Raw genomic sequence first — 144,179 nt, forward strand, 5'->3', positions numbered from 1 at the left:
ACTGCATGAAGACTTTCGTGTCATCGTGAAAGTAGGTCAATTAATTCCCCTCTGCCAACACAACTGTCACTGTGTCCTTGCTGCTCCTTGTCTAAACAGAAGGGAGATTTTCAAAGCGATTTGGTTTGTCCATTATGTTTACACTTTGAGTCACATTAGTCACGGCTCTTTTCAACTTTATGAGTCAGTACGGTGAAGGCATATGACTAGCACTCAAGCGTTATAAGATACAAGGATCCGTTTTGACCTCCTATTAGCCGGCTGTTGAGCAGAGGGGATTCTCTCTCAGGGACTTCACCTTACCTGAGGCACAAATATCGCCAACGCCTTAGCAATGGATATGACCTATCGTATTTTACAGGCCTTAGGTCTGGCTAATTTTCCAAGAATATTGCCTCTTTTTGCTCACATTGTGTTCTTAAACCTTTGCCATCTAACTTCACTAATAATATTTTACAAACGTGCTGTTCTCAGAAAAATGAGTCATCTACCTTCCAGATGCTTTTTGTTTCTCTGTTGTCCTTATCTTATTCTAGCTTGTTGTTTATGCCGTATTGTAAATGAATGTGTCATATCGCTGTCTCTTTGCTAACACGATAGAGTTTCAGATGCCTCTGGCCATTGGAGATACAGATAACTAAAAACCTTTGTCCTTAACTGAATCTTTAAAGGAACAATCACACAAACAAAACATTTACTCACCCTGTCATCTCAAACCGGACTTTCTTTCTTCTGCAGAACACAAAATAACCCATTTTAAAGAATGATTCAACAGTATTTTTATATATTATAACAGCATTTTCACACAAAAATAATACTGGTCATTTGTCTGGCACAATTGGTTATCCAGTGCTTGGAAACCAAACATGTCACGTCAATTTTGAATAGGCTTAAGCGCAGAATAAGATTTGAAGGGGTAGATTCTTAGTGAATAATGACTAAAATGAACATATTTACAACAAGGGTGTACAAAATATCAATAAAAATGTGCTAAAATAACAATGCACAATACTTCTAAAACATCATTATATACATATATACATATATATATATACATATATATATATATATATATATATATATATATATATATATATATATATATATATATATATATATATATATGTATATGTATGTATGTATTTTCTGTTAACATTAGTAAATGCATTGTAAATTAACAAACATTTAACATTTATTTATACTATAAAAGATCAACAAAAGCTGTAAAATTACATTAACTACCAGTATTTAAAAAAGGCATATTGTTCATCTTTTTTTTTTGGCCCTCTTTGGGACTTGAAAATATAAATCATCATGCACTTTCACACTATGTAAGTGCAGCATTGACATTCTTCAAAATGTCTAATTTTGTTATTCACACTTTTTTTTTGTGTGCAGGTTTCAGGGTCAGTGAATGATGACAGAATGTCATCAATATGAACGGATCATTAATCTGTGTGTTGTGCATGAAGCAAGAGGGGTTTGCACTTGTGGTTGCTGGAGTGTATTTCTTAAGCTGTTGAGCTGCAGGTGATTTCAGTTGCGGTTTATACTGAAAAGACAAACACACGACGGGCTCATAAACACCCCAGAAAGTGTGACCAGCGACACATGAGAGCATCACTGCTTTTACTGCCCCCTCATGCTATGACTGTAAATGGGGCAATGACGCATATTAAAAGAACCAAACTGGGCAAAAGACACCCAAAGAGACGCTTACGCACACACACTGACCGAGGCCAACTTAAGGTGTGAACTTAAAGACTTTGAGAGGAAACAGGTCAGAGATAACACACCTACGATGGGAGTGAAAGTGTGTGTGCTGTTGTGGCCTTGTGGATGTGGGTGTGTGTGAGAAAACCATATTTGCCATGTAAATAAAACAATAAAGACCTGACAAACAGACCGGCTCTTGACTTTTTCCTGATTTTGCGAGATTACGGCTTGTGGCATGACCTTCATAATACCAAACAGACAACCAACACTGCTATGAGCAAACACATCCCGCAAAGTTACTCAATCCCAAATCCATCCCCTATAAAACTTAACCTGTTTCAGACCAAACCCTAGTAGGTTGAATACAAGTTGGTACTCCTCACTCAATCAAACACACTCCCACACAGGCTGGAATTCCTCAAACCGGATTCAGATTGGGGCAAAGCCAAAAACAAACCATCAATGTTCTGTTAGTACATGTCATCCTAGAGCTTTGAGTGCCTTTAAGCCCAATTTTCCTGCCCTCTTTCATGTCTTTCTCACACTTTTTTTTTGGGATTGGGGGGTCTGAATGATTCATGGTTTCGGTGAGCATTTCCTGCATGATGTTCATTCATATCCCACAAAAAAGGGGGAAAAAAATTCTTTAAAGCATGTGTAGGCAGAGGCTGGTTCTCATCTCTTACCTCCCTAGTTACATTACATGCAACACTGCAATCATACATCTTTTCCACAGATTCGGTTTACAGTAATCTGACCTTATACTTTAGCAACATTAATTATTACCTTGTCTGGGCATTAGAACTCATCTTAAATTTCTGTATATTGGTGTGTTTTTATATTTATTTATGCCCAATCCTAAATCCTAAACCCATTGCCTTACAGTTAGTAAGCAAATAAAAATTCAGTTATGTGAACTTGACACTTCCACATAAGGTTTTTTTTTTCCAATTACGCATGAAGTTTATTTACTTAGTTTAAAAGCAACGGGCTTCCTCACCTTTTTTTGGATCACTTTTTACGGTCTATCTTTCTGCAAAGTTCAGCTCCAACCCTGATCAAACAACTGAACCAGCTAATTAAGATCTCCAGGAGCACTTGATCATTACAGACTGATGTGTTTGATCAGGGCTGAGCTCAACTCTCCGGTAACACGATTGGGTGTCCCTGATTTATACCATAGAATATCATATTTAATTGGTATTCAAATGCACACTATGACAATATACCTAACATCACATTAAACAGAATATTAACATCAAATTGTTACCAATTGCACTTGCCAAAAGTGCACGCTCAGAAGCGACCACCCACTCCCATGAAGCCCATGGACTCGAGTCAGTCATCCTGTGTCAAACTTCTTATATACTTTCATATTTTTAAATGAACTTAAAATGCATTATTTCTTCATCCTTGTAGTCATTAGTTTTATATTGCTGCGTTGTTTATGATTTAGTTACATCATTAACAATATAGGGGAAGAAGAAAAACAGCCTGTGGTTTAAAGAATAACTTTGGCAGATGAATCCTAGTCCAACAGGTGGTAAAGTGTAAAAGACTGAGAGAGTGAGTGAGAGAAGTGAGTGTGTATGTCACACACAAACACACACACACACACACACACACACACACACACACACACACACACACACACACACACACACACACACACACACACACACACACACACACACACACACACACACACACACACACACACACACACACACACACACACACACACACACACACACACACACAGTGCAGCTGAAGTGAAAGTAAGAAACTTTGCTGCTGGTTTCATGTGGGTAAACTTACTAATGAAGACTGGTATTACTTTCATCATGTTAGCAGTTGAAAGAAAATAATTTAGTTACTCAAGCAGTCAATTCAGTAATAGCACTTTAAGCTGTGATGTTGACTCAGAGAAACCACAAATGCTGCATTCATCCCACCAACTCCTCCCACTTTAACACAAACCTCTACATGCACTTCACCTAACACTGAATGTGTTAAAGCACTCGGACTCACAGCTTCAGTCGCTTAACCCGGGTCTGTACATCACGCTTCTCTGATTATTACTCTAATAAAGTAATGTGTCTCTGTTGAGTACAGCTCTGTTCCAAAACCTGGAGAGATATTCACAAGAATGAGGGTATAGTGTCCTAACTATCATACAAACCCATAAAAGACATATACATATACACAACAACTCTTCACTGAGTTTATCAAAATACATTAATATAAATGTGTGATTAATTCTGCATATAATGAAATCCTAATGAGTCACACAGGCTACTAAAAAATGTATAACTAAACACACATTTATTATAACTTAAAAGTAAAACAATTGTTAATTGAAATTAATCTTAAATGAAATTAAATATAAATATTAGATGAAAAACTTAAACTAAAAACAAAATTAGAAATTGCCTTTGCCTTTGTGAATTAAGTTGAAATAAGTTTAGGTTGAAGTACTAAAATTACTAACTGAAACAAAGTGAAATGAATTCATTAAAAGCATATTACAAAATTACTAAAAATAAAAGAAAACTGAAAATATAACATAAAAGCTCATTCAAAACAATAGCATATAAATTATAATAATAATCAAAAAGTTAATAAAATAGTAAAATAACACTGGAACTTACAGAGAGAGAGAGAAAGAGAAAAAGACAGTAAAAATGAAAGAATTTTTTTTTTTTTATAAAGGATGGTAGCTAAGATTAAACTTTACTAACCACTCCTTGAGAAATGCAAATATTTGCCCACCTTTACCACAGGGCTCTCTCTCTCTCTCTCTCTCTCTCTCTCTCTCTCTCTCTCTCTCTCTCTCTCTCTCTCTCTCTTACTCTCTCGCTCTCTCTTTCTCTCTCTCTCTTACTCTCTCGCTCTCTCTTTCTCTCTCTCTCTCTCTCTCTCTCTCTCTCGCTCTCTCTCTCTTTCTCTCTCTCTTTCTCTCTCTCTTACTCTCTCACTCTCTCTCTCTCTCTCTCTCTCTCTCTCTCTCTCTCTCTCTCTCTTACTCTCTCTTACTCTCTCTCTCTCTCTCTCTCTCTCTCTCTCTCTCTCTCTCTAATTTGGAAAGATATCATCACCTATTCACACCCTCACATCTTTCCTATGGGAAAGAATGTGCTTATTCATGTTCTACCAAGGATATCAGTTAATCCAACTGAATGTAATCCAACTAAATCATCTGCACTTTTCTACTTTTCTATTATCCAACATGGAACTGGGAGAGGTGGCGGTTTATTTGTTTACTAAGGCCTAAGGGGTTAGTTATTTCACAAATTACATGAAATAACAGTAAGAGTATCCAGAAAAACGGTACACGAAGGGGTAAGGCATTGCAGGATTCTGCTGGTAAAACAAGCCCGTACAGCTCAGCACTGAATCACACATTCCTAATGGAGCTTGATCTGTGAGAATAACCTTTCACTCACTTTCTCACTTCCCGTGCACCAAACCTCATCCCATTCTCTCGGTTTCATACTCTAGAGTTATGCATGTACACCAACAAATGTACACAAATATGGTAACATCATTGTACCATTTGTAAAAGATGTCAGTCCTACAGATGGACTTGTGTCCTTTCCCATGCAGCTGTTGGTCTCCGTTTGACCCAGTGAACCGTTTGCAGTCCAGTGTTTATTTAAGCTGTTTATATGGCCAAGACGACTGCCCTGTCTGAGGATCTACGCTGCACCCTCCATCCTCGCTAAATAACTGTTACACCCTCACAAAACTCAAACATCAAAGACAGTAAGAACTCCTTAAAGAACTAGTGTTTTACAGACAACAACAAAAAAAACAACACTCAGTATGGTTCTTGATTGAATTTTAAAGAACCCATTATGCCATAAAGGTTCTATACACTGTCAGAAAAAAAGGTACAGTGCTGTCACTGGGGCGGTACCCTAAGGTACAAAAGTGAAAAGGTACATCTTTGTACCTTACTCACCCCTAAATGGTACATATTAGTACATTAAAAGGTACATATCAGTACTTTAAGAGTGCAATTTAGTACCTTAAAGGTACATATTAGTACCTTTTCTGTTTTGTACCATAGGGTACCGCCCCAGTGACAGAAATGCACCTTTTTTTCTGACAGTGTATAAGGAGAAATGTCCTAAATGATTGCATGTGTACAAGCCATTTATTTCCTAAAACATGTACTAACTAAAAGGGGGTTCGAATAAAATGAATTCATTAAAACTGAATGCAATAGATGATCATGGAAAAGGTTCTATATATACACTGTCAGAAAAAAGGTACATTGCTGTCACTGGGGCGGTACCCTAAGGTACAAAACTGAAAAGGTACGAATATGTACCTTTAAAGTACTACTATGTACCTTTAAGGTACTAATTTGCACTCTTAAATTACTGATATGTACCATTTAGGGGTGAGTAAGGTAGAAAGATGTACCTTTTCACTTTTGCACCTTAGGGTACTGCCCCTCTACCTTTTTTCTGAAAGTGTATGCAGCACCTGACAGAACCCTTTAAAGTCTATTCTGAAGGTCGGAGGACAGCTAAAATCAGACAATAAATTGCAATTAACTGTATAATTGGGCAAAATTTACATAACCTAACACAAAATAAATACACAACCATTCAAAAGTTTAAAAATAGGTTCAAAGTTCAAAATATCCTGAAAAAAATGAAGGGAAAAAAATCAGTTTCTACAAAAACATTAAGCAACACAAATGTTCAACACTGAAAATAATAAGAACTGTTGTTGACTGGAGTAAAGATGCTGAAAACATTGATCACAAAAATAAATTAATTATTAAATATTATATCAAATACAGCTTTGGTGAGCATAAGAGACTTCTTTCAAAAACATTAAAAAAATCTTAAAGATTCCAAACTTTTGGACAGTATGTCTTTTAAAGAAAGAAGATAATGCTTACCGAATACTGTTGTTGTTGATGTTCAAGGCTGTGCATCCAATTAACACAGATTGTGCAACATCGCCTCATCCTCCAAATCTATGAACAAAACAGCATGTTAATCACTTCTGACGTTCATGCAGTCACACAATTGTACATTTTCCTTTTTATTAGGTAATTATTAGCTCATTGGAAATTGTTGAACCGATGCTGTGAATGGCAATATGCCATGTTTAAAGTAATTACCTATGCATGATTAACATTTTTAATTATTTGTCATGTTTTAACATATGTTATTGCTTAGTACACTTATTGGAATATTACAAACTTCCCCATTTAAGCAAATTAGGAGCTGTGTCTGAACAGAAAACAGCTGCTCAGAGGTGTAACCTCACGGCCGCTGAGTGAACAGACTCACTGAGAGTTGAGAGACTCCGGTTTAGTGGAATGAAGGTTTGTTTACTCAAGCCAAACAATGAAAGTTGTCATTCTTAGACAGACATTGATGTGAATTCATGTGCAGGATATTCGAAGCACTTACTCAGCACTGTCAACAGATATGATTGTTTACATACTTCATTAAACCGCATACAGGGGAGAGCTGTTATTACCTGCTTTCTGCATGCCTGACTCTTAAAGGAACAGTTGATCAAATGAAACATCTGTCATCATCTACACACCCCCACGCTACCCCAAACCTGCTTGAAATGCACAAAATGTACTGGAGAATGTCCAAGCGATCTGTATCGAAAAATAAGATATAGACTAATCACTGAATGTCTTTCTGAACTGCAGAAGACATCTGTTGTTATGGTTAACTAAAACTAAAACATTGATATATAATCATTGATATATAATCGGACTAATCGTAATGTAATGGTTAAAAGTTTGGAAACTTTTCTATTTTAAAAGTGTTTTAAAAGTCTCTTCTGCTCACCAAGCCTGCATTTATTTGATCAAAAATACAGAAAGAACTGTAATAGTGTGAAATATTAATATTTCAAATAATGTTTTTTCTATTTTAATATACTTTAAAATATAATTTATTTCTGAGATGCAAAGCTGAATTTTTACTCCAGTCTTCAGTGTCACATAATTCTTCAGAAATCATTTTAATATGATGAATTATCATCGATGCTGGAAACATTTGTGCATATGTGTGTCATATTTGTATAACCGGTGATACTTTTTTTCAGGACTCTTTGATGAATAAAATATCTTTTAAAAAGAGCATTTATTTAAAATAGAAATGTTTTGTAACAAAAAACACCACCGTTTTTACAGAAATGAATACTTTTATTCAGCAAGGATGTGTTAAATTCATAAAAAAATTTTGATAGTAAAGGTTTATATAGTTAAAAAAGTGTTTTATTTTGAATAAATACTGTTTTTATTTTTACTTTTAACCACATCACAGAAACTGGAGTGTGAACTTTTGACTTTTAACAGGAACACCCTAACATCACAATTTCTTCAGAATATGTAAACACTTAGTATTGTGTCAAAATAAGGATCAAATCAAATTTTTACAGCCATTTGTAAACTTTCTGAATAACACACATCTAATGATTGCCATTACACCCCCATACACTGAGCGAGAGGGAAGGTGTTGGTATGGCATCTCTAATAGAGCTCTGGACTTTGAAGAAGCCGGCAGCCAATCAGCTACACCGGCCGCTCAGATACGTAATCTGGCCTATCTCACAACACAACTCAGAATAGCTCCGGTGTGATGGGAAAATATGTCCTCATACACACATGCATATGTGAGTGATTGAGCGACAGAGAGACTCTGTGTGTAATATACACCCAATGACCCACTTCTGCCACCATTTATCTTCTATGCAGGGGTAAATAACTAAATGAATTAAATGACCCATGTATGGGGATATGAAAACAGCGCTTTCTTTAAAGGAATAGTTTATGCAGTAATTAAAACAGTCATTTACTCACCCTAATGTCGACTTTATTTCTTTGTGAAACACAAAAAGATATGTTTTAAACATACCTGTCACTCTCTTTTTACAAAAATGACAACAAATGGCACAAAAATGCACTAAAGCATCATAAAAGGTATACATGTGACTCGTGCTCTATGTTCTGAGCATTATAAGTAATCTGACCAAACTCTCCTTGGCATATTCAAGAAATCTCATGAAAGAAATTCCCATGCTGGACTTGTGTTCAACTTTTTAGATATATCCAATTAATCAGTTTGTCTGGTTAATCTTGTTTTAAATTGCTCTGAAAGTTTCGTTCACAAATCAGACTGTGAACTGTTATATTTGTGCCCTTTTCTAATTTCTGTATGAAATCATTTTTACATTTCCAGCACTGGAGTGCATTTTTATCACTCGCCATGGTGGCAGGTTGTAGTCCTAAAGCTTTCAGCGGCAATGTGGATTTATGTAATTGGCAGATTCAAACATGAGAGCCAATCAAAACCATCAGAATAGCATCACTTTACTAAACGGCCTTTAAATGGATGGAGGCATCATACACATCAAAAACAGGCAAAGCAACAAATTAAGATTATTCAACATATACTAGTATTTTACCGAAAATATTCAGATATAACCCCCTAATATTTTCATAAGTAATTAGCATTTAATTACACATTTTAACTGCCACGAATTACAGATAAATTATTTTGAGATTACATTATGTAACTCGGTTACATGTAACTAGTTACTCCCCAACACTGAACAAACACATACATGAACAAACACTTTCTGGTATTCTCATGGTTTTTGTCATGGAGTTCTATGGATAAAGGTTAATTTTCAATTGACAAAGTAACGTGCCCCTATAGAGCTGACTCTCTGGTTGTTGATCATGTTCTTGGTACATGACATTCACCAAACATGGTACAAAAGTCAGGGCAGAATGACCATTAGACAATGACCTACTTCTCTGGCTCTTAAATTCATTTGTTTTAGCATGGCATTGAAAAAGGGTCAATAAACTTGTTTTGGGTTAAAAGGCTACTGATTTTCTTTTAAAGATATCAATAGTTTTTTGATTCTGCAAGCAAAGGAGTGACAGCAAATACTTTCACACAGTTAAAGGAAATTAATGTCAAATAAATAATGTTCAGCTTTGCCATCACAGGAATAACTAAGATTTTTTCAAAAAGTTATTTTAAATTGTAATACTATTTCACAATATTGCTGTATTTTTTATTAAATAAATGCAGCCTTTGTGAGCATTAAAGCCTTCTATCAAAAAAAATCTTACCGACCTCAAACTTTTTTAAACATACACTATATTACCAAAAGTATTGGGACACCCCTCCAAATCACTGAATTCAGGTGATCCAATCGCTTCCATGGCCACAGGTGTATAAAATCAAGCACTAGGCATGCAGACGCTTCTACAAACATTTGTGAAAGAATGGGTCGCTCTCAGCAGTGAACTCAAGCGTTGTACCGTGATAGGTTGCCACCATGCAACCATTTGCAAAATTTCCTCACTACTAAATATTCCATGCTCAACTGTTAGTGGTGTTACAAGAAGATGGAAGCAATAGGGAACAACAACAACTTAGCCAGGAAGTGGTAGACCACATAAAATCACAGAGCGGGGTCAGCGCATGATGAGGCGCACAGTGTGCAGAAGTAGCTAGAGTCAAGAAATGCAGAAATAGCTAGTCAATAGCTACAGACCTCCAAACTCTATGTGGCCTTAAGATCAGCTCAAGAACAGTTCGTAGAGAGCTTCATGGAATGGGTTTCCATGGCCGAGTAGCTTATACAAGCCTTACATCACCAAGTGCAGTGCAAGCGTGGGATGCAGTAAAGTAAAGCTCGCCGCTACTGGACTCTAGAGCAGTAAGACGTGTTCTCTGGAGTGACCAATCACACTTCTCTGTCTGGCAATCCGAAGGATGAGTCTGGGTTTGGCGGTTGCCAGGAGAACGGTACTTGCCTGATTGCATTGTGCCAAGTGTAAAGTTTGGTGGAGGTGGGATTGTGGTGTGGGGTTGTTTTTCTGAGGTTGGGCTTAACCCCTTAGTTCCAGTGAAAGGAATTCTTATTTTGGACAATTTCATGCTTCCATCTTTGTGGGAACAGTTTGTGGATGGCCACGGATAATAAAGTGACCAAAATGGTCAGAAATCCCCATAAACACACCCCTAAATCTTGTGGAAAGCCTTCCCAGAAGAGTTGAAGCTGTAATAGCTGCAAAGGGTGGGACAACTCCATATTAAACCCTACGGATTAAGAATAGGATGTCATTAAATTTCATGTGCGTGTAAAGGCAGGTGTCCCAAAACTTTTGGCAATATATTGTAGTGTTGATATAAATCATATGGTTTTAAATCGTTACAGGAACTATATAGGAACTCATTTTACTCAACATTCAACACAATCATTTTCTGATGCTAATCATGTAAAATGGACCGATATTGGACAATTAATCAGGATGGTCGATCATACGAGTCTTTCTCTAATTATAAAGAAACCAAAATGTAACAGTCTCTGCTTTGAACTTGGTAAAAGAACAAAGAAACCTCATTTTCCATTGAGCTCTGACAGGAAGAGCTGTGTTGAGGTTGAGTATTAGAAAGTTGAAAGCAAAGAAAATGCATCAGCAAAAAGTTTGACGATCTGAAATACTTTAATAACGTTCCCAGTTCTTTTTGAGACTGAAATTAAAGCAAAGCTCATGATTTGACAGAAACCACTCTGTGTATGCTGTGGTTACATGCAAAGGAGTAGGGTGTACAAAACCTTTCAACCGCCCATAAAGTTTTCACTGCCTTTGCTTTAAATTCCTGTGTGAGAGAGTGCATGCGTGTGGCATTCATGTTTGTGTGGGACGGCTGTGCGGCCAGCGAGCGACAGCTTTTCCATTCTTTCACCGAATCAGGGAGGAGTGTGTGTCGGTGTGATTACAGACTACGCAGTATCTTTCCTCCCCCTCGGTGAGCTTCACATACTGTGGTCTCAGAGGGCGTCCGAGGATCTTCACTAACTGTGTTCCATCACGACCCTTCGAGCCCAGACTTAGATGAGTGTGCAGACACAAGACAAACATCCATGTGCATTATGCAAACTCACACACAGGGCACAACAGGCGCTTTGAGATCCCTGGAGAATGTCTGTGCCGTTCTCATACCTATAAAGCAGAAACACATACAGTCTTTCATTAAAACGCATACACTCCTCCAAGTAATTCCAGATGAGTCTGAACTTTTTGAAACTCATATTTTCCAAACCTTTAAAGGGAAAGTGCGTCTGCATCAGCACCAAACATAATTGTAAAAAATAAATGTATTCGAGTTTTCCGAAGAAAACGTTAGATGTGTTTGCTTGTGACAACCTGCCAGTACTATGCCAGAGTGATATACAGAGTAATAAGCTTGGCCCCACTTTATATTAGGAGGCCTTAAGTACTATATACTATCATCAAAAAATAAGTACAATGTACTTACTGTGTTCAAATTGTATTGAAAAGCACTTTTGCTGATATTGAGGTGGGATACGGGTAGAGTTAGGGACAGTTGTGGTGGGATAGGTCAGTTTAAGGGTAGGGTCAGGTGTAAGGGTGTCAACTGTGTAATTACAAAAGTAACTACAGAAATTAATTACAGACGAAATTACATGCAGGTATTTTTTCAAATGTAAGTACAATGTAAAAACGCGTGTACACAATAAGTGCATTGTATCAAATGATTAATTACAATGTTAGTACATAGTAGTTAAGGCCACCTAATATAAAGTCATGTGGGTCCATAAGCTTGTTCTGATTGTGATGTGTGGTTGCTAAAGTGTTCTTGTTAGTTGCTAGATCACTCAAAAAAAAAAAAAAATGATTGCATGTTGCTGTTCACTTTATTTAAGTAAGTCATCTTGATTTAACACCATAATAATAATAATAATAATAATAATTCATTACATTTATATAGCGCTTTTCTAGGCACTCAAAGCGCTTTACATAGAAGGGGGAATCTCCTCAACCACCACCAATGTGCAGCATCCACCTGGATGATGTAAATGTAAATGTAAATGTAAAATGTCTCATCCGAAGGACAGACCCATTATATCAGGGTGCTGGTTCAAATGTGATCACCGTATGTTATATTGACTTTTTAATGTTTAATGTTCTGTTATGTTGGTATTTAAAAGTTTGTGTTGTTAGTGTTTTTGGAGGTTACCACTGTGGTGAAGTGGAGAGCATGTGCTCGGGGTGAGGACCTGCTAATAACAATTAAAGTTGTTTTAATAATAAAAAACAACTACTTTGGGCATGCCATGAATGTAACAAAACCATCTTCTGGCCAGGCAATACGATTTTATTAAAGGTTTTCTTGTAAGATAACATTTGTATTTTTTTTTTAAATTTAACTGGATTTACTTGTTATGGTTTTTGCTTGATATTAATTTTAGGATAATTTAACTTTAATAGTTTTGGACAAAATTAAGAATGTTAACCTGATTCAACTAAATGGCATTGAAATAATCTTACGTAAAAAACTTAAGTTTACTGAAATAAATGTTAATTAAATTCAACATTTACCCAGTCCCAGTTACATATCCATCCAAAATAAAGGAAATCCAACGTATAATGTTTTTGAGTCTAATCTGTTCCAGGTGAGACACCTTGAAGTCATGATATTGGTCTCTAGAAATAGCTTGACTCCCTTCAATGCAAGTCTAGGGGATTTTTAAGCAATTTCATCATCTTCCAGACAAAAATGTAATACTTATTTTTTTTTATATATACAAATAAAATATCTTTAATGCTTAGCATTAGTTATTTTAACAAACTTTGGTGCATTATTCATCCTGCACATGCAAGCACATCCTCAGAAGAAAATACAATGTATTAAACTTTGGAACAGGTTGAATGTGTCCAAATTTTTCTAATTTTGTTTAATTAGAAAATACTTACATGGGTCCCAAAACACAAATGAAGTAAATTTTACCTTACCTAAATTATTCATACCCAGTCCAAACTTTTAATTACGGTTTTAATTTTTTTGGCTGGAAATGACACAAAAGATAGTAAGATATTATGTTGATTGAAAGTAAGACTGTGTGAGATATTAACAAAGAATATTTGTATTTTTAAAAAAACATTTCACGTTCACCATTATTCATACCCTGTCTCAATAATCAATGGCAAAGCCTTTCCAGGTCATTGATGTTGGAAGGCTTCCTTGGCAACACTCTTGTCTTCAGTTTTCTGAACTTGATTCAGGTTTGGACTCTGGCTTGGTCAACTCCAAAATGTTGATATTTTTCTCTTATGCACTTTTGCTGTTTGTTTTGAATCGTTATATTGTTGGAAGGTCCGCTGCATCCCCAGGCCAAGAGGGGTTTCTGTAGGTTTTGATCCAAGATCTTAATCTAGTCTTCTTTTTTGATGCCATTTACTTTTACAAGGTTGTCCAGCCCATTGGCTAAAACGCATTATATTCTCACCACCATGCTTGACAGTGGGGATGGTGTTCTTGGGGTTATTTAATTTAAAGTGTTTTTTTCCCCCACTGTTTGTAAAATACATTGGCATAATAAGACATGAATCAGTCAAAAGTACTTAAAGTGAATGCAGTTTCTTCAGAACTTTTCTGAGAAAATGCAAATGCATTGAAATGTCCCCCCCCCTCCCCTCATCCCAGCAACAACAAAAAAATGACTAAGATAATATTTTCATGAATATCTCAGTGTCTTACAGACCCACTTTTTTTGTGTCATTTCCATTTGTGTCAGAAGATACTCATGAAATTTAGCTCCAAATTTGGTCTGGGTATAAATATAATTTTGGGCTTAACTCTATATAAATGCACTGCACATTCTCTCTAAATCTCCATTCACCCAGACGTTCTCTTTAGTTGTCAACATGCCACCACAATTCGCACCACAAAGCCCTTATACGGGTGTCTCTTTAGGCTACGTTAATGACAACTGTTAGAAAGCTCAAATGTCTCAGACACGTTGCATTACACAGTGTGTGTGTGTGTGTGTGTGTGTGTGTGTGTGTGTGTGTGTGTGTGTGTGTGTGTGTGTGTGTGTGTGTGTGTGTGAGTGTGAGAGAGAGAGAGAGAGAGAGAGAGAGAGAGAGAGAGAGAGCGAGAGCGCAAGAGGGGTGATAGAGAAGATAAAAAACAGGTTAGTTAAAGGTACAAGTTTCTTTTTTCTTTTTTTAAAGAGTAGTGACGTTACTTATGGGAAATAGGAGGGTCTATGAACACACCTGGGAGTTCACACGTGCACAGCACGCAGCGAGAGCATGGTGGGAGCATTGATGGAACTGTCAGTTATAAATGGGTGGGACAAAGTGGAGGATCTTGGGAAGGGGGTGTTAAGACATCTTTCGACTTGCATTCGTAATGTGAGAAGGGGGAGTTGGGTTTTTCTGAGTAAACGTAAAGACCACTAGAGTTCTTCCGTGGAAATGTGACACGTTGACTGTTGACAGAGCCAACGGTACTGCAGTGTGCTTCTGTTTGCTAAAGCTGTTTGACTTTGGAGATAGAGCCAAAGCTGCAACCCCATTCATACTGTCTCACGGCTGGATTTACTACACAGTGAGCGAGAGGCCCATGCTGCCACAGTGAATGCAGCACGTTTCAAATTCTCGTACGTAGTCTAAACACTTCTTTCTGGAATTCTGCAACACACATAGTCCCAAACTCAGTTCAGCTTTAGACTATAGTGCACTATGAAAATGTTTATTTTTATGCACATGTCGCAAAAGACCTTGATCTGTACTAACTGTCTGGCTGGATGTGCGGTAAACCAGTGCTGACGAAACACATAACTGTCCAACTTAGTTTTCAAACGGAAAGGGATAAAAAGAACTGCCAGCACAATGCAGCCGGCACGCTTCCTCATTCTAACCCACCGCTTCTCGCTCTCTCAACTTCCCTCTGAAAGAGTCTTTCTATAAGGAATGCGTTTTGGAAGCCTGCCAGTGTTTTTGCATAGTGCGGGAACAGGCCCTCCCTTTGTCAGAACTGTACGCCATTGTAGTATTCTCTGCCAGCTGCTGTGCCGAGCCATGATTGGCTGCCGTTTCGCGCGCTTCGCCTTCTCTCACAGCAGAGTAGGAGAGAACAAAAGGTCAATGAGTGCGCTGCGCTGAGGGGAGGGACCGCATGTGATACTCCATCTTCCTCTCTTGCTCGCTCACTAACACTTGTTCCAGAAGCATCTACCAATGAGCCTACTTTTATACAAAAAAATACAGGTGTGATAAGCTACTGTTCATGGAAAATGATAGACAGACAGACAGAATGATATATAGAGCAACAGAATGAAAGAAAAACAGACAGACATAACAAAAGAACAAGATAGACGGATGGGTAGACAGACAGACAGACAGAACGAAAGAACAAGACAGACAATGGGTAGACAGACAGAACAAAAGAACAAGATAGACAGAGGAGTAGACAGACAGAGAGAACAAAAGAACAAGATAGACGGATGGGTAGACAGACAGACAGAACAAAAGAACAAGATAGACGGATGGGTAGACAGACAGACAGAACGAAAGAACAAGACAGACAATGGGTAGACAGACAGAACAAAAGAACAAGATAGACAGATGAGTAGACAGACAGACAGAACAAAAGAACAAGACAGACAGAGGAGTAGACAGACAGAGAGAACAAAAGAACAAGATAGACGGATGGGTAGACAGACAGACAGACAGAACGAAAGAACAAGATAGACAGATGGGTAGACAGACAGACAGAGCGAAAGAACAAAACAGACAATGGGTAGACAGACAGAACAAAAGAACAAGATTGACGGATGGGTAGACAGACAGAAAAAAGATAGATGGATGGTAGGACAGATAGACAGACAGACAGAACAAAAGAACAAGATAGACGGATGGGTAGACAGAGAGAAAAAAGATAGATGGATGGGTAGACAGACAGACAGAAAGAACAAAAGTACAAGATAGACGGATGGGTAGACAGACAGACAGACAGAACAAGATAGACGGATGGGTAGACAGACAGAAAAAAGATAGACGGATGGGTAGACAGACAGACAGACAGACAGACAGAACAAAAGAACAAGATAGACGGATGGGTAGACAGAGAGAAAAAAGATAGATGGATGGGTAGACAGACAGACAGACAGAACAAAAGAACAAGATAGACAGATGGGTAGACAGAGAGAAAAAAGATAGATGGATGGGTAGACAGACAGACAGAAAGAACAAAAGTACAAGATAGACGGATGGGTAGACAGACAGATAGACAGACATACAGACAGAAAGAAAGAACAAGATAGATGGATGGGTAGACATACAAACAGACAGACAGAACGAAAGAACAAGATAGACGGATTGGTAGACAGACAGACAGACAGACAGACAGACAGACAGACAGACAGACAGATAGATAGATAGATAGATAGATAGATAGATAGATAGATAGATAGATAGACAGACAGACAGACAGACAGACAGACAGACAGACAGACAGACAGACAGACAGACAGACAGACAGATAGATAGATAGATAGATAGATAGATAGATAGATAGATAGATAGATAGATAGATAGATAACTGCAGCTGAACTAGTGCGTCACAGTTGGAGATTCTACCTGTGTGGGAATCTCTTTGAGTATCTCAACACACTCCTGACTAACATCACAGGGGCCTCTAGTGGTTAAGTGGCACCATGACGACACACGGCTATAATTTTACAGTACATTAACTGACTGCCAGGACCTTTATATTTCAGGCTTCATTGTGAAGATGTTGTTTGAAGCCTGAGAGGGAACATGTAACTCAATGAGCAAAGAGAGGTGGTGAGGGCTCCTGGGGATCTGCCAAACTTCATTACCTCAGCATGACACACACACACACACACAGTCCATGTGGCACTGACTAACAGAATCAGAGTGTGTGGCACTGTAATTGAACACACAGAACGGCCTCCTCATTCACGTGGCACGGGCTCTGTTACTATGGTTACCAGGACACTAGATACAAGGGCAGCTGCATTTTGGCGGGAAAACTCCCTCAGAAATAAAGGAGCTTTTGTGTACTTTAATATTCTTTGTACTGAAAAGAGGCGAAGAGATAATCACTTTTCATTTCAAAGAAGTTTTCTTTACTCTTCATAATTGATTGTAATATTCACAATTTCACAAATGGTTTGTAATATGCACAAGTTCATCATTACAAAAAAATACTGTGGTGATGCCATGGTAAAGTGATTGAATCAGATGGTGCTTTGATAAATACAAGTTTAGTTCCAAAAAGTACTTTATTGGACTTGCACTTGATATTTTGGACATTTACCATAATAGTATTATGGTATCAGGGGCGTAGCCATCTTTTCAGAAGAGAGGGGAACAGAAATGTCGTAATACCATTTTTTGGGGGGGATCGATATAATTTATCGCATCTCTTGCTTTTAATTTGGTAAGATATCAAATACACTGCTGAACAATAACCACTAATATCTATAATATTATTCTCCTATTTTTTATGCCAATTTCATGATTGGTTTATATATTACAGACACATTAAGTCTCCATAGATTTTATGCAATGTAAAAAAAAATATTTTTTTAAATTCTGATGTAAACCAGCTGTTCTCTGTGTGAATATATAGTAAAGTGTGATTTATTCCTGTGATCAAAGCTGAATTTATCATCATTACTCCAGTCTTCAGTGTTACATGATCCTTCACTAATCATTCTCATATGAGGATTTGATGATCAACACACATTTATGATTATTATCAGTTGTGCTGCTCATGGTGATGCTTAAATTTTGTGGAAACCATCTAAACATTTGTGGTAAAATTAAAAAAGAGAGAAATGAATACTTTTATTGATCAGACATGCATTTAATTGATCAAAAGTGATAGTTAATATTACAAAAGATAATAATTTATTTAATAAATGCAAAAAATGCTGTCCATTGAAATTTCTATTCATCAAAGAATCCTGAAAAATAAAATTTATCATGGTTTCCACAACATTTTAAAGCAGCACAACTGTTTTCATCACTGATAATAAATGTTTCTTGATTATAAAATCCTCATATGAGAGTGATTAGTGAAGGATCATGTGACACTGAAGACTGGAGTAGGCTAATGATAAATTCAGCTTTGATCACATAGGGAAAAAGCTGTTTTAATTTGTAATAATATTTCACAATATTACTGTTTTAACTATTTTTGATTAAATAAATGCAGCCGTGGTGAGCAGAATACTAAACATTAAAAAAGCTGCAATATTCATATGATAGGCTACTTTATTGTCAATAATCAGGCTACATTTAGATGGCTTGAAAAACACACATAAAGCATATATATTGTCGCACTCGTCTGATTGTCTTCGTCACGTTTCATCACTCATAACGATTGTTTTCCTTCAGCTGCAGCTCCAGCGTGACTGGGTACTTCTACGAATCTGCTTTTGGAATTTGGACTTTTTGTGAGAGCGCCCTCCTCATATTTAGATGCGAATAAAATGACAGCAGGACATGCATAGATTAATTTTTGTCTCTTATTGTATTCACATTGGTTGGTTTCTATGTAAATACACTTGCCCGTGACCTCAAAAAGCGCTCTATCAACCGAGATTAGAGAAGGCTGTCTTTAGCGTCCCTGTTAATTTGGCCGTCGCCGCGCAGGGTAACGCTGGTTCGAATCCCGCTCGGAGCGGGTCGACTAGAATCGGTGAGACCCAGAAAAAGTGCGGGGGACGAAAATACATTTTATTAAAAGTGAGGGGGACACGTCCCCCCCCCCCCCCCCCCCCCCGTCCCCCGCGTAATCTACGCCCATGTATGGTATTAATGAACATATCATGGAGGGTATACACTCACCTAAAGGATTATTAGGAACACCTGTTCAATTTCTCATTAATGCAAAGATCTAATCAACCAATCACATGGCAGCTGCTTCAATGCATTTAGGGCTGTGGTCCTGGTCAAGACAATCTCCTGAACTCCAAACTAAATGTCAGAATGGGAAAGAAAGGTGATTTAAGCAATTTTGAGAGTGGCATGGTTGTTGGTGCCAGACAGGCTGGTCTGAGTATTTCACAATCTGCTCAGTTATTGGGATTTTCACACACAACCATTTCTAGGGTTTACAAAGAATGGTGTGAAAAGGGAAAAACATCCAGTATGCGGCAGTCCTGTGGGAGAAAATGCCTTGATGATGCTAGAGGAGAATGGTCCGACTGATTCAAGCTGATAGAAGAGCAACTTTGACTGAAATAACCACTCGTTACAACCGAGGTATGCAGAAAAGCATTTGTGAAGCTACAACATGCACAACCTTGAGGCCGATGGGCTATCCATCCCTTTAAGACAACCCTTGACCACCCATCCTCTGATGGCTACTTCCAGCAGGATAATGCACCATGTCACAAAGCTGGAATCATTTCAAATTGGTTTCTTGAACATGACAATGAGTTTACTTTACTAAAATGGCCCTAAAATGGATCTTTGGGATGTGGTGGAGCGGGAGCTTCGTGCCCTAGATGAGCATCCCACAAATCTCCATCAACTGCAAGATGCTATCCTATCAATATGGGCCAACATTTCTAAAGAATGCTTTCAGCACCTTGTTGAATCAATGCCACGTAGAATTAAAGCAGTTCTGAAGGCGAAAGGGGGTCAAACACAGTATTGAAATGGCACTAAAAATCACTTACAATTAATGTGGTATACTTCCAAGAATACCATGGCACTATTTTGTAAGTGTGGTAAGCTAAATATTTTGTAATGTAATTGTGTAACTAAGAACAAAGACTATTTGTCAATCTGCAGATTTAATTAAACATAATTTATGGTCACATTGCATCACAACGAAATCAGGCGTTATCGCAATTTGAGGAATTATTAAAGCAATTTTAAGAAGGGTGTAATAAAACACACTCCACTGACAAAACCGCCTTTCAAACTGGGATGAAGTCCAAGAGCTGTTAGTCATAAGACACTGCTTACTCACAATGTCTACAGGACATTTAACCAATTCATACTTCAAACATAATTCGGGATACACATTAACTAATTTATTGTACAGTAAGAGTAAAAGCATTGGTGTCACAGCAGTTTGTGCTGAATGAGTTAGCAAACAGAAACTGTGTGCACAGCTCAAAGCGGTTAGGGTCATGCAAATGTTTCCTCCTCTTACGTGTGGATTGCAACAGATGCTTCAAGGGGGGTAAACTCTCATTCATAATTCTCACTTTATGACCAGGCGCTCACTTCAAAGACTTAAAGAGATAGTCTATCAAAGAATGAAACTTCCGTTATCATTTACTCCCCATCCCACCTGACTTTCTTTCTTTTGTGGAAAACAAAAGGAGAAAATATGAAAAGCAATTATAATTAATGGGGGCTTAAACTTTCAAGCTTTCAAAAACAATACAAAAGTGCCAAAGCGTAGGACCCAGACTGAAATGCACGTCTTTTTCTCACTGAAAATCATTGGTTTTGTGAACTGGATCAATCAATTCACTGAAAAAAACCCCAAAAGAACACTTAGTTTATAAGTCCGACATCTTTATGAAGGGTGGATGTCCGATAAAAATGTTTTTACACTTACGTCTGTTTTTTATACAAAGCTATCACATGACTTTAGATGATGCACAAAATATATGAGGCACTTTTCCATTGTTTTTTAAGATTCAAATTATTGTAGAAATACAGAGATTAGCATATGCAACCGGTCAAAAGTTTTAGAGAGGTACGATTTTTTTTAAATGTCTCTTCTGCTCACCAAGGCTGCATTTGTGTTATTATAAAATACAAAAAAGCTGTAATATTGTGAAATACTATTAAAATATAAAATAACAGTTCTCTATTTGAATATATTTTAAAATGTAATTTATTTCTGTGATCAAAGCTGTATTTTCAGCATCATTACTCCAGTCTTCAGTGTCACATGATCCTTCAGAATTGATTTCACTAATATGATGATTTACTGCTCAATAAACATTTATGATTATTATCAATGTTTAAACAGTTGTGTATGTTTTTTTTGTGTGTGTAGGATTCTTTAATGAATAGAAAGTTCAAAAGAACAGTTTTTATCTGAAATAAAAAGCTTTTGTAACACTGAACTACCATTTCAATGTTTTGGAATTTTATTTTATTTATTTTTCGGGGAAAGAACTTAAAGAAATGAATACATGTATTTAGCAGGGATGCATTAAATTGATCAAGTGACAGTATAGACATTTATAAATGTTGCAAAAGCTTTACATTTCAGATAAATGCTGTTCTTTTGCACTTTCTATTCATCAAAAAAAAAAAAAAAAACCCACACAACTGTTTGAACATTGATAATAATCATAAATGTTTATTGAGCAGTAAATCATCATATTAGTATGAATCCTGAAGGATCATGTGACACTGAAGACTAAACTAAGTTAGTCCTTTTATACTATTTCACAATATTACATTTTTTTTTTTTTTTTTTTTCGTATTTATAATAACACAAATGCAGCCTTGGTGCAGAAGAGACTTCTTTAAAAACATTTAAAAATCTTACCGTTCTAAAACTTTTGACCAGCAGTGTATATTATATATAATTATATATAATAATATTATATATATATATATATATATATATATATATATATATATATATATATATATATATATATATATATATATATAAAGTGCTAACAAGCAATTATAATTATTTCTACTTCTAGAAATTACTTTTCTTGATGTTAATTTTAACAAAAATTAACAAATAAAGGCCTTTCTGAGCCATCGAATTTCAACCAAAATATCTTCATTTGTGTTCCGTAGATGAACGGAGGTACAGGTGTCGAACGACATGAGGTGTAATTAATGACTTTAATGTAACTTTAATTAATGAATTTTCATTTTTGGGTGAACTAACCCTTTAAAGGCTGGGTACGTGATTTGTTCCAGTAACACTTTTTGTTCTGCTGGTTTAAAGCCTCTTCACATCCTGATAGCAATCACTCAGTTAAGTGGTCTAAATGTATTTATTTATAGTAGATATATGTCATCTGTGGAAGGCATAGGACCAATAAATGTTCATCCAGTCACTGCAGTCGGCCCGAAAACAGTGATTGGACAAAAATTCACGTTTGGAGATTCTGTAAAAATGTGAATCATTTTAACAAAATAAGTGTGATCATACAAATTGCATGTTATTTTTTATTTATTACATTAAAAACAACCCAAGTTGGGTTAAAAGTGGACCTAAAAGTGGACCTAAAAGTGGATTTAACCCAACGGTTGAGTTGTTTTAACCCTGCAATTGGGTTGTTTTAACCCAGCGGTTCTAAATACCTGGATGGTTGTTCTCTGGAAAATCTCTTTTTGTGTTTTGTGATGGTTGTTCTTGAGTTCCTTGTTTGTCCTGAACAGTTAAACTAACCAACATTCTTCAGAAAACTCCCCAAAATCTTTCATTTTTCCAGCATCTTTTGCATATTTGAATTCTCTCCAGCAGTGATCATAGGATTTTAGGACTCAAACAGTCACTGATGCTCCGTGAAGGAAACACGATGCAATAGGAACTGGGGGTGAAAACTTTTGAACAGGATGAAGATGTCTAATTTTTCTAATTTTGTTTAAACATATTTTTTAAAATTCAAAAAGTTTTCACCCCTGGCTCTTAATGCATCATGTTTCCTTCTGGAGCATCAGTAAATGTGGACTCAAGAACAACCATCACAAAACAAAAACAGTCATGGATCATCCAGGGAAAGAAACAGTATTAAGAAACAAGGGTTCATAAACTTTTGAACAAGATAAGTTGTAAGTTTCAGCTTTTTTTTGTCTTGTGAACTATATGTAAACATTTTTTTTTTGTAAAATATATTTTTAAAACTGTCAACCATACCTTTAAGCATAAAGTGACATTTCTGTCATCATTTACTCAAACACAAGTCATTCCAAACCCATACAAATGTTCTGTGGAACACAAAAGGAAAGGTTTTGAAGAATGTTCAAGCTGCTGTTTTACACACAAGTGAATGGCTACTAAACTAAGCAGCACCATAAAAAGCTCTAAACCAAGTTACTTGTCAGGCTGATGATTAAATGATAGTTTTGACTTCATATAGATGTTCTGAAATAAAGGGCAAGGCTATCTGCAAGAAACATTTTATAGAAGGGAATATAAAAAAAAAAATCTGTGATTGCCATTCCTGTGTGAATACATTTGTAGCACCTCTATGCATTAAATGCTCTATGGGATAAAAAGCTAATGTATTTTAATATTAAATTGTAAAAATTAAGACAATTTAGTCTAGATGCGTGAAACCATTCAACACTTTGGGATAACCTGGGGAGATTGAAGCTACACAATTAATCTCTTTTAAAAGAGAAATAAAACAGTGAAAAAACATGCTTACTTGTCAACAATGGGCTTGGCAGATAGACTTGACCAACCACCGCCTTTGGAGGCGCCACTGATGATGTGAATACTTCCTAGCAACATAAAGTGTGAGAGAAGTCGCCCACAAATTAGATTCGGACGCCTCATGATGCCCTCACACTCACAAACACATAAACATGGAAGCGTTCACAAAAACAAGACCGGAAAGTAGCACTAGAGTGACTCAAGTGACGTCAAACAGCCGGCAGCTTTCTAAAGTCAAGTGTGCTTACATACCATTAGACCTCATTGGGCAAAGAAATTAATACTTTTATTCAGAAAGAACACATTAAATCGAGTGACATTAAAGGGATTTATAATGTTACAAATGATTTCTATTTCAAATACATGCTGTTCTTTAAAACTTTCTGTTCATCAAAGAAAGCTGTAAAACGTTTCCACAAAAATATTAAGCACAACTGTTTTAATCATTACTTTTGTAGGAGATTATCATCTGCTATGTGCATTAATGCATAAATAAAGTGTGCCGCTATTTCTCCGACTAAGAACCGTCTCCTCATCACTTATGAGAAAGTGTTTTGTACAGCAGCTTTTTTAAAGCCAATTATGAGACAGACGCCGGCGTGATGCAGCGATCAGGAGGAGATGATGGCAGCATCACGCGGTGCGTCAGAGATCACGGCCATGACCAATCACAGATGCTGGCACAACTACAGAAGACATGAACAGACACAAGTTAATTCAGACCGCATAATGAGAAGGAGGGAGGAGGAGGAGAAAGAGAAAGCGCACAGTGAGCGCTCTACTTCGGCTCTGGCACAACTTAAAGGGACAGTTAAGCATAAATGTTCATTTCTGGCATCGTTTACTCAACCTGATGTCATTCCAAACCCGTACGAGTTTCTGTCTTTTGTGGAACACAAAAGGAAAGGTTTTGAAGAATGTTCAAGCCGCTGTTTAACATATAATGAATGGCTACTATAATAAGGAATAACATAAAAACTATAAGTACACTTTATATTACAGTCCTGCTCCCCATAGTTATTACAAAAACTGGATAATAACTTACTAACCCCTAAACCTTAACCCATTTAGTTATTTTATATTAACCAGTAATTCCTCCACACAATGTAAACTAAAGTACAACCTAAGTATCATAAGATCAATGCTATTTTAGTATTATTACTATATTATTTATTTTGAATTATCTTTTGTTTTATTTCATTTATTTTATCATGTGCTGTCGTCACTTTTACTAGTTTATGTTAAATATTCCTTTTAAGCTTTCATTTGTTTTGATCTGTTTAAGTAACTGGTACACAGTGCATGTATAATTACAATAATTATAAATTATGCATAATCACATGCAACCAACCCTAAACCAAACCTTAATACGACTCTAACCCTATCACTGTACAAAAAAAAAAAAAAAAAAAAAAGTACAATCAACTTGTTTTTTTTAAGTTGATTCAACTTAAATTACATTAAAGCGACTTAAAAAATGAGTTGAATCTTTTTTTTTTTTGCATAACTTATTTTGATGGGTTAAAGCAATGTAAAATTTTACAGTAGAGTAAGTATATGTAGTTAATTATTACTTTGTGTATAATAAAGTGTATAATTACACTGTAGCATGATCTTAAAATAAATGGTAATTTTATTACTTCAATGTAATCTAAGTTGAGTTAGTTGCCAAAGCAAGACAAACCAAGTCATTTTAAGTTTAAGTTTTTCATTTAATGTTTATATTTGATTTATATATACATTTATTTAAATTGCATTTTTTAAAACCATGCACATTATACAAGTTTTTGGTGAATAATGACCAAAGGAGTTGAGTCTGTTTGACACATTAAGCTTTTCATACTTAAAAAAAAAAAAATTCTAGGCTATATTGTGTTACTATACTTGTATTTTGTGTGGGAAAAAAGCAGCATGAACATTCATGAAAACATCTTTTAATTTCCACTGAAGAAAGTATGACATGAGGGAGAGTAAATGATAAAAATGTCATTGTTCTGTAAACAAATCCCTGAATCAGGCTATGTATTCACACTAATGAATGTTATTGCTTAAAGTTACAAAAGACATCAAAGGTCTGTGTGAATGTGTCATAGGTTGATACTGTAATGGACAGACCTAAACACATTCACACACACACGACCGGCAAGGTGACAGACACATGGATTTACTGGAGCGTTAGGTAGGGAAATCCCAAAGGAAGTAATGCAGGTGTTTTGGGTTTAGTGTAACATACACAACAGCACATACATGATATTGGGAAGAGAAAACTGGAGGAAAGGTCAAGTTCAGGGCTGTTTGAAGTGAGTGTGTGTATGTGTGTGTTTTGTGGTTTAGGAAGCTGTTTGCTGGTGGATAATTTAACATTCTGGAAGTGAGTCAGTGAGCAAGCCTCAGTAATGGGATGAAATCTCACTGAGTCACTCTCTCTTTTAAACACACACACACACACACACACACACACACTCTCTCTCTCTCTAGAAGCTGGAGCAATCAACTCGTCCCAAATAGAGAAAGAGCAGGATTATATAAAGGGTCAACAGATGGAGTTAGAAAAGCATCAACAGATCATATTGACTGTGGTTACTTTTATCTTGGTCAGGTATGACAGCTGCAGTCAGTGACCCTTGTGTCGTAATACTATGCAATCTACATTACAATGGCACCAAAACATGCTCGGATTTATATATTTAGATATATCAAAACTTCAGATAACAGCAATCGGTAACAAATGGCATTAGATCGTTTCACTTACTGGTGTCAAGGTGATTTTTAGTGATATAAAGTTCTAGCTTATCATACTAATTATGAACATGTTCCACTAATGTTTGAAAATCACAAAACCTATATTAAAGGCTACTTATACTACAGTATATGCTGAAAAAATAGCCTACATTCCTCCCTTTGTATTTAACGGAATTCCTTTCAGATATTTTTAAACCGTGGTTTCCAAAAACACTTTAGGGGCCATTGTAATATTATTAAGTAAAAACACTGGCTAGTGTTCAACAAAGTGTGATTATCCACAGACCTCCACCTCTTTTTACAGTAAACCAACATTTTCCTCACATCATAACAGCTGACAGGAAATGTCGGTAGAAAATAAATAGTTTTCACATGACCACTCACACTAGATTCATGCCTTACATATTCCTGCGACGATTTACTTTGTTTCCCGGCACTACCGGCCCGGGAGAATACATTCCCCTCCTTCTATTTTGGGAAAAGCGGCCGATGTTCCTGGAAGTGATGATGGATTAAAAATTCCGCCGCGGTTCGCAGCGCCATCGTGTGTTCGCCGCTGGAACTGCAGGCGGTGAGTCAGCACTGCAATCACCGAGCAATACCGAGCGGCATTCAGGTCAGATGAGATCACCCAAGTATGGTCACCGATAAAGTTACACACGGCTTTTATTAAATGCTTAGTCACCGTGATACAGGACCGTCTTACGCATGAGAGTGAGTCTGTTTTTCTCTGTGTGTGTAAGCGTGAGTGAGTGACTGATAGTAAATCATTGAGCTACCTCAGGACCCAGCGGAAATCTTTTCTCCCCCCCCCCCCAGAAGTAAACGGAATTAAATACAAGTATAGTTATAACTATCATTAAATGGCTGTATTAAAACGATAGACTATATATAATTAACATATAAATGCACAATGGGACTTTTGTCTGATCTGATTATTGTACAATTCTCACACGTAAAATAAAATAATTGTGGCCACAAAATACCTTTCCTTTTACTGTATGAAAATACCTCAAGACATTTAGATTTAAGATTTTCCATTGGGTATCACTCTTTGAAACTGAGAGACTGAAATAATTAGAATTTATAATTGGTATTCATGTGCAACAGTCTAAAACACACACACAGAGAGAGAGAGAGAGAGAGAGAGAGAGAGAGAGAGAGAGAGAGAGAGAGAGAGAGAGAGAGAGAGAGAGAGAGAGAGAGAGAGAGATCTGAACTAAATATATAAATGGAAAATCCTAAAAGTTGATCGGATATCTGATCTTATTTTTAATTTAAGCACAAAAACAAATGGATGTGGTTTGTTCAGTACCTAAATTCCTAATTCCATACGTGCCAGACGTGTGCGTCTTAACCACACACACACGTCTGGCACATCTTTCTGGGGACTCTCCATAGACGTAATGGTTTTTATACTGTACAAATCATTTATTATTTCCCCTTACGCTAACCCTAACCCTACCCATCACAAAACTTTCTGCATTTTTAAATTTTCAAAATAAAATTCTGTCCACATGAGAACGCAAAACTACGCTATGATTGGCTGCCTAATTTCCACATGGGTCCCATTCACTGCACCGATGCACATTGCGCTGACTGAGGGATGCCATGGGCTCAAGTGAAACACTTCCTACAAGTTCCTTTACTTTGGACTCAGTGACAGGTAACTGTATACACAGGTGCAGGGCCGAAGTGGACTGTAATAGCTTCACACACTTGCTTTACTATTTTGTATTATTGCATTCTGGCCTTTGTTCTGCAATACAATGAAATAACTGAACATGTATCTGTAGGATATACGTGTGATTAGCGCTGTTAGTGGAGCCCACCGGATAGAATCGACTCGCGTAAATCAAAAGGAGATGTGGAAAATCTGATATCAAACAAAGGAAAGAACGGCGCGCACTTCAATTTAAAAAGCCGAAATATCCGGTTTCACCATCTACACGACAACGCTGTAACCGGCGTTTCTAAAAATCTTCACCCTGGCCGGAGTTTTCAAAAAAGTCCGGTTTTAGTAACCGGATACAGCGTTTGCGTGTGGACGAACAGCCAAACCGCGTAGAAAAAGCTGCGGTTTTGAAAATACCCGTGTTCGTGTGGACAGGGCCTAACTCCTGTATGATTTATAAGCTTTTGTACCCATACGGACCTCAATTTAGGAGGACATGAGTCCCTATGAGTCTGTGTGCATTCTGTTGAAGTTAAAGTCCCCACCAGGATCGAAAAAACTTGTCCACACACACACTGGGTTTTCATGTTTTATGGGGACTTTCCATAGACAATGATTTTTATACTGTACAAACTGTATGTTCCATCCCCTAAACCTACTCAGCACGTTTGAGCTTCAGCAAGAACCAATGAGATTCGATCTCGTGTTACGCAGCACGTTTGAGCTTCAGCAAGAACCAATGAGATTCGATCTCGTGTTACGGAGCACGTTTGAGCTTCAGCAAGAACCAATGAGATTCGATCTCGTGTTACGGAGCACGTTTGAGCTTCAGCAAGAACCAATGAGATTCGATCTCGTGTTACGCAGCACGTTTGAGCTTCAGCAAGAACCAATGAGATTCAATCTCGTGTTACGCAGCACGTTTGAGCTTCAGCAAGAACCAATGAGATTCGATCTCGTGTTACGCAGCACGTTTGAGCTTCAGCAAGAACCAATGAGATTCGATCTCGTGTTACGCAGCACGTTTGAGCTTCAGCAAGAACCAATGAGATTCATTCTCGTGTTACGCAGCACGTTTGAGCTTCAGCAAGAACCAATGAGATTCATTCTCGTGTTACGCAGCACGTTTGAGCTTCAGCAAGAACCAATGAGATTCGATCTCGTGTTACGCAGCATGTTTGAGCTTCAGCAAGAACCAATGAGATTCGATCTCGTGTTACGGAGCACGTTTGAGCGTTAGCAAGAACCAATGAGATTCGATCTCGTGTTACGCAGCACGTTTGAGCTTCAGCAAGAACCAATGAGATTCTATCTCGTGTTACGCAGCACGTTTGAGCTTCAGCAAGAACCAATGAGATTCAATCTCGTGTTACGCAGCACGTTTGAGCTTCAGCAAGAACCAATGAGATTCAATCTCGTGTTACGCAGCACGTTTGAGCGTTAGCAAGAACCAATGAGATTCAATCTCGTGTTACGCAGCACGTTTGAGCTTCAGCAAGAACCAATGAGATTCAATCTCATGTTACGCAGCAAGTTTGAGCTTCAGCAAGAACCAATGAGATTCAATCTCATGTTACGCAGCAAGTTTGAGCTTCAGCAAGAACCAATGAGATTCGATCTCGTGTTACGCAGCAAGTTTGAGCTTCAGCAAGAACCAATGAGATTCGATCTCGTGTTACGCAGCACGTTTGAGCTTCAGCAAGAACCAATGAGATTCAATCTCATGTTACGCAGCAAGTTTGAGCTTCAGCAAGAACCAATGAGATTCGATCTCGTGTTACGCAGCAAGTTTGAGCTTCAGCAAGAACCAATGAGATTCGATCTCATGTTACGCAGCAAGTTTGAGCTTCAGCAAGAACCAATGAGATTCAATCTCATGTTACGCAGCAAGTTTGAGCTTCAGCAAGAACCAATGAGATTCGATCTCATGTTACGCAGCAAGTTTGAGCTTCAGCAAGAACCAATGAGATTCGATCTCGTGTTACGCAGCACGTTTGAGCTTCAGCAAGAACCAATGAGATTCAATCTCATGTTACGCAGCACGTTTGAGCTTCAGCAAGAACCAATGAGATTCAATCTCATGTTACGCAGCACGTTTGAGCTTCAGCAAGAACCAATGAGGTTCGTTCTCGTGTTACGCAGCACGTTTGAGCTTCTGTTTATGTTCGCTGATCACTCTTCATTCATATGTGAATAAACGCCTAAATTAAAGCTGTTCATTAAATAAAAATCACATCTCTTGAGAAAATTTGGACTAAACCGCTTGATTCATATGGATTAGTTAATTTTTATGATCACTTTATGATCTTTTTGAAGCGTCAGAGCTGTAGTTGTGTAGCTGTCAATGGAGGGGTCAGAGAGCTCTCAGATTTCATCAAAAAGATCATTTGTGTTCTGAAGCTGAGCTAAAGTCTTACAGGGTTGGAACAAGCCTGCAGTCTCCTTCTCATTTACTGAAGCTTTCGCGCCTCGATCGCCCCCCGGTGACCGGTCCCAGTATAGCCGCCCCTCTGTGTTTTCTAATGGACGCGAGGCAAACTAAATAAAAAAATTACACTTCAAATATTTTTCCCCCAAAGTTAGTTTATGTCACTGAAGGCAGTTATCATCACGATGATTTCATTTCAAGTGTTCGTTTTTTAAATAAGTTTAGTTTTAATTAGTTATCTGATGCAATAAAAACGGGGGGTGTGACGTCATGATTGACAGCTGAGATTGACGGCTTCTCTGAGTGAAGTTGTCACTGAGGCACTAACAGACTTTTTTCGAAATTTTTGGGAGCAGATTAGAGCTTTAGCTTTATTTTCTACATTTCCATAACTGTTTATTTCACACCAACTTAATTAATTGTTCTGCATCTGCGAGAGTGTGGGCGGGCTTTTGATATCGCAGCTGTACTTCCTGCTCTACTTCCTGCGCTCTACTGCGCAGACTCGGTCCCAAGATGTCCGCGCCGTGCAGGCCGCCTTGTCACTACTCGATCCGTACCGGAAACACGATTTGTTCTGCGCATGCGCGAAAATGTTTCTACTTCCTGTTTGACATGGCAAAGCAATTTACGGCAGTTTTTTGAATTACCACTCGATCCGTACCGCGATAGTTTTTTATTTATTGCATAACTATAAATCAATACAAAATAAACAATAAAGAACAATGAATATGTGATTTTTGAAGAGTTGATAATAAATGTTAATTGTTGTGTTTGTGTATTTGTCAGGAGATGGCGCTATAGTTCACATGTTGTTACCTATAAAAAGGTATCGTAAGAATGGAAGAAAACTAAATAAAACTTTATTTGTTTTGTTGTTGTTGTTGAATCCTTTTTGAACTGTGGCTGTTTGCTTTTGTATTTGTTCAATAAAAAAATTATAATATATATTTTTTAAAAGTGCATTATAAATAAATTTATTATTATTATTATTATTATTATTATTATTATTATTATTAAAAGTGACACCGTTGTCGCAAAAAACTTTTGTCTGCGATGACAGGAAGTGGCGGCAAAAGTACGTTTTCGCGCATGCGCAGAACAAATCGTGTTGCCGGTACGGATCGAGTAGTGACACGCCTAAAAGCTTCAAATCTGCCAAGCGGAAACGGATGATGTCGAGTCGTCCATATTTTTTTACGGTCTATGGTTTGGAACCACATGAGGAGGAGTAATGACACCTCACCAGCACGTCATCCTCAATAAACCCGTCTCCGACGCAATAACTCCGATCTTTCAAGTATTCATATTCTTGTGTAATCGACTCGCCACCCTAAATGAACCCGTCTCTTGCGTGATACCCAGAAATGTCAAATATTCAGATCTAATATGATTTTTGACCTGTAAGGTTACCAGAATAATAATCATACACTGTGTGTTAATAGGCCAGAGGAGAACTGGCACCCCGACTGAGTCTGGTTTCTGCACATACAATGAATTAATTAGGTTTTATTTAATTCTATAAATTATAATACTGATCTACCAACATTGTCGCTATATGATAAATTAAAAAGAGCTGATAATATCACAGTTTTCTCCAGTACGACTGTACAGCCGAATCAAATTTTGTTGCAATATTGTCCTGTTTGACACTGTGAAGCTGCTTTAAAGCAATCGTCATTGTAAAAGTGCATTATAAATAAAGTTGATTGACAGCGTTTTCATTGTTAGGTGAACTGTCTTTCCTCTTATAACTAGGTTGAACTGAAAAATCCCTGCAGCAGGCAACACACTGACTGTACTACAACCGTCGCCCTTCTCCTCAACACAAAATAAACAGCTCAGACATTATCACCCTGAGCGGCACTAATAATGAACATTAGTGGAAAAACACCTCGGCTCACCTTTCAGAGTAAAATGATATTCTTTTACACTCCATGAGGGCCGTACAGCAGCTGCAAGCTAATCCTACAGTATAAGGCCCGAGGAGCATTGTGTCAGGAGTGAATGTCTCTAGCCGTGTCTAAATCACTGAAGACACTGAGAACAATTGAGCATACAGCGGCGAGAAATCCTAGACGCGACTCAGACAGGTGTGAAGTAACCCAAGATCGAAAATAACCTGAAAAGTATACAAAAATAGGGGGCTGTAAAAGAGAATGCGGTAAGATATGAGGACACAACTTTCATAGCAGGAGAGAAAGTTGAAAGCGCACCTGCCAGCACGTGCGTGACGGATATGATAAATGATAAGACATCAAAGGCAGTGCGGATGGCTGCAAGATATCCTGTCAGACCGCAGAAATGCTTCTAAGAGTACAGGTTCATTACACACTGAGATGATTATTGAACCATCAACGGTTTATAATTTATTCTGGAGGTGCTAAAAATGATGCTTGATGCATAGACTTGATGTTAAGGGTATTGGTGATGCACTTCAAGCCTGAAAGCAAATGTCCAGCATTTACTTCCGTTTAAGAAAACAACAGCGTAGCGTGCACCACAACAGACCAACAGAATTCAGGGTAATCCACACTAAGAGGAAACTCTAATAGGAATTTTTATTTATTTATTATTTTGAAGCGTAAATAGGGAAAGCATCTGGGCTAGGCTTACCGCTTGCTCTCGCGTGACATTCAATAGTAGGAAAAAACTAATTAAAAAAACAACAGACCCACTTAAATTCTCAACACCCAAACATTTTACACACACCTTTGTGAGAGAAAGCTGTCATAATGAGCAGTTGATGTTAGTTTTACATCTGGGTGTGAAACCTATGGCATCTATGGTCCAATTTATTAATGTTTTTTGCATGTCTTTGTGGTGTTTTTAATATGTTTTAAGACAAACCATGTGCAAATTCATGTCAACACCATTGCTGAGTATTTCCTTCTTAAATGTGCACTATGAAGTATTTTTGCAGTAAAATCAAGTCCAGTTGAGTTCTTACAATATCCCAAATGTTTCCAACTATTAGTAAAATTTTGAGAAAAAAATCCTATTTTTACCTAGGAGACGGGACGTGTGAAGGAGTCGCCTGTCAATTGCGTCATATCTGCGTTACCCTCTGTTTCTGGTTTTATTTGACAGAAGTGCTTTACTCTTAGCAGTGTGAACAAGTGTCACAGCAGCCGCTGAGCGAACGCACAGAGAAATGTCATTACATCATTTTAAACACATTTAAATGTATCAAATATGATAAACAGAGCTGGGTTACCTCATACTCATGGTGGTATGGCACCGGTGCGCCTTTGTCCCGTCATAATAAAAGTCCCGCTGCTCACGAGCTGTGTGTTGCTTAACAATCGCTCCAGCGGCCTTGCTCAGCTCCTCAACACTCGGTCCTGCTCTGCTTCCTACTACAGTAACGTTAATAATCACATCCATTAACATGATTTCTGCTCGAGTCCTATCCTGATTCTTTCCCACCGGCTGTGAGGTGAACACCACATGTGCCCAGATTCTGAACTCAGACTTGGTGTCATTAAACTACGCCTTTGTTTTGAATAGGCGCCCTTTAAAACTGTATTGAAGCAAAGATGGTCTCAAAAACACAGTTTGAAATCGCTGATGTGTTTCTGACTGATTCGGTTTCTGCATTTTTGTAACCAATCACAAGATGAGTGGGCGGGTTTTAGCATATCATTAACTGCTTTGAAGCAGTGGAGTCGGAAGAGAAGGCAGGTTACCCGGTATATATTTTTCTGTTGTTGATATGAAAAATCAGGTACATTTAACATTATAGTGGGTGAATTATGTATATCACCATGTTTTCACTATATGCCTTTCTCCACTGACGTTCTGAGTTGTTCAAAGCTTTTCTAAGGACGCTGATGTTTAGAAGGCAGCTGTCTGACTGTGACTGTGACGGGAAACAGGAATATGGTTTATGTAACATTACCAACACATTAATAGCAGTTTGATAATGTAGTCAAAGCTAATCATATTAAATACTGTTGTGTGCCCAATGTTGTACGCATTATTAAAACGCATTATTCTGATACATCTGCCATGTAGATGAGCCTGTATGAGTGGAGGCGGGGCTCATTTGCATTTTTATGGTTTCAAGTGTATTGATTTATGATTCGGACCGTGTGTCAAACTGCCAAAATCACGTGACTTTGACGATCCGAATCATGAATCAATACGCTGATTCATGAGCGTTTGATTCTTTCTTTGAGGTTTAAAAAAAAAAACGCAGAAGAGAAGACAATGCTGAATAAAGTCGTAGTTTTTGTTATTTTTGGACCAAAATGTATTTTCGATGCTTCAAGAGATTCTAACTAACCCACTGATGTCTCATATGGACTACTGTGATGATGTTTTTATTCCCTTTCTGGACATGGACAGTATAGTGTGCATACGCTCTTAGACTAAATATAAAATATCTTAAACTGTGTGTGAAGATGAACGGAGGTCTTACGGGTGTGGAACGACATTAGGGTGAGTCATTAATGACATCAATTTCATTTTTAATGTTGTGTTAGCTGACACCATCGTCTCTTATTGTGTTAGTTTAGCAAAATTATCTGCTGAAGTCTACTTTATATATAAATATTCATACATGTATCAACATCTAACTATGGTAGACATCAAAGACAGGTCTGGCTACGTGAGGCTAATGGTGCGTTCAAGTCATGTCGTAAAGATCATATTACTTAGTTGAACGCACATGAATTCCACCACAAAGTCGTAAATACCAGTGCGAAGTTCAGGATTTCCTTTAAGCCCCGTTCTGTACGAATTAGGGTTGTGTGAGTGAGAAACATGAAGGAAACAATGGAGGCAACGTCTGTAGTTGAATATAACAGATATTTAGCAGTGACACTAGCGACGTTTACATGCACACTTTTGTCATTCCGATTAAAATAATTCCGATTGAAAGATTTAGTGGACTGTTTACATGAGACGTTATCTAAACCGATCTGGGGTTTACATGAGCTGACTTTCAATCGGCATCATCACAGAGCAATTTGTCTGAAGGCTGTGTATCACGTCATATAAGGACGAACACTCAAAAGTTATCGGGTTAGGTCGTTTACATGGTTAAATTTCTCTTTCGATCGGTTCATGAAAAGGTTTATCCCACCCCTCTCAAACGGATTACAATTTAATTCGGTTTGGGCATTTTTAGTCCGATTGAGGTGTTTATATGGAGCATTTTCATTCGGATTGGACTTTAAACCGATTACAGTGCTCCATGTAAACGCACCTATTGTCACCCAGTCAACTCCATCTCGAATGTTCATGGGCCGGCTTGACCCTTTCAATATGGCGTGTGGCTTACATATAGCGTGGTGTATATACATATATGAGTTGCGTTCCCAAATACAGGTTAAGCAAATGAATCATTAGCTTCTCATGTAAAAGAACGCAATGCCGCGCTTCACTTTGAAACAAATCAAAGCCATGGCGATTCAATAGTCATTCACTTTCTTGTGTAAACGTTTTTTGCTTCAAAAGACAAAAAAAAAAAAAAAGAATGCTTAAAAAAAAGTAATGGGCCACAAGTTTGAGGTTTTATGAATAGAGTCTTTATAGCAAATTCTCCAGGAGAGCAGGTTTATACGCATCTACGGGGCTACAGCATTAAAGCTTTGGTAAACAAACGATTAAAAATGATTCAGAATCAAACAGATTGAATAAATAACCACAGTGATGCCTTTGTAAGCTCTCACAGTCATAAGCAACACAAATAAATTCCACTATTCCAGTCCTTCATTCATCCACCCAATCACATCGCTCCTTCCCTCCCTCCGCTCCTCTCATTGGCTGCATCCAGTCATTGGGCAGATTAAAGGCAGTGGTGCAGTTTTCTGTTACCCTAAACTGTACAAAAATAGACGCCTAGTGCTGCTTTTTCTAATTTTGAAAACAAACAAGAAATCAAAATTAATAATAATACAACAGTCTTTCAATAGTTTCACTAATATATACAGAAGTTTTTGATCTCTAACCAGGAGGTTGAGTGCTTTATCTTCGCGAATACGACAAACAAATAACTTTAATATATCTTAAGCTCCGATGTTCGATCTAGATCTCTAAATACATATATATCTGTATATATAAGTATACATATATATGTAAAGCAAACAGCCTGCAGAATTAACTTTAATTTGAGAGGCAACATTCGCAAGGACACAGCAAAACGTTTGTTCTTCGAGCACAGTGTAGTTAAATCAAACGTCTTTTCAAGTGGCAAGAGTCGCACATTAGTCAACACGGTTTTGCCTCCCTTTACAAAAAAACCCCCAATGCAAACGGCAACAATAAAAGGCACGAAAAAAGTCGCAAAGCGAAAAGACGGAAAAAGCAACCATAAAAAGCCACAGACGAATTAAAACAATAAAATCAGTTAATATGGTTGGGGGTGATTAAAGGTGCCGAACGATCGTTGGTAAGTGTCCGGCGTAATTTGACTCCTCTGCGGATCATACTCAACATGTCACCTCCGCTGCCCGGGTCAGGAGCGCTGTTGATTTGGTCCACGCCGGGCTGGGCCGAATTGGGCCGCACACTTTCATTCGGCACGCTGGAGTTGTGAGCTGCCGTGGTTTGAATCTGCTGCTGGATTTGATGTTGCTGCTGCAGACACTGACGTTTGAGTTTCTGCTGGAGCTCTTTCTGTTGTATCTCTTGATACTGCGGCTCCTGCGGTTGGTTATATTGCTGTTGGTGATTGTACTGTTGTTGGTTGTATTGCTGTTGATTGTGTTGTTGCTGATATTGGTGTTGCTTCTGTTGCTGTTGATACTGCCTCTGTTGCTGTTGGTGCAGCGCATACTGCTGTTGCTTGCTCATTTGATACATCGGCTCTGCACTGCCCACTGGTGGCTGGCCAGGGAACATGGAGTAGTATGGAGGCGGCATTGCGCTCAGACTCTGAGTAGACGTGCAGAGATTAGGTCTGATGTGAGCCAGATCTGAGCCAGGTAACCGGTTACTCTGTATCACCCCAGGAGGGCCCATAGTCTCCTCGCTGCCGCTCAGGCCGGCGGTAGAAACGGATGCCTTCAGCGGCACCTGAAATAAGAACCAAAAGGTGATCTTTAAAACACTTATGCAAATAAATTACAGGATTCAAACTTTTTATCATAACTTTAGAATAACTCTCCTAAGGAAAGTTCCTAAGAATCAAATAAGATCCTAATTAAAACTCACAGGTTAAGAACTGCTTTAATTCTTCCAGTACTACTGGATTCATTCATACTGTGAAATATTAATACAAAAAACTGAATATATTTTAAAAAGCAATTAATTGCAAAGCTGAATTTATCACCATTCCATTCTTCAGTCACATGATACTTTAGAAATTATTCTAATATGACGATTTGCTACTCAAGAAACATTTCTTATCATCACAGTTGAAAACAGTTGTGCTGTTTAATGTTTTTGTAAAAACTTTTTCTGGATTCTTTATAAAAAAAATGTATACTGTATTTTGATCAATTTAATCCATCCTTGCTTTAAAAAACAACAACAACTAGTGCAGTCAATTGATTAAAAAAGTAACTGATTAATCAAAAAAAAAATTTGTAATAAATTGCGATTAAAAACATTAATATTTAAAAATGTTTGTGTTGTAATATTTGTACAGTTACTCTCCAAATGAATGTAGAAACAACTTAAAGGCAGTATTTTTACAAAATATTTGTTGTAATGGCAATGAATTTTTATGAATGAAGGCCAGTATCACTGATCCTACTGATGTCTCTGAAATTGTGACAAGTGTGACAAGACAAAAGAGAACAAGCCTTCTGTAAAATGTCCTGTCTGTGACACACACGACGCATAGAAAGACTCAATAACATCAATTGGTTTAACAGCATTTGTAAGAATAAGAGCGTGATCATGTAATGTAACGCTAGCCAAAGGACGACAGAAAAACGGATGCTGCGTTAAGTCCGACTCTCTAACCGGCAACAACTGCCCCCTAAAGATATTCCAGCAGGTGTGCTGTACAGTCTTAAGTTCAGTAGATGAATAACCTGAGGTGTGGAGATGGGTATCGGCACTCCTCCACTGATGGTCCCACGGCGGATATTGGGTTTGCTGGAGGGTTTCCGGCGGATGGTGGCCGTGTGGGGTCCGATAGGCTCCGGATCCATCAGCAGGCTGACAGTAGACGCCGGCCTCTTGCTTATAAACATTTTGCGGTAATTAAGACTTAAGTCGCTGTTGCGAGGAATTGTGGAAGATTTATCAAATTCAGACTGGCTGTGGGCGTCCTCTCCTCCGTGCAGAGAGATGTAGTCATAGTCTGAAAAAGAGAAGAGTCGCATGCCGCGTTAATGTTGAATGATAGCACTTCTGCATTGTTTAGAAGAAAAAAAACAATGAGGTTAAAAAAGTAATTGAAGCTGAAATTACATATGCAGGGAATGACAGTGGAAGAAGACAACATTTGAAGTCAGGGCTTAACATTAAAGATGGACCAATGGCGTGAGAGTTTTTAGGGCCCATCACAAGCTCTATCAGGACAGGGCTGTGATGTCACTAGTACTACATCTTACCTTTGCTGTGTGTTTTTATGCCTTGAAAACTTGCCTTATCTTGTGTGATGTTTTTAATACTGTTTAATGAGTAATTAGTTTAAATGAAACCTATAATTGCAATTGTATATATAGCATATTTAATACTATAGTATTTATAGAGTGGGCATACATATATATATATAGTCTAAGAGGCCTATAAAATTAAAATGCATATAAAAATATTTTATCAATTGTATACTTTTTCTTGGGAAACCTAAGCTAAAAAAAGCAAACTTGTAATGCATACAAAAATGTTTTTAAAAAGTATACTTTTTTGTGAAAACCTGAACTAATGGACAATGGATTTAATTTTTAATTCATATTATTGTCTTAAAACACATTCATTAAGTGCACTAAATTGACAGCCCTAAAAATGTTGCATGAAGACTACAATAATGGATAACCTCCCGAAAATGAACACAACAGACACACAAAAGCTCTGTTAGGTGCGTCTTTCAGTTACACTCGAACATGACAAGGTGGATAATAGATTTGACAACCTATCTCCATGGTCGCACACACTCAAATCTTACGCATACAGATAACACTCGTTCAACAAAGGCACGCCTGCAATATGACATGGATTTCCTAAAATAAAGACATTTAATGTTTATTATTGGTTTATGATCACAATGAGAATAATCAAGTCTATGCAATGACATTCAGAAACCTACCATATAGAGGAGGTTCTTTCTTTACCGCTGTAAAAGAACAATAAAGTACATTTAACATATATACAAAGGGCCAAAAACACGCACTTTGGACAGCAATCTAAGCCTGTGATTTGTGCAGCACATCACATTTGGTCTAATATTGGCCTGTAATGCCATAAAGGCAGATTTAATGCCTACACAAACCACAAATCAGATTACTGTGCTGAAAAACGACGTAAAAGTGTCAAGACATAAAGGGGGAAAATGCCATACAAAAACAGAAAGGGAGAAAAAGAAATCTCGATTTTTATAATCTCTCCAAGTGAGTGCATTGAAGACTTGAAAGGGAAATTACAGAACAGAAAAAGAATAAATGTGCAAAAGCTCATGCATGTTTGTGTACGTGCACGCGCACTGACCATGCTGCGAGGGAATGGTGTCCTCCGAGCAGGATGGCGTAGTGGTCTGGGTGCTGTATCCGCTAGAGCAGTGGAGGGAATCTCGGCTGGTCCGGGGAGCTTCTGAATTAAGCCCGCCTCCCAGAGTAAGAGCCAGCTGCTCCCTGGCTGACTGTGGCTACGCACAGGAGCAAGAGCCAATCAGATTTCAGAAGCCACAATAATTCCAGTAGAATCAAAAAGTGTATGAAATGTACTGCAAGAGGTTCAACATGGTGCTAAATAGTCCGTAATAGGTGCTCTTGGGAAAGGGAAATGTCCAATGACACAGAAAAGGCAGATCCAAGGCACTCAATCACAAGAGCCAACATGTTTCGACCAACAATGGTCTTCATCATGGCAAAGCAACACAAAAGCCCTATTCGGACAGGATTAGATTAACATGGGGACGTTGGGGTAAAGTAATTTGTCTGTAATATTAATGGCCAATTCGCACAGGTAAGACATCTCAGTAAAACTAGCAGAAGTGGGAGGAGTAAGTCGCTTTACGCACCTCAGTGACCTCGTCGTCATGCGCGTATGGCGTTGCTGTTATCACGTGAGCAAACACACAACGAGCGCCAGTCCGAACTCCGTCTCCTATATATATATATATATATATATGTGTGTGTGTGTGTGTGTGTGTGTGTGTGTGTGTGTGTGTGTGTGTGTTTTAATAAACAGTTAGGTCCAGTCTAACGATTCTGATTGGATTATGTTGGTAATAGACACTTTCATAGAGCTAAAATAAGTGTTGTGCCTCTAATAAGTGCTTTTGATCTTCTATTTGCTTTAAATGTTATGCGGAACATACTGGACATTTGCCACAGAGTTGCCCCTCCACCTACAACGCGATTGAATGCTTCAAAAGCCTCCAAGCTCGCAAAATGTGCTTATTTTTACTTTTAAACAGGAAATGACAGAATTTTAGCATCATTTTTACAGCGGGTCTTTTCGAACAGGATTTGTATTACCCGAGGTCATTTTTCCAGACCTTTTTTTCCAGAAGGTAAAAGTCTCTGTATTCTTCACTGACATTGTCCGTAATGATTACCGAGATGGCACAATCGGATGGGACTAAAATCACAGAGAACCTCTGGTAATAATTACTTTACCCCCATGTCCCCATGTTAATCTAAACCCATCCGAATAGGGCTAAAGAATGAGAATGACACCAACTTATAAGTTGAACCCCACCCATAAACCAAAAACATTCAATAAGTCTAATGAGGCCTAATACAATCAATTAACCCAATAATGCAATCAGGTCTCCAGGATTGGGGAAACCAACGTAATGGGCAAAAAAAACAACCAACAACTCTCCTTTAACGTAGACTACCTGGAGAGGAAAACCAAGCAAGTATCACAAATTAGAAAGAAACAACCCACAGACGTTCAAAGTAAGAAGTGCAAGGCAAGACCACCATAAAGAGATGGAAAATACATCACAAAAAACACTTGAACTCTATGTCCCCGTTCAGACCTGGATAACGAAGCAAAACGTGTTGCTTTGCCCTCATGAAGACTATTGTTGGTCAAAACATGTTGGCTCTTGTGATTTTAAAATGACTTAAGCAATATCTAATTAAGGCTTTTTCATTCTTTCCTTCTCCTTTGTTTACATCTGATTGAGTGCTTTGGATCTGCCTTTTTTGTCTTTTTGGTGTATAAAATGTACTTTTAGTTTAGAAAAGAAAAACCAGCATTAGAATGAGCATGTACCTTGCCAGACGTGGACAGTGTCCTGGCTTTCTCCTCATACCCGCTGTAAGCTTTGTGTAGCGGGGGCATGGAGGTCCCGTTCTCCGTGCCAGGAGAGTTCTGGCCTTGATCCTAAACACAGATATAATCCGTTAGTCCATGTCAAATTGGTACAGGTAAGAAACAAATCACTATAACACTGGAGGCACAAGATAATACAGATTTAGGGTGTTTTCACATCTGGCTCGTTGGAGCGTTTGTTTCGGAACCTGGTGCGTTTCGGTCCGTTTAGGCATATATGAAGACCACAATCATGCTCGGACCCACACTAAAACAATCGCTCTGAGATCGCCTAAATGAGCTTGATTGAAAAAGAACTCGAGGTGAGAAAGCAATCTAGCCCAACGGACAAAGAAACAAGCGTAATCATAATTCATAATGGGAAGTGTGTTATATAAAAGCAGCAGTGTCTTATTCTGTGAGTGAGTACATTAGCTATCACAGATGAAAACCAGAGCGGCTCTTCATCTTAAAATGTTATCATTGTTCTTCTTTATGCATTACAAGAATGCTGTCTCGACAGAGCCTCGATTCCCAATCCAACTGCATTATAAATTAATTATATATATATATATATATATATATATATATATATATATATATATATATATATATATATATAAATAAATATATATAAATAATTGTACATATAATTAAATACATATAATGTATATTAATTAGAGCGGGAATGACGGTTAGAGCCGTATAAGTGTTTGCGAGTCTTTTAACAGCTACAGATAAAGCCTCAATAAGCCCATGGAGTGAACTTGTCAGTCCACCTTGATGGATGACACAGAGGAGCTTAAACGGGTGAACTTTGAAATGCCTTGTGATAGTGAACCAAACCAACAAAGTAACAAACCCGTTTCGGAACAATGCAGACGATCTAGAGGCATGAAAACACCCTTAAAGTCAACATAAAATGGTGTTCACTGATTTCGTTATGACAAAATAAAATGTTGGGTGGCACTTAATTTGATCCATTAGGAATTGATTGGATTGCGAAAAGTGGGTGGTTCAGACCCGAATGTGAGTTTGCATTGGACTGTGGAGGTTTTTTACCCAGGACAATGCTAATGCTTCTTTTTAAATGGCCATTATTTGCTATTATTGCAGAACCCTTTACTCTGATAATGTTAATCAGCTTATTTTATATTACGACAGTAGCAAAAAATAATTCGAAGTGTAATTCGAAAATAAATATGAAGTGTATCAATACACTCGATTTGATACACAGTACTGAAGTTAAAATGTTATGTTTCTTTAAATGATTACTTCTAAGACATGATAAACTGTTGATGATAAATGCTGTAATAAAAAGTACTGTTCATTAAAATGCTAAATTTGATATTACATCAGAAATTAACTTCTCCCTCATGATAGGTCAACGGTGACACCAATAGAAATATTCATGATTTTAAATGTTTATATATATATATATATATATATATATATATATATATATATATATATATATATATATATATATATATATATATATATATATTATTAATGGAGTAATAAACACAGAACCTTAAATGTGTAAGCTTTTGGGTTTACCATATTTGTCGCACCATTACCACATTTCATGACAAAATAAATCTGTCTAAACCTCCATTTTTAGGTCAGCTATACACAATACATATTGTCGCTATCCATGATACATATATTTGTATTGCGATATTTTGTGACCCAATACATTGTTACACTCCTACTAAATAGCTATTTAATTGCTAGTTAACATTAAACTTATAAATAGTCATTTATTATTACATGTTGACTTTAATTGTCATGTTGACAGTTTGGTCGAAGTTCAGATGGGCCTATTAAAGGTTTGAAGCAGCATGCAGGTTAATGGTTAGTTTGATTTAAGAAATAGGAAACTGCATTTAAAACTGCTTGTTTCTCCATGTGTAAAGTTATCAGACGGTGTTACTCTAAAATGGCCTGCAGAGGGCGCTCTCTACCTTCACACAGATGCACAAATGACAAACACATAAGAGGTAAGTGTCCAGTAGTACATGCAACAGTGATGAATCCATTCACAGTCACACACACACACACACACACACACACACACACACACAGCACTACACTACACTGAGTCTATGCTCACAGTGCTCCTGTGCCGGAGGTGTGGGCCACGCTGGCCGGAGCGAGGGATTGTGGGAGAATTCCCCTCGCTGAGAGAGCGAGTGCCTTCCTCTCCTCCGACCAGGAGGAGAGGACTGCGTGAGCGCTGGGAGATGGAGGTGAGGGGCAGAGAGGAGTGGGACAAGAGAAAGAGGAGATTAGACGGTGTCCAATCCAAGCCTCCGTCAAAATCGAAACCCTTTTGGACTCCTAAACAAATTCCTTGGCTGAAAGAAATGCTTTTGGGTATTCTGTTTCAGTGCCTGATAAGATATCTGTCTTTTAAATGATATCACACAAGACAGCTACTAATGGCCAAATTTAAGCAGAGACACTACGGACAAAACCATTGATGCGATTTTAGGCTATTTTACTTCCATAACACATCTGAAAATACACATCAAAGAGTTTATTTTACTACACTTCATATATTTAGTCTGCATATTTTAAATTACAATACATATCTTTGAAGGCTTCTTTCTCAAAGTGAGTTTTTCTCCTTCTGGCATTATCCTATGTTCAGATTTTTGTTTTTGAAATACGAAAATAAATGCCCTTTTCATTAGTTATTTGATTTGTTTGCATTTTTAACCCTATTCGTCTGTGGTGTCTTGCCTTAAAATTTCTTTGTGTAATAGATCAGCCTGATAAACATAATTATTACACATATTATTTAGCATTCTCAGAGTTACATAGCTTAATAACCTATGCAATTTTTTTAAAACTTTGAATTGTATAATAAATGTTTTATTTTTCTTGTAATATATTACTATGCTATTTATTTGTTAATATTTTCACCATCATAACAGTGAAATAGTATCATATATTCATACGGTAATGCCTAGACAAACTACATTAAATCTTCAATATTATCTGCACTGAGGTATGTTTAATTATGCGTATGTATCCGTGATCAATTTGTTTTTTGATTTTGAGGGGGGTTTGGATTACGCACCACAACGGACTGGAGGCTGGGATGATGCTTACAGCCGTATTTGCTTCTTTGGGCTGAATGAGGCTGTATGTGTGTTTTGAGTGGCAAATGATTTACACGATAAAGGTTTCATAGGGTTAGTACATCATAAATAGGCCAGGTAAGTTTTAGACCAATAGTTTTGTGGTGTGGTGATACCCGTGTTGGGTCTGGGGCTCGCAGGTGAAGCCCATCCACTGCGCTGGAGATGGAGTCCAGAGACGGGACATGACGCACAGAGGTGTAGTTACTGTGAGAGACAGAAAGAGATGAGCAATTTATCTGCACTTATATTTTTACAACCAATTTTAAAGGGGTTGATTATTTTAATGTTCTGTGAGGTTCACTTGTAATGTTAATGTTATTTTCACTTCTGTCTGAAATGATCTGTTTTTAAGGGGCGGCTTCTTTAAGGCTTGTCAGTAAACAGTCACTGTTATGATTGGCTAATGCCTCTGCATTGGAAACGATATCAGTGTCCACTGCTATTGCCCGGCGGTGTCAGTGATTATAATGGGATCTATCTGGCTTTGATGCGACACTCACATCCAGTTCAGGCAAATGTCAGCTGTTAAAGGGTTAGTTTACCAAAAAAATTTAATTATCCTATTATTTACTCACCCTAAGAGCCATCTTAGGTGGATATATGACATATATATTGATATATTCAGCCAAACACAACCAGTCATATTAAAAATGCCCTGGCTCTTCCAAGCTTTATAATGTCAGTGAATAGTACCAACAAATTTCATGCTTGGAAGAGCCAGGACATTTTTTTTTTATAAGGTTAATACAATTCTGATTGTGTTTGGCTGAAAGAAGAAACTCATATACACCTGGGATGACTTAAGGGTGAGTAGATTATAGGATCATTTTAGATATTAGGATAATAATAATACAAATGTATTTGTCTGTGTGTTGTCACAGATCCCTCAATATCAAAACAAGCCATTTTTGGAGCAAGTGAATAAATGCTTTGTTTATAATGAGAAGGACGTTTTACGATATAAAATTTTGAGGATGTTTTAGCGGTACAAAGATCTGTTATAAGTCAAAAGATCAAGGCATAATTTGATTTTGCATGTCATCACCCTTTACAGAAAAATAATAATATATGCAAGGCATAATGTTGAGGTAGCTCGTTGCAGGACTTGCAGCAAAAAAATAATATTTTGTTCAACAATAAAAATATTTCTACAGAAGTGTATTACACAGCTTCTTAACAAATCAATAAGTTAAATTGAGTTAAATTTGATATATCTTATTATAGGAAGCTTAAAGGTTCAGAAAAACAGTCCATTAACTGAATATATATTTCAACTAACATTTTTTCCATCAATGAAGATTTCTTCCTGAGCCTGAACTCACCTGCTGATGCTGCTCTTGCGTGATAACGTGTTGCTAGGAGACGCGGGAGGAGTCTGATACGAGTAGCTGTAGTCCGAGCCTTTCAGATCAAGAATAACCTGCATAAAAACCCCCAGATAAAGTCAGAGAGAGATATGAAGTGGTAAGATGTTGGCCCATTTAGAAGACATGCAGTACCTGTTCACTAGCAGGGGGCAGTGTGTTGGGGTCAGCCGTCAGATTGCCAAGATCTTCAAGAATTGTCTGTAAGTGGGTGACTTCCCCAAGCATGCTTATCTCTTCATCCTGACATTACCAAGAAAAAAAAAACAGAAAAACAAAACAAATAAACAGTCAGACAATATTAATCCAGAATTACTTAAAGGTGCACTATGGAACTTTCCGTCCACTGGAGGGCGCCTATTCAAAACAAATGCGTAGTTTAATGACGCAAAGTGGGAGCGCAGTATCTTGGGACATGTGGTCTTCTCATCACAGCCGGTGGAAAATAGGACTCGGGCAGAAATCACGTTCATGCATGCGGTTATTAACGTTACTGTAGTGTAAAGCAGAGCAGGACCGAGTGTTGCGGAGCTGAGCACGGCCGCTGGAGCGATTGTTAAACAAATACCGCCTCGCGAATACCGGGACTTTTATTATGACGGGACGGGACACAGTCGCCGGGCGCCTGCACTGATCTGCTCTTCCGGTTATGATTTTGAGGTAATGCTGCTCTGTTTATCATATTAGATACATTTAAGTGTGTTTAAAACGATGTTATGACGTTACTCCGTGCGTTCACTTGTTCACACTGCTAAGAGTAAAGCACTCCTGCCAAATAAAACCCGAAAACCGAGGGTAGCGCAGATATGACGCAATTGACAGGCGACTCCCTCAAACGCTATGCTGAAACGTCCCTGTCCTGAGTTAAAATAGCAATTTTCTCACAATTTACAAATAGTTGGAAACATCTGGGATATTGCAGGTACTCAACTGAACAAAATATATAACACCGGCCTAGTGGTTTTTGGATATTTTACTGCAAAAATACTACATAGTGCACCTTTAATAAACACACCGTACACCAGCATGAATCTGTCAAATTTCATCCCAAAGTCACAAGAAATAAAAATACATTCAAATAAATAAAGCCTGGTTTAGGAAAATACAATTTTTTGAATTATTAAATTATTTTAATAATCATTTTCACTATTTAAGTTTCCCCCAATTCTCATGATTGTAATGCAGCATCAAATAAAAATAAATAAAAACAGCATCTTTCTTTGCATGTTAAAATACAAACAATATAGAACTAACAAACTTAAACTAGGCATTTTCCTGCAAAATTTCTTTACAAAATATTAAATATTTTATGTCTGCTCAGGTCCTCACCAGGACAGGTTTGAGCATTGTGACAAATGAGCAGAATCGTCCTCTCTCCTCGATAAGAGCTCGACACACCGCTCTCTTCTCCGTGTCCTCCAACACGGCATAGCGTGTGTTGACGTCCTGAAGAGCGCTGTCCAGCTGCATCCGCACCTCGTCTTTACCTGTGCAAACGCAACATCATTTCATCAACCAATGACTGGCAATAGTACAAACAAGCAGTTTCTCAACAGACTTTGCCAAAGAAAAGATTTAAAAAAAAGTACTGGTCATAAAACAGGTTAATATTCAATAATAATGCAACTCGTTAACAAAATTTAAAACAATCAAACATTTCATTTATTGAAATAAAGCTGAAATGTAGCCTTAACTGAAATAATATTTGCTGTTCATGAAAACACTAGAATCATTTACAGTTACTGTATGAATAAAAACAATATTACATAACCACTATAAATAATTGTACACTGTATGAACATGCATTACAAAGCAGAAATCTGTATTCAGATTTCAGAAGAATCAATTTGACATTTGTAATACATATATCGTCTCGTCCATCAGCTGATCTGATATTCACTACTGCAATAAAGATGAATGTAACTTTAAATCAGCAGAGATTCCTTTAAACAAATAACCATTCAAAGTTTTAGGACGTTTTGATTGTAAGACTACAGATATAAAAATGCTGTCTAGTTAGGGGATGTTTTTTCTCATTAATTCAACAGAACGTGAGGGAATACTATAGGGAACGCCAACATGGCGGCGAGGTGGCTTCACTTCTGATGGCGTCATGAGCAATCCAGACATTTATATAGATAAAACTCATTATGGTCAACCACTAGGAGGCAGTACAGTTTCTATAGACACTTAATACACCATGCAAATATTTGCTGCAATGCTGTGCCGATTTCATTGGTCGTTGGCGCCCAGGCGTGACAACAGATCTGGGACTGTGGTAATGGTACACAGGTGGACTGTATGGTGTGCATGTGTCCTTGTGTTTCAGTTAAAGTCCAACTGCCACCGACACAGTCCCTCACATTCCAGAGCGGCTACTTGAGTTTTACTACACAGAAGTGGTCAACCAATACAGCTTTTTCAATGACTAATATCCAATGATTTCTTCAAAGCAGGGTAGGTGAAATAATACAGTACATACATGTGCGATATAACACAGACTGGATTCTCTCAAACATACCCTAAAATGACTGCTTCTGTGTCCTGGTGCTTGAACTGAAGTGCAATGGGAGAAATGTGAGGTTAATCACATTTAGAGGTTTGTTTACAGATTCAGAGACCTCAAGCCAGCACACACACACACCACGTGAGGAGCTTTAGACACATGACCCAAGCTTTTCCTCTCTTTTTCATCTCTCAGCAGACTCTATGTGTGAGTGTGCGTGACAGGGATGAGATAGTCAATCCTAATTGTATATGGTTAGCAAACTCATCAAATTTGTCATGAAAACATTGCTCGGCCCAATACTAAAACTAAAGGTTCTCTTTGACATCACACGAAACCTTTTTTGCACAAAAGGTTCTTTACAGTGAAAATGTCTTGAGATTTCGAACTGTTCATTGAAATGTTCTTTGGGGCACCCAAAATGGTTCTTTAATGGCATCACTGTGAAAACCTCATGTTTATGGACAACTTGCAGCTCTTTTCAGTCTCAAAAATACACACGGCTACATTTTCAGCATTCCACTGACAGGAGAGCATTCTGACAGCTGTGTGCGGGACGCAACAGCCAGGCGTGTAAAAGCACACATCTCTGACCTCATCGCCCCCATTGCTAACAATAACCTTAGGTGTCCTTTGTGACACCTGATCTCCTGCACGCCCAGTTGGCAAGCAAGACAGATGTACAGCTATCATCACAGGTTTCACATTAGATGAAGACGACAGTGATATGCTACCATGTTGAGATCACATGACCTGGTGAATACTGCTAGCTTTATCTCAACGGCCCCCGATTTAGACACTATTGGTCGAAGAAAAGCTAATATTAATCACTGCTGACAAATGCACCTGTGAGCTCTTGATTAAAAAAAACTAAAATCCTGACAATATGGTTCATTAACATTTAAGGGATGTCTCGAGTTACATTTTTAATTCGAATAACATAATCTGATCCATTAAAGGTGCCCTAAAATGATTTGCAACAATATTTCTAATTGTTCTCTGATATCTACATAGAGGGTATGTGGCTTATTTAAGGGAAAAAATTGTCCAGATACAGTTTTACAGGTCCATTTACAACCCTAGAAATTGTCCCTAGGATGTAATGCTCTGTTTTTGCCTTATTTGGAAGAGTCATGGATATTAATGTTGAGCTCTGATTGGCTTATTTCAGCAGCTCACAGCACACAGCAGTTCAGCTGTTCAGCGAAACGGCTCGTGAGTCCTGACAGCACACAGACCGACTGAATGACACTGTAAGCAGAACATCTCAAATGGAGATTGCTAAAATGCAGCTTACTTGTTTATTGGTGTTTTCTGATCATCCACGTGCGACAGAGACCTCGCATGCATATGGTTGCCAGATTGGACATGTTTAGGTAAAACACTGGATAGTATACGTGTTCTTTTCACAGAAAATCTCTGATTGGGAGATTTAAATGACTGAAATCTGGCAACCGCACAAACGCTCTTCATTCCCTCAGACAAAACCAGTGATTTTTGTTAACGATATTGCATGTTTATATAACGTTAGCCACAATGTAGGCTACACAGTGACTGTGATGTACTCTGAAATACAAGCATGCAAAAACATAAAATATATATACAATATTACAAAAATATAAATATATATATATATTTTTACAAAATGAATAGCCTTGTCTAATAACTGTCTTTTTAACTTATATGGTGGAAAAGGTGACGTTTGCTAGAAGGATCGCGTGAACGATCTGTAAGCAACGTATCTACGGTTGTATTCTGTAATACAAAATAATATTAACCTGTCATTAGACACACTATTTAGTTTTGTATGGTACTTGGAGTTTCCTATTTTTACTGTACTAGCATCTTGCGTTATCTAGACAATGCTGTCTCTCTAAGAAACTTTCAATTTAATCAGAAATTGCTTAAACAGTCAATAAGTGGATAAAATCGCTACATACTGCTTGCAGGGATATAGTTGTAATTGCCACTTCCTTCAGTTTAAGACGCTGAGCGAAGCTTGCTTGAAATGGGCCGAACAAACGAACGATCTTGAATTAAATTGTTGTGGTATCCGATTATAAACATCAACCATGACCGTTGACATTTTTTATCTGTGGGAAGGGTAGAAAAGTCCTCACATCCCCTTCACAGCCTGGAACATGACGGGTGTCCATGATCTGCCGTCTTTGCTGTCCTCGAGTGTCGCTTGTTTATCTGCAGTCCTGATGATTCGGCTCCGTCAGTTTCGACATATGTAAATGTTGGGGGCGTGCATATAAATGATCCCCAGCGATTGCATCACGGTTGGGGTTATGTTGAAAATCACTTATTTTTCTGTGGTGTTTTTCATGCACGAGATTTAAATATGAAGTAGGAGGCAATGGTGTTTGAGACTCACAGTATGTGATGTTCATGTACTGAACTCTTATTATTTCACTATGGCAAGGTTAATTCAATTTTTCATTCTAGGGCATAACATAAATGAATGTTGCACAAGCAACACAGTAACTCTAAACAACCTCTGGCAAGTCCGTTTATGTGCTGCGTATGCATTTTTGGGATTTAAGCAATTCTCGTCAGTGTTGTGAAACTCAATTAAGTCCTTTGACCTTCCGAGAAAAGAGATGATCCCTGGTCATTTAGTTCATTGACCTTGTGCTGGACTGTGACTGCGTGTGTTTAGCCATTACACCTTCAAACACAGCCTAGAGTAAAGGACAAAATGAACCCAGGTTGGGTAGGAGAGCTTAAGGCTGGGGTCATCTGAAGTTTAAAGGGCAAAGGTCAGTAGGTCTGTTGATAAATCCCACGGCCTGTCTGCATGACAAATGGCTTAGGAAACATACAGCTCTATCTGAAGTATGTTACAGGAGCATGTTTCCTCTTACAGAACTTAAATCGATTACAAGCCAACAGAGAGAAATGTGAAAGTGTGATAAACTAAACATTGTGGGGGAAAAAACAACAACCAGTAAACAACCCATCAAAGATATATAGTTTATATCAAGCAGAACCAAGTGGAATAACCCATGCAGATTTTTGGAAAAGTAGCACAGCTCTGGTGTTTAGTTTGAGCTTGTTAAACACAAAATAAACCTTGTTTAAAAACTAAAAAGGAAGGTGAGTGTAAAATAACCCAGAGCCATTAAGACAAAGGTGTGTGTGCCAGACAGACATTCCCTCCGGTCTAGAAATCCCGAACGACTGGAAGCTATGATGTCATCAGCAGACACCTTCTCTCCATAAACAAACGCACGAGGCAGGTGTGCAGGTTTTCTAGGAGAATATCGTTTCACATCCTTAGCATAGTGGCTAAGTTTATGCAACTGACCCCTTGTCTGTATACAGTTTAGAAAACCCGGGCCAGATTTATGAACAGCAAATAAAACTAGTAAAAAAACGAATGTCAGGATTTAATAAAGACTCAAACTGCAAAATTATTTGTATATGAATTTGTAGGAGTTTCCCTTTCAGATGCAGTATTTATGGGAGGAGAGTATTTAAATGAATCACACAAGGTGATTTACTAAGATTTACGTGTATCAATATACCGGTGAACCCCAAAAAAGCATGTCTTCTCTTCAACCAGACGCTAACTGGTTGTGCTGGTCATTATGGAAATGATCCGGCTGCGTCTGTGTTCTTTAATTTGCGTCGTCAGTAGATCACAAGCAGAACTTTACACTCCCATCTGCGCATTTAAGGAATTGCGATCTCACGCTAATTTGCCCTGTTTAATAAATCAAGTATAAATAATAATATTCAAATAAAATGAGACAATTGATACTAAAAACAAATACAATTTAATATATATATAAAAAATGCAGTTAATTTAAACACTAGAGAGAGCAGGAAATCCAGAGCCATGGCTCTCTCAAACACAAACACAGCAGCGACGGCATTGGAATACTAATGTGCATGAGTTTTAATCATTCAGATCCAATGCTCTTTTTCTTCATGATCTCCACACAGTCCTAGTTTTCTGAGCGGTCTGCCCCCACACCCCTCTGAGCAACACAAATGTAACTTATAAAGATGGATGTGCACTCCGAGACGCATCACAGGTCTAGACGCCATACTTATTTTCCTTTTCTCACCGTCTGTGTGAGTTACAGCAATGAATCAAACAGCACAGCGATGGGTTTATGAGTGTGCTGTGGTGATATAAAAGCGCTAGCCTCTGCATCGCTTATGCTAACACTTCATTCAGCCTCAATCGTATGATTCAGACGGTGTCAAGACAAAGCCGTGTTTTCCTCATACTGCTGCAGATGACTAACATCATAGTGAAGGACTCATCAGCTAAAGACAAAAAAAGAAAACCTGAGCACGCCCCGCAGAGACCTTCTCTTATCGCTTCTCTTTGTTGACAACGATCATTTATAAATGATTCTCGTGACGAATGCTGCATTAGCAATTGTAATGCACGACTCAATCCCAGCACTAATAGAGAAGCATTTACTGGGAATCTAAACTGAAAACAGTGCTGTACAGTACTCTGAAACGTGCAGCACATCAGACTATGGGCCAGATTTACCAACAGCTCGCGCCAGCACAAACCCTCCTTTGGCCTTAAAAAACTACTGTCAGGCATTGCTAAAGACACGCGGTGATAAATTAGCGTTGAAAAGGTGTGGACAGGGTTATTTTTGCAGCTGACCTTATTGCATATGAATTTGAAAGGAGTTTCCCTTTCAGATGCAAAATTCATGGGAGGAAAGTATTTAAATGACTCACGCAAGGTGATTTACTAAGGTTTGCGCTCGTCAATTTACTGGTTTTTGTACGGGGGTTAGGGTTACGGTTAGGGTAAACCAGACACTAACTGCTAGATTATGTTGGTCATTATGAGAATGATCCGGCCTTGTCTGTTTTTTAATTTGCGCCTCTGTTTATCTGGGCCTTTATTTATTTTACATGACAAGGTTGGGATTTAATGATTGCACTAAGCCATATCACATTCTCACCACCAAGCATTGTCAAAATTCATATCAAAATAAGGTACCAGGCAACTGGCAAAAAACACCACCATCAATTTTTACTTTAATATAATTATAATAATGTGTTACAGTTATATAGCTCTTTTCTAGACACTCAAAGCGCTTTACATAGAAGGGAGAATCTCCTCAACCACCACCAATGTGCAGCATCCACCTGGATGATGCGACGGCAGCCATATTGCGCCAGAACACTCACCACACACCAGCTGATTGGTGGAGAGGGGACCGAGTGATGAAGCCAATCAGGAGAGGGGGATGATTAGGAGGCCATGATGGACAGGGGCCAGTGGGCAAATTTGGCCAGGATGCCGGGGCTACACCCCTACTCTTTTTCTGAAGGACATCCTTGGATTTTTAACGACCACAGAGAGTCAGGACCTCGGTTTAACGTCTCATCCGAAAGATGGTGCTCTTTGACAGTACAGTGTCCCCATCACTATACTGGGGTGTTTTAGGACCCACACAGACCAGGGTGAGCGCCCCCTGCTGGCCTCACTAACACCTCTACCAGCAGAAGCCTAGTTTTCCTGGTTGGTCTCCCATCCAGGTACAGAGCAGGCTCAGCCTTGCTTAGCTTCAGTGGGAAACAAGTACTTGGGGTACAAGGTGAATGGCGCTTTGAACCCTGGATAACACGCTAATACTGTCCTGTAGATGGTGCTGCGAGAGTACAGCGCTGTTAGAAGCGATTAATGCATGAAATAAACGCATTAGAAAACTTAACATTCTGCAGTTTATTTAGTCATTTTGGTAAATTTATTTTATGGTCATACAGTAGCCAGCACTCCACCAAAATATTTTTTTCTCTCTCGGATTTACACAATTCATGTGGTCAGAAAATAAGTAAACATGTACAAATACGAGAAGAAGAAAAAAGTCAATGAAACTGGCTACTTGGAAACACAAAATAATGCATTGTTGTAAATGCAAATTAGGCCATCACTGATCGAATCAAACCAAGGAAATACAAACAGTCTGCTAAAGAATCGCTAATGAATTTGAAGGAAATGTCTGAAAGTCAAAGGGAACATATCCAGCCTCATTATACAGATCTTACTTTTCTGTTTTAAAAATCAGTCACTGTAAAACTAAGAGACACTAAATCGAAGGTCATATTACTCCTAAATTCAAGACGAGACAGATTGTGCAGCCGCAGCACCCTTCCATATGAAAGGGAGTGTATGACCACAGGGTGTTTTCCCAATGTTGGGAAAGATGACATGCCGATGGAAGGAAGGATGGGGATCTCTTTCCTCTCAGAGAGTTTGTGTGGCCTCGAGCTATGAGCTATTCTGGTGAAAATATTCTGTCATAAACTTTTCATTTCCTCAAATGTACAGAAACATAAGAAAAAACTACTTTTTAAAAAAAAAAAGCAGACACAAAAAAAGTCAATTTAGCAAATATTAAAACATTTTTGGATCTAAATCAGGGGTTTTCAAACTAGTATATCAAGAACTGATTGGATCATTAGACGGTTGTGGTTTGCTATTTGTGGATGTGACCGGTCGTCCTGCCCTCACACAAGTAAACACATCAGTGACGAGAAGAGATGTCACTGCGAGCGGGAGGGGAAGTTATTTTGATTTAAGATTACAAAAGCACATGAATTATCAAAATGAGAACCCATTGTAATGTGCCGGCTTGTTTTTGAGATATATATATATATATATATATATATATATGGACACGTTACTATTTGTAATGTTTTTGAAAGAAGTTTATTCTGCTCATCAAGCCTACATTTATTTGATCAAAAATACAGATTTTTTTTAAAAATATTGTGATATATTATTACAATTTAAAATATTTGGTTTTCAATTTATTATACTTTAAATTATCATTTATTTCTGTGATGCAAAGCTGAATTTTTAGGATCTTTACTCCAGTCTTCAGTGATCATGATCCTTCAAAAATCATTCTAATATTGGGATTTATTATGAGTGTTGGAAACAGTTCTGCTGCCTAATATATTTGATGAATAAAAGGTTCAAAAGAACTGCATTTATTTAAAATAAAAACATTTTCAAATAATATAAATCTCCTTAACTATAGTTCTTCATCAATTTAACACATCCTTGCTGAATAAAATTATTGATTTATTTCAAAAAAAAGAAAGAAAAAAATGACTGACCAGTAGTGTAATATTGTTGTTACAAAAGATTTCTATTTTTAAAACATTTGCTTCTTTTATTATTTTTTATTTCTTTTACTTTTTATTCATCAAAGTATTTCTGAAGGATCATGTGACTAAAGACTGGAGGAATGATCCTGAAAATTCAGCTTTGCATCACAGAAATAAATGATCATTTAAAGTATAATACACTGAAAACCAATTATTTTAAATCGTAATTGAAAATATTACAATATCACATTTTTTTCTGTATTTTAGTACTTCTATATTTTTTCTGTACTTTTTCAAAAACATTACAAATAGTAATGTGTCTAAACATTTGGCCGGTAGTATGTCTTGTCCTCATATTTAGGGTCAAACTCATCATTTTATGATTTATATGTATCGAAAACCAATGTTTCAAAAGCCACTTTTATCACATCCTCTGGAAATGTTGAATAAGCGTTTGCGTGAGGGTGGATGCAGAACATAGAGCAGCGGGCGTTTTGACCCCTCAAGTAGATCAGAGCAGAAGTGAGCAGCGATTGACTGTTCGGTCTCTCACTGCTGCCCACACACAGCTGAAGCAGACGACACCCACTATAATGACAGAGCACATCTGCATACGCATCCATCTTTCTCGCCGCCTTTATTCTATGTATTCGATGCATCACGGCTCTTGCGCCATCTTGAACTCGCCTAGTGCCACATTCCACCACTCTCAAAATCATGCCAACCGTATTCAAATGTTATTCAAAGTCTCTGTTAACTATTTAATACCCAAAGCTGACATGTCCACACTATGCTTCACACATTAAAATCACAGGAATTACATGTTGTAAAAAGCAAACCTTTTTTGTATTGCAATACTATTCTAATAAAAAGTATGCATATTCATTTTAATGCAGCGTCAGATGAAGAAAGCTCGGTCAATTTTTACTTTCACTTTTTTTTTGAGATTTCTCCACCAGGTTAAAGGTGTGAGAAAAAAGTTAAAAGTGTGCTTGCCATCATGGTTTAAAGCTGAAATATTTCCAACATTGAGACATGACATTTTTCTTTATTACCAACTCCATCTTCGCTTGCAAAATGACGGACAATGATTCACATTTTACATGTGTCATTTCCTGTGACAAATGACAGCAAATAATTCAATGAATAAATACAAAAGAAAATTAAAGATCAAATATGCCTAAGTGAAATAAAAATTATCGCAATCTCACATGCTGACAAAAAATAAATTAAAAAAAGCACATAAATTACTAAAACTAAAATACTATGTATTTATATAACTAATATTAACACAAAACGTTATTTTTTTGTGCAATTCTTGCCATTTTTACTATTCAATTTTTAATTACATCAGCAAAATCTAAAGACTAAAGATTTTGGGGTAATTTATGACCTTGACATGTTTTTATGGGTGATTTGGGGAGAATTTTGAGATTCTCCCCCACCCAAAAAAAGTGTATTTGGATTTGTTGGTAAAACTATATCCTCCTCATCATTTTTGCTTAACTCTTGGCTAGACTTTTTTGTCAAGGTGTAAAAATTAAAACTTTGACCAGGGGCAAGATCACCAAGGTTGTGGTCATGGCAACAGGGTGTGGTATTATGACAACACAGGGTGTGGTGCCAACAGAAGTCATGAGCATGTCCTATTGAGTTTAGACAAAGAGATCTGAGGCAGTAATTTGAGAATGTCTTTAAGTGTTAGTGTGTGTGTGTGTGTGTGTGTGTGTGTGTGTGTGTGTGTGTGTGTGTGTGTGTGTGTGTGTACGAGACAATAGCACTTTATATGTTGCAACTCAGAGAACATTATTAAGAGATTATTTACCCATGGCGTTCAGCCTTGGTGACTTTCATACAATGATTTCCTATGCAAGCGGTCCAATCTTACCTTTTTTAACCTTCTTCTGCAGTTTAATGGTGTCTGAAGATTTCTTCTTGATATCTGCACGTGCCTTCTTATACTCTAAAGAACAACACAGACCGTAAAAGACAAACATTAGCCCCTTTGGTGGAAGCAAAAGATAATGCTAATTTAGGCAGTTGTTCAAATCCCTAATCATAAATATGAGCAACAATAACTCTGCCTTCCTTAGCAAGCACTGATAATAAATTATTCACAATGATGTCAAATGAAACGACCCCTTAGCAACCCCAGACCGCCGTGTTGGAGATGTGTGGGTGTAGCTGCGCATTTACTGGCAAGTTGCAAGGCAACTGATTGAATGCCTATTTTATATGACATAATGGATTGTTCTTATGAATAAATGATTTATTATGAGCTGTAATATAACTGTCTGAGGGACTCCCACAGAGTTAAGAGTCATTTAATAATTAACAGAGTGCAGCTAACAGGACAGGTTATCCAACACTGATGTTTCTTAAAGAGGTGGTGATATCATGTTTTTCCAGGGCTGGGTATTGACTCAAATTTCATGATTCGATTGAGATTCACAAGCTTTTGATTCGATTCGATATCGATTCATTTGAATGTATATCAGGTACAGCAAATTTCACAAAAAAAAACTCAATTGATGCTGTGTAAACTATACAGGAAGTCAGTTGGTCCTTGGTCACATGAATATAATATTAAAGTTTAATATTAACTAATTTCTTTTATAATAATAAAGTTAATACTAAATACTCCCAATTTAAATTGTTAAACCTTTTTTTTAAACATATATTAAATGCTGAAGAACAGTAAAAAAATAATAATAATGAATATTTTTACATGATTCATATGTTTAGCAAAATATATTTACCTGACTTTTCTGAGGTAACAGTGCATGACATTGTTAACAAATTGACGTCCTTCTAATTTAGCGACTACATGAAACATGATTCGGATTTTATACGTTCATTTTTTTTAAACATAGCTTTCGATGTTCATTCATGTTTATTTCAGGCTGAAAGTAGTAAAGAGGAAGAGATGATTGGTTGATCTGAGGCAGCAACAGCAATCTTTCGTGCCACACCAGCACCAAAATGGTATTTTTAAAGACTGCATTTCATAATACAATGGACAGAATATAATAAGCGCAAAGCTTATTGCAATTTATTGGATGAGAGACACGCCATACAACTTTATTCATTCATCAACTGAAAAAATCCCAAGATTCGATATCAGTTCATAAAAAGGGGAATCGATTAAATCTTTTTTTTTCCCTCCCAGCCCTACTTTTTGCCCTAAGGTCCACTTCATAATTTATTATTGAGCCAAACATTTTCTTTCTTTGCTACTACACTAGTTCACCAAAAAATGTCAATTGCGTCATGTTTTTTTCACTCCCATGTCGTTCTAAACCCACAAGTCTTTGGTTTATCTTCTTAAAATTCATATGGATTTAATGTTACGATGTCTATATTTACTTTTTTGGATCTTCTAAGTTTTTAACCGAAGCTTCATTGATTTGGAATGACATGACGGTGAGATGATGATGACAATTTTCCTTTTGGGATGAACTATCCTTTTAAGATTTTTTGTGAACTTTTTCATAGTATCTGATCTCAAAATATCAATAAAAACTAGGTCCTTCAAGATATTACCCCTTGAAGTAACAGTAATTCAACTGTTTGTGAATATTGTTCATAGTTATAAGTCAGAACATGATACTGGATATTTTTCTATGCATTTATTTTTTTTACTTTTTGTTTTCAAGTAAACTATTCCTTTAAATGCAACCCTACTTAGCTTGAAACACTTCCATTAAAGGATTAAAGCGATACTTTACCTCCTGCCAACTTTTTGCACACAAAGATTAAATACTAAACCTGTCGAATTCTGATTATATCACACCGGGAAGGAGGCCGATACCTTTGGCATGGTCTTTATCCAGCTGACTGGCAACCTTCTTCCACTCTTCAATTTTCAGTTCCAGAGGAGTGATTAAGTTATCCATGAGAGCCCTACACACACAAACACACACACACGTTTAAGTTGTATATACAGGTAATAAATTATATAATACACTTCATTACCAATTTAACTAATCTGCTTATGAAAAACTAAGTAGAAGTAAATATAGTCGTACGTGGTGAAGAGTTTGAGCTTGTTCTCAATGCTTCTGTGTCTCATACACATCCTGGTCAAAGCTGATCCGATCTCTTTCGTCGCTCCTGGAGGGAAAAAGAAAAAGAAAATTAATATCAATGTCCTTAATCTCACAATCTTCCATTCTGAGCTCCATCAGAAGCTGCAAAATGCCAAGAGGAAAAACAAGAAGAGTTCTGAAAGAACAATTTCATCACATTGTTCTCTCCTCCTCTCTTTAATCCTTTCTTCCTCCACTCTTTCTTTAATAAGTGGCTTCATTTGGAAACATGTCTCAGACAGCTTGCAACATAACTCATCTTATCTTTCACAGGAATGTATGGTTCAAATGAAAAAACACAGATTTCTCATTAATGTGGATTAAAGGAACCGTTTGCCTGAAAATTAAACTTCTGTCATCATTCACTCCAAACTCATATGACTTTTTTTCTTTCAACTGACTCATTGATAAGATCTTGCTGAAATAAATGATTTGATCACAAGACAGAAGACATATGGTGGACGAGTCATATGGACTACTTGAAATCATCAGTTGCTCTTTAATGTAACTGCATGGGGAAAAAAACATGGAAAATAGTGAAACTTTCTTCCACGGAAGAAGAAAAGTCAGTCCTACTGGTTTGGAATGACATGAAGGTGAGTAAATAACGGCAGAAATATCATTCCACTGAGGTGGGTAATTACGTTACTGCACTCGGGATCTGTAAAAGAGACACTTGAAGCACATTTGACCTAGTTTCGTTTAGCACAGGCCTTGTACCTGCATCAGGGCACTCTGACCCAGAAGAGGGAGGACAGGACACAGAGAGACATCTTGACACAGCAGCATTTCCTCTCCAAATACAAAACATTTTTAAAAAATTTGGCTGAGTAATATTTATTAAAATGTACTTACTATAGGATTAGGGTTTGGTTGAGGGTTAGTTACATGCAATTATACACCATTTACTGTTATGATAAGAATTATCAGTAACACATTCCTATGATAAGAACATGTAACATATGTAACCAGGACACTAAAAAATCTATTTAAAGAATGAAAAAAGGAGCAATAGAGCTGGGATCTATGGAAAAATAGTTTTAATATGTATTCATATATAAATTATATATAATATAATACAATTATTTTCAAAATTGTTTTTAAGAAATGAATATTTATTCAGCAAAGATGCATTCAACTAATTAAAAGTGACAGTAAATATATAATATTACAAAAGATTTCTATTTAAAACAAATGCTGTTCTTTTGAACTTTCTATTCATCAAAGAATCATGAAAGAAATTATCACATTTCCAACAAAAACAATGCAATGTAATAATGTTTCTCTGACCAGCAAATCGTCCAATTAGAATGATTTCTGGAGGATCATGTGACACTGAAGACATGCTTTGCCATCACAGAAATAAATTACATTTTTTTTAAATACATAAAATAGAAAACAGTTATTTTAAAATAACATTCATAATAATATTCCACAATTTAGTACTGTTTCTCTTTATATATATTGAATTGAACTATTAAAAAAACCTCATAATGCATTTATGGTTGTATTTAAAACTCTTCAATGTGATATTGAGGAATTAGTGCTGCGGACCCAAACTTTTAAGCAGGTCAATTACTTTACTTCTGCATAATCACACTAATGCATCACTGCACCAAACCCCCAGCATGCTGGGAGAGCACTGCACATTTATCAAGAGCGCTCACACAAACCCTTTTCCAAAGACACTGTGGCAGAAAAAGCAGCTCTTCCACGCCCCCTCAACCATATGCACTCATTATCTATGGTTAGTAACAACTCCGTTTGGCCAGCACAAAACTAGATTGCTCCCATTATACATGGGAAGCTTCTTCATCTAGCTGAAATTAATTTATTTAGCAATACAATGTGTGAAATGATTGTTATGTATAGTATTCATAACAACGCAATGATTCCTTTGCCTTTCCAAGTGTTCCCTTTCTAGGTAAGGAAAACATTTTAGGGCCAGACACAGACACAGACACAGAGAGACACACACACACACAGGCAGACAGACAGACACACACACACAGAGAGAGAGTCAGACACACAGACTGACAGACAGACACACAGAGAGAGACACACACAGACAACACACACAGACAGACAGACAGACACACACAGACAGACACACACACACACACACACAGACAGACACACACACACACACACACACACACACACACTCACACACAGACAGACACACACAGACAGACAGAGAGACAGACAGATAGTGTTGTCACGATACCAAAATTATGACTTCGATACGATATCAGACTAAAATATCGATATATCGATACTAAATCGATACCACAGTAAAAAAATAAATAAATAAGATAAGATGCTTAATATGACAACAGAACTTGTTATTATTCATTGTTATTTTTTACTAAAAATTCATGTGGCCAGCATGTTCCTTAGGGTTGGGCATCGTTTTGATTTGAACAATTATTGATCAATTGATCAATTACTATTAAAATTATCTCACAAATTTTTGCTATCTCAATGTATTTTTTACAATGGGGTAATTGTGTTGCAATAGCTTACACACAGCACAAGAAAGCTTGATTTCGAATGGTAAATTGAATTTAAAAAGACGAGTAAACAGTAATAAAATAAGGACAAATAAACAGATTACAAACAATAGCACAAATAAATACAATAGAATAGAAGATACAAATTAAACAGACTGCTTTATTTTTTCAGGTAGGTCTAACATTCAGATTAGAAACTGAATTTAAAAAATGCATAGTAATTACATTTAAAACAACATTGGATAATGTTCTTTGTAAAAAATTCAATAGCGTACAGATGAAACCATTAAAGTTACACAAGTTGATCAGTCAAGAGCAGTTGATCGTGTCTTTTTGTAGTTTGAATAGCAAATGACTGCGGTCCCTTTAAGACTAACAGACGCATGGATCCTAAACACTGTTCCTGTTACTCGTTCTTCCTGAACTGTTTGCGACTGTGTTTACGTTAATACTCTTCCAGATGTGCACTGATAATTCTTTGAGTGTATTTGACCAATAATAAGCTGGAAAAGGAAGCAAATGTTTGCACTTGTATCATGTCAGAGGCGGCTTTATTACGGTAGGCTATGTGTGTGTGCGCTTCAGATGTGGAGCACGAAATCTGCGGGGATTAGTAGAATTAATTTATGTGCAATCCCGCGCGAAATTCAGACCGATCACTCACTAACACACTGTCATGAGGAAAAAGTCCAGCAGAACGCGCGTTCGCCCGCTTCGCCGTGCTCAGAGGTTAACCGGGCTGAGGGAGAATATGCCGGTGTGTGTGTCAACCAGGTGTCAACTCGCTGACGGTCAGAGAGGAGAGCGCAGCTGATATCGATACTGTAAAAACTGAGAATCGTATCGTTTCAGATATTCCAGTATCGATATATATCGAAATATCGATATTTTTGACAACACTACAGACAGACACACACAGACAGAGAGACAGACAGACAGACAGACACACACACACACACACACACACACACACACACACAGACAGACAGACAGAGAGACAGAGAGACAGAGACACACACACACACACACACACACACACACAGACAGAGACACACACACACACACACACACACACACACACACACACACACACACACACACACACACACACACACACACACACACACACACACACACACACACAAACACACAAACACACACACCTGGACTTTCTTTGACTTTTTCCAACCGAAAGTCAGCTAAGCAAAGAAAAACAAAAACATGCTACATTTTCGGGCTAACACTTGTACAGCTGAGAAGCACAGCCAAAAAAAAGCTATATTCTACTATTCACTTGATAAAAGCTGAGGAAACATCTGGGAAAGACACAGACTAGACTGGTTTATGATTAGCCTGTATGATAAATGACTTTCTGAATAATTCTGATCACAAAACCTGATAAACTAGTTAGATTATGCATTACATTGCAATGATACATCCATTAGCCCGCCCATCCATAAACACATAAAAGGTCACATTATCTGATGAGTCGGAAACTCAAAATCACATAATTGCTATTAAAATACTCGACCCTGTGAGTCACAGTGACTGAAATATTCAAATAAATTAAGTTAAGACAAACAGTGCAAACAATATCAGTGCTGCTAATATCCAGATATGGTTTAAACTGGACTGCTGAACAGGATGTAGTTGGCACATATGCAGCTTCAGGCCAAAACACAACATGTCAACATCAACATCAGTTGAGGGCTGCAACAAGTTTTAAATGACAATATCCTGGCCGGACTGCTGTTGTCAGTGATAAAAGTATTTGAAATTAACATGATTTCTTAAAGGGGGGGTGAAATGCTGTTTCATGCATACTGAGCTTTTTACACCTTTAAAGACTTGGATTCCCATCCTAAACATAGACAAAGTTTCAAAAACTAATGTTGGACGTTTGATGGAGTATTTCTGTGTTAAAAATACTCCTTCCGGTTTCTCACAAGTTTCGGCGAGTTTTTTTCGAGTATGGGTCTACTTGACGTTAAATAGAGCGGAAGGTCCTTGTATGGGCCGTACGGGCTCTTCTCCCGGAAGGGTGCGCGCGCGCGTGACTAGAGGGAGAGAGAGGAAATGCACGCTGTAAACAGTCTCTCAGGTGCAGATCCAGTCGTCCGTGAACACTTATGTCGCGCCGCGCTCCACTTTATTCCTATGGGTGACGTCGAGCGACTTCAGCGCTTCAGCACAGCATTCCGGGAAGGCAGCGCTGCATTTGAACCGATTTGAACGCAGAAATGACGGGAAGCTTCAAGGCATCGCTTCAGTCGCGTCGCAAAGTGGATTTCCACGGTCACTGCTGTCACAGGACTTCACCAAATCATACCAAAGAAGTGTGTTTTTGACAGAGCGGTCCTGCTTTGGAAGATGCCGGTGAGTAAATCAACTTCAAATGTCTGTGCTATTGGCTATCGTCGCATGAGTAAACATCAGTAAACGATACGATCGCGTGCTTCGTCATTCAAATGCGCTAACGGTTACTCCATTGTTGTTCTGTATAACGTTACACTATTCTGACTCTGACGTGCAAAACCGTTTTGCTTGCTACCTCTAAGGTCTAGTCACATACAATAGTCCATAAACCGAATCATGTCCTCATAAACTGCACACAAAGGCCCCTAAATACAGTACATACCACAGAGACGGACATCCTGATGTTGCCGTTTCTCCTGTTCAATTTATTTCAGCCTCAGATTTGATTGTGGATCATTATCTGTATTAGCTGAGATAGATGGGTTTCTCCACGCTTGAGGACATCACTGCTTTGCGCGCTTGTCATTCTTTAGCTCCGCCCACACGATACGCCTCCAGGCGCTCGGTTTTTTCCGGAAAGACTCGGTACAGCCCATATTTCTTTTATAAATATAATAAAACTAAAGACTTTTCGGAGATATGAAGGATGCAATACTACTCTATAGGTACTCAAGATTGACATGAGATTGACTGAAACTGAGTGTTTCACCCCCCCTTTAATGTCTAGTGACATATCAGGGCCATTTTATGATTAATTGAAATACATTTATTACATACAGTTCCTTTAATTAATTATATATATATATATATATATAGAGAGAGAGAGAGAGAGAGAGAGAGAGAGAGAGAGAGAGAATTCTATTATATAACAGTAATTTATAGCACCTAATTTAAATCACAAAAATTTACTTGAAGAAAGACAATTCATTTTCTGCATGTAGTAGCTCCAAATTTGGTGAAATGCTGCCAACTTCTCAGTTTTCTGATGCTCACGTGCCACTGTTGGTGCTGTCGGTGGACAGGGGTCAGCATGGGCAATCTGACTGACCCCATACACAACATACTGAAATGTACTGTGTATTCTGACACCTTTCAATCAGAACCAGCATTAACTTTTTGAGCAGTTTGAGCTCCAGTAGCTCGTCTGTTTGATCGGACCACACGGGCGCGCCTTCGCTCCCCCACATGCATTAATCGACCCTGTGGCCGGTTCTCCACTGTTCCTTCCTTGGAGCACCTTTGACAGATACTGACCACTGCAGACCGGGAACAGCCCACAAGAGCTGCAGTTTTGGAGATGCTCTGACCCAGTCGTCTGGCCAACCCAATTTTGCCCCTCTTTCCTGCTTCTAACACATCAACTTTGAGGACAAAATGTTCACTTGCTGCCTAATATATCCCACCCACTAACAAATGCCGTGATAGAGAGATAATCAGTGTTATTGACTTCACCTGTCAGTAGTCATAATGTTATGCTTAATCAGTGTATATATCTCCCATTCAAATTAAATACATTACTATTACTCAAGTCAATCTTATAATCGTAAAACTGAAGTCAATTCTTGGTAAACGTTCTCTTTTTTTCCATTGAAGTTCTTTATAAAACTACATCTCTGTCACTGTACTTCCTGGTGAGAGTTTCCCTGGTCTATAGCCCGAGGCAGCACATGTGTTCCCTCTAAAATGTGACTGTTCCTCCAGCAGGAGTTGGACTAGACATGTCATATCATGCAGCTCACTGGTCTTTTTGTTGCTGTGAGCATGATGCATGATCTTCAGCGCAACAACTACTGCCACAAACTGGTCTCTGTTGATGTTTTTGAAGTCAACTGGCTCGGCTGAGGAGGTGGGACGTCACACCCTGACGCCTCAGGCTGACGCTCAACGAGTCACATTACTGTCACGGCATTTCCCACGCAACAACTCACCACGTTATTTGCTGTGGGGTTGAACCGAGACATTTCAGATGTCTCTGATGTCAATCAACCAAATAAAGGGAGCTCAAAAGAGACAAACTCAGACTTAAACTTGTAAGAACGGTTCTCTAACGCTGTAATTACAAGTGTGTGAGTATAAACCCTTTTTAAAGGGAGACAGACCGCCAAATAAATAGTTGCCAATTCAAAAACAGTGTGAAATGAGTTTTTCCCATTATTAACTACTCGTAAGAGTAACAGATCGAGCTGATTGCACCGTTCCGTATAGTCTTGGGAAAACACTTCACCGTCTTGCCAATTTTCCAGCCACTTTAAAAGCAACTGTTATGCTTGGTGGAAACCACAATAGGGAGTGCTCAATTAATTTAACCGCTCGTTACTGTCTCAAACAGATTAATCTATCTTTTGTGGCTATGTTTTCAAAACATCACCAAACAATTGCACAGCACTTTTTAAAACAGGTGGGATGGCCTGGTGGTTAATGCACATGTTCTGGCACATTCTTTGAGATCTGTAGGCTCAAATCTAGCTCCAAATTATTTCCAAATCCTATTTTTTACCCATCATTTGCAGTTCGCTCTCGTCTGTGAAATAAATCTGGAGGCAAAACGATGGAGATAAAGAAGGTATATTTGGACTTACAGTTTATGACTATATTCAGATATACACCAAATCTTACTTTTAAAATGCACTAACAAGGCCAGGTTGATATCAAGATTATTATTTAAATTGGACTAAAATTATATTTGTGGATAAATATTTATCATAATTTATATACAATTTATTGTATATATTTTTTTGCTTTCTTTATAAAACATCAATTATATTATATAATGACAATAAAAACTATAGTTTTTTTTTTAGCACACATTTATATATCAACCCCAAACAATACCCTTGAAAAAATCAAATAGAAATCAGTCTTTCTGAAACCGTATTAAAACATTCAAGCACTCAGATCTGTGTGTCTAATACAAAAAAGGTTCTTCACTGCCAATATGATGTATGATCCCCATAAACCTCTTAATCACACAAAGACGGTCTTTATCACTGACGGAGAGACTTACGTTTCCGTCAGCACTCAAATACTTTCCACTCGCTTGTGCCGTTAGAAAAGAGTGCATAACTCAACAAAGCCAAGCCTTTGCACACAACATCAGAAGAACAACATGCTCAGTAACGCACACCTAACTGCCGGCCTCATCACCTTAAACGGTCAAAATCGTGTTTGCTCAAGAGCAATAAACTTTTCCACGTTTTCCTCAATGGAAAAGCTTTCGCTCGGCCACAATTTAATTCCACTCGCACGTAAGCTGGCTGTATGAAGAGAGCTAAAGAGGACAGAAAGAGCATTGGGCCGGCATTCACTGCGTTCCGTTTCAATCTCAGCTTCTCTATTGAGTTTTCTGACCGCGGGTCGGTCACAATATATTCATTCAGATAGAGAGAGGCCAGAAGAATGAAACCTTAGTTAACAAGAACTCACTGCCGTCTGTGATATGATGCTTAAAAGAGGCCGTTCTGTGGACAAAGACGACCATTCACACAGACACGGCACACCTTGATCCCACACACACACGCAAAATGACAGCCACTTGCAGTCACGTGTACAGAGATGGTTAAAGTTTGGGTACTTTGGTCACAAGTCAGTATAAAAAAACATCAATGTCTTCAGCAGATTCGTTTTTCCTGTAACATAATAAAAAATACACAAAATAATACATAAGTAAATGGTATAAGACACTGAAGTAGTATTAACTTCCATTTGTAAAAGTAATCAGTATCAGGTACGGAGACAGAGTAGTAGACTATTATAGAGCATTAAAACTAATTCAATGCATGCAGGTTTACAGGTCAGGTCAGACTAAACCATTCAGAGCTGATGAGCTTAAAACATTAAAACAGTTTAACCAAATTTATTTAAAGAGCAATAGCTTTCAGGGAAAAGTTTTGCAAGGCGCACTCGTTCCCACAAACTTTCCTCAGCCCGATATCTTGTTAAACACAACGTTGCATCAGAATATCATCCACCTAAACTTTATACGTAACATTAACATTATACGTCCCTCCTCAGGGTTCACAGACTATTTCACTGTAATGTCATCAGCCTGCAAACACCAGAGGTCTACACTCCCAGCTGGTCTCCTTGAAAAACTGCTGAACCTTAATGACCCCACATGAGGAAGTGAAATATTAAGAGTGTTTTAAGAGTTTTTTTGCATGCAAATCTGATTAGCATTATTGCATGAATCCATTAAGTGCTTTACACAATGGTGCGCTTTTATCAGCAGTGTTGAGGCCTGTTCGCATCAAATCTAATGCAAAGGTATATGACACAAAGCTTTTTTGTACTGTAAATTGTTCATAAAAATGTATAATTATCACATAATAATTATCAGTTATAATATAATAAGAATGATTAAATAAAAATTGAACATTATAATATATATTTAAAAGAGTTGAATGTCTTTTTCAGCATCAACATTTTTTAAATAATATTTCATAGGTATTGTCTTGTTATATAATCTTGTACGTATCGTTCGTGACAAAATCATGATGTGAGCAGGCTTTAAAATGTCAGGAAAGGGTAAATATATGCAGGCACACATTGCGGTATTCTCAATAGGGATCAATTAGCTAGTCTAAATCTTATTCTATCTGGTCAGAGGGAAGATATCTATATTCAGAACAAGAATTTTAGTCTCGCTTTAAAAAAAAAAAAGCGAAAAAGATTTGCAATAAAACCCTTCTTTTGTATTAGTAAGAAATTTAAGTAGAAATCACGTTGAGAGGCATTCCTCCCTCTTCCGAAACATGTGATGTCAGATGAAGGTGCAATACGAGGAAAAGCTCTTGTCTATATAAGGCATCTTTGTCAATGAAGGCTGACCCTGTAGCAGATCAGCTAGAGGCAACGTCAGCAGAATTGCCAGCCGTCCTGCGTGGACTTCAGGGACCAGTGGACTGAAGAGTTGCCAATTCAGCTTCATTCAGGTCATGTGTGCCCTTCAGGGGGATAATGAATTGCAAATCTCTTCAAGGAAGCATGTACACACACAAAAACCCTTGCAGATGCACCATTATTACTCGAGAAACAGCCACTGAAATGATCTATAGCATCTAATTTGCCATTTTTCACCCCCAAAAAACCTAAAACAAAGCCCTAGTCAAACTATTTTCCTAGTGACATCATACCACATCATTTCTCTTAAGTGTCGTGGAACCTCCCAAAAGTGACTACTGCTTTCTGTGCCGTGTTCAAATTCAAACCAAAAATAGCTGAAGCCTGAGACAGAGCGGTCACAGGTCATTTCACTGGGGGCCAGCGTGTTTCCAAAAGGAAACCTTCCCCACCAAGGTCGGGACATTCTCGTAAACCACGTCTGGGGACAAACTTCCTCCCTAAACTGACTTTAAATGATCTGTCAGATCTGTCACGGCATCCCAAGTCCTTCCTGACCTTTAGGCGTTGTCTGTATTATCCTTTCTTAATATATAGCACAAAAATGAGTTTCGTCTAAAATGTCAAACTCTTTTCACATGAGTGCTAGAATTGTGGTACAGACTCCTCTTACCTGTGTGTGCTATCATTCAACAAATCTGAAAATAACTAGGGATGTCACAAGTTGGCAGGAGGGTTTTAAACACATACCACCATATCAGCTAGCTGAGAGCTGACAGGTTTCTCCAACTGACTGAAACACTAAGAAAGAGCCCAGGAAAAGGTCGCTTTTGTTTTGTGAGCAAGATTATGGTGTAAGAAGACTGGCACGTTCAAACTCATTGAACTTTATATGGTGCATATGTTAGGTGGAAACCGTATTAGATCATTTTTAGCATAGGAATATAGCATTTAAAACAGGCATCAACGTGATAACCTTAAAAAATGGTCTTAATTTCTTATTGATACCAGCCTAAATGCCTTAACGACACTTAAAGTTTGGGGTCAGTAAGAGGTTTTAAAAAAAAAAAGAAATTAATACTTTTATTCAGCAAGGATGAAGACATTTATAATGTTATCATTTTTTCCCCTCAAATATGTATATATTTTTGTATTTGTTAAAAAAAACCTCTAGGTTTACACACACACACACACACACACACACACACACACACACACACACACACACACACACACACACACACACACACACACACACACACACACACACACACACACACACACACACACACACACACACACACACACACACACACACACACACACACACACAGCCCCTAAACCTACCCATCACAGGAAACATTCTGCATTTTTACTTTCTCAAAAAAACCTACCCTGTATGATTTATAAGCCGTTTGAAAAGTGGGGACATGGGTAATGTCCTCATATTTCACCCTCTCCTTGTAATACCTGTGTCATTATACACATTTGTGTCCTGATATTTCACAAAAACAAGCACACACGCTATAATTGTTTTCTTGAGCAGCAAATCATCATTATCAGAATGATTTCTGAAGGATCATGTGACACTGATGACTGGAGTAATGATGCTGAAAATTCAGCTGTGATCGCAGAAATAAATCACATTTTAAAAGTCAAACAGAAAAAAACTATTTTAAACTAATAATTGTTCATTATATTCTTGTTTTACTGTATTTTTAATCAAATAATTGCAGCATTGAGAATAAGGGACTTAAAAATAATCTCAAACATTCAAATGTTAGAGTAAAATGAGTTGTGTTCCTCATACAAAGCTATTTATACATATACTCATAAGTTAGAGTGAATTCCATAGAATTGCCACTGCTTTTATGGTGCCTGAATGTCCTTTTTGGACCCTCAGTCTGTGGTTACTGTATGTTGTCATTCCATACAGCCGTTTTGGGGTGAACTAATCCTTTAAAGCAAAAAAAAGAAACACTATTTTTAAACCTTACTTTTAAAAGCTAGTCACTGGGTAAAACAATCACTTAATTCAAGCCACATACGCTTGCGTCTTGGCCAGTAGATCGTATATACAGACTTAAGATTCTTGCTTAAAAAGCACATATGGAAAGAGGAAGTTCTCCACTGGATCACAGGGTTGGGTTTGTACCACTTGGTTCCTTTCTCCATGTGAGTCATGGAGGCCCCACTTAGCCACAAGCCTCAAAACAAGATAAAAGCTCTTGGCAGTTTGTGTTCCACATGATCGCCGGGTCGAGCGAGTTCGAAACATCCGCCACACAAACGCCCTACGCAGTGGTTGCGCTAGACTCTCTCATTGTTCGTTATCATGACAGTCAGGGTCGTACAAAAATTATTTTCACATTTGAAAAGACATTTAATAGCTTTTGTTTTTGTTAACATTTTCATTTTTAATCAAGAACATTCAGAACAAGCATACGACCTAGATTATGCACTTAGCTGGTAGGATTATGTATTTATTTATGAAGAGAACAGATGAACGGAGACTGCACATCACTTTTCCTGTTCAACACCATACGGAGCAGATGAATGGATGTTCATTTCCACAGGGGCCACTTAAACACGACTTTTGTGCCTGAACACACAAATATGAACAACTCAAATAAAAAATACAATTACGATTAAAATATTAACAAAATGCGTTAAAAATAAAAATCGAATCCCAGAACACGATTGACTATCTGTTCTCAAACCTTCCTGGTCCACATGGATGGACTTAAACAGGCTCGGCTGTGCCAGAGACTGATAGACGTTGTCTGCTGTTAGTCATTCATCCTCCCTCACATATGCATCAATCCATCTTTCTTCACCTCTTTTATCAACAACAGCACAACTATTTGGCCATTTGAAAAAACTTTTCACACTCTGCTGGGGACATTTTTGCAATAGTATTTACGAAAGCCACAGGCTGGAAAAAGACACCATGCATTGAGATAAATACGCGTGCTCGTCACCAACTGGACAGGGGTGGGAATTACAGTTACATGTTACAATGCACAAATAGTCAAATTTTCGATCAATAATTATTATTCAAAAAGTTAACATACTATTTAGGGGTGTCAACAATAATCGATTCGGCGATGCATCGCGATGCGGGGCATGAACGATTCAGCATCGATGCGGCAAAGTGCCATAATCGATTATGTGCAATTCCCCTTTATTCCACAAGGTGGCAATGTCTGATACCCAAATGATGAAGTGACGTTTCACTCATAGTTACCGCTGACAGAAAACGAAACAATAATTATAATCTGCAAAACTTGAAATGGGTTAGTGATTTACTTCAGAGAGCAAGTACTAACACAATCATATGTTAGTGTCACTGTCTCTTGATGATGGATGTGCTCAAGAAGCTGTCAGTGATCAAAATATTGATTTTGAAGACGTTGAAAATGAGTTTGGAGAATATGCTCGAGATCGCGAATATGACGCAGATGCTGAATCTACTGGTAAACTCTGACGAGGTCATATGATGATGGTATTAAACATCTGCTCAAACTGAATCCTTCCAAGCTCCAAAAGGTAACGAAATAGGTTTTATTTTATTCTTCTGTAGCTGTTACTCTAAAATCAGGAGTTTTATATATTATCACGACAGGTAGAGGTCTATCCATGTTAAATATAGATCCGGGTCGCTAACGACCTGAATATGTAAGAATGTTTGGTGAAACAGTCATGCATTTAAGGGTTAATTGCATTTTATTTTATTTTATTTTATTTAATTACATTTTATTTTATTTAATAACTTTTATGTCAAAGATACAGGAGACGCATAGCAGCCAATACAATCTGTTGTTTAATATCTGCTTGTATTGCCTCATGACTGATGAAAAATTTGCTTTGTGTGCAGTAGAATTTTGATGCATCACAATGCATCGTAGAATCGAATTGAATCGAATCGTTACCTGGTGAATCGTAATCGAATCGAATCGTGAAGGCAGTGCCAATGCACACCCCTAATACTATTCCAATTTTACTACATTACTTTGCTGACCATAAATGCAGTGAATCCATGATAAATCCCAAGCGCTAAAACTCGACTGATGGGTGGCGCTGGAGAGTGTAAACGAGTTGGCGTATTTGATCACAATGTCGTCGTCTGCCTCGTGAAGTTTGGATTTGCTTTAATGAAAATGATCTCACTAAATGAGCTTACAAAATGCCCATCCCTAATTAATGTAATCTGTCAAACTGACAGACTACCTTCAGATTTTTCAATCACTGCTAAGAATATTCAGTGAATGATGGAAAATATTCAGTTAACCCAAACAAATAAAACATTCTTTTTTTTACAGACGTCATTGTGAAAAGGATCAAGGAGCAACAAGAACAAGGTATCCCTCAAGAAATTCCTCTGCAAGCAGATGATCTGCGGGCATAGATTGTGTAACATCTGGGTTTGGTTTAACACGTGTCTATAAAAACAAGAAGTGTATTAAAGTGGTCCACATGACATTTGGACAAACATGACAGCCTAAGATCCTAACCAACTTGCACAGTTCACATGATCCGATTAGATTCAGTGCCAAAGATTCGACAATTATACTTCAAACGAAACCTCTAATCAACATGGAAAAGGTTGTTTTTTTTCAGTTCCTGCATCACTGCATTTAACTTGATGACATGGTGTTTAGCAAAAACATAAAAGTCAAAGATCCCACATTTCTTTTGTCTAAACATGACTGTACAGTCATCCCATCCTCTTATCTGTATTCCCTCTCAGCCGCTCGTCCAAAATAAACTTCACACTCTTTCCTTCTTTCCTTAACACTAGTTTAGCTGGTGCCCACTCATGCCTGGCCCGCACAGAAGCATCCAGTGTGTCCGTGTTACATAGTCCGTCACTGTTCGCACCCACACACTTCACCCACGGACTCTCCACAGCACAGACCAGACATTCAACGCCTGCTCATGATTCAGACGCCTTTCTTTTTATTTATACACTTATAAAGTCACACTAAACGCGCTACAAAAAGGCTATGGAACGGAAATGTTGCTGTTGTGTGACACTCTTTTCAGGAGCCCATGGTTCAGTGTTCAAGGTTTTTTGCTTATCTGTAAGTTTCCGTCTCCTGCTGGCCTGTACATAGTCTCCCGCAGGTAAGAGTTCAGCTGCTTTTACACTGTCGGGCCAATGTGCGCCAGGGCTTTCAACGAGCGGGGCCAGGATGGGCTAATAGCTTCAGGGCCCCAAACCACGCTGCGTTTCCACAGTCGAGCCAGAAGCTCAGCAGCACTTCACTAAAACCCGCCTATCTGGACCAATGTCACACAAACCCAGCATTCACCAACAAATGGAAGTTGTATCAGACAACTAATCAGAAAGAAATCACTGGAAACTAGCGAGATCACAAAACGGACATGATAAACGTGGGCATTTCTGTCGTTCACTTAAAGATTTAAAACCCAAGCATTGGTGCTTTACCACAGTTTTACAATAATAAGTGGTACATTGATCATAATTATTCATTCTTGTCAAGATTACACATTAGTTCCACACAAATAGTGGTATTTAATAGGGATGCCTCAATATAATATTGAACCATTCGGTATGGCATTCACGGTTCAATACGCACTTGTGAATTGCGTTTTTTCTTCTTCGTTTTTTTTCGGTTTTGCATTTAATTAATTATTTCTATTTCTCTCAGAGCCTACACGCTGATATGAGCAAAAATATAATCATAAGCACTAAAGTTAGGGGTTGTTTAGCCAAAATGCTGGTGTCAGAGAGTTATACTCATGGAACACTATAGTTATTCACAATCACGAAAGTTTATTATTTGCATGCGTTTTAAAGCCTTGCCGGTTACAATTTTATTTGCTTGTGTATACTGTTTTACATGCGCTAAGTGCGCACACTAAAAGGCTGTCAAACACGTGATGACTGGACTAAGTAGTCTTACTGCGCTAATACTGTCAAATACACACAAGGTTAACATATGTAAACACAGTCGGTTATGTCTAAAGCGAAAGTAAAATTGTGTGTCTGTATATGAGATGCGAACTGAGCGAACAGCTCAGCCTAGTGATTGGGAACACTTGTCCTTAAAGGGACAGTTCACCTCTAAAATTATGTTAAATAAAACAACAAAAGACAAAGTTTTAAGTTTAAGTAAGGTTTTTCAAGTCTTAAGAAAAATAAAGAAAGAGTACTGCAATAAAAACATTTTCTCCTTAACCTCTCTCTGTTCCTGTCGCCTAAGAATAGAATAGCAACAAACCGAACCAAAAACGGTGGTTAAAAACCGAGGTATGTATTAAACCGTGGAATAACTGTATTGTAGCATCCCTAGTATTTACCGTCATTTCACAAAAGAAAGAGTACTTATTCAGTCATCACATTTAGAAATGAACGAACCTTTCTACCAATTTTCCACTGAAAATATGACCTGAGTAGCTTTAACACTCACTCCAGTGACAGTCCCAAAACAGTTAAGCTTTATTTTCAGTCAGAGAAACAGAGCTGCTTTATTTTGTGACATATGCAGACCTAAATATGAAATCAGAGTCTGGTATAAAGAGATGAGACGTACAGACAGATAAAATGAATTCATGATCGTGATGGCCTATATCTGATTTCTTTGAGCAGTTGTATTTACCACGTTTACTATAGTAATAGCTAGCATGCATAGTCTTTTGCATCACATGTAAATATTTCTGCCTTATACAGTGATCAGAATCCACATCGGATCACAGACAGAAGCTATTTCAAACACTCGCTGCTGTCTGAAAGTGAATTGAGCTAAAATGATTGTAAAAGTCTTTAATGCTGATGTTAGCTGGTATATGAAATCATCTGCGGTGCTACCGTCTCCAGACTCAGATAAACTATGCCTTTGTTCGTAACTCCTCCTCAAGCCCGAGCTGGCCTGCTTTGGACCAAGGTATTCTACAGGCCAAAAAACCCTGACTAGGAAGCCCCGACAAGGACCAATCAAGCCCGACAGTGGACACTTTTGGTTCAACAGTGGAAAAACAAATTTTGACTCAGCTAGGGTTGCCCCCCATTGACAACTAAATGTTAGTCAACCAAAACTGTATTAGTCTGTTAATAACAACTAAATGTCACTCGTGTCATACTGTACTTCAATCACTCTGTAAATGACATTCATCTCTAAAACTCCAGAGGCAGTTTTTGAGAGTGCCAACCAATTATGTAACATCTACCACTATGGTAACCAGTCATGAGTTCGCTGAGAGACTAGAGAAAAGACTAAAATGTTTTTGTTCTTTTAAAAACCATCTGCTTAAAAAAAAACAGCCCCAAGGGAACTCATCCACTGCATGTCACCAACCTTATGATTCACAAGGCAAGTTTTTGCAAGCCTTTTCAACAGAGAACGTGCCATCACATATAATGAAATAAGTACAGTAGCAAGTAGAATCCCTGCTAAAGGTGAAGTCCATTCATTCTTGTCAATGTGATTTATCATGGAAAGTGAATCACAGGAAAGAGAAAAATAACTAGAAATATTCCATGATGAATAATATAATACTTAAATGGTTGGTTTACTCAAACATCAAAATTCGGACATCAATTACTGAATGGATCTTTTCAGTTCACAAAACCACTCTTCTACACAATTCTCGATGTTTAACTCACTAAATACATGATCCAGTCACAATGATAGTGGAGGAGTATCAGGAAATAATGACAAAGTACTACATTTTCTGTCTTTTATTATATACTTTTGTTCAAAAGTTTGATGTCTCTTACACTCACCAAGGCTGCATTCATTTGATAAAAGTACTGTAAAAACAGTTATATTGTGAAATATTATTAAATTAACAGTTTTCTGTATAAATATAATACAAATGATAGCTTTTAAATTAATTTATTCTTCAGCATCATTACTCCAGTCTTTAGTGTCACATGATCCTTAAGAAATCTTTCTAATATGCTCATCTGTTGCTGAAGAAACATGTCATAATTATCTATGTTAAAAAAGTTTGTGTGATATTTGTTTTCATGATTATTTGATGTATGGAAAGTTTGATCAATGGAACAGCATTTGTAACATTATGAATGTTTTTACTGTCACATTTTATACATTTCATGCTAAATAAAAGTATTAATTAATTTAATTACAAAAAGAAAAATTCTTACTAACCCCAAACTTTTAAACAGTATTGTACTTTAATGGTCCTAATGACTCATTAAATTCATTTTGAAACTTGACCTGCTGTAACCTCATTAGAAATATCTCCTTTTGTGTTCCAGAGAAGTATGCAAGCAATACAGGTTTGAAATGACATGAGGGTGAGTAAACGATAAAAGCATTTTTGTTTTTAGGTCGACTATCCCTTCAGAGGGTTCAGCAGAAAAAAGTTAGGAAGCCCTGCTTTAGACATTGAGGTTTAGGACACACCGAATCTACCGGCATCCCGTTTATGAAAAATAAATAGGTCAGATAGAATTGAGAAGCTGTTAAAATAATGCTGTATGGCATACATAGTCTTCACGTGAAAGGGTCACGGGACTTCACAGCTGTTCGCCGCATGCTCCATCACTCTCAGATGGGATTGTGAAGGGGGTAGTGAGGGTCAGCTCTCTCAGTGGGTTAATTCCCCAAAAACACATACATGCCGATACAGCCTTCCTGACTGGAATGTTTGCAGTGGGGTCTGACGTTTGAGGGTCAGTAGGGGATCCAAACGCGTGCGCGCACATTTTACAGACAACTGGGGCTGGTGTGGCCCCTTTGTGAAAGTGTGGCAGCTGTGAACCAGGCGCAGTCCAAAACAGGTGCGAGACCAAAACGGCACCCCAGCCACGGTGCTACGGTGCTACGGTGCTTTTGACGACTCCAACTATACCTCCATATATTCAACATACATCTGCTCTTCCCTTTTTGTCTCAACACAGCTGTCCACAGATCTTAACACACACAGTACCTTGTGAAGATCAGCTATTCAGACAATTGAGTGAAAACAAATCTTCAGTGGGCTTTAAGAACAAGAGCTAAAACAAAATATTAAGTGAGAGAACGTGGACATTTTCCCTTAGAAGTGAGCACTAGAATGTCCTGCTTTGATATTTATGTTCTATTCACTAGGGTACAAACTCATGAGCTGCACATTTAGGCCAGCAGCTGTCCTCTGAGAAGCTGCCTTTAAAGTGCGGTGCAAAAAAGAAAAGAATGGCCGGACAGAAAACAAGGGAGAGGGGAAGTTTCTCCTCATCTGTTATAGATGGAAGGAATGAGGTTGTAAAATTGCGAATCACTAAAGCCCCTTTCACACTGCGATTCCGGCAAATACACGGATAATGCGACCCGGCATTTGTTCCCGGGCCGCTAGATTTGGTCCATTCTCACTGCCAGCGAAATACCGTAATATGTGCGCTTTCACACACAACCTGTAACGGTCCCGGGTCGAGTTGACACGTGACATCCTGATGTGACGTATAATGGCGAGCGATCTCAGCTTCAGCGCGGATAGTAAGGAGCTCCGTGGTCTCGACTTGTGTCCAGTTTGTGCACATTTCTGCTTGTTTAATTTTAGTTTCTTTTGTATACGAACACTCTCTGCATTTAAAACACCGACTAGCTCTTTTGGCCATGCAGGGTTGTATTATTGAAAAAACAAGCTCTAGGAGTCGCACGATAACTACGTACACGTTGCGGCATTAGTTTCGGCTTTTGTTCACACAGCGCTCGTCCCGGGTCGAATCCCGCAATATTACTAGGTCCCCGACCCGGGTCGATTTCGGTAATCAATCCCGGGACGTGGTTGCTTTCACACAGAAGGCGACCCGGCAATGTTCCGGGAATATTGCGGGTCCGACGTGCAGTGTGAAAGGGGCTTAACTGAACACTCTTTGCAATGAAGTACTGAAGATGAGCATGCAGGGCAGTTCTGGTCCATCTCAGGTCTTTTGGCTACCACATGGACAGATGCTTTGGGTCAAAGAAAGTAAAGACAAGGTTATGTTGGAGATCTGGTCTGGTCTTTATTATTCATTAACATCATTGATCTTAAGTCTTAGACATGGATTGATAAGTAAAGGAAAATGTGCAGTCAGCTAGTCATTATTGCAAAATAAAGATCAACAGGGTGACCAGGACATTATACATATTTATATATTTATATATATATATATATATATATATATATATATATATATATATATATATATATATATATATATATATATATATATATATATATATATATATAAAATTTAAACAAAAAATACATAAATAAATCATTTTATAACTGACAAATCATAATTACATGAATTAAATTTGTCTAAATTGCAAACTTTTGCATATACTTAGAATTTATTATAATATAATCTATAATTAATTTTAATTAGAAAAAAAATATTAACAGCAATGTAATGTAAACGTGATTTAAAAAAAAAATGAAATGCATATAAATCAATTTTCTAGAAAAAAATGTAACTGTTTTTAACAGCCATTTTATCGAAAGAAAGAAACCCGAGCAGATGGGTTTGTTGAGCATAGCTGTCTCAGCTGATCAATAAGTCGATTGATCAGGTTTAGGGCATGTGGATGGGTCAGCAGTTGATCTGCGCATCAACAATCAATATTAAGACTAAAGTCAAAGGTCCTGGTAAAAATCAGACAGCAGATAGTAAGTCTGTATACCAGTTAATGAAAAATATATATATTTTGCTGCTTATTAAAAATGACTTAACTAAAATAAGCTAAAGCAACACAATTATGATACACATTTAGTCCTAACTTATTTTTATTGTGTTTAAATTGTTTACTCAATAGTTTACATTTACTCAAAATCAATCTACATAATATATCTGAACTGATATAAATAAATAAAACACATTGACTAAGTTAAACTAAAACCATATATTTAACCACTTGCTTTTAAAAAATGCAGAATCAGGATTTCTTCAGTGTACAAGACAAACGTGGTGAAAAACAGACCAATAATATAAGGCAGAGAATTGCTAAATATTATAGTTATCTTGGCATTTGCTTGTTTGTCAGCTTTTTTAAAAATATATTTGGACCATCACCTATTGAATTACTAACAGTTTATCATCAATGGCCTTAAATTCTCACAACGCATTAATTCATCAGTAAAGAGAATAGAAACAGTGACTACACATAGAACAAGCCTGTCGCGAAGCCCAAAACTATCTGAAGAACGTAAAATGCACAGCAGTCTGATGCCAGTCATGTCAATGCCAACTTCCTAATCAAACATCAACTCCGACCCAAACACATGCAGCATTCCTTTATCTTCTGTGAGAACGACAACACAAAAGCATCACCTGAAATCCTCAACACAGCCATTCACAGCAAACACTGACATTCAGTTGAATTATAGCAACAGCTGAATTGCATGTAACCATTTTCCAGCTAAATCCATCTGAAGGCATGACACAGCAGGTTTGAGTCATGACAGCTCGCTCGTGATAAGGTGTGGCGGCAACACCGGCAGCAAAATATTGAAATCCTCTTTCACTCAAACCTTTTCTGGCATGTCAAAACCTCTCTGGGAAAATGAATTCTCTCAGGGTATAAAAATAATATTTGCATATGCAATTGAAACGAAACTCAGAACCTATTAATACAATAATATTACAGCTCTGGTTTTCCTAAACCAAGAGATCCTGTCTACACCTCCAGGTTCACATGAGGTTTCAGCGGTGATATTTCTATTGTATTTGTCCAAGCCGAAAGTTGGAAATAGAGAGCTATTTAATACAACTCAACTGATTCAGCTGTGGACAGGCGCATTAGGAACAAGCATCAGGTTTCCTCTCCAAACAAAACAGCTCACAAATTATTTACTATGTTTGGTGATTTTCTTTGTAGACTAATTAGAGATGGATAAAAGGGTGAAGATTAAAAAAACATTTTTTTATAGAGGCATACTTCCAAATCAAGGCTACATTGATTGAATTAATGAAGTAAACTGAAATAAACAAGTTAAGACTGACTCAAAATACCGTGTGCAGCAGAGTCTGTGTTTTTGTTATGCTAATATCATTCAGCGCTCAGCGACGCAAGATCAAGGTAAAATTCTTGGACTATCAGCAAGATAAACAGAGTCAGGGCTAAATCACAGAGTCAGGGCTAAATCACAGCAGCGGTATAAAGAACGAGGAGCGCAAACACACAGCGTAAATACTACAGAAACTAACTAGACACCTTAACAAGGACTGGAGCTATGTAACCCAATCTGGGGCATTATGAGACAGTCATGCCTTCCTCCAATTGTCTGAGCACAGAACAATACCATGATGACCTTCTTTTGGTTCTGTGTCAATAAAGGTTGCCTAGGGTGCCAGGATTTTACACCGCTTACTTCAGGATGATAACACACTGCCCTAAAGGTGAGACCTCATAGCATTCAAATAAACAAACTACAAATCTCAAAGAGATAATATAGAATAAACAAAAAGATAATACGCTAGAAACGGAGCATGACAGGACAAACTGCATTACTACTTTTCAGTTTTGAGAATGATAAGAAATGCTGATCTTCAAATGGGAAAACATGATTCCCTTAATTTTGTTTCAGAAAGATAAAAAAACAATCTTATAAATGAGTTTGAAAAGATAAAATATTAGGTAAAATGACACAAATTTCGAGTCACAAGCACTTGTGGTCTGTCATTGGTCACTCAAATAGATAGTCCCACCCCCCAAATCATTTCATTGGTCAGCACTGCAACATAAGGGTTGGTCGGAATGCTCTAACAAACAGCAATGTACTTTTCACGGCAGTCAGTCTACAAATCTACAGACACATCATCTTTCACATCTTAACTCAGTCTTAATACTTTTGACTGGTAAATAGCGTATGACATACTGCTCAGTACGTGTACCAAACAGTTTAGCAATATGCACTGTCAAATTCCAGAGGCTGGTGTGGATTTATTTCCAGTGTTATCATTCAGAAAGCTATAAAACACAACGTCTTCTCACTTTAGTGTCATTATAGCACACATCTGCCTTAAAAATAGAAAAGAAATTTGGAAGAATATCGAGGTGTTCCGAGTTAATACTCATGTTTCTGATGAATAACCTTTCCTGTGAAGTACAGCTTGCCTGCTTTCCTCATTACGATCACTGGAGAGACAGCCTGTTTGTTAGGTGAGGAGAGAGAGAGAGAGAGAGAGAGAGAGAGAGAGAGAGAGAGAGAGAGAGAGAGAGAGAGAGAGAGAGAGAGAGAGAGAGAGAGAGAGAGAGAGCGAGCGAGAGCGAGAGAGAGAGAAGGAGAAGGTAAAGATCTCCTCTTACCTCGTGTTCCAGTTGCAATGTCAGCCACTTTCTGGAAAGCGTCCAGGAATGAACTGGTGACGATGATTGTTGTCCTGAATGACAGAAAGAGAAAGAGTTTGTTTGTAGAAAAAGCACACAAGCAAAGTTGCTTTTTACTGGATTCTTGCTAACAGCCGGTAAATCAAGACAAATATTTCCACTGACAGTTTTTTGGAGCTTGCACCAGGAGAGTTACAGAAGCCAACGTTAACAGCATAGCAAACCACAATACTTTGGGTGAATGACATTTAAATACCTAAAGATGCTGATAACTAAAGAGCAACTTACTACAAAATCTGCACACTTTTTACATTTTTACATTCCGCTTCGCATCGGGCGGTTCTTCGCCTCTGCGTCGTGCATTAAAATCCTTTAAAGAGGGGGTGGAATGCTGTTTCATGCATACTGAGCTTTTTACACTGTTAAAGACTTGGATTCCCATCCTAAACATAGACAAAGTTTCAAAAACTAATGTTGGACGTTTGATGGAGTATTTCTGTGTTAAAAATACTCCTTCCCGTTTCTCACAAGTTTCGGAGAGTTTTTTTCGAGTATGGGTCGGCTTGACGTCGATAGAGCGGAAGGTCCTTGTATGGGCCGTACGGCTCTTCTCCCGGTAGGGTGACATCAAGCGACTTCAACGCTTCAGCACAGCATTCCGGGAAGGCAGCGCTGCATTTGAATCGATTTGAACGCAGAAATGACGGGAAGCGCCACAACATCGCTTCAGTCGCGTCGCAAAAGTGGATCTCCACGGTCACTGCTGTCACAGGACTTCACCAAATCATACCAAAGAAGTGTGTTTTTGATGGAGCGGTCCCAGCGATAAAGGTTCGGTCCTGCTTTGGAAGCAGGCGGTGTGTATAACTGCTTCAAATATCTGTGCTGTTGGCTATCGTCGCGCAAGTAAACATCAGTAAACGACACGATTGCGTATAACGTTAGTGAATTTATCAATGGAGCATGCGATATATATGGTGTGTGTTTAAATACATTTGTTTAGCTGACTACTATAGGTGTCAGTTTGCTTATTGTAAAACCACCCAAACATAAACCTAGCGTTCTCACAAAGCGTGCTTCGTCATTCAAATGCGCTAACGGTTACTCCATTGTTGTTCTCTGTATAACGTTACACTAGTCTGACATGCAAAACCGTTTTGCTTGCTACTGCTAAGGTTTAGTCGCATCCAATAGTCCATAAACCGAATCATGTCCTCATAAACTACATGTCCTCGTAAACACACACAAATGTTGACAGGCCACTAAATACAGTCCATACCAGAGACGGACGTCCTGCTGTTGTTGCTTCTCCTGTTCAATTTATTTCAGCCTCCGGATCTGATTCTGGATCATATCTGTATTAGTTGAATCTGATTTAGGGTAGCGTTTTCTTCTCCACGCTTGAGGACGTCACCGCTTTGCGCTCGTCATTCTTTAGCTCCGCCCACACGATACGCCTCCAGCCGCTCGTTTTTTTCCGGAAAGACTCGGTACAGCCTATATTTCTTTTATAAATATAATAAAACTAAAGACTTTTTGGAGATTTGAAGGATGCAATACTACTCTATAGGTACTCAAGATTGACTGAAACTGAGTGCATGGCCTTTAAAGCATGGCTAGCCGTGGATTATCCCTTACTTATATCAGAGATTATCCAAAGTACCAGTGCATCACATTAGAAATAGAAGCTTGCTTATTATAGAAATGATAATAAAAAGAAATGTTTACTTCAGAAGTTGTGACACGCAGGTGTAATGAAAAATATTACACATGAAAGAGGCATAATGTTGTATTAAAGTTATTCAGCCAAGAGCAGTTATTCAGTGTTTTGTTGTTTGATTAACATTAATGACAAGCGGCAGAAGGTTTATTAGGCTGCGGTCACTTCAAGAGTAAATGCACAGATCTAATACACAGACACGCATCTGATTTCAACTTTACGTTCGTGATCTTTTTCAAGAGCAGATCGTGGAGATATTTTAATCATTCACATTTTAAAATCGTGATAATCGCACACCCCTACCTGGGGCAATGAAATAAAGAAATCTATAGTTCTATATTAGACAAATTCCCTCCTATATGTAAAAGGTAATGTACTTAATCACTTGATAAGACAGTAAAAAAAAAAATGTATAGCCTTCTCCCTGGTCAGAAGATGGGAAACAGTCGGATCCACTCAATGGAAAGAGTTGAGCGTGTTCATTGGAGGGGACACGGGCACATACTGACAGGGTCAATGGTGCCATTGTAGGGATCCATTCAGAGCCTTCATTCTGAAGAGAGAGATCTCAGCTTATCAGAGGGAGCTCTGTGGTATCAGGTGATACGAACAACAAAGTACAGCCTTTCAGCAATTCCCCCACCTCCCCACAGCGACCCCCCCAAGCCCTGCAAAAGCTTTTGTGCCTGATAGGTAGACTCGCAACAGACGTCTCTTTAATTCTGCTTCTAGGAATGGAGGTCGGGTTAATGGTAGGGATGGCCTCAGAAAAATAAGTTCTGGTTACCTTCCATTTGAAGAGCATTATTAAACTGATAGTTCTGAATCTATATCCTGGTTGAATTAACTATGTTCTTCAATGACTTGTTGTTGAATGACTAGTCACCTACTTCTATATGTCATATATTTTTTTAAAGGCCCTGATATACTCAAAAGCGAAATTATTGTGTGTTCTTCACTTGGGGGTAAAACGAAGTTCGAAATGTGTGAGCAGTGAAGAGTTAGCGAACATCTGACACCACCCACACTGCTGAGAGCGGCGTTTAGATATTGATATAGAATATGTATATGTGCTGCATGCTTTACTCTCAATAACAAAATAAACACACAACAAAAGGCAAGCTTTTATTTTATTTTAATATAATGCATAAGAAAAGCATATAATCATAGCAATATGTTTTCACAAGCTCTGCAATACAAGACTCTAGTAAAGTCACGTCTATTTGAAAAACAAACATGAAAACCTGTGTAAGTGTGCTTGTTTCATTAGAGGTACAACTTTATTTTCTACTATAAAGCAGCTTTCCAGTCTGTTCATGTTTTCACTCGCTGGCGTCTGACCTCGAAGGACTCAACGGAAGAAATGAAGCGGAAAACAGTTTAACGTGAAAGAAGGCAGAGCCTCCGTGCACATCCTACCCATTACGCCATGGGCCATGTAACTTTCCCCGTACGTTCACTTAGGCAAGCCGTTTTAAACTCTCAAAACGGGCTCCAAACGGAGTTTGTTTTGGCCAGATTTTTTGTCACATCAGTTCATTCTTCGATTTAGCTTTTATATTGACGCCTCAACTTTGATTAAATGACAAATAATTAAAAATGTCAATGGTGTAACTTTAAACTAACTCTAAAACTAGTTTATATATAATTATAAAATAAGTATCGTCAAATTATATACCCATTTTTAATAATAACTAATAAGCCAAACTTTCTTCAAGAGTTTTACAATTAAATGAGACTAATAAAGTATCTAGACTTATCAAAGCCCCAAGAAATAATCTAAATTAATTCATAAATAAAAAACAAACAAACTGTGAACCAGTTCATCTTAGGAAAGAGGTGTGTATCCCAGTCACTGTCTGGATTAACTCCCTTTTAATAAACAAAAGTGATCACTGAACAATGAATGCATCTCAAAAACATGCCACATTTTTATAGTGTTTAATGGCACTTTAAACTACACCTAAAATGCAGCAGTTGGTTTGGATTAAGATTTAAAGCACCCATTCCCAAACCAGCTAGTCTAGTATCTATATTTGCATACACTGTGATGTTGTTCAACTTAAACAAACCATGATATTCTGGGTAAATATTACCCAATACTCTGTTTACAAAAACACTATAAATGCCCAACGTCACAAGGAACTTTAAAAAACAGTCCCTGAGCAGCTCTTGGCAGTCCAGACGGAGGAGCTGGCAATGGTAATGGTGTGTGTGAGTGGAGTGTGTTTGATGTTTATCTGTAGGAATGGAGTAGACCTTTGGGAGGGTCATTAGCCTGTTTACTCTCCAGGGACAGAACAGAGAGGTCAGGCAGAGGCAAAATGCTGTAAAATAAAAAACCAGGGCTAACCTAAAAGATCTTTTCCTCCCTTGGCAAGTCTTTCTGTATTGTATTGATTTAGAGCACCAACTGGGTATCCACCTTTGTCAGGATTTGGGGTGTAACCATACACTTGTGTCACGAGTTGATATAAATTGCGATACTGAACTCAGGATACGATATGTATCGCAATATTTTAAGCCAAAATAAAGGGTTTTTATTTTCATTTGACTTTATTATTATTATTATTATTTTTATTATTATTATTAGGGCCCACAAATATTCGCCATTGCATTATTATACATTATATTCAACATTATATATAGTCGATTAAATGTAATGTCGTCACTGAAACTTTCATTTTTTCAGCATTCTTTCCCTGTGCGCATTATGCCCCACCTCTCCCGCTATTAATGCACTATACATATAAGAATAAACCATCTAAAAACACTTTGAATAATCATATTACTATAACCAAATGTGATCTGGTGATTTAAATGATGTTTGCGCTCTCACTATAAGGAGTGCCGCTTTAAATGATGTTTGCACTTTGACTTTGAGGAGTGTGTGTGTGTGCTTCTGATGATCAATGCAATCAGTCACAGTTCTAACTGCAAGAAAACTCGTCAAAATTACTATACCCAAACTGAAAATATTTAGTTCATCCAAAAAAAATGTATTCTGCATTTACTAATTAATTCATTAGGCAATAGGATATGTTAAATCAAGCTATTTAATTATTGTAACATGCTGAAACATGTGACTGTTATTTGACGTCGCCCCAAGTTACCGTAACCGGTGTATGCGACATGCAAGTGTACGGTGTGTGTGAGCAACACTCGGGTGCGCACTCGTAATGTCGTTAGTTCAATGACGTAAGGGGTGATAGTGTTGAGATTTACCTTGGATACGACCGAGAGAGAGCCTGCATTCACTCTTTCTTTTTAATCCTCCCATCCAATTACACACTAATGTTACAGCCACCAAAACAGGTCAGTTTTGTTTTTAATATCAAAGGTATAATTCGTTTGGTTTCTTTATTAAATTAATTTAAAAAAATGTTTTGAGCATTCAAGTTTTTGTTTTTTAACAGTTTTACATGGATTTTTTAAATAATATGTTAATTATTGTGTAACATGATTTACTAAATGTTCTGTTTTTCTAACTCTTCCAAGTGTAATGATGCAAATGATATAAAATAATATTAAAACCTTTCCTTTATGACAATGTGAAACCCCTGTCACTGTTGTACTTAAATGGTCCTCTGTGCAGGATGAGGGTGAAGACGATGGTGCCAGTTCCACCGCCTGCAACTGACTTTTTTGGGATTTGTTTTAAAATTTCAATTTAGTGTTATTATTACATAAAATACACTGAAACCATTTGAAGCTTTGAAGAACCGGAATAGTTTTCCATAAAAAAAAAAAAAAAAATAGCAGGCCTAAGTTTCCTCAATCCACACCTTGTATGGTTTTTCATTTTTTTTAAGTAACATGTCTAAGTGATGTGGGGTTAGTGTGGAGCGCAGCCTGCTGACAGCCTCATCTGTTCGGGGAACTGTTTATACCACTGATCTATAAAGTGATATATCGAGAGTTCTCTATTTAGATCAGTGCTATAAACCTTTTATATCATTTAACTGATAGTATTAATCTGTAAAAAATTATTACTTTTGGTTAATGGTTAAACAGTCAATAAGAGCATTCCCTACATCAAATATCTCAAGAAATGTGCAGGATTTTGTCTGAGAAATAAAAGGAAAAGTTTTAATTTATAATTTGTCTTAAATCTTAATTTGTTAAAAAAAAACTTAATATCATGAAACTAGTATTGTGAATTGTTTCGCATTGTGAGTTGAGTGAATCAATAGATTGCTAATGACAGGTTAAATTAAATCTGTTCTATTTTCACTAGGGCTGACCCCTAATAGTCGAAGATTCGATGCATCGATATGCAGGACCGGATTCGACCACTGATCTCATGGTCGAATCTTCACGGGTGTTATGAAACAAGGATTATACCATTTTGGCAATATGGATGTGCTCAATCTTAGTGTTATAAAGACGTGTCACGGCGCTGAGTGATCGCCCCTTTAAGGGCACTGAGCTTCGCACTGGACGCGCCGCGCCTTTAAAATTCGAACACATATACACCGACGGCGGCATTCGACGGCGGCATTCGACACCTGTCCGCGGCGATAAATGTATATTTCCCTCAAATCGTGAATGTATATACTGATTTCACCCTGTGCTACAAGATACATTCATTGTGTAGTGATTCAAAATTGAGCTCGCGAGCGACGCGTAATGTTCACGTCTGCCTGGTGTGAGATACCTGAGACACGGCGCTGAGCTTCAGTCCGGTGTGCGACCCCCTGTAGGCACAATCGGCTTAAGAACGCGCATATAAATGCACTCAAAGTGTTCTTTTCCTCTCTAGGCAGGTATTGTTTTTAGGTTTATTTATCAAAATGTTCTTTTATATATTTGTGTGATGTTCTGTGTTTCGATCGCGGCCTTTAAATGTTATGAGAGAACGGTTAATTTACGAATGTGTAGTGTATAGTTTTGATCACTTTATTAAAAGTGGTGGCTGTGTGCCGTGTGTAAAGTAAAATAAAAATAGTCTTAGCCTTCCCAACCCGTTTATACCGTTTATTTTTTTCTGGTCTATGGTTTACACACACATAGATGATTCGACTATCGGTCGACTATAGAGAGATTTGAAAATTCTGATTCGAATTTGTAAATCCTTAGTCGGGGACACCCCTAATTTTCACAAAGGGTTGCAAATGGTATGTCCGATTGACTTTAAAGGGATAGCTCACCCTTGAAAATAAAAATTAGCCCATCATTTACTCACCCTTAAGTCGTCCTATGTGTAAATGACATTCTTCTTTCAGACGAATACAATCACGGTTATATTTAAAAATGTCCTGGCTCTTCCAAGCTTTATAATGGCAGCCCAAAAAAAAACATTCATCTATTATAAAAGGGCTCCACACATCTCCAGCCAGTTAATAGAGGCCTTCTGAAGCATGTTTAAGAAAAACATCCAAATTTAACATGTTATAAAGTAAAATATCTAGCTGCCGCAGACTGCCTTTTGTATTTAATTTATGGGGGAAAAAACATAACTGACATATGACGTTGGAGCGTAAGCGTTTTGAACTACGAGAGGCGTTACACTTTCACAGGAGCTAGATATTTTACTTTACTTAGAAGAATGTCATATACATCTAGGATGGCTTGAGGGTGAATAAATCATGGGGTAATTTTCATTTTTGGATGAACTCTTTGCCTTTCAGACAGTGAAATCCATTCATGCGGCGCCTGTCCTAATTGTCTAATCTCTTTATTCCTTTAAATAAACAAAAATCCCATTCTTTCTTTAACACTGCCTCTTAATTGCCTTTTTGGATCCTTTAAAAGACATTTTTCTCAAATTTATTTTTATCACACTGGATGAAGAATCCTTCCTGAATGATGTAATAATCAAGCACATTTCCTGCTTTCGAAACAAGATTATCACAATTATTCTCTATACAAGGAAGCGTGTAATGCTGGAGGCCTGTTCTTACCTTAACTGAGATTGCAGCTTAGCCCCTTTGGTGACAAAGTCCTCCCAAGCAGGATAACTTGCCTACAGAACAAACAGTGAGAGAGAGAAGAAGAGAGGTTAGTCAGGGCAAACCAGAGTAAATCATTACACTGTACCAACAGCTCATTTGGTGGCCATCATTAATATTTATGTGTTTAAAAGACAATTTATTGTTATAGACAACATTCACCTTTATACACCAATAAAGAATTCCAGACATGGATATTCCCTAAAGTTTAATATTTAGATGTATAAGTTTACTGAGGATAAAAGGTTTTGAAGATCACATGATAGGAAGCTGTCGTTGGGTTACACTGTGTTTACACCAAAAACAGCCTATTCTTCACAAGGTGACTGGCAAATAAGAGGCAACAGCAATTTATTGAATTAAACATGATTGTCACATCAAACAACTTTGCTAACTACCTGTAAGTTAACACTTTATTTTTCAGTGTCCTTATACAACAGTAAATGATGCATCATTTTACATGCAGTTAACCCTTAACCAAACCCCAATCATGCTATAACAATATAGTAAGTACATGTAGTTAATCAATATTACTCAATACTTAAATATATAATTACACGGTAACAAATGACACCGTAAAATAAAGTGTAACCGAGTTTAATTATTAGAATAATGGCATAACTACACATTAAAAGAGGTGAAGAGAACGTAAAAAATAAATCAATACGCAAATACGCTCAAATAAATGTCATTTAAACCAGGGGCCAGTTGCATAAACCACTTAGACTAGTCTTAAAATTAATCATCTAATTTTTTTCTTTAAGACTGGTCCAAACTTTTTAAAATCAGTTGCATAAAATGGTAGATCAGTTCAATTTGAATTAGAAAAGTAAGACTGATTACATTTTAACTAATTGCTAGTTGGACAAATTAGTGCTTAAGACACAGTCTTAACATAGTGGCTAAGTTTATGCAACTAGCCCCAGTTACAACATTTCCAAACTTTTAATCACATAGCATTAAACAAGTTATCATTTAGCAGCATCACAGGCTACTAGCATAAATCAGTCTTTTGATCTCTGTCTCATTAGTGATCACAGTCTGACCTAAGGTTGTTTCTTTTCCCCAATGTTTATTAAATCTCATCCAAATCAAGCTAATTCTATTTGCAATAACGGGTATCAGTAACAGCTGATCCTACTTACAGAAAAATCTCATAAAATGCTGACTGGTCTATTTTCACAAATAGGATACATATGAAAAATACACCTATAAATTGCATTGGTGAAACGTTATCTGCCACATGATGTTTCAATTCACTTGAAATAAATCCAATGATGAAGCAAGTGACAAAGCCAGAGTTCAAAAATGTGAAAAATCTCCATTACAGCGGATGTTGCTACATGTTGGCCAATGTTGTTTTTGAGCCCAAGTTACACTGCTTGTATTAAATATAACTAGACATAACTAGAGAGTTATGTTGAACTTTGCCCGTTAAATACAGTCATCTACTTTCTTGCGGTGAAGGAAGCTAACTAACACAGCTAATATAAGTATATTAATGCAGTGACACTGCACAATCAGTGTTTTTGGGTGGTCTTTGTTGTTTAGCCTAAATACATACAGTCTTATTTGAATCAAATCTACAAAAATAGAACAGGTATTCCAGCTAAACCACTAAAAATACACATACCTGGAAATGCATCAAGGCGGCCATAAAATATAATTGCCGTGATGTGGTTTACAGTCTTGTGGGAGTCAACAAGATCTCATAAAGCACATGTTCAGCCTAACGCTTCTTCCAGAATTGAACTCAAATGTGAGGGTGTGATACGTGACCAAAACCTAGTAGTTATACATAACTCCAACCTTTGCTCGTATAATGCATATCAATGCATTACTTCCGCTGGATGAGGTCAAATTTAAACAACATGGAGCATTAGCATATCTCAATGGGATACAAGCAACGGAAGTGATATCTTGTGCATTTCGTACACCATATCGTGTAATTGGACCTCATCCAGGAGAAGTGATGGTACGCTTGCGGTTGTTGGAAATAGTGTTGTGTTTGACGTGAAAAATTATATAAATACTGTTTAGTGTCTTAAGACATCAATGTGTCACCATGAGCCATAGGGTTTAATATGGATTTATGTCTGTGTGTTTTTTACTATCATAGTGACTCTCTAATACACCCCATTGACATGCATTATACAAGCAAAGGTTGGAGTTAAAAATAGTCATTTATGTTCTATTAAATAAACAAACACACCTACATCTCAGATGCCCTGGATGAACCATCCCTTTAAGATAAGTTTAAAATGTAGCTAAAGGGGTGGTTGTATGCGATTTGACTTTTTGAACTTTAGTTAGTGTGTAATGTTGCTGCTTGAGCATAAACAGTATCTGGAAAGTTACAGCAATGAAAGTTCAATGCAAACGGAGATATAGTTTTTTAAAGTTATGGCAGTTTATTGCCTACAAAAATGGCCGGTTTGGACTACAATGAGCTTCTTCCTGGGTTGGTGACATCATAAACCCGTGCTGGTCTCCGCAGATGTGACTTCTGCCTGTAATGGGAAGGGGCGTAGCGTTTCCAGACAACCTGTGCTTGGCACTTCAGCCAATAAAAATACAGGAAACTACATTTGGCCATCTAACCAATCTAAGACCATTGCGTTTTTCGGAGGGATGGGCTTCATAGAAGCAGGAAGCAGACGAGCCGTTCAAAGTACAGTGAAGACAGCGGTGTGGAATAAAGGTCAAATATAAGAAGCGTTTTAAAAAAAAAGAAGTATTAAGACATGTTATACTGCGCCACCAAGCCTAGCAAAAAAACACCAACCACCCCTTTACCCCTTTAATGCTAACCTGGAATCCAAACACAGTTTAAAGGGATACTTGAAATAAAAGGGTTTGGAACAACATGAGGGTGAGGAATAAATGACAATTTTTATTTTTGGGTGAACTAGCCCTTTAAATGTCTTGCACATTCAAAACATGATCTTGCCCATCACCAGAAAATTGCTTTCAGTGCATTGTATAAGTAAGCGAATTGGGGCACAGCCTTAATTTTATGCAGCAGCTCCTTCCTGGGGCCATAATTATAGAACGTGAGGTTATCACAAAGTACGAATCTCATAGGAAGCTAGTGACCATTATTTGTACACATGCCTCCAGGGCTTTCCTGAGTCTGTCACAAAGTTAAAAGGAAGATCCACCCATAAGAACGCTCCTACCAAATCTGCCCTGTGAACCGTTTCCTTTTCAAACTCTCAGTTCTTTTCCCTCGTCTCTCAGGAGAGGACCTCTCCTGTGAAGTAGCCCCCCAGAGTTTTGCTTTCAACCGCATGAAAGAAATATATTATCATTTCCTGTCTTCGATCCTTCTCATCTTTGCCTGTTGCTGAGGTAGAGAGGTGGTGACACAGAGCGGAGGGCAAGAAGAGGACTGAAAACCTGTTGGTCCACTGTATCAAGTGACAAAACAGACACGCGTATAACACGGCAGGCAGAGGTTGCAATGAGGATCAGCGGCTGAATTTCAAATATAAAAATGGCATCCCTTGCAGATAGTTTCTTTGATTAATAATAAATGTCTGAAAAAACATCTCCCCCTCTTTAACAAGGACTCAAGGGAGACATGGAATAGTGCTGTAAACCAACAACACCCTAATGATCCACACACTGAGCTAAAAAAGCCTATTCCTCTCCATAAAAACTGTAACGCATCTGCAAGACCTGACCATGCTTTTCCACTTTATGACCATATAGATAGTAACAATAGAGAGCTAGAAGACTAATTGGATGAAAGAAATATCATAATATTATGATGTTGTTATTATAGTACAAATAAATAGGGGTGTAAAGGCTCAAATTACACACTGTCACTGTATGAATAAAATAGAGATGAATCATTATTTAAAGTTTTAAAAAGCTATTGAGTCAAGAACGGTGAGTGATTTCCTTGTCTCTGATTAACATTAAAAACACAGACAGCAGAAATATTAGGCTGCAGTCAATTTAAGACATAGACGTCATTTTAAGGAAAGCATTTTCGCCCCGTCCCCACGGAGGTGAGCGCAGCTCTGATGAGTCCACTCAAGCACAAGACTTAAAAAAGAGAGTTCAATATTTGTGTTCACGCTTCAGATGAGCGTGTCTTCAGATTTAAGATGGACCGCAATGCATGCGTGGGTGGAGAACGGTACGGTTCGGTTTTTTACAGAGAACCATCACATCCCTACAAATAAATATTATTATTATGAATATACACTCTAATGCTGGGTTAAAAACAACCCAAGTTGGGTTGAAAATGCACTAACCCAACAATTGAGTTGTTTTAACCCAATGGTTGAGTTGTTTTAACCCAGTGGTTGGGTTAAATGTTGCTTAAGACAACACAATTGCTGGGTAAGAACAACTCAACCATTGGGTTAAAACAACCCAATTGTTGGGTTAGTGCATTTTCAACCCAACTTGGGTTGTTTTTAACCCAGCATTTTTTAGAGTGTAATAATAAAGGCACCTGTATGACACTCTTCTTTTAGACAAACACAATCATTATAAAATGAAAAAATGTCCTGGCTCTTTCAAGCTGTATGCAAGTTGAATACAGACGGTGGTCTGGCAGAAGCTATAGATTGTTTACTTTATATGATAAATATGGATTTTTTTCTTACACAAAAGCCTTGCTTTGCTTCAGAAGGCCTTTATTAACACCCCACAGCCATGTAGAGCACTTATATAAATGGATGGATGCACTTTTTGGGGCTTCAAATTTTGGGCTGCCATTATAAAGCTTGGAAAAGCCAAGATTTTTTTTTAAAATATAACTGCGATTGTATACATCTGAAAGAAGAATGTCATATAGGCTTGAGAGGCAAGTAAATCATGAGCTAATTTTCATTTTCAAGGGTGAACTATCACTTTAACTTAAGCTGCACTTAAAAATCCACTTTAATACAAAACACAGATCTCTGTATATCAAACCAAGCGGCATTCAGAAATACAGTACACATAATCAGACATGTTTTCAAGTCCCTGAGGTCAAGTCAAGTCTCAAATCTTTGTTCTAATTTAGCAATAGTTCTTTCAGCTAGTTATTATATTATAATTTACAAATCAAAACTGGTTACTTATACTTCAAAATTGTCTAATAAAGCGCACAAAATATTACTTTAATCAATATATATTATAGCATTTTGGAACACAGGGATGGTCAACAAGAAAAAAAATACTGTGCAGTGTATTTTGAGCTATTTGAGCTGCCGTAGTTTGCTGTAGTTCTCAAGCAATGTTGGGTAATGTAGTCTTAAAGTGAGAGCCAGCAGTAACAAATGTGTAATAGTGTTACATTAAACACTAACACAAAGAGCAACATTCCTCACAATAATACCTGTCTAATCAACCAATATTTGTTTTTTGCTTTTTAATTAATGGGTTGAAATTTGATTTTCAATTTTGAATGTCTGTTTCTGACCGTTTTTACACTTTGGTTGTCATCTAGCTCTAACTGAAAAGGATATCGCTACATTACAGCAAAGACTTTTCTTCTTGAACACGATGGTGGAAGTCCCACCACACTAGACTTTCTCATCAGAAAATTTCAAAATGAAGAGTTATCTAATTTCATGCCAGTACATTTATCAGCCATAACAACATTTAAATTATTATAAGCATATTGATAATGAACTTTATACACCCACGTAAAATCACTATATGAAACCAGCCGGTTAAAAGATGTCACAGACATGTGAAGTTAGTACAGAAGAGATAAAATGTTCTTTAATATTTTCTTATCTAAATAATGACATTCAGACATTTTAAGTATTACTTAAGTGTTATATGCTAAGATTGGCCACCCAACTCTTTAACGTCGTAATCAGCCACAAAAAAACCCAAATGGGTTAACCACTATACTGAATATCATAAAGCACTCCGAGCTGCTCGAGTCATAAAGTCTCTCATTAGCACAAGCGTTGCATGTCTGTAATAGGCACCTGTGCGTGCATATGAGGGTGTGTCTGCTTTAGCTGGAAGAAAGGGTGTATCCAGTGTGTGTGTGTGTGTACGCGTCATAGACCTACGAGTGTCTAGCGGGTCTTAAACAGGCTGTTTCTCAGCGGTGATTCACAGGCAGGCCTGTGCACGGCACATGCAATACTTACTCATGACGGGGGGATTGTGGGACGAGGAGGGGGAAGGGGGGCGTCCTGAAGGAGGAATGTGCACAGGCAGGCAGCTCCTCAGCTGTAGACTGGCGTCATCCCAAACGGGGAGGACAGAAATCATTAGTTTCACCAATACATCTTAAGCTGCCTCAAACAGCCTGGCTGTTGTCAACGCAAAGTGTTGAGGCCTTTTAATGATCAGGGTCCAGGAGGACTAAACCCTGGGTGGTTGAGGGGAAGGAATGCAAAATGGCAGCAAAACAGAGGTTGCTATGACATTCCGGTCACAAAATATGGCTTAAAGGCCCCAAAACACTGACAGCCAATCAGAATCCATTCTGCATGCCTATTGTTATAGTTTTTAGGTATAGTTCTTCGGTGCGTGTGTGTATGGGTCTTAAGTTACTACAGTATACATCTAAGGGATCTTTATACCCGTTTTATTGTCCGCCAGGCTAAACGTGGAGTAAAAAACAACGCTAGGGATCTAGGGATGGGTATCGTTAAGGTTAACGGTACTATTCTTACCGGTACTGCTTATCGATCCGGTACTTCAACGGTATTCTTATCGGTTCTTTTTGTTACACATTATTATAATAAAAGAAAAATTAAGAAAATAATTAACATTGTTTTATAAGCTGAACATGTAAAATATCTATAGCAAAATAAACAGCAATGTTTAAACAATCCGAATATAAAACATCACCAATGCATTTACAGGCATTTTTTGTTTTATATGCATATGATAAGAACAAGAAACAAAACAAATGGTTATATAAATACAGTAAAAATACAATTAAACAAAGACAAATAAAATACGGTGCTTTAATTTCAGGAAGGACTACTAACATTACTTTTTGGCTAATGGCCTACAAAATACATCTAATAATCAAATATAAAATAACACTGCATAGTTTTCACTGTACAAATTTATAGATTAATGCTTTTTAAAACTGTGAGTATCTTTCTCTTCGCCTTCTTTTGTTGGATTCAGATTAATAGCATAATCGTCAGGGTTTATTAGACGCTGCCCCTCCAAACTATTAAAGCCCATTTAAGACATAAACTGTGTTTAAGTGAATACTCTCCAAGCGGTCATTTTTACAAAGGCTATTTGTTGTGTGTATTTGTATTTTAGACCCGCCACGAAGCCTGAAGTACCATAATGTGCGAGTCGTGGTCGGTTTCAAAGCAAACACGTTCCACAATTTAGCAACAGTAGAGACTACATTTTACAATAATCACAGATTGTGCTGATTCTGACGTTAAGTTTGGGGTTTAGGGGAAACCAAGGCTCACCGCTGTGAAGGGAAGGCAGTTGCGCAATAAGGAACGCGATAAGTTTTTAATAGTTTTACCTCATCATCTACTTATAATTCGTGGAAACACAAATCGAAAATACAATTAGATTATTATCACATGCCTGAAGAGTAACCAGACTTAATTTCTGTTGGGCATCGTCACTCATTAAATAGGGACTGTCGTTGCAATATACGACTGTAATATACGACTGTAGAATTTGCAATATAACGTCTATAAAGCAATTATAAATAGTAAGTGTATTTTCCTCATCTCTCCAGTACCGACAGCAGAACCGATAACATCAGAGCTTATCGATACTGCTGTCTTTAATAATTTAGCACCGGGGCTCATTTAATACCGGTTTCGGTACCCATCCCTAGCTGCATATCTCTATGCTACATGATTTGAAGTATCATTCATGTCTAAATCACATGAAGCAAGTGAAAATCTAAAATATATGGGTTGTCACAACTGCAACTGAAACACTTCACTTCAGTCCTGTACTGTAAGCCTTTTAAGGCAACTTGCTATTTATAAACTTGCTATTTAAGAATTTATGAATTTTAACATTTATTAAACACACACACACATGCCATACACTATGAAGAAAAGAAAATAGTAATAAAATAAAACTTAGTCTGTGCGATACTTAATAAAAGGGATGTGCGTTATGACATTTTTGATCATGGACAAATAAAATGGGTCCACGATCTGCTTTCGAAGAAATATCATAGTATCGTGCAACAGTGCATTCTATCAGTTGCAGTTCTGGCACTTCCATGTCATCACACCGGACAACTCAACATACATTCACATGATCACATCTCATGTTAAAGCAGAGTTAACACTCACGGGACACTGCGATTCAAGAATGTTCATTATTTGCATGTGCTTTAAAGTCTTGCCGTTTAAACATTTAATTCGCATCCTGGTGCGCTGTTCTTACATAACATACTTTTCTTTGTGCATACACTGGAAGCACACAGGTGCACAAAGCTGAAAGCCAGTGTTTGACAACGAGTTTTAATGCACTAATACTGTCAAATACACACAAGGCTTGCATAAACACAATTGGTTATGCCTAAAGTGAAAGTAAACATTTAAGAGAAAATCTGATGTGTGCCTGTATTAGATGCGTGCAGGTCTTAAAGTGACAGCAGCTAATAGTAAACATTAGGGGTGACGAGACACTTGTCTCAAGAGACGAGACAAGATGAGACGAGATTGGGTTCACGAGAACAAGATGAGACGAGATTGGGTTCACGAGAACAAGACGAGACGAGATTAGGTTCAGGAGAAGAAGACGAGACAAGATTGGGTTACGAGAACAAGATGAGATTGAGCTCACAAGAACGAGACGAGATGAGATTGCTTTCACAAGAACGAGATGAGATTGAGCTCACAAGAACGAGACGAGATGAGATTGCTTTCACGAGAACAAGATGAGATTGAGCTCACAAGAACGAGACGAGATGAGATTGGGTTCACGAGAACGAGACGACATTGGGTTTACGAGACGAGATGAGATTGAGCTCACGAAAACGAGACGAGATGAGATGAGTTGAGATTGGGTTCACGAGAACAAGACGAGACGAGATCGGGTTCACGAGAACAAGACGAGACGAGATTGGGTTCACGAGAACAAGACGAGACAAGATCGGGTTCACGAGAACGAGACGAGATCGGGTTCACGAGAACAAGACGAGACGAGATTGGGTTCACGAGAACAAGACGAGACAAGATCGGGTTCACGAGAACGAGACGAGATCGGGTTCACGAGAACGAGACGAGATTGGGTTCACGAGAACAAGACGAGACGAGATCGGGTTCACGAGAACAAGACGAGACGAGATTGGGTTCACGAGAACAAGACGAGACGAGATCGGGTTCACGAGAACGAGACGAGATCGGGTTCACGAGAACGAGACGAGATTGGGTTTACGAGAACGAGACGAGATTGGGTTTACGAGAACGAGACGAGATTGGGTTTACAAGAAGAGACGAGATTGGGTTCATGAGAACGAGACGAGATTGGGTTCACGAGAACAAGACGAGATTGGGTTCAGGAGAAGAAGACGAGACAAGATTGGGTTCACGAGAACAAGACGAGACTAGGTTCACGAGAACGAGATGAGATTGGGTTTACGAGAGCGAGACGAGACTGGGTTCACGAGAACAAGATGAGATGAGATTGGGTTCACGAGAACGAGACGAGACTGGGTTCACGAGAACAAGATGAGATGAGATTGGGTTCACGAGAACGAGACGAGACTAGATTGGGTTCACGAGAACAAGATGAGATGAGATTGGGTTCACGAGAACGAGACGAGACGAGATCGGGTTCACGTGAACGAGACAAGATTGGGTTCACAAGATCAAGACAAAACGAGATTGGGTTCACGAGAACGAGATGAGATTGGGTTCACGAGAACGAGACGACATTGGGTTTACGAGACAAGATGAGATTGGGTTCACGAGAACAAGACGAGACGAGATCGGGTTCACGAGAACAAGACGAGACGAGATCGGGTTCACGAAAACAAGACAAGATTGGGTTCACAAGAACGAGACGAAACGAGAACGAGACAAGATTGGGTTCACAAGAACGAGACGAAACGAGATTGGGTTAACGAGAACGAGATGAGATTGAGCTCACGAGAACGAGACGAGATGAGATTGAGACGAGATGAGATTGGGTTCTCTTGTTCTCCACTCTCAACAGCCATCAGAGGAGCGTGAAAATGTGATCACGCGTGAATCTAGGTTCTGTCATTGAGCTGTTCTTTATGTTCTGCTGTTTGCACAGTAAAATAAACGTGAAAAAAAGTATATTTTAGCAGGTCACAGACACTCGTCAATCGTATTTTTATTTAATGCCAATTCAATATTATAATCTTATCAATTTAAGGTTAATAATCGATTAATGAGCATCGGTTGTTGGTCGGGAAAATTAACAGAAATGAGCATAGTTCACGAGAAAGAGATGAGATTTTTGAAATGTATTTTTAAGAAATCATCAATGATGAAATACATGACTAGAAAAAGTCTGCAGGAGCATTTGAGATGTTTTAACTTATCAACGAATGTCATTTCAGTTCTACTTTTTGAATGCAGTAAAAGACAACAATACTCAAGCACTGTAGAAGATTGCCACAAACTCAGTTGACTGGCTTCTCTCTTTTTGATTGTAGAACGGCACATGATTTATGAGCTTCTACAACTTTTGAACTCCTGACTGAACTCCTTTCCACAAACTGATATTAATGCAAACATAATTCAAGTACTATCTCAATATTCATCTCAAAGAGACCGAATTTTTCTTCAAGCATGATACAGAGCTTAGAGATGGCTAACTACACAGCCCAGCCTAAGATAGCTTTCGTACTGGGAGATATTCTCATGCCTCAGGGAGTCTCTTTCAAATAGTGTTACCTTATTGTGCTCAGGTTTACTTTCACTTTCATTTTCGTGATCGTGCAAACTCCATGAATAGTAGGTGGTGCTGAACGCACATTTTACAAGATAAGACATTTGTCTGACGAATCCTGCGCGTGATCAGTTATCAGTGGCAGTGAACATAAAGATCTCGTGTTGGATGAGCGGACGGAACTGAAGTGACCGCACTGGTTTTTATTTCTATAAAAAGCAAAGCAGCAGTGAAGTTGTAATGTAAACGTTACCATAGCCTTTTCTATCCTAACTTCACCCTCACACTCCATCATGACAATATGACACGAGACCGCTTTTCACCCTGACAAGAAATCTCGTCACACTTTATGAACCTGTATTCATTTCTTTCTTGTGCTGAACACAAAAGAAGATATTTTTAAGCATGTGGTAACCAAACATTTGCTGGTTCCCATTGACTAACATAATATATACTATGAAAGTCACTGAGGGCCCAGCAATTATTTGGTTCCCCACATTATTCAAAATAACTTTTATTTTCAACAGAAGAAAAAGCCTCATTCGGGTCTAAAACAACTTGAGAGAGTAAATGACAGAATTTTAATTTTGGGGGGAAATATCCCTTTAATGGTAATAATAAAACAACAAAACAGAGAAAAATCCCTCACTGCTCTTGACTGAGAACTTTTAGCTTTAATAAGATTCGATCTATAATGTATAGTGAACTCTACTGTTAAATACACCTAATGTAGCTGAGAAAATAAAGCACTGTTTATTTAATTTGTATATAATGTTGTGTATCTGTATCTTTGGTCTCTTGCAAAATAATAAAACCAACATGAGAAAGAATCGTGATTTTCCTGAAAAAAGTGATTTTTGCCCCTACTTAGTAAGCATCAACTTGTTTATGCAATTTCTTTTTTAATCTTATAAAGATTATAATCTAAAACAAAATCATTATCTTTCTAACAAAAACATTATCTTATATGCATCACTAAATTTGTTTTCATAGCAGGAAGTGAAATAACTTTTTTCTTTTTTCAGATTTTGTTTTATCCAAATAGAAAAACCAAAAAAATAGAGATAGGATTTTTTTGGCCATAATGCCTTAATTCCAATGCAGTAAAAAACTTTTTTTACAGCCCGTTTTCCTGCCAGATGTCTCTTTTCTTGTTCTACTGCACTTCAGTATATTTAGCAAAGCGTTAATATGAAGCATCTCAGGATCAGGGAATAATCTCTAGACAGTAGAGTAATCTGATCCCAGTTCAGCACCTTAAAATACATACTGAAAACTCTGGGGTTACCTGCTGCCCTCCTGTCAACTTGTGAACCCTACAAAGGCACATTTCTCTGACTGAGGTCTGTGTATTATGATAGAAAGTAATCTTTCACTGTATTTTTGCAGGTGGAGTTGGAATTTTATTGTGCTACCCAGCTCTCCAAATAAATGGAGGTGTCCAATGATACCTACAAACATCACACTGTACAGAGCAAAGGAATCTTTCACAGGCATTGCATTTCATTATTCAGAGGATAGTTCCCCCATTACATTATTATGCATTATATTCAAAATTATAGTCGTTTAATGTAGTGTCAATCTTTTTTCCGTAATGCAGTACTTGCGCTTTCAGTGCAGGCATTCGTTGGATCTCTGACCATGTGCTCACCGTGAGCTGCGTCTTAGATGAGGTGGGTGTTGAGGAGAGTTGAAAGCAGGTCAACTTTATGGTAATGAGCTAGGGATGCTCATTTCAGTTAATTTTCCCGACCGACACCGATGCTCATTAATCGATTATTAACCGTTAACTGATAGGATTATAATATTGAATTGGCATAACATAAAAAATACAATTGACGAGTGTGTGTGAGACCCATTAAAAAGACTTTTTTCACATGTTTATTTTATTGTGCAAACAGCAGAATAGAGAACAGCTCAATGACAGAACCTAGATTCACACTGGAGCCCTGCATTTATGCCCGAGCCTGATGGGACCCGACTTTTTTACGCCCCTAGGGCCGGGCTTTAGGCCAATTTTCACATCATACCTAAATGCGGGCCAGGCTTCACACCTTTTTTAGGCTTCTCCTTTGTTTCATATTTATTTTATTAATTAAAATAAACAATGTGCTGCGCTGGTGGAAACAACATGAGAATGATAGCTTACGCGACTGTCAAGATATGGCTCGCACAGTGTTTAGAGTCTGCGCGCGTTTCTTCAGCTGCTACAGTTATGGCCTTTTTACAACTGGTTCCTTCATTCGTTTTCTCTGACCAGGTATCTATCTGATTGCGAAATGACCAGGAGTAGGCCTAAATGCCTTCCGAGAGTCTTTGGAGACGTAGCCTATTTAATTCCGATTACTCAAACAAACTAATTCAGAAGGTGGTCTGAAAGCATCTCAGACAAAACTAGACAAGTGTAAATGTATCTGGTTGTTTAAACCACATGTGTAAATTTTACTCCTGGCAAATGGTTAAAAATTAAACGTGTGTGAGAGCGGGTTGTGTTGTAGTCAGAATAGATGGTGCTGCAACACCGCAAATGAGTAAAGCAAGCCAACGCAAATGGCCATAAATTAACCTTAAAATAAGTCTTAGATACTCAAAAACACAAAAATCTTCGATAAAAATGAATAAATGATCTTACCAGTTCTTATAGGTCGCTCTCTCATATTGCGGTCTTTGAATTTAAAATGAGCTGCTGAATAAAATGCATCTTGAATCTTTTGCTTCCGTTGACGTGAACTCCGCTAAATGAGCATAGCTATACTGCGGGAATTGAAGATCTGATTTATATTGATTTTGTAGAGGTGTAAGGTAGATAAGACAACCTGCATGTTCTTTTTTATTTTTTATTTGTTTAGATTGTTTAGCTCATTTTTTTTTGCATTTGCATCGGTTGAATATCAATGACTCACTCATTAACAGTGACTTGTTGCCGCCTAGTGGTGGTTTTAGTTTCACATTTAAAGAATCTTTTCACGTTTTAAATAATTTCAAATATCAATATTCAGCGCTGTGTGTTTAAAACATCAAAATGTTATTTATGCATTACTGCAGGTTATTTCATCTCTAAGCTCATCTGTGTAAATGCCACTTTAAATGCAGCTTTTGTTTCCACTCCATTGCGAAGATGAATTTTGTTGATGCTCATTTAATTTTGTTGGTAACATCTCTATTGTGTCTTATTACAATTGAAATTAACACAAAAGATGATGCATCCATATAATTAGGTTTAAAAAAAACTTTATATATGCTCATAAAAGGAAAAAATTGATTTAAACTGACCACCACACAGAATATGAAAAATATAAAAACACTTTAGGAGTCAGCTGATCACCAACACCAAGGTAGCATTACAATAACACACTCAGCAAAATATCGTGTAATTATCGTTATCCTTATACCAGAAAATAGAGATATCATTTTTTGTCAATATCGCACACCCTAATAATACGCCATGAAGTGCGTATCATATGCACGCAAAAAACCGCGTACCATATGCACGCCAAAACTCCTTTTAGCATATATATTTCATGAGATTGCAAACTCGTATTATTTATACGCATTTTTGTGAGATCGAGCTCACCAGTCAGGAGCTTGTACTACTGATGTATTGTAATACCGTGTATTTTGCACATAACTTCCGTCACCCTTTCTGTCGAAATGGTCCCACACAGGATGCTTCTTTCGCATTGCTTCATTTTGCGAAATATGTCAGTGTTGGCACGTGTGGTTCGTTGCAAGAAAAAAACGGTTTAAATAAAAACAACTTAAAAATTCTTTAAACCGTTTAACTGATAGTGTTAATCGGTCACATTTCTTACTATCAGTTAATGGTTAAACGGTCAATATGAGCATCCCTATAATGAGCTATAATGCATTTCGGCAGAAACCAATGAGAATGTAGAAGTCCTCCGCTTGAGATTCCAGAGAAAGCAGATCTGCACTGTAAAAAAAAAGGTTGTTTTTTGTTGGTTTAACTTAAAAAAGTTAGTAACCTGGTTGCCTTAAAATTTAAGTTTATTGAAATTAAAAATTTGAGTTGATACAATGAAGGAAATTTGTTTAATAAATAGAAACTCAAAATATGTTTGTATCTGAACCACATAAAAAATTTGATAAATCATGAAAATAGCACAATTTGGCATGTTTCACTGCGTCATCAGAAATAAAACACACACAATTACCCAATATGCTTTAAAAATCTTTTAATAATATTTTAATAAAGGTTGTCGAATCTCAAAAAATGTTCATTGTATTAACTCAATTTCAATTTCAATGAACTCAAAATTAAGGCAACCAGGAAACTTTTTTTCCAAATAATTTTTTACAGTGTGTAAACTTTGGCTGCGACAAGAGGTTGTTTTTCAGTGGGAATGCAATTGATTTGCACAAAACACAGATTTGACCAATTGCATAAATAATGTTAATTAAAGACCATGGCTAGTAAACGTCTCATATAAACTGGATGTTGAAATTAGAATAGCACTTAACCATGAACACAAAAGATACACCAAAAAGTGGCTTTTAATTGTATTATATTTTATCAGCAAACACGTAACCGTCGGATTGATGTGTCGCTGCCTCTCGGTGCGTTCACACCGCGCAGCCGAGAGGCAGCGACACATCAATCCGACGGCAAAAAACTACCGCTGAAAGTCAACTGTCCCGGAAAAAAATAAATGTGCTCAAACACACTATAGCCGACTGTCAGCTAGCATGCATGTTCTCCGCCTGAGACCAGATAACTGTAGCCTAGAAATCTAGACGCACCCTAGCGGCAGCAAATCTAATTTGCCACGAGTGTCGTCTAGCAACTCTCAATACACTTCTGAGCTGTAAACGGCAAACTCTGGTCGGGCCAATCACATCGTGTATAGTCGGTGGGCGGGGCTTAACATAATGACGGCCGAGTTGCTTGCCTTCTACTAGTAAACAAAGAAACTGTCGAACGGCGGTCTTTCGAATCAGCTTTGACTGCGACTCTGGAAGACTTGGAGTTAAGCTTTTCTCTGAGAAAAGAACAAAGAACGGCACTGAAGTCATTCTTAAAATGGGAAGATGTGTTCAGAGTTTAGCCGACCGGATACGGCGAATGTTTAATCTATCAATGAGCTCTGCTTCACCTTCGTTGCTCTGGTTGGTCTAGCGCTATCCTATCGCGTGCAGAGGGAGTTTGAAAGACAACCGTTTATCCACCCCTCAGATTGAGCTGTCAATGGTGAGTTTCCAGACCAAACATCTTGATGTGGGTCTGGCTTGTCAGGCTAAGATAACTGTATATTTAAGCAAATATTCGTCATTCAAAAAGGGAAAGCGAAACTAAGACTGTAGATATACAAACCATAAACAAAGCAGTACTTGCCATTTCAATATCAATCATGCTGATCACGTTCTTTATTCCATTCACAAAAATTAAGTCGGCCAATGGTATCCCTGGCTTTACACAGACAAACACACACAGACGCTCTCAGAGCACTCTATGTCCCACCTTTCCTGCTATTAAAACACTATATAAGAATAAACCTTTAAAAACCTTTGAATAATAATCATACTACTAAAACTGTGGATTGAATGATGTCGTCATTACAGCTATATTTAAACTACTAACTAAACTATCTCTTTGATTGCGTGCAACTGTTGATGCAAAAAACTGAGAAGCAAAAGTCGCAGACTGGTCTGGAGTCAAAGAGAGAAGAAAAAAAAAAATCAAAATAACGTGAAAGGAAATATTAGGTCATATGCATTCCAGAAAACACTCGCTTCAATCCATAAATGTCAAGCTAAGAAAGAAAAAGAAAAAGCTCATCACTTACTAAACTACCCATACATTCATATCCAATACTTTTGGGGTGCAATTTATATTTGCACTTGATTTTACAGCCCGACGCTTAAATTGAGGGCTGTCAATGTAAGTGTTAAAATGCACCTGTTGAACTTTGTGGAAATTAGGCGCTGTAAATGTAGGATGTGAGGGTGCTTATTCTGCTTAAATACATTAGATTTAACCAAAATAATGTAGTGTGAATATATAATGTAAAAGTTTGATTCCCCTGCATACCTGACATCTGGAATCTGGGAAGAGCTACTTATTCCAGCCTATTTAAAGGCATAGTTCACCCCAAAATTAAAATTGTCATTAACTAAGTTGTTCCAAACCCGTAGGAGTTTCTTTCTTCTGCTGAACACAAAATAAGATATTTGGAAGAACATGGGTAACAAACAGACCCAGGGCCCCATTGACTTATGAAAAAATTAATGATGTTAACGATGATCATGAGTTAATGATGACAGAATTTAAATGTTACTATCCCTTTAAGTAATAGTGTTTAAGCTGTGCCCTTTGTATCGTTTGATTCGCTTACATGAAGTGCTTGATTGCGATGCAAACTACAGAAATTAAACATCCCATTTCGAAATAAGATCTGTAAACTCAAAATAAAAGTTATGTCATGAACCCACATAAGGGTGAGCAAATGCTGACAGAAAGTTTATTTTTTTGGTTAACTAGCATTTTAACTCTAGACAACAGCATTCACAGAAATAGCTAGACTACTCTGCTCCATGCACTTGGACATCAGTGCACACTAAGGTCAGAGATATTTATTGAGTACTAACAGGTCAAAATTAAGCCTATGCCCTGCAGCTGTTTTTCTGTGAATCTTATCTTTACATGCAAGCAAATTCACGTGCACGTGCATGCACACGCACGCACAAACATGCACACACACACAATCATGGGGATATCCTGCACACTTCCCCCTTCCTGTGAGTCAAGCGGTCTATTTCCACTTTAACAGCATGCATACAAATTGATAGCTGGACCTTGCCAAAAAAACTGCTGGTCCATTCATTCAATGTTGCAACTGTATAACCTCAACGGAGTGCAAATAAAAACACAGAAATGTATTCAAATGAATTTTCTGGACTGATAAGCATCATAGATGCAAACCAATAAATGACAAACACACAACAAACCATGTCCCAAATAACATGTTAACATACACACTTTATGTATAATTTTATTCATATTTTAGTTACCATATCTTGTGATGTGGCCAAAGTGCACACTTGAGTTGAGAGCACCCTTAGGTACAAAAAACCCCCCATTCCAGACATGATCTATTCCATAATGCTTTTGAAACACATTAAACTACAGGTGAGATACATAAACAAACCAGACTTTTCCTTTCACCGGGAAAAAACACCTTAACAAAGTAACTTTACCTTACTGAAAGCACATAGATTTTAACATCAAGAATAAAGTCTGAGTCATATAACTTGAGCCATGTTTATAACAGGATGTGACACGTGTTAAAGACTTCCCGCTCACCTGGGCGCACACACACACAACTGCATTACAACATATTTTCAACCAAGCAAACAATTAGTCAAGAGTTATGATGATGAACGAGGAGCATTTGTACACATAAAACATGAACATAATCTACAATACATTAAGTCACTGTCCAGTGTTTGACAATGTTCCTCAAGACGCCTAAAATGGCAGCATCCAATTCAGACAATCATTGTCTGAGTTACACACCAATGACAGTCACCAACACTGAGAACTGAACAGAACATACCACCATATGTGCTGAGACTGTTAACTAGATCATCTGACAGATGACAAACTGAACTGACACATTTTAGAAAAAAAACTGATTGATTATGTCAACTAGGGCAGTCAACACTTTGATATATAACATGATACTGAGTGAATACTCTAGTCATATACCAACCTTTTTACAGTAAAATATTGAGTACCATTTAAATGCCATTTGGGACATAAACCAGTGTTTTTGAAGTCCACCTTAACACTATGGTGGTATATAAATGAATATGATTTTTCCATTGTACTGCCATCATAACATCACTGGAATAGGATATTATAGTAATGTTTTTGGAAAGGGTGCTCTGATACCATGATTTGCAGACATTGTGCCATCGTATAGATCTTACAATAACATCCCATATATCATATATTCGCATAGCACTTCAAAGCAACAACAACAAAATAAATAATACCGCAAGTCAAAATACCATGGTGCATGTCACATTAATACAATGGTACTATAGTGACAGCAATACCTCTGAAGTCCCTTTGAACACATCAATCATGAAGCTGGAATAACCCCATATTTTGACTGCATTGCATATAACCTATATGCATGCATGCTAGTCTTACTAACTAGTAAATGCACTCATATATCCGAGATGACAAGCGTAGAGAGATGTAAATGGAGATTTGAAGAGGACGCACATCACAGGGCGGCTGGATTCACATCTATCAGCAGCCGGCCAACCACAGAACTGTTGCCAACCCTCCAAAACAGCTGGAAAATAACTTATTCTGAGCCTTTCTACAGGCAGACTCCAAACCCACACATGATGTTGGGGGAAATCAAAGCGTCGGGTGTGTTATTTTAATTTGAGAGGGACTCACCTTCATGTCGTTCATGATGATTTGGAAGAGCCCTCCCAAAGCGCTGCACTCCTTCTCCATTCCCGCATCCATTTTACCGCCCCAAAAACACACGCGCGGCGTTGACACTTATCCTCCTATGAAAGCTCGCCTCGAAGCCCGCTGTCAGTAGCTGAAGGGTGCAGTACGAGGCTGTATTTGAAGGTTATCGTGCGAATAAGGCAAAAGGGGATAAATCAACGCAAAAACAGTGAGTGTTATTCCGCTGATTGGCTGCACGGCGCAAGTAAACTAGTCCCGGCCACGCAACTTACTAAACCTCTGAAAATACATCGCATCGCCACGATAAAAGTGGATAAAAAGCCCAAAACGGGATTTTTTTTTTTTTACAATAAGTCTCCACTCTCCAGGTCAAAAAAGTGCCACGTAAGCACAGGTAAACCCGCAGGAAAAACTGACCGTTGAAAGTACCTGGCTCGGCGTTTTCAAACGCCTGGCTCTGCTGGATCGATAGTCACGTTAGTTTAGATCGCGACAACCGCCGTGTTTTTTATTCCTCATGGTTTCATTCAGTCGATCCAGCCGCTGATAAATCCTTAATAATGATGATTGTGACGGGTCGCGGTTTGAATAAGGATTTCGGGTGAAATTAATACGGCAAAATAGGACTAAAGTTTCGACTCCTGATAGATTCCACAGAGCGAGTGGTAAACATTATTCACTCCTGGCTCGCTCTCTCTCGCGCTTTCTAACCCGTTTGTGTGGAATGGAGCGGCTGGCGGACGAACTCATAAAGGGGCGGAGCATGAGCACTTCGGATATCTTCGGGCTTTTTCGACAATGTTACTTGTAATATATATATTTTAAGTAATAGTATAAATATATGCAAGTATATATATATATATATATATATATATATATATATATATATATATATATATATATATATATATATATATATATATATATATATATATATATTACTTTTAATAAAAAATAAAAATATATATTTAATACATTTTAATATCCCACAACTCCAGGATATGTATGTTTTCTGTTTTTGTCGTTGTGATTGTTCATTGTAAGATACAACCATGTTTAATTTCCCTGATATTGTATGTATGCATAAGTTCTGCAATATTAATAAAAAAGAATATATATATATATATATATATATATATATATATATATATATATATATATATATATATATATATATATATATATATATATATATATATATATATATATATATTCTTAAAAGTATATTTTTCTATATACATAATATACATTTCAAACTTAAATAGACTACATAAGCACAATTTCATCAAAACTTTTGATATTGAAAACATTTTTAAACCATTTTATATTTTCAGTTAAGAAACCTGATTAAACCTGTCACAATAAATGAATGCATTACTCATGACTGCATGCTGTCCACACAGTTGCTGAACAAACTTTTTAAAGCATTTTAAATGTACTTTCTATGAATATAAACCAGAATACAAAGAACTATATCCTATGGTTTTCAAGGATTCATGTCAATGAGTCAGCATCATTGTAATCTTGCCCAGCCTTGTGCTGTTACCTGACATTATGGAATGAGTCCACCTCAGTGTCTCATAGCAACGCAGACGTGATAAATTTAGCTTCACGTCCTCTAGTGGCCACCTGTCTGTGTGCCTGAGAGAGCGGAGGTCACCTTGCTCAGCCTGCGGTGGGCTTCCCACACGGCTTCAGCTTCAGTAGTCCACACAGCACACACATCTAAACTCAGAAAGAACATGGATTGAGCGTTTAAAGGGAGAGTTCACTTTAAAATGAAAATTCTGTCATTATGTACTCACCCTCAAGTTGTTTCTAACCTGTATGAATGTCTTTCTTCAGCTGAACACAAGGGAAGATATTTTGAAGAATGTCAGAAACCAATCAGTTAACTGTAACCATTGACTTCCATAGTTTTTTTTTCCTACTATGGAAGCCAATGGCTGCAGGTAACTGATTGGTTTCTGACATTCTTCAAAATATCTTCCTTTGTGTTCAGCTGAAGAAAGAAATGCATGCAGGTTAGAAACAACTTGAGGGTGAGTAAATGATGACCGAATTTTCATTTTAAAGTGAACTAACCCTTTAAGTCAGCGTCTTAGGGCCCATTTTAACAGATGAGTTCACATCTAAATAAACGATTTTCAAATTCACTCAAAGGATTAATGCATTATTTATTTATTTGCAGTTATCCATCATGCGTTTTTTTATTATACATTTATAGAAATTGCTCTCACAAAAAGCAATTTATGACTGATTAAATATTGTAGAGCTGAGCTAAGTATAACAATCTTATCATCAATTATATTCCGTGTCTAAAAGCAGTCGACTGCATTAGTCCCACAGATGCAGCTGTAGAAGGTGCTTACTGCCATCTAACGGTCAAACTTTAGTCATGCAGAAGCGTTTGCATAGCAGACAAAGTTTATGACATACCAACATACTAAAGTACAGCATTTGCCTAGTTTTACGTAATTGTACTATATAATTTTATATTATAACATTGAAAAAGCAGTAAAGAAATATTGTTTACATTCATTCAGATAAAAATTGAATACATTTCTCAGTTGTAATCATATAGGGTACCATATGATGTTTAACTGACACAAAGAAACCATTTTGTTGTCATGTGACAAGAAAACCATTTAAGTTATTAAAATATTTCCCATTTTGACTCTATACTATGGATGGAATAATAGAGTAATAATTTTAGATATGTATAAAACAGTAGTTCATTTATTAATTACGTCAAAGGTCCTCGAGGTGTCAGTCTCATAAGCGAAGATATATTTGGCCCATGTCAGCTAACACAGTCATAAATAAGCGGTAACACTTTAGAATAATGGTCACTAGTTAACAACATTAGTTAACATGAACTAATAATGAACTGCATGTATAAAGCAATTATTTATCTTTGTTAATGTTAATTTCAACATTCACTAATGCATTATTAAAATCTTGTTAACATTATAATAATAATAATAGACTTTATTTATAACGCACTTTTCATTCTGAAGAATCTCAAAGTGCTAAGTGCTTACACATTAGTTAATGCACTGTGAACTGACATAAACAAACCATGAACAGCTGTATTTTTTATTAACTAATATTAACAAAGATGAACAAATACAGTAATTAATGTACTGCTCATGGTTAGTTCATATTAGTTAATACATTAACTAATGACCATTATTCTAAAGTGTTACCAAATAAGCTTTTGTAGAATTCATTCAAAAAAATGTCATGAAGGATCATTATGTGTGATGCTCATATTATGGATGGAATATATTATACACATTTACAAAAGTTGTAACCATGAGAAAATTTGGCACTTTTTAATGCCCTTATTTGTTTACCTAATAAACTTTTAAATGACAATATCCTGGCCGGACTGCTGTTGTCAGTGATAGAAGTATTTGAAATTAACATGATTTCTTAATGTCTAGTGACATATCAGGGCATTTTATGATTCATTGAAATACATTTCTTACATACAGTTCCTTTAAAACATCACACTAATATTGTATATCTTTATTATCCACCAGGGTGGACATTTTTCTTTGACTCACCACCACCACATAAAATGTGTTATGAAAAATAAAACAGACATATTCACATTACATAAATATACAAATGTAATTAATAGCTGTGGATAGACACAAAGAAGACACCGTATTGCATTGTCAGACTCCATTTATTTATATTTGTGCATGTGTGTGTGTGTTTGACTGCAATAATCAGTTTACATAAACTATATATCATTTTTGGTTGTATTTTTTTTTCCTTTCCAAAAAGTAGAAACCATTTGTACAAACATGTTTAATCAGAGCTGCCAGGGATCATAACTTTTAGGCAAATAATACAGTAGAATTAGTTAAAGCAAATGTTGCAATATTCAGTGTAGAATTGCTTTCTTAATAAGGAACTAGATGTGCGTTTCAGATATATACAAAAAAAAAGTACAGTTACTTTATTACATCAAAGGATCCTCGAGGCCATGTATCAATCAGTTACATTTGGCCCACGTCAGCGAACAGTCATAAATAAGCTTATGTAGGATAGATCGTTCATTTAAATAAAGTCATAAAGGATCATCATGTCTGATGCAATGCTGCTGGCTTTACTGTGTGCAAAGGCCCTCTCGTGGTCAGTTTTGTAAGTGCGGCCTGACCTCACTGAGGTTGGCTTCTGGTTAGCAACAGCAGCATGAGCTTTTTAAACTCAGAGCCCTCATTCTAGAAGGTCGAGTCAGGTGCAGGTGTATGCTTTACTTGGGAAGGCAATGTATGGAAGACAAAAATTTGAAAGGTCACAACGATCTTTCTGCTTTTTTAGGTCCACTAAGATTTCTACATTCAAAGAAGACAATAAGAGCATAAGTACCAGCATCGATACAACTGCAGAATTTGCTTGGCAAAGATTTTTTCGGGTTTTCCTTACATGAAGAAAATATTCGATTTGAAAACACGGCAAATTACGAACATTAATTTGGCACAACAGGACATAAATGCCGTGAGAACACAAGTAGTGTTTCGAATGAGCAGCCATGCACAAATGAATCCCTGAAGTTAAAGCACCCTGGGTTTGTAGACTCAGATTAATGTTTAGGCCTGGTAAGTTAGCCATTAACTACACAAATCTGTGTCAATGTGTTCACAGTCTGCATGCAAGCACTTGCAGTGGGATGCCAGAACGGTCTTGTTCAGAACGGTCTTGAACTGTTCGACGACTGGTTCCTTCGTGTCAATCGGAGCAGAACCACGATTTCAGAAGTATAGATAGCTAGATTTCAGATAGCTATACAGAAAAATAATCTCTTTAAGTCTATGTCTTTTCATGCTTCCAGGGTACAGTTGGTCAATTGAGTATTCAACGAGATGGTTTTGCAATTTTCTGTCGCAATGTGTCGCTTTCTACTTTGTTTACGGGCAATGTCACACGCAATAGCCAAAGCTCCGCCTTTCAGGAACCGCACAAAGTTCTCGCCCACAAGTGGACCCATGGCATACATCCCTTGTTCCTTCACGCTCTCATACGTGTATGGATCCACGTCTAACGGGTTCCTCCGACAGCTGATTGGCTCTTCGGAGTCCAACCCCAGTGGGCGACCATGTTCTGGGAGGAATGACAGGTTAGGATGGGCACCAATCAAAACGAGTGCCATTGACACTTGTAGTACAGTCTGTAGCCCTCCCTCATCCTCTAGCACACACTTGCCATCCGGTCTGAAGGCAACCACACGGTGTTTTGGGTAACTGAGGTAACCAGGGTAACTGGGTAAACACGGGTTGGTGTTCTCAGCAGGTGACGTAATAGGCTGGTTGGACAGATTAACCACCATCTCACGCACTTTGTGTTGCTGTTGACTCATCATCTGGTGCACTTTGTGGTACTCAGGGTAGAGGAGTTTGGGCAGTTGGTTGAAGATGAGCGCCGGATCGCTTACAGGTCGTCTAAAGGCGTGATATACAGGCGTGTTCAAGTGGTGGGCCGCGAGAACGGCATCTGCCGCCGTCAAGCCAGCGCCGACCACAAGAACAGGCTCTGAGGCGCGGTCCAAACGGCCTGAGGAAATGGCGGCCTCCAGCTCCCAGAAGCTGTGGCACACGAAGGGAAGGTTTTCGCCTTCCACGCCGAGACGGGCTGGGATGTCGTGGGTTCCTGTGGCAAGCACCACGTTCTCCGCGTATACAGAGAAAGGGACTTCCATTGCTTCCTTTCCTTCACCGTCATTTGCTCTTATCTGGAGGCCTTGGATCTTCCAAACGGAGCGATCAGATTCCAGGGAAACCCGAGAGACTGAGGTTACGGTGGTGCCGCAAGCAAAGCTCCTCTCCAGGCCCATTTTAGTCACATAGTGCTGGTAGTAGGACGCAATCTCAGCTGGCGTGGCCCGGTCATTACGTAAATTTCTACATGCACAAAACACACAAACATTCGGTTTCATCATTCTGGTCATTTCTAACTTCATTAAATATAATAAATGCATGATGCCTCATTTATTCACAAAAAAGCACCACTTGCAAAAATAAAACAAAATAATGACCTTGGTTGAGACAGATTAGCTTAAACAAATATCTTAAAAGATTAAATTTTCGTACTTTCGTTTATCTCTCATCCAGTCCTTCAGCTTCAAACCAGGAAGTTCCATCCAGTTAGCGAGGCTGAGAGTCAACATTGAGCCCTCCATTGCCTGCAGGCATAAAGAATAATAAACAACATCATTCTTGATATGAAGCAGCCCTAAGAATAACATAACATCTGATCAAACTGGTTCGAAAACTCAATTGAAAATAGTGTTGAAGTTGCCTTCAGACACGCACATTTTAGATCACATGGGTGCTTTTCCCACAGGGCTGTACTTCTGTATTAGAGTGAACACATTCAAGTCACTTCTGAACATTTTACTGTGTTTTTTTTGTTGTTTCTGTAATGTTTAATGGTGATTCTGTTTAAACTTTAACTATAATACAGTAAAATATATAATTCACATGCTGATTACATATAAATTATATCAGTGTTTAAGGCATTGCAACAAATACAACACATATTATATTTTTTTACATCAAATTGTATTTAGATTTTGTAGTGCAACATGACCTGGACATTTATTTGTGACATTAAAAAATATATAGTTTCCTGAAAAAGTGAGCAATATAACCGCTGAGGCTTAGATCAGAAGCCAGAAGAATTTTAGGATTGGTTACTTACATGCCAGGCCCCTCCAGGTGGTCCCTTTCCCAGTACAAGGTGGGGAGTGGCCCTTTCCGGCTCATGTCGCCATATCAGCGGGGAAGCGCAATCCACCCCAAAGTCGCCATCTGGAAGGAGGAGTGCATCGAAGAGCACAGCCACAGGGTTTGAGGAGCGGCCCTCCACACCCTCACACAGGTATTCCAGATCCTACATGCACATATTAAGACAAAACTGTTTTCTTGTATTTGAACATAAGAATGTGTGCATTTTGCAGAAATTCTCATTAATGATATTCACTAATCTTGGGAACAGCCCATGTATACTTTTGGTGAAAGCCAACTTATTTTAATCACCACTTGTTATGTAAAGAGGTGTGGTAAATGTGTGTTGAGGGATTAAGTGTGTGAATTACCTGGTCAAGCAAAGACAGATTAGCATTCTCCGTCAGTTTGTTATGCAAAATCGGGTTGGGATGGAAACCATTGGGGGAAAGATAAGGTGTGTAACCCGACAGCAAATAAGAGAGACAAATCCCAGATGGGCCATTACCTGTTAAAAACAAAAACAAAGTAATGCATATGAATACTGAATGCTCTACAGTAGACCTTTTGACATCTCAGATGATTTTTGGTGTGCAAATTTAGATGTTCAGACTGCGCATCTCTCTGAAATTGGACATTAAATGGACAGTTCACCCAAAAACGAGATTTCTGTCATCATTTACTCAACCTGTATGAAATTCTTTCATTTGCTGAAAACAAAAAGATGATGTTTTGAAGAATATGGGAATATGCAAGTCAATGGGGTCCATCAGTTGTTTGGTTGCCAACATTATCAAAATATCTTCTTTTGTGTTTAGCAGAAGAAATGAATTCATACACTCGTGCGTCAGGGTGTGTTAATGATATGTGTCTAATTAGAATTAGACCCCATTGACATGCATTATACGAGCAATGGTTGGAGTTAAAAATCTTCATTTGTGTTCTACTTAAGAAAAACACACCTACATCTTGGATGCCCTGGGGGTCAGCAGATAAACATCACATTTTCATTTGCGGATGAACTATCCCTTTCAGATGGTAAAGCTTTTTTTTTTAATTTCCATGCAAGTGATGTGGGTATGTGAATGGCTGGTAAGAAATATTTACGACCAAAATTTTATTTTCCACTTCACGCCTGTCATCAGCACATCCATTTTGTGGCATTTAAACTAAGGTAAAGGTTTTAAACCGAAAGCACAACGCAATTATTGGCAGCTGTAAGAATGATAAAAGTAACCAAAATTGTGAATATACAAAAATCCAAGGAGTGGTGGATGTTCAGAACATTGTAATCAACAGGCGTACCAATTATGCTGAGCTTTCTGCAGAGTTCTGCATGCCCAGATTCCATTTGAGCCTGTCCATTAGTTAATTTTGGACCTTGGCTGCAATACAACATTTCAAATTGCTCACAGATGTACAAAGATGAAAATGAGAAAAAGAAACAATCAAGAATAGAGATCTCTGGCATGCATTAAGAGTTGTGATTGCTCATGGAAGAGATAGCGTCACATGAACTCTCTAAACACACTTTAAGCTTAAAAAACTACAAATATATAGCCTAATGTTGACTCTTACCGACAATGACAACAGGCAGGATATCCTCAGAAAATGTGTCTTTGTTGTACAGCTCCATAGTGGCTCTCCTGTCACATGCAAATAGAGAACAAACGGGAGTTGCATAAGCTATCAACATAACCATAAAACCCCCTCCCAAGATACACAATACCAGGTCACTATATCCTCTCCCCTTCCATGATGGTCATGACCAATAATAATAGTGACTAACACTTGCCCCTTCTATTAGATAACCCTGATATAATCTGCATTATAGTAAGGCAGGCTGTACGCTTCAGCCAATACTTATGAATCAACCTAAGTGTTTTACATAACAGGAGAGGTTGGTTGTAACCATGACTGGGCAGATTTTTTTTTTTAAAGTGACAGAGCCTCTCTAAACCTGTTCGCGCCACAGTCAACACTGCTGAGTCACTCAAAATGGTCATAGAGACACCTTATTTTGCCACTTTCTCAAATAATCTTTAAATATAAGCTCTGGTTTTGTTTCACTTAAATATATAGGTTGTTGACAAAGAAGCAGTAAATAAAATAATGAAAAACTAAAATGTAAAAAAAAATGTAAGGGGTTACTAACTTTGCCAATTCTTTCAATGTTTTTGAACATATTTATTTAAATGTAAGGGACCTAGAAAGAATTATGAATATAGGGATGTCCCACCGAAGGACAACATTTTATAGTGCTTCCAAAAAAAAAGTTAAATATTTGAACAAATATGAGACAAAATCTTACCACGTGCACGTCATGGGGCTTCACAGTAACATGACCTTTAATGAGGTCCTTCAACTAATTAAACTAGTGATACAAAATGTGTCAAGTTGCTACGTTTATAGAAATATATGGATGAAAAAAAAAAAAAAATCATTTACTGAAATAGACCCTTGTAATAAATACCTGAGGTGTTTATTAACATGTGTATGCTTTTTTTTATTCATAAAAGTTGTAATTCATTGAACCAGTCTTGAGACAGTCACACCATAGGACACTATTGCGATTTGGCTCAAAAATGTAAAAGATCTAAAGACAACGCACTTCTCTTTATATTGTCACGTCAACAGCACATATATAATGCACATAACTTTAGTTTAGAGACTGAATGAAGTCCAGGGGGCGTGTGTGGGTCTATGGAGTACGTGAGAGACGTTTTCTGTGTTCTGGACAGTTTATGAGGCTACTGTTAAAAATCATGTCTATGTCCAACTCATAAAAAGGGAAATGTGTCAATGTCATTCAAGTTCAAGAGAGTGTAACGTAGATTCAAAGTGTGGTAACGCACTGACCAACGTGTAAATTAGGGGGGGAATTCTAAAACTGCACATTTTATCTCACATTTAAGACACTAGTAGTAGCTATTTCCTTCAAAAACTAAATAAATATATAAATAAATCGCTTTTTAAAAGTGGGGCACAGTGACAGCGAGATGCGTGCACGTCAGTTCTGAAGTCCATTCAAGGAACTAAATCGTACTCTTTCACACGTGCCCTAATTTAAATACGGTTATTTATATGTGTACTGTTGCTTTTATTAATATTCGCTCATACTTAACGATTTTCTATTTGAGATAACGTTACACAGAAGTTTCCAGAGAGAACGACTTACGTTTCCCAGCGACGGTTTCGCCGTTTTTTTTCACCGGTCGCAGTGTGAGCCCCCAGCCGATAGGATGCGCGAATATCCTGATCAGACACCGAGACTGCAGGTCAACGGGATCGCATTTACGGGAGATTACACGAACGCCGGTAACCGTTTGATGCGTAACCCAGATGCTCGTGCACGTTCATACGCGTGCACTGTGTCCAGACTATGGTCCAGACATGCCCACACGAGACAATTTCCATATCCGACGACGGACACATTATGACGCGACACCAAATTAATGAAACAAGAACAAAGATGAGATATGATTTAAGAGATGAGATGGTACAAGGTATGATGGAATTAATGACTGGTAACGCTTAGTAATGTGACACTGGCGTGATGATGGCTCGAATGTAAAAACCACCTACCTTTAATGCAAATATCCGAGATCCAAATAAGACACGCTTCACTTAAGACAGCAAAGTCTTCACTGTGCAAGCTGCAAAATGATTTTAAAACAAAAATAGCTTCCTCCCGGCTGTACAGTGATGCCGCACCGTTTGGTCCACGACACTCGACTCGTGCGCCGCTAACGGGTTTTATAATTCTTCATAGTCCGGCCCATACGAACCAATCATCGCAAGGTGTAAGATGTGACGCTCATGATTGGTGCAGTGCGGGTTGACGTATAGGCGTCTTGTGGCTTGTAGTTTTCCACTGACTGACAATGATCTCATCCCTGATTGGCCAGAATCCTGCTGTCACTCTTGATCAGCCAATAGGAAACCGCAGCAGCTTGTGCAGTGTGGCTGCCTTCGCTACCATTTCACCTTCCTCAAAGAAAAATGATTACCTTTTTTGGCCCCCTAAACAATTGTTAGCCTTTCTTTTGTAATAAAAACGTTAATAATTTATGGAAGATTCTTTATTCACAAGATATCTAAACATTTATTTATTACAGATTTGTAAATTGCTTCATGACTGACAACAATAAGAAACTATTAAGTCGATCAATATCCTGTTTATGACTGGGGTAATATAGTTACTAGGCTATAAGTATCTCAGCTTCTTCATATTACGTTCAACCCCTTTGTTAATTTATATTATTGTTTTGAACTCCATGCTTCTTGTAAAGTTAAACTATATAAACCAATATAAAATATAAACTACCAATATTCATATTTTTGTTAAACCATTGTACGTGACTGGGTGACATGCTTACTAGGTCAGGGGATGATAAACTTTTGGGTTACTTTATTTGACCCCCTCCCTTCTAAAAGAGAAAGAAAGTTTCCATTGTTGGGAACTAATTACTTAAATCCTCATTCAAGGCCTTTTCTCAGGGTTTATTTGGGTTTGCATGAACATTGTTGTTTTGTTATGAAAGGAGACTTTTTAATACTTGGTATATGGCAACAGCACATGCTAAGAAGTAGAACAGTGTCTAGAAATATGATCACATGTTTGAAAAAAGGATGTTGCAAGTCAGAAATGGTTTTTAGTTGGAAGAACAAATATAGGCTACTCTGGTATATTATGTATCAAATTCATATATCATGACATCTCTGAAGTATTTCAAAGAATACTATAGAACAACACGTTTCCATTGCAGGGGTTCTAAAATGGTATATAAAAATAAAATAAAAAAACACCTTCATTACATCATGGACTTAAAGCTTGCATAAGAGTTTTGGGGTGTGGGGAGGCTTTGTTCTGGGATATCTGCCAAACAATTTACTGAACGATATGGCAAGAGCACGCTGTCTTTTTTAACATTGCGACCCCTTTCATGCTGTACCTCACAGCTTCTTAAATTCTGTTGGCTAGTAGTCAGCACATGACTCAACAAGTTTCCAGGCAGGACGAGGGGCCCTTTTCAAAAGGCTCGCAAAAGCATTTTTCTTTAGTCTATCCAAGAGTCAACGGCACTCACAAAGAGAGTCAAGTCTGTTATCACAATGCATCGCTTCATCAGCTCAAGAGTGAAAGAATGGTGACATGGAAATCTGATTCAACTGGTCCTGTGTAGTTGTTATGGTTGCTCAGAAGTTATGTAATGCAACATTAAGCCAGTCCACACAGAAACCACTTGAGAATGCAAGAAAATGTGGTTTTAAGCAAACTTTAGTTTGAATACGTTGGTATAAGTCATTAGTTAGCATTAGATGTCATGTATTAAAAGCAAACAATCACTTTTTACAGCTTGAGTAGTGCAACGTACTGTTCATTTATTAACTTTAAATGTTAAAATTGTCTGTATGTAGAAATGAACAATAACCAAGATGAATGTATCCTGCAAAAGTATTGCTTATGATAATAGATAAATGTTAACTAATGCGTTTACTGTCATACACAACTTTATTGTGAAGTTTTACCAAACTTTGTTTCCAGTGCGGGAATGTAAGTTATTACATTGTCAAATAAAGCGATTAACTGATTTGACAGGTTTATCTGAAGATCAATATTTAAATGTAAATGATCTAAATAATAAAAACATAATGAAATCTACTTCATAACACTTTTTAATTATATACATTGGAAGAGGTGAAAGGACACCTAAGGGAGAAAACAATTATAATGCAGAGTCATTCTGACTTTCATGATATGTGAACATTGTATGGACTTGCAAAAAATGATTGCAGTGTAATTTGTGGCAAATGCAAACCAGCAAGTCCCACAGTAAATTTTATAAATGTTAAATCCACAAAATAAACCCTTATTCTGTGTTAACATTGGTCCACACTAAATCGAGTTAAACCTATTCTTTAGTGTTACTTTTTTTTTACACTTGCATAGAATTAAAAAGAACTGCAAGTGTTCAATACAGTTTAAAATGATATACATAAAACATGACTCATTTTTTTGTCAGTTGAGTTTGTGCTGAATGTATATAATGCTAAATCTCTTCATTTCACTCGACAGCTTAAATCTGAGTCAGAAGCAGGTGTGGCCGTGTTGATCCATTTCAACATTTTTCTATAATGTCTTTACTTAAACATTTCACTGTCATTCATCAGATATAGACTTACAACAAAGCTTGCGTTGACATGAAGTCAGGTACAACCCTTTTGCTAGAGTTTAAAAGAATGCTTTTGCAATATAGGCGTATAGAATATGTGGAAAACTTCAAACTTTACAAAGAAGCCTATGTGTTATTTCATTTAAGTCATGATTTCAGTAATATGCTTGACCTGTGACAAATAATACTTGCTGACATGGGAGATTATACTTCTTGTTTTATCGATGAAAATCCATGACAGGCTTAAATTGCACTTTTACCGTAAAGAATAAGATCATAAGATTAAAAATCTAACAAAACAACACAACTGAGAAATAATCTTTATTGGCATTTTAAATCACAAAACCAGTGTCTTGACATCCTAAACTCTCCTTTTAGACAGAAAGAGGAATTAGAGTGATGTAAAATGGAGGTCATGTAATGCGTAATACTTCAGTGTGCACATTTCTGATCCGACGCATTGAAAATAAATGAATCCTGAAAAAAACGTTGAAGTATTTAAAATTTCATTAACAACTGGAAAGATTCCCTGCAGTTCCTTCTCTGATGCAAGCAGGAGAAAAGCCCTTAATCGTGCCAACCAGACATTTTCACATTCCCAGTCTGTTTAAATGTTTCTAGCTCGGTACCGATAGCATATTTATGAACTTAAGTCTGTGTAACACTTGTTCATCTAAGGTAAAACAGCAGGGGAGAAAAATAATCACGAATAAATGAGGTCTTAGTATCAGCTAGTTCAACTTAAAGACTAACCGTTTACTTATGGTCAGTGAAAAAAAAGAAGAAATTCTTGATTTCCAGCAACAATATCTAAATAGCAACAAAACAAAAAAAATATTTACTTTCACAATTTCACAATGTCAATTTGGTAACACTTTACTTTAGCCTTTATGAGTAATGTGCTATAAAAGTATTATAAATGCATTAATTATGGCTTGGAATACACCTTTAATTCATTGTGTGATCTCATGAATAATTATAACCACAGTTATAATACAGCTTTAGGAAGTATAATGTATTTATACACGACAAACTACCAATTTTCAGATTAAATCTGTGAATATTATAATGCATGTTAACTTTAATTACAATTATTTATGAGAATATATAAATCATTATAACACACATTATGAATAAGCTTTAAGTAAAGTGTTCATTTCTTACCTTATTAATTTAATTTTTAGTTTTAAGCATAAATTAAACATGGTTTAAAAGTATAGAAAAGTATTTCCCAATATGGTGAGAAAAGTAAACTTAATTGAAAATAAATTCTGTGAAAATCTTAATTTAGCTTATTTTTACTCAAAATCAAGACAAAAATTATTAAGCATTATTAAATTTTAGTAACAGTTAATTTACAGTATGATATACAATACTGATGACAATTTAGTTAAGGAAAATACATTTGCGTTATACAGTAAGTATGTCAAATAAGGTCAAAAAGGTACGATAAGGACATCACTGCATGTCGAAATAAAACGGCAAGCATATGTTTGTAAACCTTCAGTATCTACATCTTTATGACATTAGAGATGACTTCCACACACACTAGACTTTGGATCAGGTGAGCTCATAACCAAAGCCACCCGGATGTTTAAACCGTTCTACCTGGCCAAAGGGCGATTATTAGAAGAGTCTGGAAACAATAGACAATGGAAAATTACATCATTTAAGGACTACAAGGAAGGTCTGACCACGAGAGGGCCGAGACGAACAGGTGTGCGATCTATCAAATCACGTGTCCGGGAGTTAGATCAAAAGCACAGATCAAAGTAAATCCAGCCGGTTAATTCCTAATCCCCAAGGAAATCATTAAATCAGAACAATGACCGCGATTCAGACCATCACCAATTAAAAAAAAAAACTAAAAACAAATTGCAGTGCAGTTTAATCCCTCATTCTGTAACATTAAACAAACATACAAAAAGCACCAAATCTGAATATTAAAGCATTCAAAGAACATTCGAACAACCGCCTCTTGATGTCGGACTGTCTGCTAAAACATCCACAGAGTGAGGGATCAGTCAGTTCGGGCTGGCTGCAGTCAGTTTGTACCATCACTGCACATTCATATTACACCCTCTGCTGACCATGACTTCAAACTGCACGTCCAACTGAACAACCTCCCTGTTTGAATGGAGTTTAATAAAAAAAGCAAAACGTTTGAAACAGAGAAAGACAGCAAGCAAACCTTTCTACCCACCTCTTTTTCATTACATCATTCATGGGAGCCAAATAAAGTAAAGTAAAGTTCCTGTATCACTCAGATACCTTCAGTCGGCCCGGCCCCATTATTAAAAAGTCTCTTAGAAAACAGCTTTGGTCCAAGAGGGGGTGTCAACTTCCAAACATGAGGTAAAACTCTCAAATGTGCACAAGAAAAAAAGAAAGAAGAGGCTAATTGAGGAGAAAAGTAGTGTGAATGGAAAGATAAATAAAAAAATGAGTAAAGATATGGGAGTGTGAGGCAGTCGGTGAGATCTCGGAGTCCCGTGAAAGAAGGTCACTTTAACACTAGAGTGGCTTCAGTGCCGTCTTCCTTCTTCAGGTAGAGGCCGTGTGTCAGGTGATGTTCTCGACGCAGGTAGGCATAGAAATAATCTGACACCAGGAGGATCTGTGGTGGCATAAACACACATGACATCGTTCATGTATTCTGTAAACTTTACTGTGAATTTGCATAGTAGCTCACTCAATGAACTTTTACTTTCGTTATAACAAATATGTTAGAGGTCATTTATAAAAGAAACCGCATGCTTTAAATTCCCACACGCTAAGTCGGATTTCTCTACAAAAAATATGCAGGTATGAGGTAAATGTAAAACAAAAAACAAAAAAAACAAGACCAATTAAAGCCAATTTAAGGAATAAATTGAAAGGAACATAACACGTAAATATGTTCTTTAAATGTAAGTGTCTAATTTTCAAAGTTTGAAAATATTCCAACAGATCTACATAACTTTATACTCACTGCAAATCTGATTTGAAATGAGCTGTGTTGTAAAAAGCACTAAATAAATGAAGGTGCCTTAATTTGACAAATAATCGCTTAAAGTTTGAGATTGAAAATCTTGGGATCTTGTGGAAGTGATTTTGTGATTTAAACAAGAACAAATATCTGTCAAAGTGTTTATAAAAATCAACTTAATTCAAATGTTTCATACCCAACGACAGATACAGTATACATTTAGTTACATTTCTCAGAAAACAAGACTTCATTTCTTCATTTTCATGTCAAGTAAATTTATCTTGATTCAAGGATTAAGGATTTACTTTGTACTGGAAAACAAAACTCCTGAGGAAGAGCATATTATTTTTGCAGTGCGTGCAATTTAATTTTGCTATTAAATGTAGGGCCCTATGAAATGTTTCATCTATTTTTTGTTTTTATAGTTTATTCTGTTTTTAATTTTGACTGACTTTCATTCATCTTGGGAACACAAGAAATATTTCTGTCCCTCCATTGATAGTCTAAGCAACTACCACTTTGACACTTCAAAAAGTTAATAAAGAGATTGTAAAACTAATCCATATGAATCAAGCAGTTTATTCCAAATCGATCCCAAAAGCGAGAGACTCGATTGATTTATATGATGAACGAAACTATGGATTTGTGGGTTTGAAATGACATTAGTGTTAGTAAATGATGACAGAATTTTTGGGTGAATTATCCCTTTAAGTGTTCATAAAAAAATAAAAATTCCATGAAATTCTGCATTAAACAGTAAATTTTATTTTTATGAATGGACTATTTCACCCACGTTTTTCTGCATTACAGAAATCATAGGCCCTAATTTAATGTCATGATAGTGAATTTAAAACTTTCTGCTCTAATTTAAGTCATTTTTAAGGCCTTGAATTATGAAAGGTCAAACTAAGAATGTAAGACTTTTTTAAGAGCTGCAGAAACCCTGATATGGGATTTGTCGTCACACACTGTGAAGCAAACGTGAGGTGCATGTGCCTCGTGTGTAAGGCGTGCTGCCAACAGTCCTAGATAACCTAATCCGGGACTGAGCTGAAATGAATAGTTAATCAATAATGAAACCTTGTTCCTACATACATTTTTCCACTCACAATTTTTTTGGCCAAGTAGCTGTAAACACTATTGTATCCAACTTTTTTAAACATCAAAAGCTAGGAGGGGATAACTGCTGCTATATTTGCAGTTAACCTTAAGTATTTCAATTTTTTAGCCACGCATTGCAATAGGACCTTCGTTTTTGCAACCTTACACCAGGTTTTGTGTGCTACCTCCAAGAGCACAGGGAAATATCTGGCATCACAGGCTTCTGTCAAAGTCTAACGAAAACTGACTCTGTCATAAGGCTAAGAACTAGAAGAAAACTTCCTTTTTTGTATTCTGCATGCCGAGACACGTTTCCAGCTAAATTAACTGGCTTTTTTTCCCAGTAACTCCCCCCAGACCTGTTGCTGTCTGCGTTTCCGTTTCGGTCTAATGCTGCCTTCACCTGCTTTCGGATATGTGATATTTCTGAAGTCGTGATTATGAGCTCATTGCATGCAAGTTTCGAAATTGGAGGGCGTTCATGTGCTATTTTTCACCTAGGAAACTCGTATTTACGATAATTCTGAGAGCACGTGAAGGCAGCATTAAGTACCATGAAAATTATTCAAATTTGTCCAGGGCGTAGGACTGCGTGCGACTTTCCAGTTCCCGCTGGATTTCGTCCTCCGCATATAAGCTTTATAAAGCCTGAACCTCGTCTGTCAATCGGTCGTATTTTGATTCCATTGTTGATTCTAATAGCAAACAACCTTTAAAAATGGTGGTTGAAATAAAATGCTGCGTCAACCCAACCAAACAGCATGTTCAGCGCCCATGTCTCACCCGCAAATGTTCCTGAAACTTGCAAAAGTACTACCTCGTGAGCAGGGACTTTCTGGGGGGGGGGGGGACTTTTTTTTTTTTTTTAAGGAAAAAAAGTCCCTGATTTTTACCATTTAGACTCTGTTCCCTGTGGTCGAAACACACAGAGTACCAGCCCAAAGTCTCTAGTTTACTGAGGAAAGTTCCTGCGGTGGAAACGAAAGATGGCCAATCGTTGCTATTTCTGTGGTCGTGGCTCCTAAATGGTGGTCCTACGTAGTACAGTGAGAGAGGTTCAAAGACGGCCAATCACGCTCTTGCGATAAATGTCAGACAGTTAGAAATGTATCACGATCATCTGACAGCGTGTTTGCTGCTACGACTTACGTCTACTGACTAGCGATAAACATGCAACATCAAATGGCGCTTTGATCGATGCACTATGGGACTAACACTACTTCAAGCTCCATTTGCAAATTTGACATGCCATGTTGGCCTCTTTTCCCGAGCCATTTAGTGCACATGAAAAAAAAACAACACAAGTGTGATTAATCTTGCTCTATTTGTTTAACACTAGCACATGCTGATGACATTTTAATCTTGATGATTCAATAGGTGTTATAATCATACAGTCTACATCCGTCGTACCCAAGTTCATTAGATCCATGTTGTCACTGTGATTGTAATGATTGTATAGAACTGCTGAAATTGCACAGTCTGTAGCAGGTATAACATATCAATATTTATTTTAGGTGATGTGGCTTGTCAAGATCCCTTTACCTGTCCAAAGTTGAAGAGCAGCGTGATGGCGTAGTAGAAATTAGAGTTGGCACTGCCGGCGTATATCCACAGATGCCAGAGTACAGGAAAGAGCGCTGAGCACGCCAACAGCACGCATGACACCAAAAAGATGTTTCTCAAAACTGAGATAGAGAAAGAAATAAAAAAACAATCATTTCTACAATTCACACCATGCTTCTGATTTCATTCAAAAAGCTAGCAAGCAGACTTCAACTCACTCCACTTGCACAAAAAAAAGAAGAGTGCACATCTTTGCAGGCTTGTGTGGAATCGGTGCACAGAATTTTACTGAAAGCGCTGCAGGCATTGAATAACTCATTCACAAAGTTTGTCTACCAATACACATTTCTTTATTGGCATCAATGGTTTTGTGAAGAAACTCTAATATCCATGGAACCTTTTCATTGAACAAAAGTTGATTTATAAAGGAATGGGGTTATGTAGATTTTTGTTATGTTCTTTACACAAAGACAAACGTGGTTAGTTTAAGAACTCTGAATGGTTCTTTGAAATTTTGGGGAACCAAAAAATAATTACATTGCATCATTGCAAAAAGTTTTTTTAATTCAAAATCCATATAATTCTGCAGATTTTCCTATAAAATTACTGCATAAAATATGCAAACAGTACACACGTTTTTTGTAAAGATGCATTAGAAAAGTGTTAAAAATGACACAGTATTGAATATATACTCCACATTTTATTAATTAACACAAACCCAACCAAAGAACACATAAAAGAAATTACACTAAATGATATTTTTGCTCAATCTACACTATTATAAGCTACAGTACCATTGAAAAGTTTGAGGCTCTTGCGCCTCGTTCAGACTGTCAGTCCAAATCCAAATCTGATTATATTTAGCAAGTGTGAACAGCAAAAAAATCTAATGTAGTTTTGAGCTACAATCATATGTGCTTTGAAATCCTATTCAAATTGCATTTCTGGAAATCCGTTTCAGTCTGACTGCTCTGATCCGATTTCTCGGGCCACGTAAAACCTAAGTGACCATTATGCTCACAACGGCTACATTCACTGCATCAAAATACAGTAAAAATGGTGATATTGTGAAAAATTATTAGGACTTACAAGAATAACTTTCTATTTTATTATATTTTAAAATATTTCCATACCAACTTAGATAACGCATATTATGATAAACAATATTTTTGCAATTAATTGCTCTCTAGAATGACTAGCAATAATCAACTGGTTCATGGTTGACGCAATTGACTTTTTACCTTTTATTGATAAAAAAAATCTTTGATATGGCCAAATTTCCTGAACCCGTTAACATATTTAATTGAAAAGAGACTCACATCGGTAGAGGTGACTCCAGGCTGGCAAAAATGCCATGTAGAGGGCGACATCTCCCACGGTGGGGTACGACTTAAAGATGGAGATGATGGCAATCTGCATGAAGATGAGGAACACTGGATGCTCCCTGTGTGAACGGGGATACACATGCTAAGTGAATGCATCGCTTTATGTATTGCCCATGTTCAGCCATATGCAGGACCTACTTGAGTTTGATGGAAAGCGGGATGGTGTAAAAAAAGACATTGATCTGGAACACGCAGATGAAGAAGAGACGAAAGTGCTCAAACATCTCTGCGAAGAAGTACCAGAAGAGTCCGATGTTTGGAGTGAGGTCTGGAACAGAAAATCTGTGGAAAACACACACAAACACACACTGTAGAAGACATCTGAATAAGCATCTGATGAAACATAACAGTGTGATGTATAACTGCTGACTGACATAAATCCATAGACAGAAGGGATGAAGTCCCAGGAGCCCAGGAGGAAGAAAGAGAGTCCAGTGATCACCACCAGACTGCCCAAATATATGAACGCATACTGAAGAGTGAAGAACCAGAAACTACTCCTCCTCAGGTTCACTGGGATGTACAGCCTCTGAAAGAAAGACACAGAGAGAGGGGTTTCACTTTTGGTCATCAGTGAATATGTTAACATGCACTCTCAAGATGTAGCTATAATAAAATATAGGCAATATTAAGATTAACTTTAATTCAAATTGATGCAATTAAGCTCATAATTATATGGCGACCAAAAGTGTGCATGTGCTTGATGATCATCATGTACGGTCACAAATATAGCAGTAAAGGGTTCATGTTGACAACATTGCATGACATGAATATAATTCAGTATATTGATGGTGGAAAACAACAAAATGGAGACACGTCAATGAAAAAAATCCAATAGGTCCATAGACATGTTTTGCATTTGACGCAAGTAGATTAAAACAGTGGCAAGTAGCATACCTCCTGTGTGTGAGTTTATCATTTAACCAATGGGCAAATTTGGCCAGGATGCCGGGGTTACACATCTACTCTTTTTTTGAAAGACTTCCTGGCATTTTTAATGACCACAGAGAGTCAGGACCTCGGTTTAACCTCTTATCTTATTACAGTATAGTGTTCTCGTCACAACACTGGGTTGCTAGGAACCACACAGACCAAAGCGTGAGCGCCCCCTACTGGCCTCACTAACAGCAACCGGGTTTTCCCAGTTGGTCTCCCATCCAGGAACTGACCAGGCTAATTATTGGAAATCCCATTATTAATGCACATGGTGAAATGGTATCTGCATTGCTAACTCTCACCTGCAAGAGGAACAGAAGTGCAGGAGCAAACAGGGTCAGAGGATAGATGGACTGATATGTGGCCAAGGCCAACATTATCCCGCTCAACAAGGCACTACCTAAAAAAAATACAGACAACAACCCCGTATTTAGTAAACCTATACATCTACAGACATAATGCCATGTTCTTTAAATAGTAGTAACGTATGACCTTCTTGCACAAATCAAAGACTGTTGAAGCTAAATGGGTTTCCGATTGATGTGTGCTGATCTCGGTCATTCCAGAATAATTTTTTTTAAAGGGAAGTTGTTCTAAATCCTGCCGCGCCACAGAGCGCCATTTCAAGGCTTTATATTAAAAGTATATTATCGTTAAGGTATACTGATTTCACCCTTTGCTACAAGACACATTTGTTTTACATTCTGAGTTCAACAGCTTGAATAAAGTCTAAACATATTTTGGGGAAATGTATAATAAACGTAGCCTTTTAAAATGTGCGCGTCCTGTGTGCGATACCTGAGACGCTGCGTGGCGCGCCGCCGAGCTCCGCGTCCCGTGTGCGACCCCCTTAAGACTGGTGACCCAAAAACATGACACTTTCACTGAAATGCTTCATAACTAAATATCTCAACTTCTTTGCATGTTTACAAATTCTAGACCTATTTTCTAGAGCCGCATAAAACGATAAAGTGATCATTTCGAGTTTTTATGTGACAATTTTGTTTCTCACATTTCTAGAAATAAATATCCGAATAACAAGATATAAACTTTAGATATCCTGTCTTTCCCCCCCTTAGAATTGCATTTATATCACCCAATTCTGACTTCTTCAACTTGCAATTGCAAGAAAAAAAATCAGAATTGTGAGATATGCCTAAAATTTCATTTTAAATTTTACCTATATAAAATGTTATAGGTTTAAATATTATTTCATGCTGTAACTGCAAAGCTATTATGCCCCTATGAACTGCATATATGAATATTATGTAGATCTGTTGTTTACATCAAATCCACACATTAATAGTAGACTAATCATCGCCGGTTTCAGGTTTCATCAGTCACGTATCATTAAAAAGCACGTTGTGTATTGTAAATAATATATTGATATACCTTAAAATAATTGTGTAAGTATTAAAACAATAAAAACGCAAACGGGCAAAAAATGCGTTTTAAGTTTAGAAACATTTTGAGTCCCCCGCCTCACAGTGGCTTGGTCCACCACACACCTCACCTACACACACACACAGTCCAGGGGGATAGAACAAAGTTCTTTAGTAGTTGTAAACTTCAGTAAGGCTATTTTATTCACTTTATAAAAGTAAAAATGACACATTTAAAAAAATAAAATAAAATAATAATAATAATAATATATTATATATATATATATATATATATATATATATATATATATATATATATATATATATATATATATATATATATATATATATATATATTTTTTTTTTTTTTTTTTTTTTTTTGATATTTTAGTGATTATTGTTGTTTGGTAGCACCCACCCATGTCTGTGGCTTGCAGCTATGAATGTCTGTGTTTAGCTTCAGAGCATCTTTGTTGACGGTACTCTTTAAATATGAAGCCCATCTCTTTTTCGTTCCGATTCTGACATCCAAAGGCACAAAAATACATTTTTTTCCAATTTGGTGGATTTTGCCCATTTTCCTCCACTTGTGAGCACTGTTTTTCTGCCACCACAATGCACGCACAGCTGCAAATGACGTAACATGACGTCGACTCAAAATTGGTCTATACACTAGCATTCAGAAGGTTTTGAAAATAAATCTCTTATGCTCATTAAGGATGGATTAATGTGACAGTAAAAACAGTAATATTGTGAACTATTATAACAATTTTAAATAACTGATGGCAAAGCTGAATTTTCAGCATCATTATTCCAGGCTTCAGTGTCACATGATCCTACAGAAATTATTCTAATATGATGATGAAACATTTCTGATAATTATCTATGTTGAAAACAGTTGTTTCAGGTTTCTTTCATGAATATAATTTTTTGTAACATTATTAAGCATGTACTGGTCAATTTAACGCATATGCTAAATAAAAGTATGAATTTCACACCAAAAAAAAAACTTGTATCGTGGATCTATGATATCAAAATGCAACGTCAAGACAATACCATTCCAATACTTAGGGAGTTTTGATTTGAAGAAGTTTGGCCCAAAGAGAACACTCACCTTTTAATGTACAGAGAATGAAGAGTGCAATAATGGCATTGTTCAGCCCACAAGTCGACTTTGCCACACAAGACAGGATGGTGAAGGGGTTTAACAGATAACTGGAAGACAATTAGTCCAATGAAAATGCATGCCTTGTAGTTTTCTGGCTGAAATAATTTATTTGAAAATAAAAAAGTGATTGCATAATCTTGATTTAAAGCTTGATCAAACGTACAACATGGCAACTTTGAGGGGGATGTAGAACATCTCCTTAGGAGAACGGAGGAGCTCCAAAGAGTCGGCGGGATACCGGTCCGATTCCAAGGCATATTTCTGTTTTCTAAACTACAAAACACACCAAGAGATATTTGAATCTATCTAAAAATAAATAATTCAATGCAAAAAAAGTTATAATAATAACAACAACAAAAAAACATAATAAAAGATTAGGCTCTAACTTCTGAAACATTTACAAACGTGTATTAAAAAAACAAGCAATAGCTTACCACATTCTTGTTATAAGTCTGGATGGACAGATAAAGAGCCACTGCTGTGATTCCATCTGCTATCTGGTGATATAATGTTAGACGTGTACGTTCCCATATGTGAAGTTTACACAAAAACACAAACACAGTAGGTCTATCAGTTGTATGTGAAATTTACAGCAAACTGGAAAATTGCATAGTAAAGCACATTTGGGATTTGTCCATACACTTGGATTTTTCCATTCAATGATGCATGAAAACAGGAAAGACAAACAACAAAATAAGGACTTACCATAAAAACAAGCTCTGCATAGTCGACCACAAAATGAAAGAGGTATATGATAAGGGGTGTCTGGAAGAAATAATAATAGTAAAAAAGCTGACATCTGACTATAGATTTGAAAATGTAAACTGTGTAAATCATAGAGAACTTACTTCATGAAACACATCTCCTGAGTAAGGCGAGACCCCGAGATCCAGCAAGGCAAGGCCCTCCACAACTGTTTAATCCACAAATCAAAATCAAGTTTATGCATTTAACATCTAAAGCAAAGAATCTGAAAAACATTTTGCATTGATGACATATACAATGTGACGTGCTATAATCCATCTAATACTATTTTACACAACATATAATTATTATATATGTAGTTTTAAAGAACTGTATTGATTATTTATATACCACTGAAATACTTAAAAAAAAGATTTTATATACAATTTTTAAATTAATCTTAATGTTTAAAGTGTTGATTTTAAAATAAATTAAATACAAATGAAATAAAAGTATATGTATTTATAATTCAAATAAACCACATACTGTGTAGTTAAATTATTAACAGTAATATCAGGTCTGTAAGGGTGTAAGGTCAAAAATCACATCACTTCAATGTGTTCATCAGTTTATAATTTTATATAACATGTAGTTTTTCACACTGTTTAAATATAACATGGATGATGATCATATGCAAACTTGATAGCAATTTGCGGCAATGCAATCAATACATTACAAGACAATGAAGAAATACTGTAACGTTAGTATATTGGTGCCACAACTGTGGAGAAAACTGCATATTCAATTGATGCTGAATTTCTGAGATGACATTTTACAGTAAACCGTAACGTTAATAACAATAATTAACTTAGAAACACTGCATGAAAACATGATGTGCTGTCAATATCTAAGCATATCTTCATTTGACAGCTCAGCAATGAGTCTGCCATCATCAATATACAGCCTCCCCATGCAGGAAATACACACGAACAAACCTCGTTTCCACGCATTCAAAGGCGACACCACCTCGACCCTTTCTGAAATGATTTCTGCTAAACTGGATCTGAATAAAACGGCTCTTATTGTTACAGCCACTATCAGCAGGAGTGTTAAAGGAGCCGCCATTTTTGTCGCGAGGAAGAAGCTGTCAGCGCGATGCACTCTGGGATATGTAGTTCACCACCATCTTCCTGCTTTCATAAGGATTCGAAAGGGAGAAGATTCATAAAGGGGAAAAATGAAAGCTTAGTTAGTAGGACGTAGTAGGAAGTTACAACTATTATTTTTTATAATACAGGCTACATTGGCCTACACAGCACAACACAGCAAATGGAATGTAAAGCACGACTGTGTGTCCTACATTAGCCCATTATCACTTTCTGAGAGATTTATTAACTGTACATTTGCTAAATTAGTTGTTGGCTATAATACCAGTCCAAACTACATGCAAATGTTAAGACTTTATGGTTTGATTTTCACAACACCTAAAAGTGTTCCATTTATTCTAGATGGACTACATATAGCCTATTTTCTTATCCAAAATAATACATTTTATTATGAAAATAGCATAAAATGTTACATTTTCATATCTTCTCAATTATTATAGGTTATTGTATTTGACAATTATTTAATCCAGTTGCTCAACAAACCATTTAGTAAACCTGTAACATTTGGTAAACATTTTAAATTTTTGTTTTATACTAAAATATCTAAATCCCATTTGTTGCACGGTAAACCGCAGAGCCTGAAAACCATACTTGAGTAAAAGTACAGATTCCTTACAGCGAAAATTACTCCATTACAAGTTACATGTCACCAATTTCAATAAAACCTGAGTTAAAGTCAGAGTATCTGATTTGAACAGTAAGTATTTGACTCATATGGGCTCAATGATATCCTCAACGCCTCAGAGACGTGCAGGTGAAAATAAGAAACTATTGATTTGTAATATGAGAAATGCATGTTTGTTTTCTAAAATCATAATAAAACCAAACACCTCAATACTGCAATAAATCAAGCTCGACACAACACAGCCTCTTAAACATACAAACTCTCAAGTCCCAGTTCAGCTCAAGTGCACAAAAAGGCCATAAGTAAACCTAGCCTATATCCTTTAGAAAGTTCTTGTCAATATAGTGGATAGATAAAATAATGTTAAGTAAAATTAAATAGTCAAAGTTTTCTTGCAACAGTAATTGAATTAAACAAACAACACAAATGTAGTGGAGTATAAAGTAGGCTACAATTGCTCAATGTAGTCAAGTAGAGTAAAAGTTGCTAATATTGATACTCAGTACAACTAAAGAAATTTAAGTACAAAAATAAACTTAAGTACAGAAACTAATTACATTTACTGATATACTTCACATCACTACCACTATTACATAGCTTTGCGATACCAAGGGTTCAAAATACTGGTGATGCTACTTTATTTTGTAAATGGTAGTATCGTCAATGTAATAATGTAACTGTGAATAAGTAATGTGTGCTGCAATTACACTATTTAAAACGTTCATTTGAACACTTACGGCTGCAAAAAAAAAAAAAAAAAAAAAAAAAAAAAAAACGTTTTATTAAATTTCTATATTCAGAATTGTATATTTAACATGTCATTCTCATAACATTATTTATGCAATTGTATTCACAGTGTGCATTAAGCACCTTTGAGCAGCATTAAACCGCCAGTACATACATCTAAATGTCTCTTCAGATGCAGCTCCTGTGCCAGGTCTGCAGACCTGAGATGGATATTTGGATATTTTGTCCATCACTAAGTCATTCATTCCCAATTATCTCTTCATCACGGCACCTGTTAGTGGGTGGGCTATATTAGGCAGCAAGTGAACATTCTGGCCGGTCTGCAGTGGTCAGTATCTATCAAAAGTGGTCCAAGGAAGGAACAGTGGTGAACCGGCTACAGGGTACTGGGCGGCCAAGGCTCATTGATGCACGTGGGGAGCGAAGGCTGGACTGTGTGGTCCGATCAAACAGACGAGCTACTGGAGCTCAAATTGCTCAAGAAGTTAATGCTGATTCTGATAGAAAGGTGTCAGAATACTCAATGGGGCTGCCACAGACCTGTCAAGGTGGTCTGGTCTAACGAATCACGTTTTCTTATACATCACGTGGAAAACCGTGTATATACTTGGGGAACACATGGCACCAGGATGCACTATGGGAAGAAGGCAAGCCGAAAAACACCTTGGGCAATGTTCCCTGGTGGCTGTGGCTCTTTCAGCAGGATAATACGACTGCCACAAAGCAAAAATGGTTCAGGAAGGGTTTGAGGAGCACGACAAGGAGTTTGAGGTGTTGACCATGGCTTCAAATTCCTCAGATCTCAATCCAATCGAGCATCTGTGGGATGTGCTAAACAAACAATTCCGATCCACGAAAGCCCCACCGTACAACTTAAAGGACTTAAAGGATCTGCTGCTAACATCTTGGTTCCAGATACCACAGCACACATTCAGGGGTCTAGTGGAGTCCATGTCTTCACAGGTCAGGCCTGTTTTGGCAACAAAAGGGGGACCAACACAATAGGTGGTCATAATGTTATGCCTGATCAGTGTATGTTTACAAATGAATGAATGATTGATTAAATAAATAAAATCGCAAATTAATAATTGTCATAATAGATTACTATTTTTATTATTGTTCAGAACATTTATTTATGTCTTTTAATAGGCTATCATGCAAGTCTATCACATCTAATATCATAAAAATGTGGTGCAGGATTTAAAACCGACCACAAGATGGCAGTGGATGAACACGCAATACCAACTCCTGTTCACAAACCAACAAGGGCATTAGATGCTAAACGAGTCTATTGTATCATCCAAGAACATGCCCGAACTAAACTAAGCTTGCAAAACATTTTTTTTTTCTGATTCAGTCCAGCTTTTATGTCCCATTATAGTCATAGTGAACCTATCAAGGCCATGCCGACCCAGAAAGAGTCCCATTACACAGGTCAAGAAACATTTATGGATAAATGTCACATTATGGAGAACCCGCCGTGTCTGTATAATGTGACACATCAGCCACTGAAGGCTAAATGGAGCTGATGGGATGATGACTATGTGTGTCAGAGGATTACTGAGTGTGTCATAAAGCAGAGAATCAGGTAATTTAAAGATGCGACGATGAGCTTGGTGCGCACAAGATTGTGGGGTCTCGGCGGGAAAGCGGCAAAGTTCAAGGTCCGAAGAAGGATGATGTTGGGCTGGGGATGTAATGAAGTCAGGAGGAGAGGGCATTAAATCCTTTCCACCCCTCTTTCTCGCTCTGGGCAGGGCCGGAACGAACCGTCGAGTGGATAAAGATTATCGAGCAACCGTGTTGACTGACACCGGCTCACCTTTCCGAAGAGTGGCCAAAGCACCAGGCCAGGTAACAGCATGTGGAGAGAGTCTGAGCAGTGAGTCAGTGAGATGTGGATAGAGGATTAGACAGTTCAGGATGAGAAGAGTGACCTTAGAAAGAGAAAGAAATCAGAAAGTGTGACTGAAATACATTTTTAATATAGCATGCTGAGCTTCGTGCTCTGTTGAGATTCCCAGAGACCCCAATTAATCTATATTTCACTTTCAAATATTTTAAAATGTTCCTAGGAACTAATCAAAATTCAGCAGATAGATATTATTGAAGTTTTATTCCTCTGTTGATCATAAAGTAGGCATGCATCTTTTAAGATCAAGAACATAGCCTATATGTTTTTCCTCAACTTAAAAACTGTTCTAAATAACTACTAATTTTGGCCAGTTTGACCTATGGTATTAGATAACTGTTTTATCTTTATTGATTTACATTCACCTTACAAACAAACCCTGGAATATCATTTTAAAAAGTAGTACCACTTGACACAAACCTCAAGAACAGTGACGGTTGACTAATGTACAGATATATTTATTTGTACTATATTTATATATTTACAATATATAAATATATATTGTATATCAAATATATCAAATATATTTATTAGTCCTTGGGTTAACCCAATTTAACCCAAGGACTGGGTAAATATATGACAGAACACATGTTGGTTTAATTTAACACAGCAAACTGTGTTATGGGTTGGTTGATACATTTTTTACTATAATACAATTTCCAATTACCTTCATACAATTTACAGATTCATTTATATCTTCTAAACTTAAAAATAAAAAAATACTCCAAACAACCACTGGTTTAAATGATAATGCGACCATATCGTACAGTTCTGTGAACATATTTTAATACCTTAAGTATTTATATTCTGTATCGTTTTGAATAAAATCATAAAATTGTATACAACAAAAGACAGATGGGACACTCGTTTAGGTCATTCATGATCAAATAAAATGAACAAAAACCTGTATTTTACTGAACACATGGCGTCTGACCCAGGATCTGGATTACACAAAACTATACCCAAACACTGGGTTATTATTACGTCTGACCCAGGATCTGAGTAACACAAAAACTACCCCAAAACTGGGTTGTTATGTCTACCCAGGGTATGGGTAACACAAAAACTACCCAAACACTGAAAAATATGTATAGTTTAAACTAAATCACATTTAATATGTGCCTATATGCAATTGCTTTTTTCTTTTACAGTATAACTATTTAATATTTGTTTAAGGCTACTGGTAATGCAGCATTTCTAAAACCCTTACAGTATATATGTGCAATAATAATTCATCATCCACATCTAGGTGAGAAAAAGCTTTTGCAAAAGGAGATGTCAACTGCAAACTCGCATTCAAGTCAGGCTCTATTCAGGTGTAAAACGCCCACGTTTCATGTTCCATCCAGATCCCAGTGAGTGCAATCTACATTTTTGACATTCACTAAAAATGCATCACGTTAGAAATCAAATCAATGAATTTCATAAAGAGTTCTTATGCATAAAATGTATTATTTAGTTGTTTTTTCTAAACCTGAGTGTTTCTGGCCTTATCATTAAGTTGATTATTAACATTAACTCCATTAACTTTATCAAGCAACTCAAGCTGACCCAAACTTTAGATTGTTTGCTGTAACTTTGAAAGGATTCTTTGAAAGGATGAAAAGCAAAAGTCAGACAGCTATCAAAGCCTCTGCTCACCTTTCAAACCCCTGCCTATGATGTTTTCTCCTTTCTCTTGCTTTTAATTCAACAGGAGTCTCTCTCTCTGTTTGACTGAGGATAACTTATTCCATCCAGCCTGAAACTCAGTGCATGTCTTTCTCACGCCGAATCTCAATGTTCTGCCTTGCCGAGAGAAGCCTTAGCATCTAATAGTTTGTGAAGATCAGCAAATAAAAACTTGCGTATGATGTGTGCTCATAAATCAAGGTGACAACTACACTCAATCAGAGATATCCTGTTTGACTTTGAACATGGGATTTTTATTGCCAGAACGAATATCCAGAAGAACAATTCAAAATGATATAATCAATGTAAACATTTAGAACACACCTTAGTATCTCATCACAAATGAAAATTAATATTTATTCAATCCCCTTTTCTTGGCACTCCTAGAACTTGCCTTTATATTTTTTTCACTTGACATTCATTTGACATCATTTTTTTTATTAATGTTATTAATTTGCTTGCTAAGGTGAAACATGATAACAAAATTATTTTGAATGTAGTCCTGTTTCGCAGGCATTAATAAACATACAAACCAACCAACAAAACAGCTGACCTGCCCAGACGCCTCCACTGACCTGACTGTCAGATATTGCATCATTTTTGCTAATAATTTTTTTTTTTATAAATGGTTTTTGACATGATGTAGTCAATTATACTAGTTTTGCATGGAGGAAGGAGAATGCAGTGCAGATAATGCTCAACAGAAAATTGTTTTAAGGTAGCTGCACAAATCTCTTTTATTATCAGACTTTGGCCGAGGGCGATGCAGGTAATCATAATGCTGAAGGAAAGTCCTCTTCGTTCCCATATGAGACGTGTGTCAACAACAACCGTCCTCCAGGACTTCCATCTCCAACTCTGATCTCTAATATAACAGGGATAAGCCGGGATTTGGTGACCCAGTGTTACAGACAATGCCAATAGTGATGAGGAGAGAGCAATTCTGATGTGCGCTATGGTTAAAACATTTTTTTAATACTTTTATTTAGCAAGGACACAATAATTGATCAAAAGTAAAGACAATCATTTATTTACAGTTAATGCTCTTCTAAATTTGAATTTTTTATTCATCAAAGAATTGTGGTTTTCACAAAAATATTATGCAGCACATTTGTTTTCAAAATTGATAATAAATAATAAGTTTCTTGAGCAGCAAATTTAACACTAAAGGAGTAATGATGCTGAAAATTCATCTTTGCATTACATGAATACAATTACATTTTAATAAAATTAAAATGTTAATACTTCACAATATTATTTTTTTTTTTTACTGTTTTTATTAAATAAATATAACCGTGGTGAATATATTGTTATAATATATTACGACCACCTTCCTAATATTGTGTTGGCTAAAACATCTCTGACCCATCAAGGCATGGACTCCACTAGACCCCTTAAGGTGTGTTGTGGTATCTGGCACCAAGATGTTAGCAGCAGATCCTTTAAGTTCTGTGAGGTGGGTCCTTCTAGATCGGACTCGTTAGTTCGGCACATCCCACAGATGCATGATTGGATTGAGATCTGGGAAATTTGGAGGCCAAGAGACACCTTCTTCCATTGCTCTGTGGTCCAGTTCTGATGCTCACATACCCACTGTTGGACAGGGGTCAGCATGGGCACCCTGACTGGTCTGCAACTATGCCGCCCCATACACAACAACAAACTGATACACTGTGTATTCTTTCTACCAGAACCAGCATTAACTTCTTGAGCAGTTTGAGCTCCAGTAGCTCGTCTGTTTGATCGGACCACACTGTCCAGCCTTGGCCGCCCATGACCCTGTGGCCGGTTCACCACTGTTCTTTCACTGGATCACTTTCCTGCTTTTGATAGATACTGACCACTGCAGACCGGGAACAGCCCACAAGAGCTGCAGTTTTGGAAATGCTCTGACCCAATCATCACAATTTGGCCCTTGTCAAACTCGCTCAAATCCTTACGCTTGCACATTTTTCCAATATCATCCAACTGCGGCCACAAATGGCCATTATCATGCTGGTGGGGGTTTCCGTTTTCGCAGACTGGAACGCTCCCTTCTTCTTCTTCTTCTTCTTCTTCTTCTTCTTCTTCTTCTTCTTCTTCTTCTTCTTCTTCTTCTTCTTCTTCTTCTTCACCTCTTCTGCTGAACTGCTAGCTGTCAACATCCGGATTCATGTTCAACATTCTCCGCTAGTTAGTTTTTCTCAAACAGAAGCTTCAAAATAAGATCTAGCATCTTTCAACATGACATCATGGCTTTGCGTAAACATACACGTCACTTTCTAAAGCCAAGTGGCATGTTATCTGTGTGCATTATGAGCTATCCGCGTGTATGTCTATGCCGAAATTAACCATTATGTGTGTGTGTGTCCACAATGTAAATGGATTCATAAACGTAAAAACATAGAATGTTTCTTGTGATGGGTAGGTTTAGGGATCAGGATTGGGTGTAGGCAATCGTTATTGTGATTGACATGGCCAAATGAAATGTTCAGAATCGGTTGCAGAACATTTCTGCTGAACTGGTTTGGGGAAAAAATAATGCATATGACGTGCCTTGAGAAACTCATCGCGATTGGTCGATGAGACGCTACCAGGAACGCCAAATATGCGTTCTTGTTTCATGACGGGAACGCCCCAAGCCGCAGCAGGACCCCTCTCCATTTTTCCTGCTTCTAACACCTAACACATCAGCCTTGAGGACAAAATGTTCACTTGACACCTAATATATCCCACCCACTTACAGGTGCCGTGATGAAGAAATATTCACTGTTATTCACTTCACCTGTCAATAATGTTATGCCTGATTAGTGTGTGTATATATATATATATAGAGAGAGAGAGAGAGAGAGAGAGAGAGAGAGAGAGAGAGAGAGAGAGAGAGAGAGAGAGAGAGAGAGAGAGAGAGAGAGAGAATTTATATACAGACCATGCTTCTGCAGTTTTTTGTAAGGAAATAAAGGTCAGGTAGTCTAAATAAATCTATTATTGTCCCTGTTAATATTTTTTTTACAAGAATCTTAAATCTGAACGATATAGCCCTATATAATGCATTGACATTATAGTTCTGTAAACCACACAGGAGATTGCGGTGCAGACGAAGGGCTTCATGAAAGGTTTGAACACTGGCATGAGTTCCAGTTGCATGATCACCTGTAAAACAGTATGCATTTGTTTTGTTAATGATCACAGGCTGAATAAGGAAGAGCCTATTACTCTTACCTTTTCATGCGAAAGAAACTCCCTAGCCACTGCATTAACTATTGAACTGATATTTTACCTTTTCTCATTAAAGAGTTTATTCTCATTATTATGAATAACAAATGCATTCATTGAACATTGGTGTCTTTTATCATACTGCAGTAATTCATTCAGGGCTATGTGCGCAGTGATTTTACCTTGGATTGTGCCTAAGAACACCTCTTACCCATGGTAAAATCATCGTAACACACTGCCTCAAGAGGCTGATTGCTTTAATCTAATAACCCGAAGGCACTACGGCTGCCTCAGCCGCTCTAGTCACAGGTAGTTTTCTGAAGGCACCGTGGCAGGACAGCACGGTTAATGTCTCCTGTTCATTTTTCTTCGTAATAGAACTGTCAGTGGAAGACACGTGGCAAAAAGGACGCGCTCTGGCTCAATAGGAACAGAGTTTCCGCACGTCATGGGGAAAAAACGAGACACCCGCTGGTTGGGGGGGAAATGAA

General features: G+C 37.5%; 3 protein-coding genes and 1 long non-coding RNA gene across 7 annotated transcripts; 1 reads left to right on the forward strand and 3 right to left on the reverse strand.

Moving 5' to 3' along the window:
- Positions 1-36,316: 36,316 nt before the first annotated feature.
- On the reverse strand, positions 36,317-110,998 carry mtss1 (MTSS I-BAR domain containing 1). 3 transcript variants are annotated; one of them, XM_067460385.1, is made up of 16 exons: positions 110,249-110,998; positions 90,925-90,986; positions 83,281-83,354; positions 60,348-60,432; positions 60,131-60,222; positions 58,208-58,282; positions 48,036-48,193; positions 46,842-46,949; positions 46,665-46,762; positions 45,456-45,546; positions 44,307-44,429; positions 42,152-42,262; positions 40,412-40,568; positions 40,014-40,040; positions 38,794-39,065; positions 36,317-37,828 (listed from the first exon to the last, which is right to left on the reverse strand). In XM_067460385.1, exons 1-16 carry the CDS (start codon positions 110,318-110,320, stop codon positions 37,157-37,159), a joined length of 2,277 nt encoding a protein of 758 aa, XP_067316486.1. In that variant the 5' UTR covers positions 110,321-110,998; the 3' UTR covers positions 36,317-37,156. The 3 variants fall into 3 exon arrangements, with proteins under 3 accessions (XP_067316486.1, XP_067316488.1, XP_067316487.1); XM_067460387.1 differs by lacking the exon at positions 44,307-44,429 and having other exon boundaries at positions 110,249-110,997; XM_067460386.1 differs by lacking the exon at positions 40,014-40,040 and having other exon boundaries at positions 110,249-110,997.
- A 3,078-nt stretch (positions 110,999-114,076) lies between these two features.
- osgn1 (oxidative stress induced growth inhibitor 1) lies at positions 114,077-120,793 on the reverse strand. Of its 2 annotated transcripts, XM_067460389.1 has the most exons (6): positions 120,595-120,793; positions 118,588-118,655; positions 117,381-117,517; positions 116,984-117,175; positions 116,374-116,465; positions 114,077-116,184 (listed from the first exon to the last, which is right to left on the reverse strand). In XM_067460389.1, the coding sequence occupies exons 2-6, from the start codon at positions 118,643-118,645 to the stop codon at positions 115,107-115,109; spliced, it is 1,557 nt and encodes a 518-aa protein (XP_067316490.1). In that variant the 5' UTR covers positions 118,646-118,655; positions 120,595-120,793; the 3' UTR covers positions 114,077-115,106. The 2 variants fall into 2 exon arrangements, with proteins under 2 accessions (XP_067316490.1, XP_067316489.1); XM_067460388.1 differs by lacking the exons at positions 118,588-118,655; positions 120,595-120,793 and adding an exon at positions 118,315-118,547.
- A 3,203-nt stretch (positions 120,794-123,996) lies between these two features.
- On the reverse strand, positions 123,997-135,521 carry pigu (phosphatidylinositol glycan anchor biosynthesis, class U). The gene is made up of 12 exons (XM_067458536.1): positions 135,368-135,521; positions 134,537-134,601; positions 134,394-134,453; positions 134,123-134,185; positions 133,852-133,961; positions 133,635-133,735; positions 131,441-131,538; positions 130,577-130,731; positions 130,341-130,484; positions 130,137-130,261; positions 128,797-128,939; positions 123,997-125,802 (listed from the first exon to the last, which is right to left on the reverse strand). The coding sequence occupies exons 1-12, from the start codon at positions 135,495-135,497 to the stop codon at positions 125,689-125,691; spliced, it is 1,308 nt and encodes a 435-aa protein (XP_067314637.1). The 5' UTR covers positions 135,498-135,521; the 3' UTR covers positions 123,997-125,688.
- A 3,125-nt stretch (positions 135,522-138,646) lies between these two features.
- On the forward strand, positions 138,647-140,655 carry LOC137094661 (uncharacterized). The gene is made up of 3 exons (XR_010908699.1): positions 138,647-138,764; positions 140,072-140,177; positions 140,519-140,655. It is a non-coding gene; the product is annotated as an uncharacterized lncRNA (long non-coding RNA).
- The last annotated feature ends 3,524 nt before the right edge of the window (positions 140,656-144,179 follow it).

Source organism: Pseudorasbora parva, chromosome 12 (genome assembly GCF_024679245.1).
Source record: "Pseudorasbora parva isolate DD20220531a chromosome 12, ASM2467924v1, whole genome shotgun sequence".
Lineage (NCBI taxonomy): Eukaryota > Metazoa > Chordata > Actinopteri > Cypriniformes > Gobionidae > Pseudorasbora > Pseudorasbora parva.

Excerpts from the sequence above, each read along its gene's own strand:
- pigu (XM_067458536.1), bottom strand. The coding sequence starts at position 135,497 with ATGGCGGCTCCTTTAACACTCCTGCTGATAGTGGCTGTAACAATAAGA. Across the intron at positions 131,539-133,634 it reads CATTCTCTGTACATTAAAAG|GTAGTGCCTTGTTGAGCGGG; the intron begins GTGAGTGTTCTC and ends TATTTTTTTTAG. Across the intron at positions 130,732-131,440 it reads CACTTCTGTTCCTCTTGCAG|AGGCTGTACATCCCAGTGAA; the intron begins GTGAGAGTTAGC and ends TCTTTCTTTCAG.
- mtss1 (XM_067460385.1), bottom strand. The coding sequence starts at position 110,320 with ATGGATGCGGGAATGGAGAAGGAGTGCAGCGCTTTGGGAGGGCTCTTC. Across the intron at positions 46,950-48,035 it reads CAATGCTCAAACCTGTCCTG|GATGAAGAGATAAGCATGCT; the intron begins GTGAGGACCTGA and ends TGGTAATGTCAG. Across the intron at positions 46,763-46,841 it reads TGCCCCCTGCTAGTGAACAG|GTTATTCTTGATCTGAAAGG; the intron begins GTACTGCATGTC and ends GTTTTTATGCAG.
- osgn1 (XM_067460388.1), bottom strand. The coding sequence starts at position 118,480 with ATGCCAGAGATCTCTATTCTTGATTGTTTCTTTTTCTCATTTTCATCT. Across the intron at positions 117,518-118,314 it reads CAGAAAGCTCAGCATAATTG|GTAATGGCCCATCTGGGATT; the intron begins GTACGCCTGTTG and ends TGTTTTTAACAG. Across the intron at positions 116,466-116,983 it reads CACCTGGAGGGGCCTGGCAT|GCAATGGAGGGCTCAATGTT; the intron begins GTAAGTAACCAA and ends TTATGCCTGCAG.